The 144,179-nt window shown below is 44.8% G+C and overlaps 1 protein-coding gene across 1 annotated transcript; it reads left to right on the top strand.

Moving 5' to 3' along the window:
* Positions 1-53,921: 53,921 nt before the first annotated feature.
* Positions 53,922-133,305, top strand: LOC133264135 (sphingomyelin phosphodiesterase 3-like). The gene is made up of 8 exons (XM_061444062.1): positions 53,922-54,097; positions 61,834-63,460; positions 93,548-93,623; positions 106,881-107,036; positions 110,832-110,921; positions 119,624-119,687; positions 124,954-125,116; positions 131,075-133,305. The coding sequence occupies exons 2-8, from the start codon at positions 62,123-62,125 to the stop codon at positions 131,174-131,176; spliced, it is 1,989 nt and encodes a 662-aa protein (XP_061300046.1). The 5' UTR covers positions 53,922-54,097; positions 61,834-62,122; the 3' UTR covers positions 131,177-133,305.
* The last annotated feature ends 10,874 nt before the right edge of the window (positions 133,306-144,179 follow it).

Genomic DNA, 144,179 nt, shown 5'->3' with positions numbered 1-144,179 from the left:
CATCAGGAACTAGAAAAGTACTGAGCTTATTTAGAAAGGGCCTAGGAGATCAGAAATTCTGAATTATGGTAAGAACACTGATATGTGAGCTGTAATGCAAACCTGTACAGTGAAAACAGTCTGAGTATCAATATTTAGCAGGAGTACTCTACAAGGCTCTCTACTGCATATTTTCCAAGTTTGGCATAGCTATACAGTATTAGAAGTATTCATTTGTATTTCTGAACAACACCCACATGCACTGTTTTTTAACTAGAAGAATTAATTTTATTTCGAAAGTATTAAATGTATATTAAATAAAAAAAAAACTAAATTGGCTTTGGGATACACTATTTGTACTATTTTGTAATTTTAAGGTATTTTTGTAAATGCAAAATACTTCTCTTAAAACTCAACACGCTTAAAATGTGCAAATGCAAAATTTTACCAGATTTATCTGTCTCACCTCACAAACTAAGAGTTTTTAAAATGCAAATATGTAAATACAAAGTAGCTATTGACAGTTCTGGAAGATGAAGATGAGACAAAGGAGTAAGTAGAGAGAAACACATAAAAAGAAGTGAGGAAGAAAACATCTGTCTAAAGGTGATATACAGACACCTGATGATTTTGACAGCATAAGATTTTTTTTTTTTCGAGACCATCTTAAAAATCTGAACATGCACAAGTCCATGGGTCCTGATGAGATCCATCCGCAGGTCCTGAAGGAGCTGGCAAATGAAGTTGCGAAGCCGCTGGCCATCATATTTGAGAAATCATGGCAGTCAGGTGAAGTTCCCGATGACTGGAAAAAGGGAAATATAACCCCCATTTTCAAGAAGGGGAAAATGGATGACCCGGGGAATTACAGACCAGTCAGTCTCACCACTGTGAGTGGCAAAATCTTGGAGCAGATTCTCCTGGAAGGCATGCTAAGGCACATGAAAATCACCAAGGTGCTTGGTGACAGCCAGCATGGCTTCACTAAGGGGAAATCCTGCCTGCCCAATTTGGTGGCCTTCTATAATGGGGCTACAGAACTGATGGACAGGGGTAGAGCAGTTGATGTCATCTATCTGGACTTGTGTAAAGGATTTGACACTGTCCCACACAACATCTTTGTCTCTAAATTGGAGAGACATCAATTTGATGGATGGACCACTCTGTGGATAAAGAACTGGCTAGATGGCCGCACGCAAAGAGTTGTGGTCAATGGCTCAATGTCTGGCTGGAGACCAGTAACGAGTGGGGGGTTGGAACTAGATGATCTTAAGGTCCTTTCCAACCCTAACGATTCTATGATTCTAAGTAGATGCAGAAGAAACCATATAATTTTTAACAAATTTTGACCACATACAAAAGTAGGGAGGAAAATGTCATAGTTAAATATATAGTTAAATATATGAAGTATTATTTTATCTACAATGTGATGTGGGGTGTGTAAGGGTGTTATTCAATGCAGGAAAGTGATTTAAGTTTCTGGAAAGAACTTGTAACATGTATTCATATATGTCTGATATGAACTATTACCTGTCCACAAAGAAGCAAAATGTGAACTAAAAATGCTTATGGAATTTATAGCCCAGTAAAACTTCTGAGCTTTTGGGGAACTTCAACAGCCCTGGAGGATTCCTGCTGCTGAGCTCCTAGGTGCCATTTCCATTTTCATGGATAAATGAAAATATTCCTGGAGAAAACACATACCTCGAGGGAATTAGAAAACACAATCTTTTAAGCCAGGTACAAGTCATGTACCAGACAGGCTTTGTTACTCAGCTGACACATGCTAATCATCATAGTTTCAAAAAAATGTATTTCCTCTCTTCATGATTGTTGCTGCCTTCAAATGCCATCAACTGAATGTGAAATTAAGCCAGACACTGAGAAAAAAAGGCCTATTCTTTAACCAGTTTTAGCTAAGTAACTCTTTTCATGACAAATACATGACAGAATTACTTTCTGATCAGAGTGCAAAAGAAGTATTTGGTTTAAATCAGGATCTTCCATTTGCACAGCATTAAATATTTACTGTGAGAAAATTTTAAGAACATCTATATTTACATCTTCTGCAATGAAATATTTGCCTGTGCAGTTCAGTAGCATGCTTTTGGTTCAGTATGAGAATAATTTAACTATACAGTCTCAAACCTGAAGACAAGAGCACACAGTCTCTATGGAAGTAATACAGGTAGCGACCTGCATGAATAATATTATATTTACACAGTTCATCTTCTCTGAACAGTTTTACTAAACAACCTTTGATCCTCCCTTCTAAGCCATCTGATGAAAATTGGTTTAATCCAATGTAGTTAATTCCTGTGCTCTTACGTAACTGACGGGCAAGGAGTAACATCAACGTTAATGCCTATATGTAGTTAAATTTTACAATATATTTCTTAGTGTAAATTATTGAGGCTAACCCACTAGAGTAACCTGATTCTCTAAAAGGAAAAAGGAGTGGAAATAGTATGGCAGCACCAACACTATGAATGATCACTGCAGTGTGAGCTTGCTCAAAAAGTCTGCAATTATGTAACTGAGTATTTTTAATAGAATGCATAAAATAGCATTCTTTCCTTCAAAGCTAATACTTCTGCCATAGTATCTATTCTATTAAGAGCAGAATCGCTTAAGTTCCAAAATGAACAGCCAGTATAGGAGAACGACAGTTACTTGAAGTGCCGCAGAAAATATATGGACTCAGTCAGAGATCAGTATGATCAGACAAAAAGCCATTTATTACAAAGCCTTAACCCCTTAAATACTATTTCTTACATGCACTTACAGTGACTTGGCATATTATGATTGGATACATGTCTTAAAGACCCTTTGCAACTAGCATATAATTGGTTAAGCACAGGTGTGGGAACTTGACCTCGAAAGCTTGCCAACAGTCCACAGTTCTCATTACCTCAGTGAATTCTAGCATCTTATCTTGCTTGCTTAAGCTTCCTCAGGCCTCTCATGGCCTTGCTGTATCTTTCAGGATTATTCAGAGTTTATGTACCAATTATCCATTCTCCCGTGAGAACACTGTCTCCACATTGAAGTTCTAGTCTTCTCTTATCAAATGTGGTACTTTGAGTTTTGGTGCTGGTGGGTTTTTGTTTTTTGTTTTTTGTTTTTTTTTGGTAAGGGTGGGTGATTTTTTTTACTTGGAGGTTTTGTGTGTTTTGTTATAAATTCAAGAGACAAAGATTTAGAAGTTGTGGAGACCTTGGCCATCACTGCTGAAACTATGAGCTGGCTCTTAAGAGTTCCGTTGCTGTACTTCAATATCACCATGCCTTCCAACAGCACAAACCAGAGCAGGGACTATACACATGGAAGTTAAAGTCCCCTGCATTAATTTATTCTGGTCTCTGAAAAACCCAGCTAAACAATGGCCTCACTGTACAACGTATCATAAGCATGGTACATGTGAAAACTTACATGGGAAGTAAAAAAAGGGTTTGCAATGCACATGTAAATGGTCAGAGTTGTGATTTATCTTTTCCTCATTCACAGGCAGTTCAGTTTCCTGAAAGATGACTTCTGCTTCTCATAGTCAGCTTTGCCCTTCATTTTAAGCATGATAAATCCCTCGTGGGTTTTGTCAAGTAATTTTTACAACTGATACCACTACTCACTACCACAGTCTTCAGTGATTTTGTTCATAAAGACAGAAATATTTCCTGAGAAGTATATATTATTAAACTAATATTTATCATTATGTGCAGCTCTACACAGGGCAATGTGACCAGTCTTGAAGTAAGGTGGTATTTCTCGTAACAAAAGAAAATAAAAACCTAAATATAGTGTACAAAATTTACTGTATTGAACCTGCATATGGTTTGGAATCAAAATTGAGGATTTGGCAGCAACTTAATTTACAAAGGTTATTAACTAACGCAAACATAGACATGCTTTTGCTGCTGCATTCCAAAACTTAACCGGAACATTCAACTAAATTATAACACAAAACTAATCATAAAATTATAGAATCATAGAATAGTTAGGGTTGGAAAGGACCTTAAAATCATCTAGTTCCAACCCCCCTGCCATGGGCAGGGAACACCTTCCCTTCACCAGGCTTTCTCCACCTGTCTTCATACGGGAGGTGATCATCCCCTGATCATCCTCGTGGCCCTTCTCTGGACTTGTTCCAACAGTTCCATGTCCGTTTTAGGCTGAGGACACCAGAACTGTACACAATACTCCAGGTGAGGTCTCACAAGAGCAGAGTAGAGGGGCAGGATCACCTCCTTCAACCTGCTGGTCACTCTCCTTTTGATGCAGCCCAGGATACGGTTGCCTTTCTGTGCTGCAAACACACACTGCTGGCTCATGTTCAGTTTCTCATCGACCAGCACCCCCTAGTCCTTCGCCGCAGGGCTGCTCTGAATCTCTTCTCCACCCAACCCGTAGCTGTGCCTGGGATTGCTCCGACCCAGGTGTAGGACCTTGCACTTGGCATGGTTAAACTTCATGAGGTTGGCATCAGCCCACCTCACAAGCCTGTTGAGGTCCCACTGGATGACATTCCTTCCCTCCAGCTTATCAACCGAACCACACAGCTTGGTGACGTCGGCAAACTTGCTGAGGGCATACTCAATCCCACTGTCCATATCAGTGACAAAGATGTTAAACAAGACCTGTCCCAACATTGATCCTTGAGGGACACCACTCGTTACTGGTCTCCAGCCAGACATTGAGCCATTGACCACAACTCTTTGTGTGCGGCCATCTAGCCAGTTCTTTATCCACAGAGTGGTCCATCCATCAAATTGATGTCTCTCCAATTTAGAGACAAGGACGTCGCCTGGGACAGTGTCAAACGCTTTACACAAGCCCAGGTTGATGACATCACCTGCTCTACCCTTGTCCATCAGCTCTGTACCCCATCATAGAAGGCTACCAAATTGGTCAGGCAGGATTTCCCCTTAGTGAAGCCATGCTGGCTGTCACCAAGCACCTTGGTGATTTTCATGTGCCTTAGCATGCCTTCCAGGAGAATCTGCTCCAAGATTTTTCCAGGCACAGACGTGAGACTGACTGGTCTGTAATTCCCTGGGTCATCCATTTTCCCCTTCTTGAAAATGGGGGTTATATTTCCCTTTTTCCAGTCATCGGGAACTTTACCTGACTGCCATGATTTCTCAAGTATGATGGCTAGGCTCTTAGCAACTGCATTTGCCAGCTCCTTCAGGACCCATGTATGGATTTCATCAGGTCCCATGGACTTCTGCATGTTCAGATGTTTAAGATGGTCTCGAACCAGTTCCTCTCCTACAGTGGGCGCAAGGTCTTCATTCTCACAGTCCCTGCATCGACCCTCCAAGATTTGGGTAGTGCAGTCAGAGCCTTTGCCAGTGAAGAACAAGGCAAAGAAGTCATTCAGAACCTCAGCTGTAAGCGGCGAGGAGAAGCAAGACACGCCAACCCAATATGGGTGATAAGCAAACTTCTACTTTATTTGTGACGCAGTTCACTTATATAGGAGTGGTATTCAGCCACTCCTCCTAGGCACAACAGTATTGGTTAGACCCACACAGCTTCCTCCACATTCTCCTCCCACCTCCGGTTTCCGGTTACCTGTGGGGGCCACCCCTTGCCTTGCTCTCACAGGCCTCCAAGGCTCCATGGCCTTGCTCTTAGGGCCATTCTGCAACAATTCCCCCCTTTTTCTTTGTGCGAGCAAGACATTGTGGGTTATTCTGTTCACCTGTTTTATCACACAACTATAAGCTAGTTTAATAGTTACAATGATTAACCTAACAATGATTACATAAGCGCAGTACTTCAAATAGCAGTGTTTTAAGTCAACCTGTAATGCCCCATGAGGACAACCATTTAGTTATCCCTAGGTCACTGCTCACTTGCAGTTGCTGGGTAAGCTGAGCCAGGGTTTTCAGCTGTGCATGTATCGAATTAAAATGACCAGAAAGATTCATACAACACATTCCATCAAATTCTTCACATCCATGTCCCTGTTCCAACAACAAAAGGTTCTGCAGTGTTGCATGTCTTAGAGAGTCAACATTTAAACAACAAATCAGAAATTGCCTTCGATGTAGTATTTGTCTGCTTAGCAACTCAGCAACTCAGTCTGCTTAGTTGAGCCAAGGCCCCAGCTGAAGCACTTACAGTGATTTGGCATATTATGATTGGATACATGTTTTGAAGACCCCTAATGACTAACATATAATTGGTTAAACACAGGTGTGAGAACTCAACCTTGAAAGCTTGCCAACAGTCCACAGTTCTCATTAACTTGGTGAATTCCAGCCTCTTATCTTGCTTGCTTAAGCTTCTTTGGGCCTCTCATGGCCTTGCTGTATCTTTCAGGACTATTCAAAGTTTATGTACCAATTATGCATTCTCCTGTGAGAACACTGTCTCCACATCTCCCCCCTTTTGTTTTATCCAGTAACAAGTCGCTACTACAGCAAGGCACACACACATTTACATTAGCAGAGTAACTATTACAGGGTGCAGCAGCATGTTGAAGATGCTGATGGCAGTGAGGGACTAGCCAAAGAAATTTCTTACCAGTGGAATTCTCCCACACTCTTAATTTGTTCTATCACCTGCTTTATAAGACTACCATTGTATTAAAATCTTTCTAGCTTTTGCCTTATCATTTTCTAGCAGCTACTGCAAATTTCCATACTCTAACTTAATCTCTTTTACAAGTGACAAATCTATACAATACAAGGTGTAGTTTCTTATTAGCAACTAGCTAGTAAATACAGGTGGTTTTATACACAAAATCACAACCTCTAATAACAGCTATTTTACAAGCACACATATTCAGGATGTTACTTTTCAGTTGCCCCCAAGTGATGTTTTGCGATCATTCGTTCTTTCTCTTCCTCCATCTCATTCTGCTTGGGGTATTCACGGTCAGCTCCTGTAGCTGAGGCATCAGGTTTTCCATTCATCTGTCCAGCTCATGGCAAGGCTTGACAAACTTTGCAGGCAGTCGCCATGGACCTGTAGGCAGGAGGACACAAATATACCCCCTCCCCCAGGTTATCAGTTCTTCAGTTCTTGAGAAGTAGACAGGTTAAATGCAGCATCATTACTCTCTCCCCCCCCCCCCCATTTTTTTTTTTTTTTTTTCCCCCTGCAAAAGCCATAGCGGCCTGCCTGCTTCAACAGCAACCATAAATACCCGCCGGCAACCGCACCTTTACGTTAACCCTTTCATGCTCGAAATGTTAAACAGCTACCCATTGAAAGCTTTTACATGAACCCAACAACAAGAAAAATACACAGAACACCGTCTGCCACATACAAACAGACGCCTATGGGATCCCAGAAGCACACGCTACGCAACTACAATATTTGAAGCACAAAATCCAGACAACCATTACTCCCACTACAGTTCCAGAACGTGGCACAAGCACCCTGTGGAGACTAACAGCAAACCAGCTCCAAGAAGCATCATTGCAATGAGAGGTGGCAGGCTCAACCTTAGCGGGCATCCCCGCAGAGGCTCTGACTCCCCCACATCGCATGAGGCTTGGGCTTTTATACTGACCAAAATGCACACTCATTCCGACACAGGTGGCCAGCCTGTGCTGGAAGAAGTGGCCAGCAGTATCTACAAAGGTCTCCAAGGGTTGACAGAAACCTGGAAATACTTATTTTTACCAACTTCTAGTACATGAGTATCACAGAGAAACTGTATGGGCTCCCCCTGTCAATTGCAAGAAAAATCAACATATACAGCTTGAGTATAAGAGGATTTTAACCCATTTGTGGTCACTGCTTTCAGGCCTCCTTAACTATTTTGAGATCAAGAGCTTCCCACTCTTTAGCCCCCGCTGTGTAGTAAACACAGGATATGCAAAGATGCCCATTGCAGAAAATTCCCCAGTAATGATCGCATCCTTGGTTACCCATTGTTGCAGCTGAGCGTCTCCAGGGCCAGTGAGTCTGAGCAGACCGACCCAGGAGACGAAGAGTCAGGGTCTGGAAGCAGAGGATATAAATCGGGCTCGGATTCAGGGGATTCGGGGACTGATCCTGGGCCAAACTCGGGGTCTCCGTTGCTCGCATCTGTGTCTTTCTTATCAGATGTCTCTCGTTTGGTATGTGGCTATCTGCAGACCTGGCTCCTCCGTAACCGAGTTAAAAATTTCCACTCTAGGGCATAATGGGTTGGAAAGGCTCGCAATTCCTTTAAATCTCCCTCTAGCGCATAATCTCTATTTTCTACTGCATGCGTCAAAATGGCGCCGCAATCGATAGGGCGCAGAGGCACCGCCCTCTTTCTTTCGGATCACTCTTTCTTTTTCGGATTCTGCAACACTCAGCCTTCTCCAAATCCAGGGTAGCTAGTTCTCCAGAGAGCTTCCTGAGGGGGCCTATGTTGTCCCTAGTCTGGTTTACATTTGCTACATACCTGTAGAATCCCTTGGCTTTCCTAACCTGGTCCCTAGCTTTCCAGACAACATCCCTGTACTCTTCCCAGGCCGCTTGTTCCGGGCTGTACCACCGTTCCAACAGATGTCAGGGTGGTTGAAGTTCCCCCATGAGAACAAGGGCCTGTGAGCGTGAGGCTTTTCCTATGTGCCTATAGAGTGCTTCATCCGCAGGTTCTCCTTGATCAGGCGGTCTGTAACAGATCCCCAAAGTAATGCCCCCCATAGCTGTTTTCCCTTTAACCCTAACCCACAAATTCTCTGTTAACTGAGCACCTGTCCCCAGACAGTTCCATACTCTCCAGCCTATCCCTAACATAAATAGCAACTCCCCCTCCCCGCCTGCCAGGCCTGTCTTTTCTAAAAATCCTGTAACCTTCCATTCCGACACTCCTGTCATAGGAGCCATCCCACCGTGTTTCCGCGATGCCTATTATATCATAACCCCGTAGATGTGCACACAGAGTTTCAAGTTGACAAGAAGGTATTCTTTATTGCGGTGCCAGGAGACACGGGGGATAGCTCCTCCTAACACGTGTCCTCGTATTGCCATGCAGGCTATCCTTATATAGTCACTAGGCATATTACATCATTTTAAAAAAAGTTTCCGGCACACATACAAAAATGTGATGGTGGTCTTTCAGGGTCGCTTACTTTTCCCAACAAGCTTAATTAACATTACAGACATAGCAATCAACCTGTCCTTATCAGTTAGTTTAACTGCTCACATCCTGAACATCACCTAGTTATGCCCCCGTAGATGTTCACACCACTTCAATGACTTTATTAACACCACAAACATAGCTATCATCCTGTCCTTCTACTTATCAGTTAGTATATCTGTGCCACCCCCCCACCCCCATCTGCTAGTCCTAGATACTCCCCAACCCCAGGTCCTGTTTTTCTATTCTGCTTTTCTTACACCTTCTGTACTAAGGTCCTGAGGGCCTGAAACTATGTCAATTACCTTCAAGCACAGCAGTTATTTTCCATTACAAAGCAATCAAACTCATAATTACTTAGAACTTCTGTACTTTTGTGCCTCCTTGTCTCAGTCCTCCCCTGTATCCCGGAGAATTGACGAAAAGACTGCGCTCCAGAGCCCCTAACCACCTCTCCCAGGGCCCTGTAGTCTTTCTTTATGTTCCCCAGTCTACTACTATCTATATTCCTAGCACCGACATGTATCACTGGAAGTGGGTAATAGTCCATGGGACTTACTAGAGTAGGCAGCCTCTCTGCAACATCCCTGATCCGTGCCCCTGGTAGGCAACGCACCTCCCTTGAGACCAGGTCAGGCCGACAGACAAGTGCTTCTGCAACTTTCAAAGTAGAGTCCCCCCCTACTGTTATGAATGTGGCTCAAATAAATTGACGAGAGCCAGACCAATGAATCAAATTGGTTTATTGAGCAAGCAACAGCAAGCAAAGCTGTGCTGGGCGGCCGGGGAGTCTCTGCTCCACCAATGGCCCGCGCCCCACTTCCCCAAAGTCACTGGTTTTATACTCTTCTTCATCCAATATACGTGTCACTTCTTGGCGTACTCTGCGTCTGTGTGGCCTGTTGATAAGGGGTCTCATTCTGCCTCCTGGTGGGTGTGGGGAGGAAGGCTCCTTATCTCCTTCCCCATAAGGGGTCTCATTCTGCCTCCTGGTGGGTGTGGGGAGGAAGGCTCCTTATCTCCTTCCCCATACATCGTTTACTTTAACGGATGCCTGTGGTCTATGAGCAAAATGTCAAAGCGTCGTAATTTTCCAGTAACTCTTAAGCAAGCAAGATTTGATTAACAAACAGGAATTTACTCATCACACTACTACTATGACACGCTGATTTTTCCTGGCAACACCAGTAGAGATCTTCTTTACCAGTCCATCAGCCGGCTGTTTCTGGTTTCATTAGCCTCCTGCAGGACAGCAAAGCAGTTCTGCGTGGGGACAACAGATTTAGGAGGAAGCCCCTTGCTTTTAATTGTCCTTTTCCTCCTTTTTTTGTTGGTTTTATTTGTCACTAATTCCCAGTTTCCTGGGTTAATAGCCTCCTTCTTTCCTTCATGAGGTAGAGGGGAAGCTTGAGGCCCCTGCACAGATTGGACCAGGAGCAGGCATTCCTGCTTCCTCTCAGCTTCCCTGACATCTTGCAGCCTATTAATAGCATCCCGCAGCTCAGCCACCTGCTGCAGGAGGACCTCCACCAGGGAGCACTGAGTGCAGCCCTGCCGATTATGCACCTTTCCCTCACAAGACCAGTGCAGGCACTCTCTACACTATGAGCTCTGCACTGCAGCCTCCCCTCTCATCAGCTTTGTCTGGGTGCCTATGCTGGCCACCGCTGGGGCAGCCAGAGCAGAGCTCCCAGAGCGGGCCCCAGTCATACGATGAGTGCTCACCATCCCGCTCGCCTGCCCGAGCGACCTGCCGCACAAGCTGCCTCACCGCGCTCCTGGACGCTCGCCTCGCTCTTTGGGGCAGGTTTTTAACCAGTCAGGGATGGCGCCTCTGCTCCTGGCTCCGCCCCCTGTGAGTCAGCTGCTGGCGTCAGCTGAGCTGCCGGCTTCTGGGCAGGTCCTGTCAAGGACTTGAGGCTCCCTCGGTGGCTCTTGCCGCTCTGAGTTGAGGCTCCTGGACGCTGATCTCCCGCCCCTCTGCTGTTGAAGGCGTCCTCTCTCGAGCTACTCACTTCAGCAATTGACCAATAATAATAATAATCATGATAAAGGAAGTAACAAGGGGAGAATATATAAAACTGAAAAAGGAAGGTAAAATAAACTCCTATAAACAGAAGTGACATTTACCTGTGGGCCAGTGTGGTTTCTTATGATCTCACTATTGTCCAGGCCAAGAGCGTTGGCCAGGCGCCCCGGTGCAGCCAAGTATGCAGGTCATAGAACAGCTGCACACTTATATTTTCCTGCCTTTTTCTGACAAACAGTCATGATGAACATAGCATTAATATATATACTTCACCGAATACACTTTGACAAAAACATACTTTGTTATGTCTCTCAGCTAGTTTCCCATCCATTACATACGCATAAGTCTAAAACAATCTCAAAAATCTACTGAAAGTAGGAACACTCAGTATCAGTCAGTGGAAGAAGAGGAGTTACTGTTAAAAATAAAGCTGACAGAGAAATGTTTTTACTATTCTTAAGTGTTCTGATATAAAGCCCAAATCCATTGCAGATCATAATGAAATCAAGCACTTTACAGCTACTCATGGAAGAGTAAGGAGAGGAAACTCTTGTCCCAGAAACACATGGTCTACAGCCACAGTATTCAGTGACCAACTGTTGTGGTTTAAGACCAGTCGGTAACTCAGAACCATACAGTCACTCGCTCGCTCCCCTCATTCTTCCCCCCTGCTCCCAGCGAGATGGAGGAGAATCAAAAGAATGTAAAACCAATGGGTTGAGATAAGAATAGTCCAATAATTAAAGTATAATACAAAACTACTACTACTACCACCAATAATAATAATGATAAGGGAAATAACAACAGGAGAAAATACAAAACTAAAAAAGGAAGGGAAAAAAACCCCAACAACATACACAAGTAATGCACAATGCAATTGTTCACCACTTGCCGACCAATACCCAGCCCAACCTGAGCAGTGATCGGGGCCTTCCAGGTAACTACCCCCAGTTTATATACTGGGCATGACGTGCTGTGGTATGGAATACCCCTTTGGCTAGTTTGGGTCACATGTCCCTGTCGTGGTTTAAACCCAGTCAGGTAACCTGTTCACTCACTCCCAGTGAGTGGTGCCGAGCTGACAACAATCGATGCTTCCTCAAAGGCTTGTTGCTGCTCAGGGCCCCATTTAAAATCATTCTTCTTCCGGGTCACATGATAGAGAGGGCTTACAATCAAACTGTAATTCGGGATGTGCATTCTCCAGAACCCCACTGCACCCAAGAAAGCTTGCGTTTCTTTCTTATTAGTTGGTGGAGACATTGCTGTTATCTTGTTGATCACATCTGTGGGGATCTGTCTACGTCCATCTTGCCATTTTATTCCCAAAAATTGAATCTCCTGTGCAGGTCCCTTGACCTTACTCCGTTTTATGGCAAAACCGGCTTTCAGCAGGAGTTGGATTATTTTCCTCCCTTTCTCAAAGACTTCTTCCGCTGTATCGCCCCACACAATAATGTCATCAATGTATTGCAGGTGTTCTGGAGCTTGCCCCTGTTCCAGTGCAGTCTGGATCAGTCCATGGCAAATGGTGGGGCTGTGTTTCCACCCCTGGGGCAGTCGGTTCCAAGTGAACTGGACACCCCTCCAAGTAAAAGCAAACTGTGGCCTGCACTCTGCTGCCAAAGGAATTGAGAAAAATGCATTGGCAATATCAATCGTGGCATACCACTTGGCTGCCTTTGACTCTAGTTCATACTGAAGTTCTAGCATGTCCGGTACGGCAGCACTCAATGGTGGTGTGACTTCATTCAGGCCACGATAGTCTACTGTTAGTCTCCATTCTCCATTAGACTTTCGCACTGGCCATATGGGGCTATTGAAGGGTGAGCGGGTCCTGCTGATCACCCCCTGACTCTCCAGTCTACGGATCAACTGATGGATGGGAATCAGGGAGTCTCGGTTGGTGCGATATTGCCGCCAGTGCACTGTTGTGGTCGCAATTGGCACTTGTTGTTCTTCAACTTTCAGCAACCCCACAGCAGAGGGATCTTCTGAGAGACCAGGCAAGGTGGACAGCCAGGCCATCTGATCCACACAGTCCAGTAAATCCGATTGTCCCCTACCTCCACCTGGCTGGAGGCAGGGCCCCTCTAATGGTCGTCACAGCATTGGACACTTAAGTCGTGTTGAAAGGGATTATTCTTCATTATCACAGGAGCTGGAGTAAAATCAGCTCTTCCACTCCATCTGGGAAACTGCTCACCAGAGACTGAAGCCGTAGCTCTCATGGGACGATCAGTCTTGGCCCTTGCTCCCCTCTTCAGTTCACTCACCCGTTCCTCCAAAGCTGAAGTAGGTTTTCCATCCCACTTTGTCATGTCTTCTCCGTGATCCAGCAGGTAAAACCATAGGGCACCCCGTGGCGTATACCTTCTGTATCTCCTCTCTTGAACAGTAGGACGCCTTTTGTTAATAGCTGAGACGTGTGTTGGTACACGTGAGGAGGCTGGATAAATCAGATAGATCGTCCCTCAATTGTTCGAGGTCCTGGGACAGTTTTTTCACAGCTGAGATGATGGAAGGGATGAGATTGTCTTCGAACTCTCGGAGTTTATGAACCATTTCATCCACTGTTAGTGGTACTATGTCATTCCAGGTCACTGTTGCCAATGAATGGGCATATGATGACGGTGCATTCCGTGTAAGTTTTCGCCACATGGGTCGTGTACATTCAACTTCATCTGGATCTATAGGTGTATCCCCGTTATTCGGCTTGATGTGATAGATCATCTCTACGATGGCTGATTCCCTCAGAGACTGGATGCCTTTGTCTATAGTAGTCCACTTGGCCGAACGACTCGTAACATCGTCCTTGTACAGAAACCTTTCTTTCACAGCTGCCAAGAGCCTCCTCCAAAGGCTGAGGGACTTTTTCTCTCTTGCAATTGCTTTGTCAATTCCCCCTTCTCTAGCAAGTGATCCCAGCTGCTTGGCTTCTGTACCTTCTAGTTCGTGACCATCGGCCCCATTGTCCCAGCATCGGAGTAACCAGGTGATGATATGCTCCCCTGGTTGACGGGTAAAATCTTTTCGCATATTCCGCAGCTCGGTTGAGGTCCGAGGTCGAGAAGTTAGCTCTTCTTCTTCTTCTTCGTCATGTGATGATGACTCCTGATCAGATTCTGGACCGGGTGGTGAATTCATTGGTTCTTCATCTCGCTTCACCCTTTCTGCTTCCTTTTTGCTTGTTCGTCTTGCGTACAGGGGCAACTGATATTGGTGCGAATTGGTCCTCTGGTTTGGCTGCAGTGATTATCACTGTGGTTTGAGTAGCGACTGTACTTGTTGCTGGGGGTGGTGTAGCTACTGTGCTTGGAGCTGGGGTAACCGCGCTGTCTGTTGCAGTTGAAGTTTGAGCAGCTGCTGTACTTGCCACTGGGGTAGCTGTGCTGCTCATTGCAGCCAAAGTTTGAGTAGCGACCGTCGCCCTGCCCTCGAATCCTTGGAATGATATTGAAGCTGTCCTAACAATTGCCTTTGATGCTACTGAGTGGGGAATGATTAAGAAAACAGCGAAAACTCAAACTGAGGCACAAATAGCTGCTGGAGCATTACAGGGACAGCCAGACACCTACCTGCCAGAAGCAGATCCCAGTTGGGATCTTAAAAATCTGGCAGATAGGTATCTATTGGGGCCAACCTCATGAAATTCAGCCAAGCAGAGTGCAAGGTCTTACACCTGGGTTGGAGCAATCCCAGGCACAGCTACAGGTTGGTCAGAGAAGAGATTCAGAGCAGCCTGTGGGAGGTGAAGGCAATATGATTTGCATGAGAAACTCTGGGAACAAGCTATGAGGCTTTGTAAAAAAGCAAGCCTTGGGGAGATAAGCCAGGATGTTGTTGCAACAAAGAGTTTCAGTTGAAGGCCAGAGGACATGGGGGATGTGAGAAGAAGTGAAGCAAGACTGTCAGAAAGAATTACAACCTTTACGAAATCCTAGTATAGATGATATGTTAAATGCTTGTATGAATGTCTGGTCTAGACAACACGATCTGTCTCTGATTGTGGAAGCATTCGAGGCATTGTCGGTTAAGACACAGAAGTGCTTCTTGTGTGGTAAGTATGGCCATTTGAGAAAAGACTGTCCAAAAGTAAAAGCAAGTAATAAAAGAGGAGCATCTGGAGGGGCCTACAAAGATTCTGGAGAGGGACTCTTCATCAGGGACTGTAGTGATAGGACAAGGGGTAATGGGTACAAACTTAAGCAGAAGAAGTTTAGGTTAGATATAAGGAAGAAGTTCTTTACTGTGAGGGTGGTGAGGCACTGGAACAGGTTGCCCAAGGAAGTTGTGAATGCTCCATCCCTGGCAGCGTTCACGACCAGGTTGAACAGACCCTTGGGTGACATGGTTTAGTGTGTGGTGTCCCTGCCCATGGCAGGGGGATTGGAACTAGATGATCTTAAGGTCCTTTCCAACCCTAACCTATGATTCTATGAAAGCAAGGACATGTGCACTGACATTACAATCCATCTATTAAACTTCTTAGGAATAAGTGGTTATAAAGTGTTGCAAGATAAAGCACAAATAGCTCAAGAAGCAGTGACTTACTCGGGTTTTGAGATTTTAAGAGGACGAAGAAAACTGAGTCGAGCAGAAAGAAGCCATCTGTCAGCTGCCTGAACCACGGAGACCGTCAGGGTTGCGGACCTTCTTGGGCATGACAGGATAGTGTTGTCTTTGGATCACTAAATTTGGACTCATGCTAAGACTATTATATTCCCTTCTTAAGCAATCACAGGAAGCCCACTTAGAATGGACAGATGAGACCAGAAATGCTTTCAAGCAATTGAAGAAGGCATTAATGTCTGTCCCAGCCTTCCAGATTTGAATAAGCCATTTGAACTGTTTACTTGTGAAAGGCAAGGGACAGCATTGGGAACATTGATGTGGAGACTAGGGGAACACAACCAACCAGTGGCATATTTTTATAAACAACTGGACTTGGTGAGTCAAGGTTGGCCTGGGTGCCTTTGGGCTGTGGCGGATACCATCCTCCTAATTCAGGAGGTGTGGAAATTTACCCTGGGCCAGCAGATGACCATCTATGTCCCCCATATGATAACCATGGTATTATAACAGAAAGGATTACAACAGAAATTGGCTGTCTCCAATTCGGATGCTAAAGTATCAAGCTGTGTTAATAGAGCAAGATGATGTTGTCCTAAAAACAACTGATATTGTTAATCCAGCTACATATCTTTCTGCCCCCTCTTCTGAGGGATGGCTGACAGTGGGGGCAAGTGCTTTGAAGGTCCTTCCTCATCAATGGTCAGGTGCATGTACCCTAGGGGGAGTCGTTCTGAATGTTACAGTTATTTACCACTTAGACTCACAAAAAGGGTGGCTTCAGTCCTATCTGAGATGTGTTAAGAGAGAAACTACTAATCTATTAGTTGAAAGATCCACCAGATTTCAAATCTTTATGTGATGGCTAGCTCCCTCGCTAGGAGTTAGCCAGCTAGAAAAGTCAATATTTAATGTATCGGCAACAGCAGAAACAATTACAAATCAAACTCTGGATGCTATTATTGCTTTGCAACAGGAAGTTAATTGGCTATCTAGCTTTACAAAATAGAATGGCTTTAGATATGCTTTTAGCTTCACAAGGAGGAATAAGCATGGTAACAAATACAAGTTGCCGTGTATATATATATATACCAGAACCAGAGGGATACAACAGATCTGGAGGATCTTCCTGTTACAGGATTTGGTGTGGCTAAAAAAATAATTGCTTGAGTTCTTTTGTAGAAATAGATAACCTTATCCACCTGCCTATGATCAGAACTGTGCACGCCCACAGAAGCGTGAAGAAGACTCCGGATGAAGAGGAAGAATAAAACAACCACCAGGGACCCCAGACTCCTTTTGGTCAGTCCAAGCACCCGGGTCAGTCACGCCACCGCAATAGCACTGCCCATGCTCCCCGGCCACTGCCGCTGGTGCCACTCACTCACCGTTCCGGGTCCCTGTTACCCAGGGCCCTGTTATCCAGGTCCCCGTCAGCCGGGGCCCTGTTATCCGGGTCCCCATTATCCGGGGCCCTGTATTCCGCGTCCCTGATCGGGTGCCATTTGTTAGCGGCGAGGAGAATATGGGTGATAAGCAAACTTCTACTTTATTTGTGGCGCACATCGCTTTTATCCTCATGGTGTTAGCCACTCCTCCTAGTCACAACAGTATTGGTTAGTTCTACACAGCTTCCTTTACATTCTCCTCCCACATCCGGTTTCCGGTTACCTGTGAGGCTTTTGGTAAATGTGTATCCTAATGTTTGAAAGTCCCACCACCCATTGCTCTCAGTGTAGTTTTTAACAGCCCATTGTACTGTTTGATTTTCCCAGAGGCTGGTGCATGGTAGGGAATGTGAAATACCCACTCAATGCCCTGTTCCTTGGCCCAAGTGTCTATAAGGCTGTTCCAGAAATGAGTCCCATTGTCTGACTCAATTCACTCTGGGGTGCTGTGTCACCACAAAATCTATTTCTCAAGGCCCATAACAGTGTTCCAGGAAGTGGCATAGGGCACAGCATATGTTTCCAGCCATCCAGTGGTTGCTGCCATCATAGTAAGCACATGGCGCTTGCCTTGGCGGGTCGGTGGTTGTATGATACAGTCAACCTGTCAGGCCTCCCCATATTTGTACTTCAGCCATCATCCTGCATACCAGAGAGGCTTTAAACATTTGGCTTGCATAATTGCAGCATGTGTCACATTCATGAACAACCTGGGCAATAGTGTCCATGGTTAAGTCAAGCCCTTGATCACGAACCCATCTGTATGTTGCGTATCTGCCTTGGTGGCCTGAGGTGTCATGAATCCACCGGGCTAAAAATAATTCACCCTTATGTTGCAAATCTAAATCCATCTGAGCCACTTCAATCTTAGCAGCTTGATCTGCATCTTGGTTGTTCTAATGATCTGCAGTGGCCTGACTCTTGGGTACATGAGCGTCTACCTGGTGTACCTTCACCATCAGGTTCTACACCTGGGCAGCGATATCTTGCCCCAGTGCAGCAGCCCAGATGTGTTTACCTCTGCGTTGTCAGTTGCTCTGCTTCCATTGCTGTAACCACCCCCACAGGGCATTTGCCATCATCCATGAGTCAATATAAAGTACTGCCCCCCTTTTCTCGTTCAGGAATGTCCAAGGCCAGCTGGATGGCTTTCACCTAGGCAAACTGACTAGATTCACTCTCTCCTTCAGCAGTTTTTGCAACTTGTCATAGGGGACTCCATACAGCTGCCTTCCATCTCTGATTCTTTCTTATAATATGGAAGGACCCATCAGTAAACAAGGCATACTGCTTCTCACTTTCTGACAGTTTATTATACAGTGGGGCTTCTTCAGCATGCATCACCTCCTCCTCTGGTGACATTCCAAAATCTTTGCCCTCTGGCCAGTCCATGGTGACTTCTAGAATTCCTAGATGACTTGGATTTCCCATTCAAGCTCGTGAAATTACTGCAGCCCTGATGATCACTCCTTGGCACTACAGTCTACAGATCAGCTTATGGATGGAAATCAGGGAGAATCATGGATTCTACCCCTTGATAGCTTGATGGCATCAGTGTACAGTGTGCATCGGTGTCTACTAGAGCCTCATACTCCTGTGGGACTGATGTGCCAGGCCACCTCATCTATAGTCCAGTAAACTTGATTGTCCCTTTCCTCCACCTGGATCATAAGATTCTCCACATATGTCTTGTAGAAAGGGATTAGTATTCCTTATCACAGGAGTTGGAGTAAAATCAGCTCTTCCACTCCATCTGGGAAGCTGCTCACCCATGACTGGAGCAGCAACTTTTTTGGGAGGATCATCCTTGACCATCCTTTTCAATTCACACACCCATTTCTCCAGAACTGAGGCTGTTTTTCCATTACACTTTCTCATGTCTTCTCCATGATCCTGCAGATGAAACCATAGGTTGGCCTGTGGCGTGTATCTCCTATATCTTCTCTCTTGGGCAGTAGGGAGCCTTTTGTTAAAAGCTGAGATGCAGGTCTATACACGTGGGGGGATGGATAGATCGTCTCTCAATTGCTTGAACTCCTGGGACAGGAGTTTTCTCACAGTTGAAATAATGGAAGGAAGGAGGTTGTCTTTGAACTGCTGGAGCTGACCATTTATTTCATTGATGGTACACTCCATGTAAATTTCCACCGCATGGGTCATGTACATTCGACTTCATCTGGATCTATGAGTTCATTCCCAGCATCCAACTTACAAACATTTCTAGAATTGCTGATTCCCTCAGGTACTGGAGGCCTTTCTCTGTCGTGGTCCACTTGCCTAGTTCACATAGAACATCATCCTTGTAGGGATACAATTACGTCATAGCTGCCAAGAGCCACCTCCGAAGGCTGAGGGCTCATTTCTATTTTGCAATTGCTTTGTCAATTCCCCCTTCCCTAGCAAGTGATTCCAGATGCTTGGCTTCCCTACCTTCTAGTTCGTGACTGTTGGCCCCATTGTCCCAGCATTGGAGCATCCAGGTGACAATGTGCTCATTTGGAAGAAGGCTGAAACCTTTTTGCATATTCAGCAGCTCAGTCAAGGAGAGGGATTGAGAAGTTGCCTCTTGTTATCCCTCTTCCTCTGTTCCTTGCACTAATTCCCCTCATTCCTCTTGTTCAGATGTCACCCCTTCTAGTTCATGTATTGAGCCTTCATCTTCCTTCACTACATGAGTTGTTTTTGTGCTTTTCGTTTACATTTCTTCTTGCTTATAGGGACAATTGATATCAGAATAGATTGCTCCTTCGGTTCAGCTGCAGTGTCTTTCACTGTGCCTGGAGTGGCTGCAGTGTTTTTCATGGTGGTTGGATTGACTGCAATGTCTAAAACTGGGATTGGAGTGGCTGCGGTGTTTTTCACTGGGGTTGGAGTGGCCTCAGCGTCTGTTGTCGGGGTTTGACTATCTGCTGTGCTTGTTGCTGGGGTTGGGGTAGCCTCTCGTTTGCTTTTCCCCTTGCTTACAGGAGCAACCAATATTGGCACTGATTGGTCATCTGGTTTAGCTGCAGTGTCTATCACTGTGGTTGGACTGGCTGCAGTATTTGCTGTCAGGGTTGGTGCAGCTGCTGTGCTTGGGGGTTGAATAGCACCAGTAGCTGCGTTGCCTGTTGCTGTCAAGGTTTGAGTAGCTGCTGTACTTGTCACTGGGGTTGGTGCAGCTGTGGTACTTGAAGTTGGAGTCGCTGCATTGTCTGTTGTGGTCAGGGTTTGAGTAGCTGCTGTAATTGTCGCTGGGGTTGGTGTAGCTGCTGTGCTTGGAGTAGCTGTGTTGTCTGTTGCTTTGCCATCAGATCCAGAGACATCTTTTTACTGCTCCCGACAGAGCACGGCTCTATAGGCCAGGCCAAACCCCAGCACATTGCGGTGAGTTGTCCCTCTCTGATATTGCCAGGGCAACATCACACCTTGTCTATGTGTTCTGCTAATTTTTCTGGATTTTGCACTTGTTCAGGGTTGAGGTTCCAAAGCACTGGAGGGGCCCATTGGCCTAGGTGCTAGCCCATACTGTCCTACACACCCTGCCACTCATGACTGTCCAGCCTCAGGGAAGATCTCTTGGTGGTATTCTTAGATCATCGTTTAACCTTAGACAAGACCTGAGCCCAACCCTGCTTATCTTCTGAAATCAGATGAGATCGGCCCTACTCAGGGTGGCATGGCCATGGGTAAAGCACATACAGTATATGCAGCAGCATGCTGGTTCCCGGGAAATGAAGCAGGCTGTTTTCCAGGTTATCCAAGGGACATTCAAAACTTCTAGAATTCTCAAATGCTGTTCTAAATAGCCTGATGGGGGAGTGGAGGGTGTGATGGGATGTCTGCTTTATAGGTTGACCCTCAGATGGAAGGAAAAAAAAGGATGTGCAATTGTTAAAAATTCCCATTACATGCCTCCCAAAGTATAGAAATGATGGCCATGCTGAGAACACATACCAAAGCAGTTTCATGGTCAATGATGCTATTGTATTACAAGTCATTACCATAAAGTACAGTGAAACAAGAACCTTAGCCCAGCCCCCCAGACAATAAACACTAAAACAGCAAATACTGGCTGCAAGTAAGGTGTGACACGCTGACACTCTGAGACCAAGTGCAACAACTCCAAGAGGAAATAAATCAACATTGTGATAAGTGACTTTTAATCCAAAGCAATGAATGCTTATCACAAATACGATTAGACATACTCTGGTCAGATCTGTTGCTACCTCAACCCTTTGTGCCCCACGTTGGACACCACAAAGGACTGTCATGGTTTAAACCCAGTTGGTATCTCAGAACCACACAGACACTTGCTCACTGCTCCCCTTCTGCTCCCCTGCTCCCAGAGGGATGGGAAGGAGAATCTAAAGAATGTAAATCCCACAGGTTGAGATAATAACAGTCCAGTAACAAAAATATAATACAAAATGACTACTACTGCCAGTAATAATAATGATAAGGGAAATAACAAGGGGAGAGAATATAAAGCTAGAAGGGGAAAGGGAAAAAAACACTAAACACAAGCGATGCACAATAAAATTGCTCACCACCCACCAACTGATACCCAGCCTGACCTGAGCAGCAATCTGGGCTTTCTGGGTAACTCCTCCCAGTTTATATACTGGGCATGATGTGCTGTGGTATGGAATACCCCTTTGGCTAGTTTGAGTCATGTGTCCTTTCTCTGCTTCCTCCTGTCTTCTTGTGCCCCTCCTCGTTGGCAGAGCATGAGAGGCTGAAAAGTCCTTGATCAGGGTCAGCATTACTTATCAACAACTAAAACATTGGTGTGTTATCATCATTGTTCTCAGACTGAAGTCAAAAGCACAGCACTGCACCAGCTGCTAGGAAGGTGAAAAATAACTTACGGCTGATACCAGGACACCAATTCAGATGGAAATCCTTGATTTAGCTAATTCAAACCTAGCTCCTAACATCCAAACTACTGGAAACCCATACAGCACGTTTGCCTCATTACTTCCCTGCTGATGGGATTTCACACATTAACAAACAAATACTTGTGAAGCAACGAAAACTAGGAGCTGCACCCTGAAAGTAGATCACTTAATGATCAGAGCTCAAATGCAAAATGGCAAAGTTCAGGAAAGAGATTATATTTCTCAATGTGTTGTTGATAGCGGCTCTTTATTTTTTGGCTCACAGACAGTAGTTTTCGAGAAATAAGAATTGTGCCATGGCCCGCCATGGCCCACCATGGCTTTTGCACTCAGAAGCCATGCAAAATACACTGTTGTCAAGATACACACAGTAAGAAGGAGTGAAAGAAATACATTTGGCAGTCTCTTATTTGCAGAAGTTGTGTCCACTTACATTCTCTTTTTTAATAAACACAAAGGTACTTGAAGCTGTTCAGGGTTCCCTTCCAGTGAGTGGAGGGCATATGAGAACATACCTGATTTTCAAATTTTCTATCCAAGAAAATGTACAGAATATCAAGTCTTTGTACTTGCTAGCTTATTCTTAAATATTTTAAGGTAAGTAGGTATGGAATGTAGAGACAAAGTAAAGAAAAAAACACCAAACTTTAATGCTGTTTACCATGTCCAAGAATCATTTAAAGAAAAGTGCAAGTATTTTTTTATCATTTTTATTTCAGTCTCCTGCCTGAAAATTTCATTTCTCTTGGCGCTGTGATATCTATCTTGGCAGATGATGCCTAATGACAACATTATGATGCTAAGAAAACTGAAAAACCCTGTGATTTAATAACAACAGGAAGAACAGCTATCTTATTTCAGCTCATGACTTATGGTTAGTTCTGCACCACTTCTGTATTTTAGAGTTAGATTAAATAGTAAGTAAACATTTTTCCTGGTAAGTTTTAATAACAAGAGACAACTGAATGATGCATAAAGAATTCCACCAAATCTTAACCAACTAAGGAAAGAGTTTACCAATGCCACAGCATACAAGTGTTGGCAATGGCAATTATTATTGCATAATACACAAGCACAGTAAAAAAAAGGAAACAAAAAGTATCCATATCCACCTCACTAGATTCAGAAAATAAAGAAATGGTTTAGATGCTATATTCAGTTTCCCAGCCAGCTTAGAAGAACCACTGTCACTCTGTGTCCATGGCAGCGGGGTTGGAACTAGATGATCTTAAGGTCCTTTCCAACCCTAACGATTCTATGATTCTATGATTCTGTTGTATGGTAGTTGACGTCAGAAGAGCACCTTTCATATCAGAAGGAAGACAGAATCATGTATAAAGAAAATTTTTTGTTAGATGAGGAAATAAATATACAAAACAATTAATATAATGTTAAGATAGTTTAGGTGTGAAATGAAAGGCTGTTCCAAGTTATGATTCCTGTAATTACAAATTGCATTTCCCCATCTTGGCCACAAGACTGGAGAGCGCCTGCTTGCAAGAGTTTCATAGTGAACAGATGAGCAAATTCTGCTCTAAAACCCATCTGTGAACTCCTAAAACGTAAGACAATATTATGTCTTTTATTTGCTGAACTTTGCTGGGATGCAGAAGAGGCTGAAACCACCTCTTAAGCTGGTATGACTTAATCCATATTCACCCCACTGTGACCTTTTGTTTAGATAAGCTCTTGAGGGCCCGGACTCTTCTATTCCTGGGTAAGTACTGTGCATTACTGTGAAGTGACCTTCTAGAGCAAAGAAGTCTGTGCGTCTGGTGTTTGTACAAAGAGATGCTTGTAGAATGGGAAATTTTTGTGCTGCCTTGCTTTGCTCTGAACCTATGATGTGTTCAGCCCTGAGAAGTGACATGGAAAAAAAGTGAACCTGCAAGATCACAGTATGCTAGAGATTGGAAGGGACCTCAAAAGATCATCTAGTCCAATCCCCCTGCCGGAGCAGGAACACTTAGATAAGGTTACACAGGAATGTGTCCAGCAAGTTTTGAATGTCTCCAGGGAAGGAGACTCCACAACCTCCCTGGGCAGCCTGTTCCAGTGTTCTGTCACCCTCACTGAGAAGAAGTTTCTTCTCAAGTTTAAGTGGAACCTCTTGTGTTCCAGTTTGTACCCATTACCCCTTGTCCTATCATTGTTTGCCACTGAGTAGAGCCTGGCTCCATCCTCGTGACACTCCCCCTTTATATATTTATAGACACTAATAAGGTCACCCCTCAGTCTCCTCTAAACTATAGAGACCCAGCTCCCTCAGTCTTTCCTCATAAGGGAGATGCTCCACTCCCTTAATCATCTTAGTTTCCCTGTGCTGGACTCTCTCCAGCAGGTCCCTGTCCTTCTTGAACTGAGGGGCCCAGAACTGGACACAATATTCCAGATGCGGCCTCACCAGGGCAGAGTAGAGGGGAAGGAGGACCTCTCTCGACCTGCTAACCACCCCCCTTCTAATACACCCCAGGATGCCATTGGCCTTCTTGGCCACAAGGGCACAGTGTTGGCTCATGGTCATCCTGTCTTCCACTAGGACCCCCAGATTCCTCTCCCCTACACTGCTAACAGGTCGTTCCCCAACCTATACTGGAACCTGGACTCTACACTTTCCCTTGTTATATTTCATCAAGTTATTCCCTGCCCAACTCTCCAGCCTGTCCAGGTCTCGCTGGATGGCAGCACAGCCTTCTGGCGTGTCAGCCACTCCTCCCAGCTTAGTGTCATCAGCAAACTTGCTGATAGCACACTCAATTCCCTCATCTAAATCGTTGATGAATATATTAAATAATAATGGACCCAGTACTGACCCTTGAGGCACTCCACTAGTTACAGGCCTCCAACTAGACTCCGCCCCATAGACTGGCTTCTCTCCTTCAGCCAGTTCACAGTCCACCTCACTACCTGATCATCCAGACCACACTTCCTCAATTTAGCTGTGAGGATGCTGCGGGAGACTGTGTCAAATGCTTTGCTGAAGTCAAGGTAGACCACATCCACCGCTCTGCCATCATCCATCCACCGTGTTATTTCCTCATAAAAGGCTAAGAGATTGGTCAAGCATGATTTCCCCTTAGTGAAGCCATGTTGACTGCCCCTCATAACCCTCTTATCCTTGATATGCCTTAAGATGGTACCAAGGATAAGGTGTTCCATCACTTTCCCAGGGATGGAGGTGAGTCTGACCAGTCTATAGTTACCCGGGTCCTCCTTCTTGCCCTTTTTGAAGACTGGAGTGACATTTCCTTTCCTCCAGTCCTCAGGCACCTCTCCCGTTTCCCAAGACTTGGTAAAGATGATGGAGAGTGGTCTAGCAATGACTTCCGCCAGTTCCCTCAGCACCTGCGGGTGCATCCCATCTGGACCCATGGATTTATGGATGTCCAGATTGCTCAACTGGTCTCTAACCCATTCCTCGTCAACTAAGGCAAACCGCTCCGTTGACCTGACTTCATCTAAGGTCTCAGGGGTACAGGGCTCTTTAGGACTGCCTGCAGCAGAGTAGACAGAGACAAAGAAGGCATTCAGTGACTGTGTCGTGGTTTAAACCCAGTCAGGTAACTTGTTCACTCACTCCCAGTGAGTGGTGCCAAGCTGACAACAATCAAGGTCCGTGTTCGTCTCCCCCCCCCTCCCTGCACCGGGGCTCTCCCCTTCCCCGCTCCCGGAGGAACGGGGAGGAGGATCGAGAGAGTGCAACTCCTACGGGTTGAGACAAGAACAGTCCAGCAACAAATCACCACCGCTACTATCAGCTAAAACAATGATAAGGGAAAATAACAAGGGAAGAGAATACGATACCACCGGCCAAGAAAACGAGTTCCACCCGGAAGCCCCTGTCCTTCCGGGCAACTCCCAGTTACCCCCCACCCCGGGCATGACGTGCTGTGGTATGGAATACCTCCCCGGCTAGCCCGGGTCAGGCGCCCCGTCTCTGCTTCCTCACAGCTTCCCCTCCTCCCTGGCAGAGCATGAGCCTCACAAAGTCCTTGGTCAGGGTAAACATCACTTAGCAACAACCGAAAACATCGGCTTCACCAACGCTGTTCTCAAAACAAGAAGTCAAAACACAGCACTGCACCAGTTAACACAAAGGAAAAAACATGACTGCTACTGCTGAACCCAGGACATTATCCACCCCTTATTCCATACCATTCACGTCGTGCTCAGATCCCACATTTTCAATACACCATCGCTCTCCCACATATATACATCCATATACATACAGACCAAGAGGAAAAAAATCATTTTCTTAGTGCATGGACCAATCCCTATAATGCTGCCGAGTCCATTCGGTCCATGATGTTCCAAGTTCATTCTCTGTTGGGATGATGGCTGGAGGGAAGTCAGGGCCAGTCGCTGGTGACCTGGAGACATCTAGTTGATGGGCTATAAAAGCATTACACAGCAGGCAACAGCATACAATTGAGTTCACTGGCTGTTTTCCCCTAATATCAAATCCCCTTGAGGTATACATCGGACTTCCCCATCTTCCCGCATTACCCACCAAGTATATCCAGGTCCCTGAGCAAAAGCAATCCCACGAGTGGGTTTGCCTTTACCTGAAGCAGGAATAACCCAGACTGTCTTCCCCAGCAAATTCTTCATATGCACCACGGGAACTCTGTCCCCCTCTACAATATGTAAAAGTTCTGACTGGGCTGGGCCAGCCCTGTTGGCAGATCCTCTGGTGTTGACCAACCAGGTGGCCTTTGGTAAATGTGTATCCCAATGCTTGAAAGTTCCCCCACCCATCGCTCTCAGTGTAGTTTTTAACAGCCCATTGTACCGTTCGATTTTCCCAGAGGCTGGTGCATGGTAGGGGATGTGATATACCCACTCAATGCCATGCTCTTTGGCCCAAATATCTATAAGGTTATTCCGGAAATGAGTCCCATTGTCTGACTCAATTCTCTCTGGGGTGCCGTGTCGCCACAAAATCTGTTTCTCAAGGCCCAGGATGGTGTTCCGGGCAGTGGCATGGGGCACAGCGTATGTTTCCAGCCACCCGGTGGTTGCTTCCACCATGGTAAGCACATGGCGCTTGCCTTGGCGGGTTGGTGGCAGTGTGATATAGTCAATCTGCCAGGCCTCCCCATATTTATACTTCAACCATCGTCCTCCATACCAAAGAGGCTTTAACCGCTTGGCTTGTTTAATTGCAGCACATGTTTCACACTCATGAATAACCTGGGCAATAGTGTCCATTGTTAAGTCCACCCCTCGGTCACGGGCCCATCTATATGTTGCATCTCTGCCCTGATGGCCTGAAGTGTCATGGGCCCACCGGGCCAAAAATAATTCACCTTTATGTTGCCAATCTAAGTCCATCTGAGCCACTTCAATCTTAGCCGCTTTATCCACTTGTTGGTTGTTCTGGTGTTCCTCAGTGGCCCGACTCTTGGGTACATGGGCATCTACATGACGTACCTTCACCACCAGATTCTGCACCCGGGCAGCAATATCTTTCCACAGTGCAGCAGCCCAGATGGGTTTACCTCTGCGTTGCCAGTTGCTCTGCTTCCATTGCTTCAACCACCCCCACAGGGCATTTGCCACCATCCATGAGTCAGTATAGAGATAAAGTACTGGCCACTTTTCTCGTTCAGCAATGTCCAGGGCCAGCTGGATGGCTTTCACCTCGGCAAATTGACTCGATTCACCCTCTCCTTCAGCAGTTTCTGCAACTTGTCGTCCAGGACTCCATACAGCTGCCTTCCATCTCCGATGCTTTCCCACAATACGGCAAGAGCCATCAGTAAACAAGGCATACTGCTTTTCACTTTCTGACAGTTTATTATATGGTGGGGCCTCTTCAGCACGCACCACCTCCTCCTCTGGTGACATTCCGAAATCTTTGCCCTCTGGCCAGTCCATGATGACTTCTAGAATGCCTGGACGACTGGGATTTCCTATTCGAGTTCGTTGTGTAATTAGTGCAGCCCATTTACTCCATGTAGCATCAGTTGCATGATGTGTAGAGGAGACCCTGCCTTTGAACATCCAGCCCAGCACGGGCAGCCGGGGTGCCAGGAGGAGCTGTGCTTCAGTGCCAATCACTTCCGAAGCAGCTCGAACCCCTTCATAGGCTGCCAGTATCTCTTTCTCAGTTGGGGTATAGCTGGCCTCAGATCCTTTGTATCCCCTACTCCAAAAGCCGAGGGGTCGACCTCGAGTCTCCCCTGGAGCTTTCTGCCAGAGGCTCCAGGTAGGACCGTTCTCCCCAGCTGCAGTGTACAGCACATTTTTTACATCTGGTCCGGTTCGGACTGGTCCAAGGGCTACTGCATGAACTATCTCGCGTTTAATTTGCTCAAAGGCTTGTTGCTGCTCAGGGCCCCATTTAAAATCATTCTTCTTCCGGGTCACATGATAGAGAGGGCTTACAATCGAACTGTAATTTGGGATGTGCATTCTCCAGAACCCCACTGCACCCAAGAAAGCTTGCGTTTCTTTCTTATTAGTTGGTGGAGACATTGCTGTTATCTTGTTGATCACATCTGTGGGGATCTGTCTACGTCCATCTTGCCATTTTATTCCCAAAAATTGAATCTCCTGTGCAGGTCCCTTGACCTTACTCCGTTTTATGGCAAAACCGGCTTTCAGCAGGATTTGGATTATTTTCCTCCCTTTCTCAAAGACTTCTTCCGCTGTATCGCCCCACACAATAATGTCATCAATGTATTGCAGGTGTTCTGGAGCTTGCCCCTGTTCCAGTGCAGTCTGGATCAGTCCATGGCAAATGGTAGGGCTGTGTTTCCACCCCTGGGGCAGTCGGTTCCAAGTGAACTGGACACCCCTCCAAGTAAAAGCAAACTGGGGCCTGCACTCTGCTGCCAAAGGAATGGAGAAAAATGCATTGGCAATATCAATCGTGGCATACCACTTGGCTGCTTTTGACTCTAGTTCATACTGAAGTTCTAGCATGTCCGGTACGGCAGCACTCAATGGTGGTGTGACTTCATTCAGGCCACGATAGTCTACTGTTAGTCTCCATTCTCCATTAGACTTTCGCACTGGCCATATGGGGCTATTGAAGGGTGAGCGGGTCCTGCTGATCACCCCCTGACTCTCCAGTCTACGGATCAGCTGATGGATGGGAATCAGGGAGTCTCGGTTGGTGCGATATTGCCGCCGGTGCACTGTTGTGGTCGCAATTGGCACTTGTTGTTCTTCAACTTTCAGCAACCCCACAGCAGAGGGATCTTCTGAGAGACCAAGCAAGGTGGACAGCTGCTCAATTTCCTCAGTCTCCAAAGCAGCAATACCAAAAGCCCACCGGTACCCTTTTGGGTCTTTGAAGTACCCTCTCTTGAGGTAGTCTATGCCGAGGATGCATGGAGCCTCTGGACCAGTCACAATAGGGTGCTTTTGCCACTCCCTCCCAGTCAGGCTGATTTCAGCCTCCAGCACAGTCAACTCTTGGGATCCTCCTGTTACTCCAGAAATATAGATGGGTTCCACCCCTTGACAGCTTGATGGCATCAGGGTACACTGTGCACCGGTATCTACTAGAGCCTTATACTTCTGTGGGACTGATGTGCCAGGCCATCTGATCCACACAGTCCAGTAAATCCGATTGTCCCCTACCTCCACCTGGCTGGAGGCAGGGCCCCTCTAATGGTCGTCACAGCATTGGACACTTAAGTCGTGTTGAAAGGGATTATTCTTCGTTATCACAGGAGCTGGAGTAAAATCAGCTCTTCCACTCCATCTGGGAAACTGCTCACCAGAGACTGAAGCCGTAGCTCTCATGGGACGATCAGTCTTGGCCCTTGCTCCCCTCTTCAGTTCACTCACCCGTTCCTCCAAAGCTGAAGTAGGTTTTCCATCCCACTTTGTCATGTCTTCTCCGTGATCCAGCAGGTAAAACCATAGGGTACCCCGTGGCGTATACCTTCTGTATCTCCTCTCTTGAACAATAGGACGTCTTTTGTTAATAGCTGAGACGCGTGTTGGTACACGTGAGGAGCTGGATAAATCAGATACATCGTCCCTCAATTTGTCGAGGTCCTGGGACAGTTTTTTCACAGCTGAGATGATGGAAGGAGTGAGATTGTCTTCGAACTCTCGGAGTTTATGAACCATTTCATCCACTGTTAGTGGTACTATGTCATTCCAGGTCACTGTTGCCAATGAATGGGCATATGATGACGGTGCATTCCGTGTAAGTTTTCGCCACATGGGTCGTGTACATTCAACTTCATCTGGATCTATAGGTGTATCCCCGTTATTCGGCTTGATGTGATAGATCATCTCTACGATGGCCGATTCCCTCAGAGACTGGATGCCTTTGTCTATAGTAGTCCACTTGGCCGAACGACTCGTAACATCGTCCTTGTACGGAAACCTTTCTTTCACAGCTGCCAAGAGCCTCCTCCAAAGGCTGAGGGACTTTTTCTCTCTTGCAATTGCTTTGTCAATTCCCCCTTCTCTAGCAAGTGATCCCAGCTGCTTGGCTTCTGTACCTTCTAGTTCGTGACCATCGGCCCCATTGTCCCAGCATCGGAGTAACCAGGTGATGATGTGCTCCCCTGGTTGACGGGTAAAATCTTTTCGCATATTCCGCAGCTCGGTTGAGGTCCGAGGTCGAGAAGTTACTTCTTCTTCTTCTTCGTCATGTGAGGATGACTCCTGATCAGATTCTGGACCGGGTGGTGAATTCATTGGTTCTTCATCTCGCTTCACCCTTTTTGCCTCCTTTTTGCTTGTTCTCTTGCGTACAGGGGCAACTGATATTGGTACGACTTGGTCCTCTGGTTTGGCTGCAGTGATTATCACTGTGGTTTGAGTAGCGACTGTACTTGTTGCTGGGGGTGGTGTAGCTACCGTGCTTGGAGCTGGGGTAACCGCGCTGTCTGTTGCAGTTGAAGTTTGAGCAGCTGCTGTACTTGCCACTGGGGTAGCTGCGCAGTTCATTGCAGCCAAAGTTTGAGTAGCGACTGTCACTTTGCCCTCAAATCCGCCGACATTCTTTTCCTTTTGAAGGTGCTGAATAGTGTTGAACAAGGCCCTGTAAGCATAGGCCAAGCCCCAGCACGTTGCCGTGATTTGTCCATCTCTGGTATGGCCAGAATGACCACACACCTCATTTAAGTGTTTTACTAATTCTTCTGGATTTTGCAGTTGTTCGGTAGTGAAATTCCAAAATACTGGAGGGGCCCACTGACCTAGATACTTGCCCATACTATCCCACACACCCTGCCACTCATGGCTGTCCAGCCTCTGGGAAAATCTCTCGGTCCTCCTACATCGTCGTTTGACCCCAGACAAGACCCAAACCTGAATCTGCTTAACTCTTGAAATCAGTAGTGGGCAAAACACACTCTGTATGCGTGTTAGCATGGTGATTCCCATCACCATCAGCAAACAAGTCTCAAGAGCATTAAAAGGCCATTTAAAAAATTCAAAACTCTCAAATGTAAATGGTCTGGGGGGACGACTAGGAGGGTAAAAGGATGTCTCCTTCACAGGTTGAGCACCTGAGAAGGAGAAAAAAGATGTGTAATTGCTAAGCACCTCCATCATATACCTCCCAAAGTATAAAGGTGGTGACCACACTGGGAACATAAACCAGATCAGTTTCATGATCAATGATTCTATTGTATTACAAGTCATTACCATAAAGTACAATGGGATAAAAACCTTAGCCCAAGCCCCACACTTGAAAAACACTAATACAGCCAATACCGGATGGACGTAAGATATGGTATACTGAAACTGTGAGATCAAGAGGAAAAACCTTGAGAGCCAATAAATCAGCATTGTGACGAGTGACTATCAATCCAGTCAGATCTGTTCTTATCTCAACCCCTCGAGCCCCACGTTGGGCGCCAAAAAGAACTGTCGTGGTTTAAACCCAGTCAGGTAACTTGTTCACTCACTCCCAGTGAGTGGTGCCAAGCTGACAACAATCAAGGTCCGTGTTCGTCTCCCCCCCCCCTCCCTGCACCGGGGCTCTCCCCTTCCCCGCTCCCGGAGGAACGGGGAGGAGGATCGAGAGAGTGCAACTCCTACGGGTTGAGACAAGAACAGTCCAGCAACAAATCACCACCGCTACTATCAGCTAAAACAATGATAAGGGAAAATAACAAGGGAAGAGAATACGATACCACCGGCCAAGAAAACGAGTTCCACCCGGAAGCCCCTGTCCTTCCGGGCAACTCCCAGTTACCCCCCACCCCGGGCATGACGTGCTGTGGTATGGAATACCTCCCCGGCTAGCCCGGGTCAGGCGCCCCGTCTCTGCTTCCTCACAGCTTCCCCTCCTCCCTGGCAGAGCATGAGCCTCACAAAGTCCTTGGTCAGGGTAAACATCACTTAGCAACAACCGAAAACATCGGCTTCACCAACGCTGTTCTCAAAACTAGAAGTCAAAACACAGCACTGCACCAGTTAACACAAAGGAAAAAACATGACTGCTACTGCTGAACCCAGGACAGACTGCCATCTCTGTATCTTCTGTCCCCAGGGCACCCATCCCATTCATCAGTGGGCCTACATTGCCTCTGGTGTTAGTTTTATCTGCCATGTATTTGAAAAAGCTCTTTTTGCTGTCCTTGACCCTTCTCGCAAGGTTTAATTCTAAGGAGGCCTTAGTCATCCTAGCTGCCTTCCTACATCCTCTAGCATCAGCCTTATATTCCTCCCAAGTGGCCAGCCCCTCCTTCCATGACCTGTAAACTCTCCTCTTCCACTTGATCATACCCAGCAATTCCCTATTTAGCCACGCAGGTCTCCTGGCCCTCTTCCTTGACTTCCTACGTGTCGGGATGCTCTGATCTTGAGCTCGGAAAAAGCAATCCTTGAATGCCGATATGGGAGGCAAGTTTTATATGATGCAAAGCACATAGCATTCATAGAAGTAGAACTGCCAGGCAGTAAATAAACTTAATGAGGAAATCATACATGTATCCTGACAAAAATATTCTGGACACAATGTACAAAATTAGATAATGAAAAACTCAGTCAGTCCAACTCTTCTGGCTAATATTGAGCCTGCTGTCATTAAAGACAAACCTTTAAAGCAAATTCTACACTAAAAGTTTAAAAATTCTCTTAGATGAACTAAAGCTTTTTCAATCCTCAATCCCTATCCTTTATAAAACTCTGCATAAATTAACTTCATATTGTGTTCAACAAATACACATAGGGTTGATCAAAAGACTATATTTTAGTTCTGCACAAGGTGCATAATTCCCTCAATTGCTTGGGTATTCCAAGCGTTTGAAAATGAAAGATATTTCACTCATTTGCCAAACAGGTGACAGAACCTTTGACACCAATGATCTAGAGAGGTACCCAACATAAATTAGACAGGCTGGTTCCAATGAATTGAGTAATTCCTTCTAACAACTGCTCAGTCCAAAATACTTCTTTCTTAAATATGCTTCTTGCTATTTGAGTGACTGCTGTACTCAATGAGACAATTGCTATTCACTCTTTCCAAACAAATATAACATTTTAGACCTTCATTCTACTACCTCTAGTTGTCTCTTTTCCATACTACAGGGTGTTAACCGCCTAGGCCTTAACAATTTAAGCTGGAAAAAAGTTGGATGCACAAAGCAAGTCATAAATAAGCTACTTAATACAGTAGTTACTTGGGGATTAAAAACAGGGGTCTTCATGCTAGATACTCCAGGGCAGCCTTCGTTGTAGCCATCATGACATGGCTGAATTCAAGATCCTCAGGACAGTGATAAGAAAGTGCAGCAAGCTCACTGCCCTGGTCTTCAAGAGAGCAGACTTTGGACTCTTCAGGAACCTGCTTAGTAAGGTTCCATGGGATATAGACCTAGAGGGCAGGGGGGGCCAAAGTTGATATTCAAGGATCACTTGCTACAAGGTCAGGAGTGTTGCATCCCAACCAGAAGGAAGTGCAGCAGGAGGGCCAGGAGACCTCCTTGGATGGATAAGGAGCTGCTGAGGAAAATTCAAATGAAAAAAGAGGCTTATAAAATGTGGAAGCAAGGACAGGCAGACTGGGAAGAATATAGGGAGGTTGTCTGGAAAGCTAGGGACCAGGTTAGGAAAGCTAAGGTCAGATTAGAATTAAACTTGGCTAGGGATGTGAAAGATAACAGGAAGGGATTCTACAGGTGCGTAGCAAATGAAAACCAGACTAGGGACAATGTAGGCCCCCTCAGGAAGCTCTCGGGAGACCTGGCTACCCTGGATTTCGAGAAGGCTGAGGTTCTGAATGACTTCTTTGCCTCATTCTTCACGATCCTTAACATCCCTAGCCAAGTTTAATTCTAACTGGGCCTTGGCTTTCCTAACCTGGTCCCTAGCTTCCCAGACAACAACCCTGTACTCTTCCCAGGCAGCTTGTCCTTGCTTCCACATTTTATAAGCCTCTTTTTTCATTTGAATTTTCCTCAGGAGCTCTTTGTCTGTACAAGGATGTCCCCTGGCCCTCCTTGCTGCACTTCCTTTCAGTTGGGATGCAGCACTCCTGAGCTTGTAGCAGGTGATCCTTGAATATCAACCATGAGTCTTGGGCCCCCCTGCCCTCTAGGGCTATATCCCATGGAACCTTAATAAGCAGGTTCCTGAAGAGGCCAAAGTCTGCTCCCTTGAAATCCAGGAGAGTGAGCTTGCTGCACACTCTTCTCACTGTCCTGAGGATCTCAAATTCAACCATATCATGGTCGCTGCATCCAAGGCTGCCCTGGAGCATCACATTTACAACGAGCCCTTCCCTGTCAGTGAGCACAAGGTCAAGCATGGCACCTCTCCTTGTCAGCTCCTCTATTACTAGCAAAAGGAAGTTGTCTTCCACACATTCAAGGAACCTCCTGGATTGCTTGTGCTGGGCCATACTGTCCCTCCAGCTGATATCAGGGTGATATAAGTCCCCCATGAGAACAAGGGCATGCAAGCATGAGGCTGCTCCTATCTGTCTGTAGAGTGCTTCATCCATAGTTTCCTCTGGATCAGGCAGCCTGTAACAGATACCCAAGGTAATGTCTCCCATCACTGTTCTCCCTTTACCCCTGATCCACAAACTCTTTTTTGACTGATCACCTGTCCCCAGACAGAGTTAAGTACCCTCCAGCCTATCCCTAACATAAATAGCATCTTCCTCTCCCCGCTTGCTGGTCCTTTCTTTTCTAAAGTGCCTGTAACCTTCCATTCCAACACTCCAGTCATAGAAGCCATCCCACCATGTTTCTGTGATGCCTATTATATCATACCCCTGTAGATGCGCACACATCTCTAATTCCTCTTGTTTGTTCTCCATGCTGCTGGCGTTTGTATAGAGGCATCTGAGCCGAGATCCAAATGAAGCCAGCTCATTGGCTGGAAGGGCTGGAATATCTCTACGTTGCTCCAAGCATTTATTGTAGGTGTTGGCAACTGACTGGTAGTGTTGGGATGGAAGGATGACCCCCTCCCCCCAATACATTTAATTAAAAGCTTCTTTGACCAGTCTGGAGAGCATCCTACCAAAACTGCTCTTTCCCTTCTTTAGCATCAGACCAGCTCCACCAGCCCCTACTAGACCTGGCCTACAAACTTGATTCCAGTGTTCAAGACACCCAAGCTCCTGACTATGACACCACCCTTCTAACCATTTATTAACTTGGTTAAGCCTAGCTTTTTTAAGGTCCTCCCCTATATCCTGGAGAATTGATGAAAAGACTGTGCTCCAGAGCCCCTAACCACCTCTCCCAGGGCTCTATAGTCCTTATGTTCTCCTGGCTACTACTATCTATATCACTGGCACCCACATGGATCACTAGAAGTGGGTAATAGTCCATGGGACTTACTAGAGCAGGCAGCCTCTCTGCAGCATCACTGATCTGTGCCCCAGGTAGGCAACACACCTCCCTTTGAGACTGATTCAGGCCAACAGGCAAGTGCTTCTGTCACTTTCAAAGTAGAGTCTCCTACTACTACGACCTGCCGCTTTTTCCTGGCAGCACCAGTAAAGATCTTTACCAGTGCATCAGCCGGCTGTTTCTGGTGCAAGTGTGTTTCCTCATCAGCCCCCTGCAGGACAGCAAAGCAGTTCTGGGTGGGGACAACAGATTTAGGAGGAAGCCCCTTGCTTTTAAGCGTCCTCTTCCTCCCTTTTTGTTGTTTGTTTGTTTTTTTTTTTTGTTACTATTTCCTGTCTTCCTGGGTTAACAGCCTCCTTCTTTCCTCCATGAACTACAGTGGACTCTGGAGACCCCTGCACAGTTTGGGTCGGGAGCAAGGATTCTTGCTTCTTCTCAGCTTCCCTGACATCTTGTAGTCTATTAATAGCATCCCGCAGCTCTGCCACCTGCTGCAGGAGGACCTCCGCCAGGGAGCACTGAGTACAGCCCTGCCGATTGTGCACCTATCCCTCACAAGACCAGTGCAGGTATTCTCTACACCCCGAACTCTGCACTGCAGCCTCCCCTGTCATCGGCTCTGTATGGGTGCCTATTCTGGCCACCGCTGGGCTAGCCAGAGAAGAATTCCCAGATTGGGCTCAGGTCATGCGACGAGTGCTCACCATCCCCCTCGCTTGCCCGCGTGAACTGCCTCAACCTGCCCTGGTCACTTGCGCTCCCCGGGGCAGGTTTTTAACCAGTCAGGGATGGTGCCTCTCCTCCTGCCTCCACCCCCTGTGAGTCAGCAGCTCGCGTCGGCTGAGCTGCCAGCTCCTGGGCAAGTCCTTCGAGGACTTAAGGATCTTTCGGTGGCTCTTGCTAAGTGCAAGGTCCTACACATGGGTCGGAGCAATCCCAGGCACAGCTACAGGTTGGGCAGAGAAGAGATTCAGAGCAGCCCTGTGGAGAAGGACTTGGGGATGTTGGTCAATAAGAAGCTTAACATGAGCTGGCAGTGTGCACTTGCAGCCCAGAAAGCCAAACATATCCTGGGCTGCATTTTGGGTCTCTATAGTTTGGAGAAGAGGAGACTGAGGGGTGACCTTATTAGTGTCTATAAATATATAAAGGGGGAGTGTCACGAGGATGGAGCCAGGCTCTACTCAGTGGCAAACAATGATAGGACAAGGGGTAATGGGTACAAACTGGAACACAAGAGGTTCCACTTAAACTTGAGAAGAAACTTCTTCTCAGTGAGGGTGACGGAACACTGGAACAGGCTGCCCAGGGAGGTTGTGGAGTCTCCTTCCCTGGAGACATTCAAAACCCGCCTGGACACATTCCTGTGTAACATTATCTAGGTGTTCCTGCTCCGGCAGGGGGATTGGACTAGATGATCTTTCGAGGTCCCTTCCAATCTCTAGCATACTGTGATACTGTGAAAAGCAGTGTGACTAGCAGGTCGAAGGAGGTGATCCTGACCCTCTACTCTGCTCTTGTGAGACCCCACTTGGAGTATTGCATACAGTTCTGGTGTCCTCAAAATAAAAAGGACATGAAAATGTTGGAACAAGTCCAGAGGAGGGCCACGATTGTGGAGGCAGTGTTCTCACAGGAGAATGGATAATTGGTACATAAACTCTGAATAATCCTGAAAGATACAGCAAGGCCATGAAAGGCCTGAGGAAGCTTAAGCAAGCAAGATAAGAGGAAGCTATAATTCAATGAGCTAATGAGAACTGTGGACTATTGGCAAGCTTTCGAGGTCAAGTTCTCACACCTGTGCTTAACCAATTATATGTTAGTCACTAAGGGTCTTCAAGACATGTATCCAATCATAATATGCCAAATCACTGTAAGTGCATGTAAGAAATAGTATATCAGGAGTTAAAGCTTTGTAGTTAATGTCAATCTCTTGATCACATTGACCGTCTCTGCGTTGTCCGTGACTCCCGTGTCAACAAGTGGCGCCCGAACAGGGACCCTCAAATAAGTAATTTGCAGACTGCAAGTTTGAAATTCCGACAGGAAAAGAGGGGGCGGAGATCCAGCTGAAATCAGCGCTGCCCCGGCACTGGAAGTCAGATGTCTGCAAAACTTCGGGAATCTCACCCTGATCAGGTGAGCAGCTGGGGAGGAGATGGGGTCCACTCTATCCAAAGAGGAAAAGGCGGTGGTGAAGCTCCTCCAGCACATTCTCCCTTAGAGGGGACTGCAATATGATAGTGCCGCCTTACAGAGATTGTTAAAATGGTCCCATGATTGCGGCTTTATCCCCACCGTGCAAGCAGCTTTTGAGGTTCCAGAGTGGGACCGAATAGGCTGGGCTCTGTGGAATGAGATCAGTAAAGGGACAAAGAATGCTCAAAAACATTCTACACTTTGGAGATTAGTGCTAGAAACCCCAAAAGAGATGAAGTCAGAAAGGGCTGCTGTAGCGTCTATTTTTGCTGCCACCGCTTCAGAAGGAGCTATCTCGTCTAACCCCAGTCATAGCGCTACGGCTATGACTTTTGCAGCCCCAGTGGTGCCTGGTACAGCACTGAAAAAATCAACGCACTGTATCGATAACGACAAGAGTCAGGAGCGCCGATGACCGCGAACCAAACCGGATGTGACCGAGAAGAAAGATACAGCTGTAAACAAAGAGGATTCTGAGTCCAAATTGGAGCCGGATCCCGAGTCCCCTGAGTCCGAACCCGACCTGTATCCTCGGCTTCCAGTCTCCCAGTCAGCCTCTCTCAGCTTTGCCTGTTCGGCACACGGACAAATACTCACCGGTCATGGGGACGCACAGCTGCAGCATCTAATGAAGAAACTTGAAGCCCTCGAGACCCGAGGCAAGACCATCCCATCAGCCCCGCCACCCTATCCTCCTCAGAATCCTTTTTTGAAAGAAGGGACGCAGGGGGAGGGAGCGGAAGGAGAGTCTGGGGGCACAAATCCTGTGCACCGTTGGCACGGGTTAATCCAAGATGCTATTATTACTGGTCAATTTTCTGCAATGGGCCTCTCTGCATATCCTGTGTTTACTACACAGCAGGGGGCTAAAGAGTAGGAAGCTTTTGATCTCAAAATAGTTAAGAAGGCCCGACAAGCGGTGACCACATATGGGTTAAAATCCTCTTATATTCAAGCTGCAGATGTTATGATTTTTTTTGCGATTGACAGGAGACTTTAATGACCCCCCTGCTATAATACATGGTCAGGCATTAGGTTCAGGTTATATGCCTAAAACTCCAGGTATTCTGGTCAAGTACAAGGATTTGGAAACCTGCATTTGGAAAGGTCCTGCAGAAGTAAAACTAACTGGTTGAGGTTATATGTGTGCAATTACAGATTGCGGTCTGCGGTGGGTGCCAGCTCGGTGGGTGAAACCCTGGAAAGAGTCAGCACCGCCCAAGGAGAGCCAGGACATCCCCCTTGTCAGTGATTGAATGAATTGAAATTTGAGCGTAGGACATCTGTTTTATGGATGTTTTCAGTCCTTAAAGTGAAGGGAGCAACTTATTTTACCTTAAAGTAAAAAAAAAAAACCCACAAAAAAACACAAAAACACACCCCCCCCCCCTCCCCCCACACCCCCCCCGAACCTCCAGGGAAGTGAGACCAGCATGGGATACAGACGTATTGTGTGATTTTCTGGTGGTGGGAAGGTCTCTCATATGCTCTTATCAGGGGTATTGGTCATACTGTGACGGACCATGGACTTGGAGCCCATACACAACTCATTTGATACAGTCTCTCTGTGATACTCATGTACTAGAAGTTGGTAAATATAAGTATGTCCATGTTTCTATCGACCCTTGGAGGCCTTTATAGATATTGCTGGCCACTTCTTCCAACATAGGCTGACCACCTGTGTCAGAATGACTGTGCATTTTGGTCACTACAAAAGCCCAAGCCTCATACGATGTGGGGGAGGCAGAGCCCCTTTGGGGATGCCCGCTAAGGTTGAGCCTGCCACCTCACACAGCAATGATGCTTCTCAGAGCTGGTTTGCTATTACTCTCCGCAAGGTCCTTGTGCCACGTTCTGTACGTGGGACTGTAGTGGGAGTAATGATTGTCTGGATTTTGTGCTTCAAATATTGTAGTTGTGTGGAGTGGGCTTGTGGGATCCCATACGTGTGTGTGTGTGTGTGTTGAGGACAGATGGGGTTCTGTGCATTTTTTTTGTTGTTGGGTTCATGTAAAAGCTTTTAATGGGTAGCAGTTTAACATTTCGGGTAAGAAAGTGTTAATGCAAAATTGCAGTAGCTGCTAGAAAATGGTAAGGCAAAAACTAGAAAGATTCTAATACAATGGTAGTGTTATAAAGCAGGTAATGGAACAAATTAAGAGGGTGGGAGAAGTCCACTGGTAAGAAATTTCTTTGGCTAGTCCCTCGCTGCCATCAGCATCTTCAACATGCTGCTGCACCCTGTAATAGTTACTCTGCTAATGTAAATCTGTGTGTGCCTTGCCATCATAACAACTTGTTATTGGATGAAGCAGGTGAAACTCTGCATTGACAACAAGGTGCAAGGACTGAGGCTGACAAAATGCCTGCTGCCACAGTCAAGGGCAAGACTGGGTTGGCCTCTGTGTTTGCCACCAAGAAGAACCTTTAGCTCTGCTGCTGGCTGCAACCCAGCAGGCGTGGAGCAGTGGGGACACATGCCATGCCAGACCTTGATGTGAAGGATGGCCTCCCCTGTTACCAGAGAGCCATACAGCAGAAAAAAGGGGCAGGCCCAGCAGCCTGTAGTTGGCATATATTGGAGATATAATCTAGCCCAAATCCCCTGCTCACGTAGGGTCATCCAAAACATGTATAAAACAAGAAGGGGGAGATGTGGAGGCAGTGTTCTCACAGGAGAATGCATAATTGGTACATAAACTCTGAATAATCCTGAAAGATACAGCAAGGCCATGAGAGGCCTGAGGAAGCTTAAGCAAGCAAGATAAGAAGAAGCTGGTATTCACTGAGTTAATGAGAACTGTGGACTATTGGCAAGCTTTCGAGGGCAAGTTCCCACACCAGTGCTTAACCAATTATATGTTAGTCACTAAGCGTCTTCAAGACATGTATCCAATCATAAGATGCCAAATCACTGGAAGTGCGTGTAAGAAATAGTATATCAGGAGTTAAGGCTTTGTAATAAATTTGGCAATCGCTTGATCACGTTGATCGTCTCTGCGTTGTACGTGACTCCTGCCTCAACACACGAGGATGATCAGGGGACTGGAGCACCTCCCGTATGAAGACAGGCTGAGATAGTTGGGGCTGTTCAGCCTGGAGAAGAGAAGGCTGCGTTGAGACCTCATAGCAGCCTTCTAGTGTCTGAAGGGTGCCTATAAGGATGCTGGGGAGGGACTCTTCATTAGGGACTGTAGTGGTAGGACAAGGGGTAGTGAGCACAAACTTAAACAGGGGAAGTTTAGATTGGATATTAGGAAGAAGTTCTTTACTGTGAGGATGGTGAGGCACTGGAATGGGTTGCCCACCAAAGTTGTGAATGCTCCATCCCTGGCAGTGTTCAAGGCCAGGTTGGACAGAGCCTTGTGTGGCATGGTTTATTGTGAGGTGGCCTTGTTCATGACAGGGGGGGTGGAACTTGATGATCTTAAGCTTTTTTCCTTCCCTAACTATTCTGTGATTCTATGAAAACTGCAGCTTGAAGACTCGTGGTATATCTAGGAAACAGTCATCCAGTTAAACAGCAACCTACCTAAAATGTAGCCGGTTGATTATTGCAGAGCATAAACTTTTAAAACATCCATTAAAAAACTTAGCGTGTGTTCATATAAACATCACATCTTTGTATTTGGTTGACATAGGCGAATTTGTTAAAGTAATTAGGAAAGTGCTCATTTCTTACTAAAGGTATTATTAAAGGTTGACAAGCTTATCTACCTGTTAAAGCAGAGGCCAAGTAACCATTTATTCTAAAATTGCAGAATTGTATCATAAGAAATTCTGGACTTTAAATATACAACTTGAGTATTGGAAAGCTTGGTTTTAGCAGGAAGTATTATGATAGCAATGGTGATTAAATAGAATGCAATTTCTGGCACTTCTGCCGTCATATTGCTTTCAACTGCTGACTTGTTACTTTTTCAGAGTGTATGCCTTTATGAAAGTCATTAGTAATAGACTGGAGAAAATTTTCCTTGTGGTAATAACCTGCCCCCCTCCCAATGCAATTCTTGATTCAGAATTCAGTGAAGATACGATTTTAAAATAGGAAGTTGTGTTTAGAAGAAATGAGGTGTTATCTAAATGGCTTTAAATGAAACCACATTTCTGTTCATTCTCAATTTCACAACTAAATGGCTTGTCTCAAATGCTCAGTATAGATAGAAGTTCATAATCCTTTAATAACAATTTACCCGCTGTTCAAATCAATTTTATTTTTTGATTAACTGAAGATACTTTTTGGAAAGCATTATAAAATCATAAGAAAATAAGTAACTGTTTTGTTGACACAATCAATTTCTGATGTCACAGGGTGTGAAACTGTTAAAATGCCCAAACTGCAAATTCAAGGACAATGCCACATAGAAAACGAACTCTGAAAAATAAATTAGGGTATTCAATATAATTTTAATATTCTTTTAGGTAGCATTGGGGAAAGGAAGTATTTAGCACAGAAATCCAGTCTGGAACAAGTTTTTAGTCTTCAGTTAGCATTTAACCTGAATAATATTCTGCGGTTGAGATGAACTTGCACTTACTGTACAGCTGGAGGTAGTTTTGCACCTACCACAGCTAACAGTTTCAAAAAAGGCCCTCAAGTGTCTTCAGGAGGTAAAAGCAAGGAACTTGGCAGTTTATAATTTGAAAATGAAATCTCTCTGATAGTACAAATGAAAAATGTCACTGGAAGATAACACTATGTCATATCAGAAAAAAAATAGCTTATCTGAAATTCTGAGTCAGCAAGTTGATTTCAATCAAATGCATAAGTTCACATTCATTATATCTCCTGATTATCTTGTTGAATTACCTCCTGAGAAATTGGGATTTAAATAATCACATCATGGGAACATCTTAAATGAAAAACTCGTAGAACATACAGGTTTAAATGCTGAAAACTTTCTTCCAAAAAAGGGAAAGAATCCTATAATAGAGTATTTGGGTGGTAGAGGACAGCTTGCAGTTTTAACTTCACATTTTTTAATCTTCAATAAACAAATCTGCCAAGAAAGGAAACCGGCAATATCAGCCAAAACAAAGTAACCTCAAATATATTCAAATGTATTTTTTCTTCCATTAAGAAAATTAAAAGGAAATAGAGAAGCTGCTCAAATCTAGACACTGGTCTGATCTTTTGCTTCACTATGCAATGTGTTAATTGCATCTCATCTCTCTAATAGTATTTTTTTCAGAGGTTTCTGTTTTTGCAGAAAATGAAGCCTGTTTTGTTAATCACATTATTTTTTTTCCTTTTTATTACATCATATTTTTTCACCAGATAGGCAGCATATGACTTCAGTATAGACTAATACTTATGAATCCTGTCGTAAGTGGCCCAAGCCTTTTCCCCCTCCCTGCAATAGTTAGTGATCTACACTAAGATCATATTTTCTTGACATAATATGTTACACAAAATTAATCTGAGAATCATAGTTAATTTGCTAATAGAACCAAATAACGCAAACTGTTTATGGCAACGGTTCAATATTAAACTAATTTGAATGACAAAGGATTCTGAAATTTTTTTCCTTGGCTGTCCAAATTATAGGCAGCTTGATCTATGCTTAGGTGCCTAAATTAATGGCCTGGCTTTTCAAATATGCTAAGTATTTCCTAACACTTTGCACAAGTCCAGGGAGATGACGTCAACTGCTCTACCCCATCCATCAGTTCTGTAGTCCCATCATAGAAGGCCACCAAATTGGTCAGGCATGATTTCCCCTTAGTGAAGCCATGCTGGCTATCACCAACCACCTTGTTGTTTTTCATGTGCCTTAGCATGCCTTCCAGGAGAATCTGCTCCGAGATTTTGGCAGGCACAGAGGTGAGACTGACTGGTCTGTAGTTCCCTGGGTCTTCCATTTTCCCCTTCTTGAAAATGGGGGTTATATTCCCCTTTTTCCAGTTGTCAGGATCTTCACCTGACTGCCATGATTTCTCAAATATGATGGCCAGCGGCTTCGCAACTTCATTTGCCAGCTCCTTCAGGACCCACGGACTTGTGCACATTCATGTTCTTAAGATGGTCTTAGACAAGATCCTCTCCTACAGTGGGCCTAAGGTCTTCATTCTCGCAGTCCCTGCATCTGCCTTCCAAGACTTGGGTGGTGTGGTTGGATCGTTTGCCAGTGAAGACTGAGGCAAAGAAATCATTAAGAACCTCAGCCTTCTCCAAATCCAAATTAATTTATTAAATCTTAATTAATTAAATCTTACACAAACTTAATATTTTTGAAGGGTTATGAAAGTGGAAAATGCTTGTTTTAATTTCCTAAATTGCTTACAAAAGGAATTATATTTTAATGTTCTTGTACTAAAAAGTAACTTAAGTGGTTTGATAATCTAACATAAAGGAAACATTAAACAAAACAGTAAAACCACCCATAACATCAATTAAATTGTCTTCTAAACACCAAAACATCTAATTTTAATTGATAATGAAAGGCTTCAGCAGAGATTTATGCTTATAATATTTACTTAGAGATCATCTGATTTCCTCCTAGGGCTAATGTGGAAATTAATCCTCCTAGAAGCTTAGTGCGAGACATAGGAGACATAACCAAAAGTACTCATCCAGAAATTAAATTCATTTGGAGTTTTGGTGGTTGGTTTGTTTGGTTGTTTGCTTTAAAGGGAAGTAATGCAAACATTTCCCAGCATCCCTTATTTAGCTTAATGATTTTTCCTTGTGAAGGATGATGTTCAAATTCTCTAAAGCTTTGTTTGACTCTCTTGACCTCATTACCATTCTTCAAAATTAGATAAAAAGCAAGAAAACATTTTGGAGTTCATGATTTCTTTGAAGTGTTTGTCACAACACATAGGGGAAGTTCAACTTATCAGTCTTTACTGCTATTAAACATGTTTTGGGCCCAGAAGAAGGTTGAGTCATTCTGTCTGCAGGGTAAGAAAATACCTGGTTGTGTTAGAAAGCAGAATTCACATAAAAGGTCACATCTGATAAAAGGTACACGCATTTTTCCCAGAAACAGCAAGAACCAGAAACAAGAAGATTCAAATATACAAGGTGCTGCATATTTAACAAGTAATGTTCTTTGATAACATGACAAACACCCAATTGTGTAAAACAATTTAACTGGTCCACTGAAATATTTATTATAGAGTCCAGCCAATATTTTCCAGTTTGTGTTCTTGACATCAAGCCTAAAAAGCTACTCTTCTAAAAGTGATTGAGTTGGACTCATTAAAAAGATAACATTTAAAGAGAGCCATAAAGAAGTTGCATCAGGCACCCCCAAGAATGAAAGCCTCCAAAATTCTGAAACTACAACTGAAAATTTAGTTCTAGTTCCATTTTTAGGTACACTAACAAAACTGATCCAGGCATTTATAATGGATGGGAACCTAGCTGAGAGTTGATTCTCTCTCATGACTGAGAGATGTAACAAAGTATCTTGTCGGCCAGTGTATTCGGTACAGTATATGTTTATGTTCATCGTGACTGTTTGTCAGAAAGAGAAAGGCAGGAAAACATAGGTGTGCAGCTGTTCTATGACTTTCATACTTGGCCGCATTGGGGCACCTGGGCAATGCTCTGAGTGGACAACAGTGAGATCCTTGATGCTAATTTATTAGCAGTGGTGGTGGAAGGTTGTAACAGAAAATACCCTACTGAAGGGGAATGGCCTGGTGCAGATCAACCTTGGTATACATTACAGGATTGTGTTCAGCATGTTAAGGAAGAGATGAAGACTGCTATTTTTGTTGAAGATTCAGGCTCCACTATCAGTTCCAGTTTGGAACAGGATTATTAGGACTGCAACAGAGGCACATAAAGGCATTGTGATGACTTTATTGAAAAATTAAACTGGAAACCCCATAGGACAAATCATAGAGAAAATCCAGCAGTTAGGAGATTTGGGGGAATGGGGCCCCATACAAAACATGAGAGGTGATAACCGGAGGAGTGAGGTGAAAGGGAATCAACTCTCTTGGAGAGATATGTTTGCTGCCTTCCTGGAAGATGGGATGGCTTGAGATAAGATTGATGGGATTCTCGCCAATGAAACGTGGAAGCTGCACAAGCAACCTGGGTTGCATAAATCTGTGAAAAGGGTAAACAATCCAAGCTCAAAGTTGATGACATGACGGATGAAGTAATTCAACCTTCTGTTCCCCCCTTCGAGCCTCAGCGTGACAGTATACTTATCAATGGAGGGCCTCCCACTGGCAAGTCAACAGTTCCAGGGGATGAAAAGTGATGGGATCTGCATGCCAATCTTTATCTGTGGCCGCATGTTAAACTGTTAAAAAAAATTGAGAGAATTAAAAATGGACTGAGGTGAGGGCCAAGCTCCAGCACAAGAATGGGAGAGGACTGACCATCGTCCTCATGTAGAGCTTCAAATTTATTGGAAAAAATCAATCTATCTTGTCAAACGATTAAGGCCCTCACTGATACTGGAGTGGAGGCATCTTTAATTTATGGTAATCCTAAAAAACTTAAAGGGCAAAAGGTTTTGATTACAGGATTAGGTGGCAAACAAGCCGAAGTAGCATAGATAAAAATTGAGATGAAAATTGACACGCTGCCTAAACAAACTTATTCAGTGATGATTTTTCCTATCCCTGAATATATAATTGGAATTGACATTTTAAAAGGATTGACTTTATGCTTACCTGATGGCAAGTATCAATTCAGAACTAGGACAAATGTCTCAGCTCAGCCAGTTCTGGTTGGGAAAGTTAAAATGCCTCCACTACAAATCCCATCTGCCACCAAGGTAATCACAATGAAACAGTATTGTATACCAGGAGGACATGAAGAGATTTCATAGACTATTAAAAATTTATTAGATATGTGAGTGTTAAAATGAACATCTACTGCCTTTAATAATCTTATGCTGAATTATATGCCATATATGTGGCAATTAAACATTAAGAACTAGGACAATGTCATATATTTACAGATTCATGGTCAATTGCTAATGGTTTAGCTATCTGGCTCCCAACTTGGGCCAAACATGGCTGGAAAATTCATTCCAAAGAAGTATGGGGGAAGGAATTGTGGCAAAATATTTGGGCATTTGTCCAGCAAAATCAAGTCACAGTGTTCCGTGTAGATGCCCACTGTGGAACAGACACCCTAGAACAATGGTATAATACTGTTGCAGATGGACAAGGAAAAATCTCCCAAGTCATCATGGAAGGCCCTCATCATGAACAACAGATGGGTTTGGCCAAATAGTGTGTCAGTGACAAATAGATAACGGTCCGTGGTGAAACACACAAAAATGGAAAAGTACTGTTTGGCACAGGTTATGGGAACATAACCTTGAAAATAAGGGAGTTAACACCGCTGTTAGTGAAAGAGAGTGTTATGCCAATAAACATCTGTTCACATGCTGGCAATGTGTGCGTTTATGTTGCAACTGGCAACTTTCCACTCCAACCCGAGGGGGGATATTTGGACCTGTGCAGGGACGGACAAGGTGAGAAGGCTAGATGTGCATCTTGATTCGGGGGATGCCCTGACGACTCACTGCCTACCACCCCTCCGACCAGGCAACATGTTCCATCTCCTTCTCCTGCTTGGCAGTATCCCATTCAACCAGGGGTCGGAATGCATGTAACTTGCTTCGCATTAATATACATATATATTCCCTTCACATTAATAACTCAATAAATAGACTACAGAATTTAATTATTTATATTATGTTTGGTGTCATTGTACATGGGAATCCTACGAACCTTGAACAAATGGGCACACCAGAAATGTGGTCATCTTGGAGAGAAAGCCACTTACAGGCGGGCTCAAGACCACGGAATTGTTAGAAATTTGGATATCATTAAAATGGTGATAGCCCAGTGCTCTATCTGCCAACATACAAAGCAAAAGACTGTATTTCATATAGTGCCACTGGAAAAGACAATGCGGTATTAGTGATTAAATCTAGACAAGAAAAAACGGAATATGTCCCTGCAAATAAATGCTATTTGAGAGAATGATATTAGGTTTATTTTTGTATTTTACAGAAACTACAGATCCTAGACATCCTCAAATGTCTTATGGCCCTTTGGGCAATGCCATCACCCTAGGAAGATATCTGAAAAGGACTGAGATCCTGTTTGTGAGCTGGAGATGAAAGAGTGGCACCAAATCTTGGAGACAAGAGAATTGCATCTGTAATGTGAATGAACCTTCCTGTCTTAGCAAGTTCAACGTTTTCCTCAGGAGTACATAGGTAGACAACCAGTTTGTCAGAAAAATGCTACTAATAATTGTTTGTACAACATCAAAGGGATTAAGATGTAGTAACTATAGCTAATGCTAATGTTGCTGCCACATGATCTTATATTCACTGTGTGGATAGTACTGAAAATGTATACAACCTGAGTATCAGTATTTAGGGATATAACTCTAGCATCCCTAAATGTGCATAATAGTTATTACAATCATTTTGTTAACAATATGGAATTGCTGTCTATGGTACCAATCATGAGGCACTGTGTTTTGTGTGTCTCTGTCATGACTGGGAATCAAAGGACCAAATGTAATGGATAGGAACTTAGCTGAGAGTTGATTCTCTCTCATGACTGAGAGATGTAATGAAGTATCTTGTCAGCCACAGTGTATTCGGTAGAGTATATATGTTTATATTCATCGTGACTGTTTGTCAGAAAGAGAAAGGAAGGAAAACATAGGTGTGCAGCTGTTCTACAACCATCATACTTGGCCACACTGGGGCACCTGGCCAATGCTGTCAGAGTGGACAACAGTGAGATCATGAGAAACAGCATGGGCCCACGAGTAAACAATTAGAGATCTGGCATAAAGCCGGTTGTTTTTCTAAGGGTATAAAAGTGGGACCCTCTTTGGCCATAGAATAACAGAATCATAGAAAAGTTAGGGTTGGAAAGGACTTTTTCCAGTCATTAGGACCTTCACCTGACTGACATGATTTTTCAAATAAGATGGACAGTGGCTTAGCAACTTCATTTGCCAGATCCTTCAGGACCCACGGATGGATTTCATCAGGTCCCATGAACTTGTGCACGTTGAGAAGCCTCACCTATGGCTGGATGCGCCATGTAGGAATTTTCCCAGATATCTGAGATTCCTGGCATTGGCTGCAATGGGGCTTCCCAGCTGGAAGCATGGGCCTGGATGATTATTCACTGGTATTTGGAGATATATTTCTTCTTAATCTCTGTTCCCTCTGTGCAGTAATGAGTTGATGAATTGCTAGTTTTCCTCTGTACTTTACTTATATCTCTGATTTGTTTTATTGTACTTATTTACGATATATATACACACCTGATTTGCATTAGTGCACTTGTTTAATAAGCTCTGCGCATCATACAGCTAGTGTGTGGTCACTTAGTGGCATACCCTGCCTGTTAGCAGAACAGCATTCAAATAAAAGCAGTTTTCAGAGGCGAAAATACACAAAATATGAAAATAAATATTCAGACTGAATTTTCAGTCTCTGTTAGTATTAGAGCACTACTGACATCTGATAGAAAAGCTGCATTTCAGTGGTAATTACTTCCCTGTTATTCTGTGGATTATTTCACTTCAATGGTATAGTGTGACCAGCAGGTTGAAGGAGATAAACCTGCCCTTCTGCTCTGCTCTTGTGAGACCGCACTTGGAGTATTGTGTGCAGTTTTTGTGTTCTCAACATAAAAAGGACATGGAACTGTTGGAACTATAAGTCCAGAGGAGGGCCACAAGGATGGTCAGGGGGCTGGAGCATATCCTGTATGAAGACAAACTGAGAAAGTTGGGGCTGTTCAGCCTGGAGAAGAGAAGGCTGCGTAGAGACCTTCAGATTCCAGGATCTGAAAGGGGCCTATAAGGATGCTGGGGAGGGACTCTTCATTAGGGACTTCAGTGACAGGACAAGGGGAAATGGGTGAAAAATTAACCAGGGGAAGTTTAGACTGAATATAAGGAAGGTCTTTACTGTAAGGGTGGTGAGGCCCTGGAATGGGTTGCCCAGGGAAGTTGTGAATGCTTCATCCCTGGCAGTGTTCAAGGCCGGGCTGGACAGAGCCTTGTGTGACACGGTTTAGTGTGAGGTGTCCCTGCCCATGGCAGAAGGGTTGGAACTAGATGATCTTAAGGTCCTTTCCAATCCTAACTATTCTATGATTCCATAATAGTGTTAGATATTTGCCCTTCTAAAGGCTAGTGACAGATTAAACCTTCTCCTTGATATTTTTAAGAACTCCAGTGAAATCTTTGGATCTCATGTTTGTTTTGGCCAATGACTTTGTGAGTCTCATGCTCTGCCAGGGAGGAGGGGAAGCCAGGAGGAAGCAGAGACAGGACACCTGACCTAAACTGACCAAAGAGGTATTCCATACTGTCGTGGTTTAAACCCAGTCAGGTAACTTGTTCACTCACTCCCAGTGAGTGGTGCCAAGCTGACAACAATCGAGGTCCATGTCCCCCCCCCCACCGGGGTTCTCCCCCATTCCCGGAGGAACGGGGAGGAGGATCGAAAAAAAAAGTGCAACTCCCACGGGTTGAGACAAGAACAGTCCAGCAACCAATGTACACAAATCACCACCGCTACTATCAACTACAACAATGATAAGGGAAAATAACAAGGGAAGAGAATACGATACCACCGGCCAAGAAAACGAGTTCCACCCGGAAGCCCCTGTCCTTCCGGGTAACTCCCAGTCACCCCCCACCCCGGCCATGATTTGCTGTGGTATGGAATACCTCCCTGGCTAGCCCGGGTCAGGCGCCCCATCTCTGCTTCCTCCCGGCTTCCCCTCCTCCCTGGCAGAGCATGAGCCTCACAAAGTCCTTGGTCAGGGTAAACATCACTTAACAACAACTGAAAACATTGACTTCACCAACACTGTTCTCAGGCTGGAAGTCAAAACACAGGACTGCACCAGCTAGCACAAAGGAAAAAAAAAAAAACCATGACTGCTACTGCTGAACCCAGGACACATACCACAGCACATCATGCCCAGGACGTAACTGACAGTTACCCAGAAGGGCTAGGACTGCAGGGTCGGAGGAGGTATTGGTCGGCGCTTGGTCGGGCTGGGGGGGAGGGGGGCGCGAGTTATAGGTTGGCTGGTGGTGAGGTGTTGTATTTTCTTTCCTTGTTATTTCCTTTATCATTATTATTATTGGTGGTAGCAGTAGTGATATGTGTTATACCTAAGTTACTGGACTGGGAGGTTGTCCAGGAAGCTAGGGACCAGGTTAGGAAAGCTAAGGCCCAGTTACAATTAAACTTGGCTAGGGATGTGAAAGATATCAGGAAGGGATTCTATAGGTACATTGCAAATCAAAGACAGACTAGGGACAATGGGGGCCCTCTCCAGAAGCTATTGGGAGAACTGGCTACCCTGGATTTGGAGAAGGCTGAAGTTCTCAATGACTTCCTTGCCTCAGTCTTCACTGGCAAACAATCCAACCACATCACCCAAGTCTTGGAAGGCAGATGCAGGGACAATCAGAATGAAGACCTTAGGCCCACTGTAGGAGGGGATCTGGTTCAAGACCATCTTAAGAACCTGAACGTCCAAGTAACCTGATTAAATCCATCCACGGGTGCTGAAGGAGTTGCTAAGCCACTGTCCGTCATATTTGAAAAATCATGGCAGTCAGGTGAAGTTCCCGATGACTGGAACTATAACCCCCATTTTCAAGAAGGGGAAAATGGAAGACCCAGGGAACTACAGACCAGTCAGTCTCACCTCTGTGCCTGCCAAAATCTCGGAGCAGATTCTCCTGGAAGGCATGCTAAGGCACATGAAAAACAACAAGGTGGTTGGTGACAGCCAGCATGGCTTCACTAAGGGGAAATCCTGCCTGACCAATTTGGTGGCCTTCTATGATGGGACTACAGAACTGATGGATGGGGTAGAGCAGTAGACGTCATCTACCTGGACTTGTGCAAAGTGTTCGACACTGTCCCACATGACATCCTTTTCTCTAAATTGGAGAGACATCCTTTTGATGGACAGACCACTCAGTGGATAAAGAACTTTCTGGATGGCCACACGCAAAGAGTTGTGGTTAACCGCTCACTGTCCAGCTGGAGACCAGTAACGAGTGGTGTCCCTCGGGGATCAGTGTTGGGGCCGGTCTTGTTCAACATCTTTGTCGGTGACACGGACAGTGGGATTGAGTGCTCTCTCAGCAAGTTTGCTGATGACATCAAGCTGTGTGGTTCGGTTGATACACTGGAGTAAAGGAAAGCCATTCAGAGGGACCTTGACACACTTGTGAGGTGGGCTGATGACGACCTTATGAAGTTTAAGCATGACAAGTGCAAGGTCTTACACCTGGGTTGGAGCAATCCCAGGCACAGCTACAGGTTGGACAGAGAAGAGATTCAGACCAGCTCTGCGGAGAAGAACTTGGGTGTGGTGGTTGACAAGAAAATGAACATGAGCCAGCAGTGTGCACTCGCAGCCCAGAATGCCAACCGTGTCCTGGGCTGCATCAAAAGGAGAGTGACCAGCAGGTCGAAGGAGGTGATCCTGCCCCTCTACTCTGCTCTTGTGAGACCTCACCTGGAGTATTGTGTGCAGTTCAGGTGTCCTGCACATAAAAAGGATGTGGAACTATAAGTCCAGAGGAGGGCCACAAGGATGATCAGGGGACTGGAGCTCCTCCGGTATGATGACAGGCTGAGAAAGTTGGGGCTGTTCAGGCTGGAGAAGAGAAGGCTGCATGGAGACATCATAGCAGCCTTCCACTGTCTGAAGGGTGCCTATAAGGATGCTGGGGAGGGCCTCTTCATTAGGGACTGTAGTGATAGGACAAGGGGTAACAGGTTAAAACTTCAACAGGGGAAGTTTAGGTTGGATATTAAGGAAGAAGTTCTTTACTGTAAGGGTGGTAAGGCACTGGAATGGGTTGCCCAGGGAGGTTGTGAATGCTCCATCCCTAGCAGTGTTCAAGGCCAGGTTGGACAGAGCCTTGGGTGACATGGTTTAGTGTGGGGTTGGAACTAGATGATCTTAAGGTCCTTTCCAACCCTAAATATTCTATGATTCTATGATTTTATGATTCTATGATTCTATCTTCCCATAGCACCTAATTCAGGGTGAGAGATGGGCTAGTTCTCAAACTTCTAAATTGACTAATTAGCTCTTTACTTCAAAGAACTCCTGCAAGATTCTTCTATTGTGGTAATTTCCAAAAATGCAAATTAATTTCTAATTAAAACTACCCTGAATAGCTATTTTTTCTTTTGATGAGCAAGTTAATAGAAAAACTGTTTGGAAATACTGCATCAGTTCACATGTAAGTTAACTAATAATTAACACACCCTGCTTCATAAAATGCTTAATAACTATCTGAAGAGCCCTGTATAAACACTGGTATTAGAGATGCCAGCTGCAAGTGGGCTACAGCATTTTTTTGCTACATTTTTTGTAGTGCTTTGCTTTTTTTTTAACAAGGCAGAGCCCTCACTCTGTTTAACTGTTTATATGTATCTTCTAGTTTCCAAATCTTGGTGGAAGGGTTTACATCTTTCAGGACTTTCTTAAAGACCTTAAGAGCTATAACATGGCTTTCTTTTTCTCCCCTAACACTGCGGAATAATTGTAGAACATTTTGAACAGTCTCCACAGAGGGCGCAGCGATCCCCTGACAACGTACCTGGCAGGAAAAGCCCAGCCTCCCTCAGGGAGCGGAACACCATTGGCTCGTCCGCGCGCGGGCCCACAGCTGGGCAGAAAGTCCAGGCCGCGGGCTCCCGGGCAGGCCGGCAGTCAGCCCCGCCCAATCGAGCCCCCGACGCCACTTGCATGAGCAAGAGGAATACAGCTCCCGGCTGCCCCTAGGAACACATCTGTTACCGCCGCGGGGGGCGGCTGGGAGCTGCGGTCACTCCAGCCCTTTCTGCCCGGCGCCCCCGCCCGCGGGCCGAGTCCCCGCCTGCCGCGGGAGCGCAGCGCAGGGAGGCGGGCCGGGGAGCGCCGGGAAGCGCCGCTGAGTGGAGCTGTTCAGAGTCTAGGTGCTGAGTCTTCCCCGGCTGGCAGAGGCTGTGGCGGTACTCCACGGAGCGGCAATTGCCCCGGCTCCCAGCCGCTTCCGCCAGACACTCTGAGCGCCGCCCCGCCGTGGATGCAGCAACTCCAGGCGACCCTGGCTCCACAGGGGAACGCGGCAGGTAAAGCCTCCCCCATTCCCTCCCTGCTCATCCACATTGCACCCCCGCCTGCCCCCTCGCCTCCGAGCTGCCGGTGGGGCCCGGAACAAGGGGCTTTAGGCAGCCGAGCGCCGGAGGCTGATGGAGACACAAGTTGTCTGGAGGGAGAGAGCACCGCGAGGTGGACCACAAGGAATAATGCGGTGCAGTGCATATGCTTTTTAATTAGTTTTGTTATTTTAATTTCATGGGTTTGGGAAAGAGAAGAGTAGGATGACTGGTTAACTGCAAATATCTCTGCTTAGTTACATGTAGGAAAAAAACACCAAACATCTAAATATATTAATTGACTCTTGGAATCATATTCCTATTCTTGTAGTTCAGCAGTGGAGGAAATAAAGGCAGTGTTTGTCAGGCAGATAAGATAGTGCTATAGTCAAGACTGCAAAATGGTTTCCTCGAGAAACCTCCTCAGCTGCAGTGCTTGGATAGATTTTGCACAGCAATTTCTTTCTTATTTCTGTGTGGATTAATGCCCCTCCCCCTCCCTCCCCCCCCCCCCCAGGAGCCAAGGCAAACAGCAGAAGCAGATAGACTAGCAGACACTGTTTCTGTGAATAGGTGTCAAAAGGGAGTACAAAATTCCACTGTGTTTAAGGCCAAATGACAAGTTTCATCCCACGTGAAGTCATTTACAGCCCAGCATTGTGCTGCTGTGCCTGATATTTCAGGCTTCCCCTCAGTGCTGTCACTACGGTCACTAATGATGAGTCCCTCCCCAGCATCCTTATAGGCCCCCTTCAGATACTGGAAGGCTGCAATGAGGTCTCCACACAGACTTCTCTTCTCCAGGCTGAACAGCCCCAACTTTCACAGCCTATCTATCTTCATATGGGAGGTGCTTCAGTCCCCTGATCATCCTTGTGGCCCTCCTCTGGACTTGTTCCAACAGTTCCATGTCCTTTTTATGTTGAGGACACCAGAACTGCACACAGTACTCCAGGTGAGGTCTCACGAGAGCAGAGTAGAGGGGCAGGATCACCTCCTTTGACCTGCTGGTCACGCTCCTTTTGATGCAGCCCAGGACACGGTCGGCTTTCTGGGCTGTGAGCACACACTGCCGGCTCATGTTCATTTTCTCATCAACCAACACCCCCAAGTCCTTCTCCGCAGGGCTGCTCTGAATCTCTTCTCTGTCCAACCTGTAGCTGTGCCTGGGATTGCTTCGACCCAGGTGTAGGACCTTGCATTTGTCATGGTTAAACTTCATGAGGTTGCCCTTGGCCCACCTCACAAGTGTGTCAAGGTCTCTCTGGATGGCATTCCTTCTCTCCAGTGTAGCAACCGAACCACACAGGTTGGTGTCAGTGGCAAAATTGCTGAGGGCACGCTCAATCCAACTGTCCATGTCACCAACAAAGATGTTAAACAAGACTGGTCCCAATGCTGATCCTTGAGGGACACCACTTGTTACTGTTCTCTAGCCGGACATTGATCCATTGACCACAACTCTTTGCTTGTGGCCATCCAGACTGTTCTTTATCCACCGAGTCATCCACCTATCAAATTGATGTCTCTCCAATTTAGAGACAACGATGTCGTGTGGGACAGTGTCGAATGCTTTGCACAAGTCCAGGTAGATGATGTCTACTGCTCTACCCCTGTCCATCAGTTCTGTAGTCCCATCATAGAAGGCCACCAAATGGGTCAGGCATGATTTCCCCTTAGTGAAGCCATGCTGGCTTTCACCAAGCACCTTGTTGTTTTTCATGTGCCTTAGCATGCCTTCCAGGAGAATCTGCTCCAAGATTTTGCCAGGCACAGAGGTGAGACTGACTGGTCTGTAGTTCCCTGGGTCTTCCATTTTCCCCTTCTTGAAAATGGGGGTTATAGTTCCAGTCATCGGGAACTTCACCTGACTGCCATGATTTTTCAAATTTGACGGCCAGCGGCTTCGCAACTTCATTTGCCAGCTCCTTCAGGACCTGCGGATGGATTTCATCAGGTCCCATGGGCTTGTGTACATTCAGGTTTTTCAGATGGTCTTGAACCAGATCCTCTCCTACAGTGGGCCTAGTGTCATCATTCTTACAGTCCTTGTGTCTGCCTTCCAAGACTTGGGTGGTGTGGTCAGAGCATTTGCCAGTGAATACCGAGGCAAAGAAGTCATTCAGAACCTCAGCCTTCTCCAAATCCTGGGTAGCCAGTTCTCCTGATAGCTTCCTGTGGGGGCCTACCTTGTCCCTTGTTTTTTATTTGCTACATTCCTATAGAATCCCTTCCTGTTATCCTTAACGTCCCTAGCCAAGTTTAATTCTTACTGGGCCTTAGCTTTCTTAACCTGGTCCCTAGCTTCCTGGACAACCTGCCTGTATTCTTCCCAGGCCACCTGTCCTTTCTTCCACCTTTTATAAGCCTCTTTTTTCCTTTACTTTTGTTTCTCTATCATTTTTTGACTTGTAATGTTCTTTATTTAGTTTGCAAGCTATGTTGGAGGTAGGAACATCTCTTTTGATCTCTGATGTCTCTATCATGCTTCTGAGTATAATTATGATCATAAAAATCTTTATTTAAACTGGCTGAATGGCCAAGCCCAAAGAGTAGTATTACATGGTATCACATCTAGTTGGTGACCGGTTGCTAGTGATGTCCCTCAGGGCTTGGTTTTAGGACTAATGTTAATATCTTCATTGATCTGGATGAAGGAATTGAGTACACACTCAGTAAATTTGCGAACAACACCAAGTTGGCTGGGAGTGCTCATCAGCTGAAGGATAAGAAGGCTCTGTAGAGGGATCTGTACAGGCTGGATTGATTGGCTCTGTCCGATGGCATGAGGTTCAACAAGGAAAAGTGCTGGGTCCTCCATTTGGGCTACAACAACCCCGTGGAACACTCCATGCGTGGGGAAGATTAACTGCAAAGCTGCTCAGTGGAAAAGGACCATTGGGTACTGATTGATGGATCTAAACATGAGCCTGCAGTGTGCCCAGGCAGCCAAGGCCAACAGCATCCTGGCCTGTATCAGAAATACCGTAGCCAGCAGGGCCAGGGAAGCAATCATCCCCCTGTACTCAGTGCTGGTGAGGCCACACCTTGAGTATTGTGTTCAGTCCTGGGCCCCTCAATACAAGAAAGATCTTGAGGTGCTGTAGTCGGGCCAGAGAAAGGCAACAAAGTTGTTGAAGGGTCAGAATAATAAGTCTTATAAAGAATGGCTGAGGGAACGAGGGGGGTTTAGTCTGGAGAAGAAAAGGTTCAGGGGCATCTTATCATTCTCTACAACTACCTGAAAGGAGATTGTAGTGAGGTGGGGATCAGTCTTTTCTCCCAAATAACAAGTGATAGGACAAGATAACAGCCTCAAGATGCACCAGGGGAGGTTTAGACTGGATATTAGGTGAAATTTCTTCACGGAGAGGGTGATTAAGTATTGACAGGCTGCCCAGGGAAGTGGTGGAATCACCTTCCCTGGAAGTGTTCAAAACCCATGTAGAGGAGGCCCTCAGTGATATGGTTTAGTGGTGGTCTTGGCAGCCCTGAGGTAATGGTTGGACTTGATTTTACCAAAGGTCTTTTCCAAACTAGTTGATTCTATGATTCTAAGGATCTGCATTTTTTCCAGTGTATTATCTTAAAATAGTAAAAATCAAATTGATTTTATAGTCTGCAACATAAGTGCAGCTTTCACCAGAAAGGTAGTTAGCCTGGAAGTTGCAGTCTATCTTCACATACCCAAACCACAGTGTTCTGTTCACCCTTGGCACTGTTGGCACCCGGGAAATGTTCTGATCTGCTGATCAATTACATAAATAGACAAGGCTTTTAGAAAGCATTTTAAGAATCCAAAAGAATAGAATAACTTCTTTATAGTTATTTCTTTTCTAATGTTAATTACGCAATTGGACAGGTTTTAAGTTGTTTGCTTTTTTTTTTCTGATATGTAGATGCCAAAGTCTCTTTCGAGCATTCTTACTAAAGAGTCATAAAAGTCATTCAGGAAAACAAATCTGCTAGGCTTCCCTCTATTATCAGCATCCCAGAATACCTTTTGCAATGAGTAAATGCCAAGCATTTGTTATTTGGCACTTGACGAGTCACTCATTTCTTTAAACTCAAATATGTTGCATAAGGTTGTGAAAGTTATGCTAACCGAATAATTAAAAACAACAAAAAAGCCACACTCCCTTGATCTAACCCTTCTGATTTCCATCTAAATATTACCATCAGGGCAAAAATACACAGGACCTTATATCCCATTAAACTGAATGGCCTGCCTGGTGTTGGCAGAGGGTGAAGTGGGCCCTGAGCAGTTGCAGGGGTGTTATCCTTACATTTGAAGGCTCGGTGTGTGTGGCTGCAGTAGCACAGCTTGGTGGCCAGGTTTTGGTGATCTTTTCCTTGATATCAGGACATGCATATTTAATATGCATCGTTTGCTGTCTTGGAAGAGGCTACATCAGATCTCTGAGATACAGCTTTCCTTTCATGCTCAGGACACAGCAGTTAAAAGCAGCTTTCTGTTGTGGAACTGACATCCTTTCTGATGCATCTGCTTACTGACTTTCCTTCTGTCCTGGGTTCAGCAGTAGCAGTCATTTTTCTCCTTCTTAGTAGCTGGTGCAGTGCTGTGGTTTTGACTTTTGGCCAGGGAACAGCGCTGATAACACCAATGCTTTTAGTTGTTGCTAAGTCATATTTAGTCTGACCAAGGACTTTGTGAGTCTCATGCTCTGCCAGGGAGGAGGGGAAGCCGGGAGGAAGCAGAGACAAGGCACCTGACCCAAACTAGGCAAAGGGGTATTCCATACCACAGCACGTCATGCCCACTATATAAAATGGGGGTTTTGACGCGGGAGTCACGCAGAGACGATCAATGTGATCAAGTGATTGCCAAATTTATTACAAAGCCTTAACTCCTTATATACTATTTCTTGCATGCACTTACAGTGATTTGGCATATTATGATTGGATACATGTCTTGAAGACCCTTAGTGACTAACATATAATTGGTTAAACACAGGTGTGAGAACTTGACCTTGAAAGCTTGCCAACAGTCCACAGTTCTCATTAACTCAATGAATCCAGCTTCTTCTTATCTTGCTTGCTTAAGCTTCTTCAGGCCTCTCATGGCCTTGCTGTATCTTTCAGGATTATTCAGAGTTTATGTACTAATTATGCATTCTCCCGTGAGAACACTGTCTCCACATGGGGGGAGTTACTTGGGAGTGCTAGATCACTGCTGGGGTTGGGCTGGATGTCGGTCAGCGGGTGTTGAGCGGTTGTATTCTCTTCCCTTGTTATTTCCCTTATCATTACTATTATTGGTGGTAGCAGCAGTGGTTTGTGCTATACCTTAGTTACTAAACTGTTATCTCAACCTGTAGGAATTACATTCTTTCGACTCTCCTCCCCATCCCTCCGGGAACAGGGAGGGAAGGGGGGAGTGAGCGAGCGGCTGTGTGGTTCTGGGTTGCCGGCTGGGCTTAAACCACATCACCTTCTCTGTAGCATTTGGTTCCAACTACTTAGTTTTGCTTTTGAAGGTCTTCATAATCTTGCCCCCACCCAACCTGATTTTTCTCACTGAGACAAAGGGGGGGAACAAAATAACAAAATGGAATATTCTTTAGAATTAGTTTTAAGTAATGTTAAGTTTGAAGGCTTTGTAACAGTAGCAATGGAAAATTACTGAGGTGCATGATACATAGAAAAAATAGAGTGCAGCTACAGAACATACTGAGAATTCTCACAAGATAAATCGTTATAGTTGACATAGTTTTAAGAAAAAACAGTCTAGAAGAACAGGGCACAGGGATAAGGAGTATCTGGGAACCGCAGGTGTCCAGGATGGGCTACAGTTACACTAACTGATAAGTAGGAGGATAGGAGGATTATTATGTCTCTGGTGCTAACGAGCCAATTAAACTGGTATGAGCATCTACTGCGCATGCTTCAAAGGCTGCCAGAAGTGATGAAGATTGTTGGAGGAAGTAAACGACCCTCAGAGACCACCACCACAATTCTGTATACATGCGAGGAACTCTCTGGAAAACGATGTAATCCATAAGTAGCGTCATGAATATGCCCAATGGCTATAAAAGGACGGTTTGTGTGGCAATTGGGGGGATACACGCTAGGTGGAGCTATCCCCTGTGTCTCCCGGAGCTGCAATAAAGAATACCTGCTTGTCAGCTTGAAAACTTTGTTGGCAAGTTTGTTCCTGGAGTTTTCTCCGTATCATCACTCTGGTTTAGAATTTGATTCCTATCTTCAGTCAGGTTTTGTTGTGAGCCCCTTTCACCATCTTACTAGATTTTTCAGACTAATGCTTGCTTGCCCTGAGGTTGCTTTTCACTTATGGGAAGAAACATCTGCCAAACTCTCTCATTCTCATCTTTTCCCGTATTAAAATTCTTCTTTGCCATGGTGCCTACCAAAAATGTATGGCTGCAAATCTGATGTACTGTGGCTAGTCCTACTGACTGAGAATCTAGACTGAGGGAAGAATTTTCTTAGGATTGATTAAAAAAAAAAAGAAGACAAAGAAGTGGTAAGGAGAGAGCTAGTTAAGACATGTATTCTAATGCCTTACTGCTTCTGACCTGTACAATATTCTCTGTGTCACAGTCTGGTATTGCATGTGTACCATAATTAAATATGACAGTAGGGATATAAATTATTTTGTAACAGCTAGGTTTGAAGAAGCAAAAATCTCAAAGGTGAGAGAAAACTGAAGGATTGCATTTTTATCCTCAGGCGGCATTGCTTTGTAAAGCTATTTCTCTTCTGTGTCCTGTATCATATTATTTTCTGTTAGGTAGAAACAGAAATGTCCTTCTGTATCTGGGTGCCCTGCAAAATGTTTTAAAGTAAATATCAAACTACTATTTCCTTAAGTTTGTCTCTTTGAGAGCCCCAAACTTTAATTGAACTTGTGCCAATAAATATTCATATGTAATTTTCATCTCTCCAAGATGTCAAAACTAAAGATAGGTTTTGAAGCATGGTCCAGTGTACATCCCCTCTTTTGCTTATTTGGTGAATGGTTAATCATGACAATTGCTAAATACCTCAGGTCATAATTTCTCAGCTGGTAAGACAATTTCTGAAAGACATCATCTGTCTTCAGAAGTAAGATGTGAAACTTTTTCCAATTTGATATATTCAATTAGTATTGTTTCCTCCAAAGCTGAAAAATGGAATTTAAAACCAACAATGTTAATTATGATTGATTTATATTTTACTTAAGTATTCACTATATGTAAGAAGCCTGTAATAGGAGATCATATTAGGAGGTTTTGTGGACTGTAGCTGAATGAAATTTAACTGCAGTTTGAAATAAATGAGTATTAAATACCTAAATATTAACACAAAGCAGTTTGACTTACTGTTTTTAACTGGAAAATAAAAATTTGAAACCATATTAAATCATGCAAAGAGTATTTTAAGTGATTTAGATCAGCCCATTTTGTTATAAAGCACAGCAATGCAAATAATATTTTATAGTAAGCAAATGTTTTTTGTTCTTAAATACAAGGTGCCTTTGCATCTCCATCACGTCACTTTTTGCAGAAATACCAGTTCCCTGTCATTGGACTTGCCCTAGATCCATAGTCTTTAACAGGCTATCAAAAATGCTAAAATAAAAAAAAAAAAAGGTAATAATTTGGACTGTAAAGCAAAATCAGTGTGAGAAAAACTGCTTTAAACTTCCAGTAACTGTTGCATATATTTTGTCTCTTTTGTTCTTACAGATTTCCTTTTTGCCTCTGGAGTGTTCCGTTATGGCAGTCTCCAGTGAACAATGACATCCTCTGACAAATCTAGATGATTAAAAGCCAGACAGAAACAGTGGCTTTGTTTCATTTTTACTTCAACACAGTGAAATGGTGCTCTTAAAGTTTTGTTACTGACTCTCACTGGGAAAAAAAGCAAACTCCTGACTGGACCTTTTTCCCCCAGTTCTCTCCCAGTCTTCTTATGGATGATTGACCCAGTGACATCATGTAGTAGGCCTTCAAGTGTTGTCATAATTAAGTTGCAATGGTTTTATACACTTCCCCGTTTCCCAACAGCTTTCTGTCACTTCTGCATTCCTTTTCTTGGGGCCTGATTTTCCCATTTTACTGGTTAGCAGATAGGCTTGTGGCCTCTTTTGTTCCAACCACCTATGAAAAACGTCAAAGAGTAGATGATCCATGCTATTTTCATGCCCTCTGCATCATTATTACCACTCCCATCTACTTGGCACTGTTGATAGCCTCTCTTCCTTTTGCTCTCATTGGCTTTTTTTTATGGTCCCCACTCCAGTCAGCCAGAAGGCCATACATCTACTCCAGATTAGAAGACAAGAACCATGCCAATGGAGCCACACTGCTCACTGAATGGAAGGCTGCAGGGAATGGAAAGAGCTTCTGCTTCAGCAGCGCCAATGTTTGCCTGCTGCCAGATTCTCTGGCAAGATTTAATAATGTTTTCAATACACAGACTAGGGCTAAAGAGATTGGCCAGAGGATCCGAAATGGGGCGAGCAGACCACAGATCAAAATATGCATTGATTCTCCTACCAACACCTCCATCAGTGCAGCAAGTTTTAGCAGCTTAGTCTCGCCCCAGGATGGAGATAGCACTAATCATACTGTTAATTCTTTCATCAAAAGGACAACATCAATGGAGTATAAAGGAGACAATTCTGGCTCAAACAATGGGGAAGATAGTAGAGAAGATAAGGGTAGAACCAGAGAGACAAATGAGGGAGAAGAAAACTCTTATATTGTCTGCATAAACAGAGAGGATAATGGCCAAATGTCAGATACAGAAACAGATGCCGTCAATGGCCAGGCTCATGCCAGCGGCCCAGCAGAACCCTCCCTGGAAAATGATGCAGAGATCACAAAAACACCTAACCACAAACATAAGGAAGGAGATTATGGGAATTTATACAGCTGCTCTGCCTCACGAGAATCCTTAGTTAAAGCTCATGTTGGAGATGTTACAGTGGACCAAAGCACTGTCAAAACCAAGCTCCTCTACAAAGCTTCAATCATGAAGAAAACTTCAGTGTGGAAAAAAAACCATACAGATGAGACTTTTGATCATGAGATCTCTGCTTTCTTCCCTGCCAACTTGGACTTTCTGTGTTTGCAGGAAGTGTTTGACAAAAGAGCTGCAGAGAAATTGAAAGAGCAGCTTCATCACTATTTTGAATACATTGTCTATGATGTTGGCATCTACAGTTGCCACAGCTGCTGTAGCTTTAAGTTTGTGAACAGTGGTCTACTTTTTGCCAGCCGCTATCCTGTTATGGATGCTGCCTATCACTGTTACCCCAATGGAAGAGGGACAGACTCCTTGGCTTCCAAAGGAGCCTTGTTTCTCAAGGTAAGAGCCTTTTTGAAGCCATATATATTGACTATATATATGGGGCAAATTATAAAGTTACATTGTTTTCTCTCAGTCATTTCTCTTAGAGTTCAAAGAAGCGCTATCAGATTTAGATTTCCTGATATAACCTATATATAGGTTTTGTGGCCTAGTGCTAAAGTGATGTATGTGCATGAAATAATGAGGGACTTCTGGAGATAGAACTTGAGTATCATTTCAGTTGTCAAAATACTGAAGCAGTTTTCATGTAATTTTAGTTTCTTTTTCTACAGAAACCTCTTTCATAATTGCACAAATTCTAAGCCTTGTAACACCAGCATAGTACAATGGGTATTACTGTTGGAAACCAGCTTATGCATGGGTGACATTGTTTCATGTGAGGTGTCCCTGCCTATGGCAGGGGGGTTGGAACTGGATGATCTTAAGGTCCTTTCCAACCCTAACTATTCTATGATTCTACGTTGTGTGTTTATGTGGGACCTGAAAGAAAATGTGGGATCTGAGCATGACATGAATGGTATGAAATAAGGGGTGGATAATGTCCTGGGTTCAGCAGTAGCAGTCATGTTTCTCCTTCGTGGTAGCTGGTGCAGTGCTGTGTTTTGACTTCCAGCCTGGGAACAGTGTTGGTGATACTGATGTTTTCGGTTGTTGCTAAGTGATGTTTACCCTGACCAAGGACTTTGTGAAGCTCATTCTCTGCCAGGGAGGAGGGGAAGCCATGAGGAAGCAGAGACGGGGCGCCTGACCCAGGCTAGCCAAAGAGGTATTCCATACCACAGCACGTCATGCCCGGAGTGGGGGGTAACTGGGAGTTACCCTGAAGGACACAGGCTTCTGGGTGGAGCTCGTTTCTTGGCCGGTGGTATTGTGTTGTACATTGGTTGCTGGACTGTTCTTGTCTCAACCCGTGGGAGTTGCACTCTTCTGATCCTCCTCCCTGTTCCTCCTGGAGCAGGGAAGGGGAGAGCCCCAGGAGGAGGGGGGGGGGCCTCGATTGTTGTCAGCCCGGCACCCCTCACTGTGAGTGAGTGAACAAGCTGTCTGGCTAGGGTTTAAACCACGACATCGGGGTAAGCATTACTTAGCAACAACTAAAAACATCAGTGTGTTATCAGCATTGTTCCCAGACTGAAGCTGAAACACAGCACTGCACCATTTACTAGGAAGGAAAAAATGACTGTTACAGCTGAACCCAAGGTAGACGATCAAAAGTCTAAATGCAAATAGGATAAAACTGAAAGAATTGCATTGAAATGTATGGCTATCCCTCTCTTCTGGTTGCAAAAGAATTGTTAAGGAGAGATACAAAGAAGAGTAAATAAGAAAAAAGATGTGACAATGTCCTAGAATACTGGATTTTGTATTTTGTGATTTTGTCACAGTTTGGAATGGGTTTCACTAAGTAAAACCTGAACTTCTTTTCCTACTGCTAGCAAAATACAGCAGGTGCTCACATTATGCATACTTTCTAGTGTATATACCAATGAATCCTCAATGAAAGCCATCAACAGCTACTGAGAATATGGATTATTAATAAGGATCAGGATAGGGGTTGTACCTACAGTTTTTAATGTGTAAAGAAAACAAAACCTGTTGGTATTGTGGCTTGCATAAAGAAAAGAAAATATTAGAATCAGCAGTCTGATGATAGTTTAGTATTTCATATACATTTCACATAAACAAAAGCCTATCCATATCTGAATGCAGGTTTCCAAAAACTGGGTCTAAGCTTTCTACACTGTACTCCTACATGTTGTTTATAAACAGATAAAGTTTACTGTTTTCATCATAAAGTACTGCATGCAAAATCTGAACATACACATTGTGCACTCTAAATATTACCAGGGTCACACAGACTGCCCTTCAACATACATTAGGGATTAAGAGACTAAAACCAATTTGCTTTCAGATCCCTGTTGCTGAGTTACTGTTCTGTTACCCTTCCAGTCAGACCACAGTGTCTCCATTTCTAATGTAGAAAATTAAGCCTCTTTTCAAAATTCTACTAGGATGATGAACTTAATTAGGGATTCAAGTTGATAAATAATTTTACCGCTGAGCAGGGAATAGGGACCAATTATTATGAAGATTTGAAGATGATTACATTCTCTTAAATATGACAGAATTTTGGCCCTGCTGAAAGTCCATTTTTCTACATGTCTGTATCATTCTGGCATTCTGTACTTTATACCTAAATTATTTTTCTTTCTGAGTTAAGTCTGCCCTGATATGAAATTAATTTCTTTCTTTCTTGATTGTACAGTAAGTGATCATTGGTCATTTCTTTCACACACACACAAACACACACACGCACACACACACACAGAAAGTTTTAATTACCTATTGTCGTGGTTTAAGCCCAGCCAGCAACCCAGAACCACACAGCTGCTTGCTCACTCCCCCCTTCCTCCCCCCGCTCCCGGAGGGATGGGGAGGAGAATCAAAAGAATGTAACTCCCACAGGTTGAGATAAGAACAGTCCAGTAACTAAGGTATAACACAAAACCACTACTGCTACCACCAATAATAATAACGATAAGGGAAATAACAAGGGAAGAGAATACAACTGCTCAACACCTGCCGACTGATACCTAACCTGACCTGAGCAGTGATATAGCACTTCCAAGTAACTCCTTATATACTGGACAGAACGTGCTGTGGTATGGAATACCCCTTTGCCTAGTTTGGGTCAGGTGTCCTGTCTCTGCTTCCCCTCGGCTTCCCCTCCTCCCTGGCAGAGCATGGGACTCAGAAAGTCCTTGGTCAGACTAAACATGACGTAGTAAAAACTAAAAACATTGGTGTTATCAGCGTTGTTCCCAGGCTGAAAGTCAAAACCACAGCACTGCACCAGCTACTAAGAAGGAGAAAAATGACTGCTACTGCTGAACCCAGGACACCTATTAAATTTTAGCTTTGAATCAAAGTAGGTTTGAAGGTTTTCTTGATGTAGTGCTTAATGAGCAACTGAGGATGTGTGGACTCTGGAGACAAATGCTACAGTAAGTAAAAGACAGGTTTGTTTTTCAAGTCGCTAAGAATCAGTCCATTAATTTCAGAAGTCTCTAGGTCTTACACTGGGATAACAGCAAGCCAGCAAAGTGTATTCTAACTGTCACTGATAGTGTTATTCTAGCCATTCTTCTGCCCTTCCAAATGGACAGCTTCTATCATTGCTTTTAGACACTTCTTTTATTGGCTCTTACAAGATTTTGTATGTATCTCATGCAATCTATTCCTACATCTGAGTTCATCTCAGTGTGGTTCCAAATATAGTAAGAGGGACTTATAGAGCTGGAGTCTCCTAATTTTTTTTCATGCAGCTGTGATGTAGAGTTAGGACTCTGTCCTATGCAAACTCTGTGTAAGTTCCTGACTCCTGTGAAAAGCACAGTGTTCCTTTTCCTGAAGTAGCAAAGACATCAGTTGAGCTTTGTTTTGGAAGTGTGCTTATGAAGCTGCTCTCCTTGCACAGGTTGCATCTCTGCAAAGGAGCAATTGCTCTTTATGTTGTTAAAAAAAAATAAGAGTGAGGGGAGAAGACTTGCATATTTTGAATGTTTCCACTCATTGGGAGGATGAAACCTGTATTCAAATCTTTCTGAACCTCAGGTGTCATGGCTTAAGCCCAGCCAGTAATTAAGAACCATGCAGCCGCTCGCTCACTCCCCACTTCTTCCCTCTCCACTCTTGGAGGGATGGGGAGAAGAATCAAAACAATGTAAATCCCATGGATTGAGGTAAGAACAGTCCAAAAATTAAAGTATAATACAAAACTACTACAACTACCAAAGATGATAATAATAATGATAGAGGAAATAACAAGGGAAAGAATATAAAATTAAAAGGGGAAAGGAAAAAAAAAACCACAAATGACCCACAATACAACTCCTTACCACTCGCCGACCGATACCCAACCTGACCCGAGCAGCAATCAGGCCCTTCTGGGTAATTTATATAACGGGCATGATGTGCTGTGGTATGGAATACCCCTTTGGCTAGTTTGGGTCTGGCATCCTGTCTCTGCTTCCTCACGCCTTCTTGTACACCTCCTCACTGGCAGAGCATGAGAGATTGAAAAGTCCTTGATCACAGTAAGCATTACTTAGCAACAACTAAATCATTGGTAAGTCATCACCATTGTTCTCAGAGTAAAGCTGAAACACAGCACTGCACCAGCTACTAGGAAGGAGAAAAATAACTGTTATAGCTGAACCCAGGACATAAGGAAAGACCCAACATCCAGATTGAGAAGAATTGTTCAGAGAAAAAAATTGGCATTCATTAAAGAGTACAACTTGTCTCCTTACTACAAATGTAACTGAAAAAGAGATAAATTAAAGGTCTCAAAACTAAACATCTAATGAAAGTTGAATTATTTTGAAGAAAAAGGCAAAACTATTTTCAGGGAGTTGTCACAGAGCAGATCCCTGCTGCCAAGGTAAAAGGGTTTCACACATTTTCCTTTCAGAATAGGTTCTGTTTCCAGTGAAGAGGAAATGATTTTCCATTACCCACCCTCTTCCCTGTTGTCCTGGGTTCAGCAGTAGCAGTCATGTTTTTCCTTTGTGTTGGCTGGTGCTGTGCTGTGTTTTGGCTTCCGGCCTGGGAACAGTGTTGGTGAAGCCGATGTTTTCGGTTGTTGCTAAGTGATGTTTGCCCTGACCAAGGGCTTTGTGGGGCTCATGCTCTGCCAGGGAGGGGGAGGCTGTGGGGAAGCAGAGATGGGGCGCCTGACCCGGGCTAGCCAAAGAGGTATTCCATACCACAGCACGTCATGCTGGGAGTTACTCGGAAGGACACGGGCTTCCGGGTGGGACTCGTTTCTTGGCCGGTGGTATCGTATTCTCTTCCCTTGTTATTTTCCCTTATCATTGTTGTCGTTGGTGGTAGCGGTGGTGATTTGTGTTGTACATTGGTTGCTGGACTGTTCTTGTCTCAACCCATAGGAGTTGCACTCTTTCGATCCTCCTCCCTGTTCCTCCGGGAGCGGGGAAGGGGAGAGCCCCGGTGCGGGGGAGGGGGGGGGACGGACGTCGATTGTTGTCAGCTCGGCACCACTCACTGTGAGTGAGTGAGCAATTTACCTGACTGGGTTTAAACCACGACAGTTCGTTTTTGGCACCCAATGTGGGGCATGAGGGTTTGAGATAAGAACCGATCTGAAAGGATTGATAGTCACTTGTCACAATGCTGATTTATTGGCTCTCAAGGTTGTTCCTCTTGATCTCACAGTTTCAGTATATCGTATCTTACTTCCATCCGGTATTTGCTGTATTAGTGTTTTTCAAGTGTGGGGCTTGGGCTAAGGTTTTTGTCCCATTGTACTTTATGGTAATGACTTGTAATACAATAGAATCATTGATCATGAAACTGATCTGGCTTATGTTCCCAGTGTGGTCACCACCTTTATACTTTGGGAGGTATATGATGGAGATGCTTAGCAATTACACATCTTTTTTCTCCTTCTCAGGTGCTCAACCTGTGAAGGAGACATCCTTTTACCCTCCCAGTCGTCCCCCCAGACCATTTACATTTGAAAGTTTTGAATTTTTTGAATGGCCTTTTAATGCTGTTGAGACTTGTTTGCTGATGGTGATGGGAATCACCATGCTAACACGCATACAGTGTGTGTTTTGCCCACTACTGATTTCAAGAGTTAAGCAGAGTCAGGTTTGGGTCTTGTCTGGGGTCAAACGACGATGTAGGAGGACCGAGAGATTTTCCCTGAGGCTGGACAGCCATGAGTGACAGGGTGTGTGGGATAGTATGGGCAAGTATCTAGGTCAGTGGGCCCCTCCAGTACTTTGGAATTTCACTACTGAACAACTGCAAAATCCAGAAGAATTAGTAAAACACTTAAATGAGGTGTGTGGTCATTCTGGCCATAGCAGAGATGGACAAATCACGGCAACGTGCTGGGGCTTGGCCTATGCTTACAGGGCCTTGTTCAACACTATCCAGCACCTTCAAAAGGAAAAGAATGTCGGCGGATCTGAGGGCAAAGCAACAGTCGCTACTCAAACTTTGGCTGCAATGAACAGCACAGCTACCCCAGTGGCAAGTACAGCAGCTGCTCAAACTTCAACTACATCCATCAGCTGATCCGTAGACTGGAGAGTCAGGGGGTGATCAGCAGGACCCGCTCACCCTTCAATAGCCCCATATGGCCAGTGCGAAAGTCTAATGGAGAATGGAGACTAACAATAGACTATCGTGGCCTGAATGAAGTCACACCACCATTGAGTGCTGCCGTACCGGGCACGCTAGAAATTCAGTATGAACTAGAGTCAAAGGCCGCCAAGTGGTATGCCACGATTGATATTGCCAATGCATTTTTCTCAATTCCTTTGGCAGCAGAGTGCAGGCCACAGTTTGCTTTTACTTGGAGGGGTGTCCAGTTCACTTGGAACCGACTGCCCCAGGGGTGGAAACACAGCCCTACCATTTGCCATGGACTGATCCAGACTGCACTGGAACAGGGGCAAGCTCCAGAACACCTGCAATACATTGATGACATTATTGTGTGGGGCGAAACAGCGGAAGAAGTCTTTTGAAAGGGAGGAAAATAATCCAACTCCTGCTGAAAGCCGGTTTTGCCATAAAACGGAGTAAGGTCAAGGGACCTGCACAGGAGATTCAATTTTTGGGAATAAAATGGCAAGATGGACGTAGACAGATCCCCACAGATGTGATCAACAAGATAATAGCAATGTCTCCACCAACTAATAAGAAAGAAACGCAAGCTTTCTTGGGTGCAGTGGGGTTCTGGAGAATGCACATCCCAAATTACAGTTCGATTGTAAGCCCTCTCTATCATGTGACCTGGAAGAGGCGCTGAAGAGGCCCCACCATATAATAAACTGTCCGAAAGTGAAAAGCATTATGCCTTGTTTACTGATGGCTCTTGCAGTATTGTGGGAAAGCATCGGAGATGGAAGGCAGCTGTATGGATTCCTGGACGACAAGCTGCAGAAATTGCTGAAGAAGAGGGTGAATCGAGTCAATTTGCCGAGGTGAAAGCCATCCAGCTGGCCCTGGACATTGCTGAACGAGAAAAGTGGCCAGTACTTTATCTCTATACTGACTCATGGATGGTGGCAAATGCCCTGTGGGGGTGGTTGAAGCAATGGAAGCAGAGCAACTGGCAACGCAGAGGTAAACCCATCTGGGCTGCTGCACTGTGGAAAGATATTGCTGCCAGGGTGCAGAACCTGGTGGTGAAGGTACGTCATGTAGATGCCCATGTACCCAAGAGTCGGGCCACTGAGGAACACCAGAACAACCAACAAGTGGATAAAGCGGCTAAGATTGAAGTGGCTCAGATGGACTTAGATTGGCAACATAAAGGTGAATTATTTTTGGCCCGGTGGGCCCATGACACTTCAGGCCATCAGGGCAGAGATGCAACATATAGATGGGCCCGTGATCGAGGGGTGGACTTAACAATGGACACTATTGCCCAGGTTATTCATGAGTGTGAAACGTGTGCTGCAATTAAACAAGCCAAGCGGTTAAAGCCTCTTTGGTATGGAGGACGATGGTTGAAGTATAAATATGGGGAAGCCTGGCAGATTGACTATATCACACTGCCACCAACCCGCCAAGGCAAGCGCCATGTGCTTACCATGGTGGAAGCAACCACCGGGTGGCTGGAAACATACGCTGTGCCCCATGCCACTGCCCGGAACACTATCCTGGGCCTTGAGAAACAGATTTTGTGGCTACACGGCACCCCAGAGAGAATTGAGTCAGACAATGGGACTCATTTCCGGATTAACCTTATAGATATTTGGGCCAAAGAGCATGGCATTGAGTGGGTATATCACATCCCCTACCGTGCACCAGCCTATGGGAAAATCGAACGGTACAATGGGCTGTTAAAAAGTACACTGAGAGCAATGGGTGGGGGAACTTTCAAGCATTGGGATACACACTTACCAAAGGCCACCTGGTTGGTCAACACCAGAGGATCTGCCAACAGGGCCGGCCCAGCCCAGTCAGAACTTTTACATATTGTAGAGGGGGACAAAGTTCCCGTGGTGCATATGAAGAATTTGCTGGGGAAGACAGTCTGGGTAATTCCTGCTTCAGGTAAAGGCAAACCCACTCGTGGGATTGCTTTTGCTCAGGGACCTGGATATACTTGGTGGGTAATGCGGGAAGATGGGGAAGTCCGATGTATACCTCAAGGGGATTTGATTTTAGGGGAAAACAGCCAGTGAACTCAATTGTATGCTGTTGCCTGCTGTGTAATGCTTTTATAGCCCATCAACTAGATGTCTCCAGGTCACCAGCGACTGGCCCTGACTTCCCTCCAACCATCATCCCAACAGAGAATGAACTTTGAACATCATGGACCGAACGGACTCGGCAGCATTATAGGGATTGGTCCATGCACTAAGAAAATGATCTTTTCCTCTTGGTCTGTATGTATATGGATGTATATATGTGGGAGAGCGATGGTGTATTGAAAATGTGGGATCTGAGCACGACGTGAATGGTATGGAATAAGGGGTGGATAATGTCCTGGGTTCAGCAGTAGCAGTCATGTTTTTTCCTTTGTGGTAGCTGGTGCAGTGCTGTGTTTTGACTTCCAGCCTGAGAATAGTGTTGGTGAAGCCGATGTTTCCAGTTGTTGCTAAGTGATGTTTACCCTGACCAAGGACTTTGTGAGGCTCATGCTCTGCCAGGGAGGAGGGGAAGCTGTGAGGAAGCAGAGATGGGGCGCCTGACCCGGGCTAGCCAGGGAGGTATTCCATACCACATCACATCATGCCCGGGGTGAGGGGTAACTGGGAGTTACCAGGAAGGACACGGGCTTCCGGGTGGAACTCGTTTTCTTGGCCGGTGGTATCGTATTCTCTGCCCTTGTTATTTTCCCTTATCATTGTTGTAGTTGATAGTAGCGGTGGTGATTTGTGTTGTACATTGGTTGCTGGACTGTTCTTGTCTCAACCCGTAGGAGTTGCACTCTTTCGATCCTCCTCCCTGTTCCTCCGGGAGCGGGGAAGGGGAGAGCCCCGGTGGGGGGGGGACACGGACCTCGATTGTTGTCAGCTCGGCACCACTCACTGGGAGTGAGTGAACAAGTTACCTGACTGGGTTTAAACCACGACAACAACTCTAATTGTAGATGTCACCAGTCATGAGGACAAACACTCTTTTCTACACTTCAATCCATTTCACTGTGTAGATCTCAAAAGAATTAGCCTGCCCTGGTGTGCAACAGAATTTCCTCTGCTGTCACTCCACTGCCTCAGTGAACAACAGAGAGCACTGTATCCAAATTGAATTTACCAGCTGTTACTTTTCCTTCCCAACCGCTTTTGGACCCTCACAATATCTTATTTTAAATAGATATCACAAGTAAATTTGGAACTGCTCAAGTTGCAGGAAGGCAGCTGTTGGCTTATCTAGAATCGCAAAATATCTTAGGTTGAAAGAGGACTCTGAAGGTCACCTGATACAACTCCTTACACAAATTCAAGGCTAACTTCAAAAATAAATCAATCTGCTTAAGGCTTTTACTGGACAATTTTTAAAATCTCCAAGGAGAGAGATTCTGCAGCCTCTCTGATCATCTGTTTGATGTTCAAGCAAGAATCAACAAATGACACTTCCGAAATCCCTAAACACTTCCAGACTTCCAGTGGAGTGCTGTCATTATGGCACTATGGTGCTAGTGATACCATAAAGTCATTGTAGAAGAACCACAATACACAGCTCCACGAAACAGATTCCACTGCTAGCAATGTCAGTAGGGCAACTACTACTGCAGTGCAGTATCCATTTCTCCTGCCCACAGGATGAGATATATAAAAGCATTTTGCCTCAGTGACTTCGATTTGTTTCTGTGTATCTGGTATGTAGGCGAGGAGTTCAACACCTGCAAGAAAGCCATGGAATCCAGGACCTTGGCTTGCCTCGGTGGCAACTTTGCTTCTTGGTGGTGGTAATCATTCTTTTCTTTAGTCTGTGGATAGGCGTGAAGACTTCAGGAAAGGCAGAGCTGATCTCAGCTTCTTGTTCTAGCTCAGTTACCTTCTTTGTCTCCTTTAAGAAGTCTCCCAATTTTAGAGAGCAAGGGGGTAAATCACTGCTTCTGATGGATCTTCTGAGACCAAACCATGTGAGAGGACTTCACATATGTACAGTGGAAATGCACAATACCGATTCAGCCTTTATTCAGCCTTATTGACAAGTTTTGCTTGTGTGAGATTCCAACTGGAAATTTTACTAGTATATTAATTTTCCTTTCAGCATTAGTGGTCTCATCCAGAAAAAATTTTTAAAGACTTCAGATTGTCTTAAACAGGCCTCGAATTTTTAGCCAAATTAACTAGCCTTTCAATGGTTTAACATGCTTTGGTTTTATTATATAAAATGCCATGACAAGAGAAAAATCTGATTAAAGTAATTTGAAATTATTCTTTGACATTCCTCAGAAAACACCTCAACAGTAATTCTAGGGTTGGATGCACTGAGAGATTTTTGTGCATTGTCATGAAAGTATCACCAAACAACAGGCAAAGACTGCACTTGTTTAGTAAATGCATATACAGCTGAACAGGTAATCAGCAGTCTAATACACTGGTAATGTGTAAGCACTCCAAGTCTGTCAGAACTGCCTCCTACTGGTATCAGTAAACATATATGTATAAAGATTCATGATACGTAACAGCATTTTCCCCCCAAAATGTCCTACAAAAAGCTTCTTCATCTAACTGAATGGGCAAAACTAAGAAAATGCACACTTTCTTAAATCTTTTGTAACAGCTGATTAACCATTGGGATCTTGGTTGTCAGCAGGTTGTTTGGATAACAGCCACTCTGCCTTATATTGTATTATTTGTCTTGTTAATATATGGAATAACCCTGCCTGGTGCCTACAATGGATACCTGCACAATGTGCATACCTGCACATAGATTTCAGAAGATCAAAGGAAGGCACAGTAAGTGTACTCTTTTGCGATCATTCCCTTGCTACTATTAAACCTGTTGCCCTATTATTAGAAGTGAAAATATTAGAGCTAATTTCTCAAAATATATAGCCACCCTTCTGCTTTTTCATAAGCACTAGTCCACTGTCCCTAACAGACTAACTTTCCAACACTCTCCATAACAGGACAATACCAGCCTGAACCAAAACTGCTCTGATCACAACAAAACTGCACATGGGCAGTTTCAGGTTTGAGAGTCCTTTAAAAAAGTACGTAATTTGACTGCGACCATTTTGATTGCAGTACACATTATACATGCAAATTGAGTCATGTAAAAATTTAGTTCTTAAAAGGCTAAGAATAACCTCAAGAAGAAAATTTTGCTTCTTAAATCACTACGTTAAATACTAACCTGGTAAACATAAATCCTGTCCTATGAAAATGTTGATAAACATACTAAGTCAGGAATAATTCACCTAATACAATCGTGGTCCTCCATACAAATGAGATTTTCAATAGTATGATGCTCTTATCTTATAGAAACATAGAATGATAGAATAGTTAGGGTTGGAAAGGACCTTAAGATCATCTAGTTCCAAAGACCATGCCATGGGCAGGGACACGTCACACTAAACCATTTCACCCAAGGCTTTGTCCAACCAGGCCTTGAACACCGCCAGGGATGGAGCATTCACGACCTCCCTGGGCAACCCGTTCAAGTACCTCACCACTCTCACAGTAAAGAACATCCTCCTTCTATCCAATCTAAACTTCCCCTATTTAAGTTTTAACCCGTTACCCTTGTCCTGTCACCACAGAACTTAAAGAAGAGTCCCTCTCTGGCATACTTGTAGACCCCTTTCTGATACTGGAAGGCTGCTATGAGGTCTCCACATTGCCTTCTCTTCTCCAGGCTGAACAGCCCCAACTTTCTCAGCCACCGTTACATTTCCCTTTTTCCAGTGGTTGGGAACCTGACTGCCATGATTTCTCAAATATGATGGACAGTGACTTCATTCGCCAGATCCTTCAGGACCCGTGGATGGATTTCATCAGGTCCCATGGACTTGTGCACTTTCAGGCTCTTAAGACAGTCTCGAATCAGACCCTCTCTTACAGTGGGCCTAGGGCACTCATTCTCACTGTCCCTGTGTCTGCCTTAAAAGTCTTGGGTGGGTTGGTCAGAGCATTTGCCAGTGAAGACTGAGGCAAAGAAGTCATGAAGAAGCTCAGCCTCTTCCAAATCCAGGGTAGCGAGGTCTCCCGTTAGCTTCCAGAGGTGGCCTACACTGTCCCTAGACAGTCTTTTATTCGCTAAGTACCTATAGAATCCCTTCCTGTTATCTTTCACGTCCCTAGCCAAGTGTCATGGTTTAAACCCAGTCAGGCAACTCATTCATTCACTCCCCCCCTCCTTCTTTCCCTCCCCCTACTCCTGGAGGGACGGAGAGGAGAATCGAAAGAATGTAACTCCCACAGGCTGAGATAAGAACAGTTTAGTAACTAAGGTATAACACAAATCACTACTGCTACCACAAGTGGTAATAATGATTGATAAAGGAAATAACAAGGGAAGAGAATACAACACCTCACCACCAGCCGACTGATACCTTGCCCCGCCCCCGGCCTGACCAAGCACCGACCGATACCTCCTCCAACCCCACAGTCTCCCAGCCCTTCCGGCTAACTCCCAGTTACATCCTGGGAATGACGTGCTGTGGTATGGAATACCTCTTTGGCTAGCTTGGGTCAGGTGTCCTGTCTGCTTCCTCCCGGCTTCCCCTCCTCCCTGGCAGAGTATGAGGCTCACAAAGTCCTTGGCCAAACCAAAACATCATTGTTATCAGCTCTGTTCCCGAGCTGAAAGTCAAAACACAGCACTGCACCGGCTACCAAGAAGGAGAAAAATGACTGCTACTGCTGAACCCAGGACACCAAGTTTCATTCTAACTGGGCCTTAGCTTTCCTAACCTGGTCTCTAGCTTCCCGGACAACATCCCTTCCTTACTTCCACCTTTTATAAGCCTCTTTTTTTTCTCGAATTTTCTTCAGTTCCTCTGGCCTCTTCAGAAGTTGGGGCTGAATACCATGTTAGCGTATCCTCTCCCTTCTCCATGTCCAAGTTCTGTTGAGAACACCAGAACTGCACACAGTACTCCAAGTGAGGTCACAAAAGAGCAGAGTATAGGGGCAGGAACACTTCATTTGACCTGCTGGTAACACTTCTTTTTATGCAGCTCAGGGTACGGTTGTCTTTCTCGGCTGTGAGCACACATTGAAGCCAGCTCATGCTAAGTTTCTCATCAACCAATGCCCCTTCTTAGATTTGCAGTGATCATGACTTTCTTCATCCAGGGAATTCACTGTGAATATCTGCAGTTCTCAGAACATCAGAGATAAAATAACTGGTTCATGTACTGAGTTTAGGTCAGCATATCGGCTTACCCAAAAGTTAGAAATCTGTAAATTATGATAGGACCGAACTAAGTCTAATTATTCTGTCAATGTGGGGAAATAGGATGCATTCTTTTTGAACTTGAATTCTATAGTTGATATAACTAGGGGTTTTTTTGCCTAGCTACTAAGAGATGAGGTATAGTTCAAGAACTCCTCTCAAGCCTTCTAATTTCTAACCTAGGTCTATTCCCAGTTTCCAGCCACTTGCTCTCATAATAAAACTGCTCTTTAGCTTAAATAATTCAGAAATAATAATCGTTCCTGGTAATATTTATAGATGACAAGAGCATCTCATTGTTTAGCTATTTTTCCTAGGCTGGCAAAGTCTGTAGAGAAGAGTTTTGTCTCTATTGGCTTAAAAAGAGAAAAAACACAAACCAAAACCAAAAAACCAACCAAACAAACAAAAAACCCAAACCAGCCAAACAAACAAAAAAATACTCCCTCCCAAAAATAAACCACCAATAAAAAATGACTTTACTGAACTAACAATTCACCAGATTCACCTGGTGTTTGGTAGTGATGTCTGAAATAACCCTGAAGTATGGAAAAGCAGGGAAGAATATTTGACTGCGTTGTTTGTGAGCCTTCTCAGCATCATGCACTTTCCATTTTTCCTGTTATTCTGTCTTGGACTTGGTCCTTATTGCTACTATTCTGTTTAGACTCCTGAAAGAGGTCTGATGACCCATGAGGGGATTTACAAGAATTTTAAGACAAAGCTTTTGGAATTTCATGTTCCTCCTGCCGCTCACTGTTTATAGGAACAATGAAGATGTGTATTGCTTCGAATGGTCCACATGCAGAGTACCAGAACTAGGTGAATGAAGACAGCAACCTTTTACCTCCTCATTGAATAAGTGAGATCAGTCTTAGCTTTGAGTCAGCAGGCCATCCTGCTGAAAGGGCAGAGGAAAAAAATGTTTCCTCATTGTAATGAGATAAAACACTTCACCTCTGTCATTCACACAAGGGATAATGCAGTATGAATGGAAATGGAGAAACCACTACATCATATGCCATGAATTAAATCCAGTTTTCTGTGAATGCAAACTAACAATGTATGCTCTGTGCACTTTGTCACACTGGAATTGGGATACTGGTAGATCTTTCTGGTAGATTTACTGGTATATTGGGTAACAGATCTTTCACAAAGAAACCTAGAGACTCCCTGTGATGACAAGATTTCCTGGACTATTCAGAAGTTGGGGCTGAACACCATGCTAGCATATCCTCTCCCTTCTGAAGATGCATCTTTCTGCACAGGCTTCCTGCTCCTCCTAGTATGGAAGAGTCTTGGCACTAGACAGGTCTTCTAAAAGTAAAAAGCCTGCTGTTTACCTTTCTGCCTAACTGATGGAATTGGAGAGCAGTCTGATATACCTGCCATGAGTGTCTTCAGCTGACAGCTGTTGCTTAGAGATGTGCTACCTCTTTTATCTAGCTGACTTTAGTGGATTCTTGTGTGCCAGGATTACAAAACTATCTACTGAGTTAAAGATTCAATTTACATAGCAATTTTGGAGAGAAACAAATAAAAGCTAGTAAATTGCTTCTTTCATTTCCCACAACAGACCCTATCGTGATAATGTAGTAACCAGCAGTCCTTTGCTTGACTAACTTCCAAACATTTATTCATAATCTATTCCCATGTTAGTGTGCAACACTGAGGAAGTAGAAGGTGGCAAGTTCTGGCTTGTCTTAAAAAGCACTATAACAACAAACAAGCTTCAACTGTTTTTCCAAGAGTGAGCAAGCTGTATAAACAGTCTTGGTTTTCCCTTGTATGTGTGATTAGAAGAAAACACTAACTGATGTAACTTAATTCCTTCAGCTGAATCAGACCAGTTGAAAAGCACAGGGAGGGATCTACTTCAGAAGTGGAAGACTCAAGCTTTTCAATGTGTTGCACAGCATACAAGAACAGGAGAAACTGCAGAATGTATCTGCTTGTATTATTTTCTCTTACAATACCTTATTCTCTAGTCATGCTGTGGTGAGGTAAGGGGACTTAAATTTTTATTCTAATGCCTGATATCCGGTAGATCTCAACAACTGAGTACAAATTCTAAAGGGCCCCAGTGTAACAACTACCCTCACTGTATGAAAATTTTCAGCTGCTGGAAGACTTGACAGTATCAAAACTAATAGAAATGGTAAGCCATGCACGCTTGAATGGGGGTGCTTTACTACAGACCATGCACAGAATACTCACCTTGTTTCTGCTCCTTCCTGTATAGATCAAATCCTGGTGCAGAGCCGTGTTTTGACTTTCAGCCTGAGAATAGTGCTGATAACACCAATGTTTTTAGTTGTTGCTAAGTAATGTTTACCCAGACCAAGGACTTTGTGAGTCTCATGCTCTGCCAGGGAGGAGGGGAAGCTGGGATGAAGCAGGGACAGGGCACCTGACCCAAACAGACCAAAGAGGTATTCCATACCACAGCATGTCATGCCCACGATATAAACTGGGGCAGTTACCTGGAAGATATATATCACTGAAGGGGTCGGGCTGTGTATCGGTCAGCAGGTAGTTAGCGGTTGTATTCTCTTCCCTTGTTATTTCCCTTATCATTATTACTAGTGCTTCTGCTGTAGGTGGGAATTGACTAAGAGGCTGCGAGGATATTTTTTTTTCTCCTAGTTGTTGTCACAAATATTTGCCTCCATTGTCATTATACTCAAAAGCACTCTGCTTGGTGGTTTGCATCAAGAGTGACACTATAAAACAATAAAAACCAACCCCAAACCAAAAGTCAAAAACATTGGAGGAAACGTGAAATGTGTGAGTCAAGCTGCTTTGGATGTACTTCCATACTGTCATTTCCAAGGAAATTCTAATTATGCTAATGTCTTCAGTTCTTGCCTTTGAGTTGTCTGGGTTTTTTTTATTAGCAGAGTCCTGAGAAAAGGCCCTCTCCTTTTCCCCCACAGGGGGTGTGTAAAGCAGCCCTTTTTCCCAGCAATTGCAGAGACCTGGGACACTGTTCCTCAGTGGTGGTAACCCCAAGGGACATTTGTTGCAGTCACCCAGATGCCTGTAGCTGAAATCAGTCTTTTCTTCTAGGCCATTTCTTGTAATTCTTGGAGAGTGAAATTTCCCAAGACCATTTCAGTAGAGATCTGTGCACACAGGGACACTGAACGCTATGTATTTATTTATGCTTAATGTAAATGCGGATGATCCTATGCATTAATAAGCTGATGAGTATCATTCAAAAATTTGGAGAGAACACCTATTTCAATTCACCTGTTACAGTGAATTGTTACAGGCCTTGTCAGGCACTCCATTAAGGCTGCACTAAATTCTAAATTCTAAAGCCAATTTGAGTTGAGTTTTCTCAACTGACTATAACCTATGTTCAGATGTTCAGCTTTTAGACTTAAATATTTTATGTTTTCTGGATAGAGACACTGAAAGTTATTCCATCTGCTGTTTTTAAGAAGAGGATTACAAGCAGCACATTCTTGCTATAAGACAGGAAACTACGTGCATAAGTTTCTTTTCAGTGTGGTTGCAGTAGGTGGCATGGAAAGACATGCAACGAACACTTTTCTCTGTGGCAGGAGACACTGCACATTTGTAAACTAGCAGAGACATTACAATATGTAGATTTCAGTGTTGAAGAGAAATCTGATTCTGAGTTACTAAGTTTGGAAAATATAATTGATACACCTGCTCCCCTAAATAGTAGATGATATAAACTAGTGGCTTCTAACTTTTATATTGGAAAGGCATATATTGCAGAAAAAGTTGGAGAGAACACCTCTTTCAATTCTCCTGTTACAGTGATATATTCCACCAGGACAACCTGATTGAAAAAAAAATAAAAAACCATGCAAAGTGCAAGGTCTCTCATTAGAGACTGCAGTGACAGGAAAAGGGGGAGTTGCTATTTATGTTAGGGATAGGCTGGAGAGTATGAAACACTGTCTGGGGACAGGTGAGCAGTCAACAGACAGTTTGTGTGGCAGGGTTAAAGGGAGAACAGCGATGGGAGACATTACTGTGGGGATCTGTTAAAGACTCCCTGATCAAGAGGAATCTGTGGATGAAGCACTCTACAGACAGATAGGAACAGCCTAACACTCGCAGGCCCTTCTTCTCATGGGGGACTTCAACCACCCTGATATCTCTTGGAGGGACGGTACGGCCCGGCACAAGCAATCCAGGAGGTTCCTTGACTGTGTGGAAGACAACTTCCTTCTGCAAGTAATAAAGGAGCCGACAAGGAGAGGTGCCATGCTTGACCTTGTGAACACCAACAGGGAAGGGCTGGTTGGAAACGTGACGCTCCAGGGCAGCCTTGGATGGTCGAGTTTTAGATCCTCGGGACAGTGAGAACAGTGTGCAAGCTCACAGCCCTGGACTTCAAGTGAGCAGACTTTGGACTCTTCAGGAACCTGCTTAGCAAGGTTCCATGGGATATAGCCCTAGAGGGCAGGGGCCCAAGACTGTTGGTAGATATTGAATGATCACATGCCACAAGCTCAGGAGTGTTGCATCCCAACTAGAAGGAAGTGCAGCAGGAGGGCCAGGAGACCTCCATGGATGGATAAATAGCTGCTGAGGAAAATTCAAATGAAAAAAGAGGCTTATAAAATGTGGAAGCAAGGAAAGGCAGCCTGGGAAGAATACAGGGATGTTGACCAGAAAGCTAGGGACCAGGTTAGGAAAGCAAGGCCCAGATAGAATTGGCTAGGGATGTTAACGATAACAGGAAGGGATTGTACAGGAAGGTAGCGAATAAAAAACAAGGGGCAAGCTAGGCTGCCTCCAGAAGCTATCAGGAGAACAGGCTACCCAGAATTTGGAGAAGGCTGAGGTTCTGAATGACTTCTTTGCCTCAGTCTTCACTGGCAAATGCTCAGACCACACCATCCAAGTCTTGGAAGGCAGACACAGGGACTGTGAGAATAATAGAATCATGGAATAGTTAGGGTTGGAAAGGACCTTAAGATCATGTAGTTCCAGCCCCCCTGCCATGGGCAGGGACACCTCATGTAAGTGGCGAGGAGAAGCAGACAGGCCAACCCAATATGGGTGATAAGCAACTTCTCGTTTATTTGTGACGCAGTTCACATATATATAGGAGTGGTATTCAGCCACTCCTTCTTGGCACAACAGTATTGGTTAGCCCCACACAGCTTCCTCCACGTTCTCCTCCCATGTCCGGTCTCCGGTTACCTGTGGGGGCCACCCCCTGCCTTCTTCGCACAGTCCTCCAGGGCTCTATGGTCCTGCTCTTAGAGTCATTCTGCAACAACCTCGCACTAAACCAACTCACCCAAGGCTTCGTCCAACCTGGCCTTCAACACTGCCAGGGATGGAGCATTCACAACCTCCCTAGGCAACCTATTCCAGTGCCTCACCACCCAAACAGGAAAGAATTTCCTCCTTATCCAATATAAACTTCCCCTGTTGAAGTTTTAACCCATTGCCCCTTGTCCGGTCACTACAGTTCGCAACGAAGGTCTCACAAGAGTAGAGTAGAGGATAAGGATCACCTCCTTTGACCTGCTGGTCACGCTCCTTTTGATGAAGCCCAGGATATGGTTGGCTTGCTGGATTGCGAGCTCACACTGCTGGCTCATATTCATTTTCTCATCGACCAGCACCCCCAAGTCCTTCGCCGCAGGGCTGCTCTGAATCTCTTCTCTGCCCAAAATGTAGCTGTGCCTGGGATGACCCTAGGCCCATTGTAGGAGAGGATATGGTTCCATTGTAGGAGAGGATATGGTGCCTGGGATGACCTTTGGCCCGTTGTAGGAGGGGATATGGAGACCATCTGAAAAATGCAAATGTGCAGAAGTCCATGGGACCTGATGAAATCCATCCACAGGTCCTGAAGGAGCTGGCAAATGAAGCTGCTAAGCCACTGTCTAACATATTTGAAAAATCATGGCAATCAGGCGAAGTTCCCGATGACTGGAAAAAGGGAAATATAACCCCCATTTTCAAGAAGAAAAAAATGGATGACCCAGAGAATTACAGACCAGTCAGTCTCACCTCTGTGCCTGGCAAAATCTTGGAGCAGATTCTCCTGGAAGACATGCTAAGGCGCATGAAAATCGACAAGGTCCTTGGTGACAGCCAGCATGGCTTCACTAAGGGGAAATCCTGCCTGACCAATTTGGTGGCCTTCTATGATGGGGCTACAGAACTGACGGACAGGGGTCAGAGCAGCTGATGTCATCTACCTGGACTTGTGCAAAGCATTCGACACTGTCCCACACGACATCCTTGTCTCTAAATTGGAGCGACATCAATTTGATAGTGGACTACTCGGTGGATAAAGAACTGGCTGTATGGCCGCACACAAAGAGTTGTGGTCAATGGCTCAATATTCAGCTGGAGACCAGTAACGAGTGGTGTATCTCAGGGATCGGTGTTCAGACCTGTCTTGTTCAACATCTTTGTTGGTGACATGGACAGTGGGACTGAGTGTGCCCTCAGCAAGTTTGCCACTGACACCAAGCTGTGTGGTTCAGCTGATACCCTGGAGGGAAGGAATGCCATCCAGAGGGACCTTGACATTCTTGTAAGACGGGCTGATGTCAACCTTATGAAGTCTAACCATGACAAGTGCAAGGTCCTACACCTGGGTCAGAGCGATCCCAGGCACAGCTACAGGTAGGGCAGAGAAGAGATTCTGAGCAGCTCTGCGGAGAAAGACTTGGGGGTGTTGGTTGATGAGAAAATGAACATGACCTGGGAGTGTGCACTCGCAGCCTAGAAAGCCAACCATATCCTGGGCTGCATCAAAAGGAGAGTGACCAGCAGGTCGGAGGAGGTGATCCTGCCCCTTTACTCTGCCCTCATGAGACCTCACCTGGAGTATTGTGTGCAGTTCTGGTGTCCTCTACATAAAAAAGGACATGGAACTGTTGGAACAAGTCTAAAGGAGGGACATGAGGATGATAAGAGGACTCAATCACCTCCTGTATGAAGTCAGGCTGGGAAAGTTTGGGCTGTTCAGCCTGGAGAAGGGAAGGCTGCATGGAGACCTCCTAGCAGCCTTCCAGTATCTGAAGGGGGCCTATAGGGATGCTGGGGACGGACTCTTCATTAGGGACTGTAGTGACAGGACAAGGGTTAACGGGTTAAAACTTCAACAGGGGAAGTTTAGACTAGATATAAGGAAGAAATTCTTTCCTGTTGGGGTGGTGAGGCACTGGAATGGGATGCTCAGGGAGGTTGTGAATGCTCCATCCCTGGCGGTGTTTAAGACTGTGTTGGAGAAAGCCTTGGGTGGCATGGTTTAGTGTGAGGTGTCCCTGCCCATGGCAGGGGGGTTGGAAGTAGATGATCTTAAGGTCCTTTCCAACCCTAACTATTCTATGTTTCTATGAGGGTTGAAGAAAGAGGTCTGCGTAGTGAAGCGTCTGCAGTACTCGCTAGCAGCCATCCAGCAGATCAGGGTGTCCTCCTCAAGTCTGCTACAGTCTTGGAAGTTCAGAGAATCCTCTAGCTTAGGTGTAAATCCACTAGTGAGTGCGTTTATTTTCCTTGTCTTCCCCTGCCTTCATCCTCCCTGAAGCAGGTGAACTGGATGGGCACAGAATATAAGAACACCATCAGTATCCATTTGGAAAGCTGTCTAAACAAGGACTGAACAGGCTAAATACAGAATAATGCAAATTCTTTATTACATACTCTGCTAGCTGGAACAAAATCTTAAAATTAACATGGTATTGTACAGTACAAATGACTTCCACATTCTCTCACTGCAGAGCTGGCTTTCCAGTTATAAAATGAATCGTATGGTTCTTGCATAGCTGAAAAACAAGAAACCAATGAAGCTAACAAAACTGTGTCTGTATAAAATTGAGCTCTGCTTGTTATTTAGAGGAGTCAGACGAAATCTGCGCCAAGCCTTACAAAGGAGAGTTATCTGTGTTTTTTTTTTTTTTCTGAGCCCTGGGTGCAACCTTTTCCCATGGGCCTTTCCTTTAGTAGTCCATGCAGTGTTGCCATGTTAACTGTCAACAGGGAAACCATATGCTCAAGCTTGTTTCTTCCCTCAAACCAAATCTTGATCCTCAAATCACTGGGACTTCTGATTTGCAAGTCAAGGCCTGAACTGCCAAACCCTTCAATAGAGTTAAAAACCTAGAACAAAAATTGATTCTGATTTGGTTGTGTGTCCACCAGCATGTTGCAGAATGACTCTAAGAGCAGGACCATAGAGTTCTGGAGGACTGTGCAAGAAAGGCAGGGGGTGGCCCCCACAGGTAGCCAGAGACCGGCCCTGGGAGGAGAATGTGGAGGAAGCTGTGGGGGGCTAACCAATACTGTTGTGCCAAGAAGGAGTGGCTGAATACCACTCCTATATAGGTGTGAACTGCGTCACAAATAAACGAGAAGTTGCTTATCACCCATATTGGTTTGGCCTGTCTGCTTCTCCTCGCCACATACACCAGCAAATACTTTTTTTAAAAGACTGTAGCACGTGATATAGATGAGGAATGTTCCAGCTTCCCTGGAAGCCCTGCCTCTTCTGTGAGTAAGAGCAGCAGCACACTTTGCTTTCATCTGGTTGACAGACATGGGTGCTGCTGCTGGGTGCTGAAGAATGTAAACACTTTGCTGAGATATAGCAAAAATCCCTAACACCTTTGTAGAAGACTGGAAAAAAAAATCCATTAAAATCCAAATCTTGCTGTAGAATGTAGAAAACATTGTCAAAACCAGTATTTATTTCATGTTTCATCCTTTTCCCCAGCCTCCCCTGGCATTTTTTCCTTCTGCATTCTGGTCTTACATAGTGAGCAAAAATTAGACTGCTGATAATATCAGTATTACATGGCACTTCAGTGGTGGGCCTGAATCCTGCATGTGAACAAGAGCTGGGATGCAAAAGGGTGGCAGTGCAACTGGAACAGAGAACCAGTGGGATTGCAAGGAGTTGTCACATTTTGCATGTGTCACAGATCAAAACGGAAAGGTTGATGTAGCGGTGTCCTGAGTTCAGCAGCAGCAGTCATTTTTCTCCTTCTTGGTAGCTGATGCAGTGCTGTGTTTTGATTTTCAGCTCGGGAACAGAGCTGATAGTAATGTTTCGGTTTGGCCAAGGACTTTGTGAGCCTCATGCTCTGCCAGGGGGGAGGGGAAGCCAGGAGGAAGCAGAGACAGGACACCTGACCCAAACTGACCAAAGAGGTATTCCATACCACAGCATGTCATGCCCAGGATGTAACTGGGAGTTAGCCGGAAGGACTGGGAGACTGCAGGGTTGGAGGAGGTATGGGTCGGTGCTTGGTCGGGGGCTGGGGGGCCGAGTTATCGGTCGGCTGGTGGTGAGATGATGTATTCTCTTCCCTTGTTATTTCCTTTATCATTATTATCATTGGTGGTAGCAGTAGTGATCTGTGTTATACCTTAGTTACTAAACTGTTCTTATCTCAACCCGTGGGAGTTGCATTCTTTTCGCTTCTCCTCTCCGTCCCTCCGGGAGTAGGGGGAGGGAAAGAAGGGGGGGAAATGAGTGAACGAGTTACCTGACTGGGTTTAAACCACGACAGTTCTTTTTGGCGCACAACGTGGGGCTCGAAGGGTTGAGATAACGACAGATCTGACCAGATTAATAGTCACTCATCACAATGACGATTTATTGGCTCTCAGAGTTGTTTCTCTTTGTCATAAACTGAGACCACAACGGATCATAATCCAATTAAAATTTTATTAATTATAGCAAGTAGAATATGAGCAAAAACAGCGCTGGACGACAGGGGAGTCTGCGCTCCGCCAACTGCCGTGCTGAGCAGTTCAAACAGCCCCTTTTTATACATCTCACTTCCGTGTTCATGAAGTAGTGGAGGTACTCTGCGCATGCTTCCGCTGTTGTTAGGGGGTCAACCTCTGCCTCCTGGTGATCCTTGAGACTGAAGTAAGAAGTTTTCCTCTTTTGTTCCATAGTTGACCTTTTACTCATATGTCCTTATATGGAGTTGTTTGTCTTATCTCCGCTAGTTCCTGGAACATCTTACAGTTATCTTTAGTCAACATCTGCTAAGCGGTACTTGGTTTAGTTTGTGTAAGCGATTACGGTTATCTTATCTTGCACAAGCTGTGTCTGGTGATTGTTTGAGTAAGTTTTCACATCTTTTGTTGCCTAACCTTTACATTGGGCTTAACATAAATCTTAATAAACAATACCCTTATCCTTAGTTTCTTACAATCCCCCCTTTTTCTTTTTATCCTATTATTGTTTATTAGACGCTACTTTCATTCTCGGCACTGCAAGTAAACCTTTTTCCACAATCCCAACATTTATCATAACATTCACAAGGTAATGCCTCACAATTACAATAGGCATAGTTTTTCCCAGGTTGCCTTCAGATGTCTATCTGGAGATGATACCGACCAATCAGAAGCAATTGTTTCACATCCCCAGTATCTGCAATAATAATGTCCAGGGAGGTTACAATAAGCGGGTCCAGAAGAGGGACACATATAAAATGGTGATACATTTTCACAATTAGCTGAAAGAAATCTACATACAGGTTGTACAGGGAAATTAGGTTGTCCCGCCCCAATGAAGGTGGCTATCACTTTGGATGTTTCCCAGGATATTAATTCCCATCTTAATGGTTCATGCGGGTTTCCATTTACTTGGGTTATTATCAGTAACAAAACTAACGGTATACCAGGAAAAAGGGTGTCAATTTTGCTATTTTAAGTATATTTTTACCAGTCCTGGGGAAGTTCGGCCATTGATGCTTTTGCGTCCCATTGTTCTGGCCCTTTTCTCCACAGTTTGTTCCTCCTCTGCCTCGCCCGTCGACTCGGTTGCTTCGAGCCACGGGGTGTACCATCCTCTTGGCAGCAAGGGAATTCTTCAGGAGAGTAGCTGTTTCGGGCTTTCTGCCTATTTACATAGGCTTCCCACTTTGCAGCTTTAACTAATGGGGCAAAGCAAGGCACAGTTAGTACTTCCCTTCTACACTTTATAACCAAAATTTCAGTTACAAAGGGGACTGGTTCGTTGGAGTGGTAACAATAATATTGAGGGTTTACTCCTTTGGCAGAAATCTTCCATCACTCATGGGATTCCCGAATAATTTCTTGTTTAGACTCTAATTGTTTTAATTTCCACTCAGTGAGAGTTCTTTGGATTTTCCAACACTGTGTGCAAACTCCTATCGGAGGGTATCCATATTCACAGTGTGTCCACCATTTATCCTGGCATACCTTACACCTAAAACAAGCAAATGGATAACAATTGCAGTTCAAATTATTACACGCAATTCGTATATCTAGAGTACATATATTATTTACATCAGCATATCTTCTATATTCACTATTGTGTGGTTGCATAAGTTTAGCAATTTCCTTCAACACACTTTGTACGCTTCCATATATAATAGAAAAAAAGAGAAATAATTATAGCAAATATAAACAGCAATACACACTTTATACCAAAAGATAATGCAGTGAAATAATCAAATAAAGTCTCTATCATTACGTTATCTTTTCAGGGTTATCTTGGTGTCACCTGGAGTACTGATTACTTTCCAGTGGGGTCTCATCACTGGGCCTTTAATGCGACTGGCATGAGTCCATCCACGCTCAGCAGTCCGGACAGCTGTTTCTGTTGTAAGCAAAACAAGATAAGGTCCCTCCCAATTGGGTTTTAGGGTTTCTTCCTTCCACACTTTAATCAATATCCAATCCCCAGGTTTAACATTGTGAATTTTTAAGTCCAGCGGGGGTCGTTGCACAATCAGTCCATGTTCCCAAAGCTTGTTACGATGTTCTGCTAATTGTGAAACATATTCATTAATCACACGGTCTCGAATTAAAACATTTGTTTGTGGACTTTCAATTCTATAAGACATTCCATACACCATTTCAAACGCTGATATTCCTACATCTGCTCGGGGTCTGGTTCTGAGAATTAATAGTGCCATGGGTAGGTGTTGGAGAATGGCTTAGAAAGAAAGGGCACAGTGGGTCTAGTGACCCTCTGTATCGAGAAAGTCAGTTTTGATGATTGCGGCCTAGTCTGGTTCAGCGGCCTTGACATCTCTACTGCTACGAGACTGACGTGGCAGTGGAAAAGTACCGACCGCTAATAACCCTAGGTCAAGTTCGGTTGAGGACAAGTATGATAAACAACTTTGAGGAAGTGCCCTCTCAGGAATGAGGATGTTAGCCTGCCGTTAAACCGCAAGTAAACCGCAAGTAGGAGGAGTATATTAATGTAACCTTTAGGCTTGCAGCCTATCAGCAACTGACTAGTAGGCATAAATCATTGTAAGAGTATAAAAGATGGCAAGTTGAATCAATAAATGAAGTCTGCTTATCACTCATATTGAGTCTGATTGCATTCTTCCTCCGCCGATGAAAGATGACACTGCTTGCGGGTCTGGGACTCTGACTCAATAACCACCCGACTGGTAGGCACTTAATACATGAAAATTTGGTTTCTATCATTAATTTAGTCAAAATAGTTTTAATTTCTCCATTCATCCTTTCAACTTTTCCCGAACTTTGTGGATGCCATGGTGTATGGTATTCCCACTTAATACCCAAGCTTTCTGTTAGATCTCTAACAATTTTTGACACAAAGTGTGTTCCTCTGTCCGAGTCGATTATTTCAGGTACTCCATATTGAGGTATAATGTGTTCAAGTAACACTTTAGTAACTTGGTTAGCAGTTGCCCTGGAGGTAGGAAAAGCCTCAACATAATGTGTTAAATGATCCACCATAACTAATAAATATTTATAACGCCCTGCCCTAGGTAGTTCAGTAAAATCTACTTGTATGTGTGAGAAAGGTCTGTATGCTGGGGAACGTCCTCCAAGAGGTCTTTGTCTCATGTTGTTTCGATTAACCTTTTGACAGGTCTCGCAGGCTGCCGTGACTGTCTTTGCTATATTATATACGCCTATACAGGCAAACTGTTGATTGAAATGATCAACTAACGCCTGGGTTCCCCAGTGTGTTTTACTGTGTATTTTTGAAAATATTTCGAGTGCTATGCCTTTCGGCAAGACTTCTCTCCCATCTGGCAACATGTACTTCCCATTTTGTTCCTTAGCTCCCATTTGTTCTAGTTTTTCCTTTTCTGCAGACTCAAAACTCAAATTTTTACTAACAGGTACTTGTTGCATAGTCAAAATCATACTATAATTGCCTGCCACTCGTTTTGCTTCTGTATCAGCTGCATTATTTCCCCTAACTTGATAACTTGTACCTCGCTGGTGTCCCTTTATATGTACAACTGCTATTTTATTCGGCATTTTCAATGCCCCCAGAACTCGCCGAATTAATTCCGGGTGTATTAGTTCCTTTCCCTGTGAGTTAACAAATCCTCTCTCCTCCCATATTTTTCCAAAAGTGTGTACTACTCCGAACGCATAGTGTGAGTCTGCACATATAGTTCCATCCTTTCCCTTCAGTGACACTAATGCCTTCCACAATGCATACAGCTCACAGGCTTGAGCCGACCAGCTGGCACTCAGGGGGCCTGATTCTATTGTCTTAAATTCTCCTTTTTCCAACTTAACGATGGCATATCCGGACAATCGTTTACCTTCCACTATTCGTGATGACCCATCTATAAATAATACTTCTCCACATTGTAGTTCTTCTTCTTCTAAATCTGGCCTAATGCGTGTCTGTTGTTCAATTGTTTGAAAACAATTGTGCAATAGTTCATTACCTTCTCCTGGGTATAAAAATTCAGCGGCGTTAACTGCTCCAATAGTTTTCAAAGATAGTTTAGGGGATTCTATAAGTATCCCTCATACTTTAATAATCGGCTATCTGTAAGCCATTTTTCTGCTTTTTGTTGTAACACTCCCCTGATGTTATGAGGCGCATATAAGACAACTTCTCCATTAAAGGTAATGCGATTCGTTTCCTCAAGTAATAAGGCAGCAGCAACAATGATTTGTAAACAACTCGGCCAAGCCCTGCTCACAGGGTCCAACAGCTTTGATAGGTATGCCACCGGTTTCTTCTGTCCGGCCCATTCCTGAGTTAATACTCCGAATGCCGTTCCTTCATGTATGTTAACAAATAAATGGAATGGCCGCTTTAAATCTGGTAGGCTTAAAACCGGTGCTTGACTTAGCTCTCTTTTGAGACTGACAAACTGCTCTTGATCCTGAGGGGTCCACTTGGGTATTTTGTCTTTAGACAGTTGTTCATATAAGAATTTAACTTTAAAGCTATAGTTTTCTATCCATTGCCTACAATACCCAAATAGTCCTAATGCCTGCCGAATTTGCCTCTTAGTGACAGGCATAGGTAATTCCAAAATTCCTTTAATGCGCTCTGGATCCAATATCTTCTGGCCGTTAAACAAATAATGTCCCAAATATTTCACTTTTTCCTCCACAAATTGTAACTTTTCTTGTGATACCTGTAGGCCCTTTTGTGCAAGAAAGTTTAGAAGTCGAATGCTTTCTTTTCTTACATCCTCCTTATTATTCCCTGCTATGAGCAGATCATCTACATACTGTAACAGCACGTTCCCCGTTTGTACCTGGTATTCTTTTAAGAGCTCTTCCAGGGCCTGTCCAAACAGATTAGGGGACTCAGTGAACCCTTGGGGAAGCACGGTCCATCTCAGTTGCTGTCTACGGCCTGTCTCTATGTCTTCCCATTCAAAGGCAAAATAATCACGGCATTCTTCTGCCAGTGGACAGGCCCAAAAGGCATCCTTTAAATCAGCCACACTATACCAGGAGTTATGGGGTCCTAGTTTGCTTAGCAGTGTGTATGGATTTGCTACTACTGGGAACCGGGTGATAGTTCTTTTGTTTATTTCCCTTAAATCATGTACGAGCCGATATTTCCCATTTGGTTTCTTTACAGGCAAAATGGGGGTGTTAAAGGGTGACATACAAGGCTCTAAGATTCCTTGTGCTAACAATCGATCAATTTCTGGCTTTAATCCTCTCCGTCCTTCTAGGGATATGGGATATTGCCTTACCCTCACAGGTATGTGGGGTTCGGAAATTTGGATTTTAATCGGTGGAATTTCCAGTCTACTAATTGTGTCCGGAGAGTACCAGACATCGGGGTTAATTTGTTTTTGATCATCCACGGTCAAAGGATAAGCAGACACTGTTAGCTCTTGATTTTTCACTTTAATTTCTAATTGCAATTCAACAACTCGGGAAAAGAGAAGCTGGCGGTGGGAGAGCCGGCAAGCACAGCAGCTACACCAGCCCCAGTGACAAGTACAGCAGCATCAACTGAGAGTTCTGAAGGTTTTGAATGGGCTTTGGGTATCCTTGGGACCTGCCTGCTGATTGTGATGGGGATCAGCATGTTGGCACACACACAGGCTGTGTTCTACCCACAACCATTTTGTCTGATCTCAAAAGTTAAGCAGAGTCAGGTTTGGGTCTTGTCTGGGGTTAGACAACAATATAGGGAGACCAAGAGATTTTCTCCAAGGCTGGACAGTCATGAGTGGCAGGGCATGTGGGACAGTATGGGCAAGTATCTAGTCCACTGGGCCCCTCCAGTGCTTTGGAAGCATTGGAGATGGAAGGCAGCTGTATGGAGTCCCCAGCAACAAGCTGCAGAAACTGCTGAAGGGAACAGTGAATTATTTTGAGCCTGGTGGGCCCATGGCACTTCAGGCCATCAGAGCAGAGATGCAACATAGAGATGGACTCATGATCGAGGGGTGGACTTAGCAATGGACACTATTGCCCAGGTTATTCACAAGTGTGAACACTGCACACAATCTCTCCTGCTCTGGAAGACTGTTACAAGAGATGAAGCCTGACATCATGGACCAGATGGACACAGCAGCTTCATAGGGACTGGTCCATGCACTAAGAGTGCACCGAGATAAGAGTGATGGTATATTGAAAATGTGGGATCTGAGCATGACGTGAATGGTATGGAATAAGGGGTGGATAATGTCCTGGGTTCAGCAGCAGCAGTCATTTTTCTCCTTCTTGGTAGCTGATGCAGTGCTGTGTTTTGATTTTCAGCTCAGGAACAGAGCTGATAGTAATGTTTTGGTTTGGCCAAGGACTTTGTGAGCCTCATGCTCTGCCAGGGGGGAGGGGAAGCCAGGAGGAAGCAGAGACAGGACACCTGACCCAAACTGACCAAAGAGGTATTCCATACCACAGCACGTCATGCCCAGGATGTAACTGGGAGTTAGCCGGAAGGGCTGGGAGACTGCAGGGTTGGAGGAGGTATGGGTCGGTGCTTGGTCGGGGGCTGGGGGGCCAAGTTATCGGTCGGCTGGTGGTGAGATGATGTATTCTCTTCCCTTGTTATTTCCTTTATCATTATTATCATTGGTGGTAGCAGTAGTGATCTGTGTTATACCTTTGTTACTAAACTGTTCTTATCTCAACCCGTGGGAGTTGCATTCTTTTCGATTCTCCTCTCCGTCCCTCCGGGAGTAGGGGGAGGGAAAGAAGGGGGGGAAGTGAGTGAACGAGTTACCTGACTGGGTTTAAACCACGACAAGCGGTGATCAGGAGGGAGGCAGTGTGCTAGTGGCAGTGGGACCTCAGGAAGCCCCAGTGTGTGTCTCCAGTGATTTTCATGTGTGTGTGTTTTCAAAATGGAGCCAAGATGGAAAGACGGGGAAAAAAGACAATACCATGTACAGAGGCTGCATGGCTGGAGTGGAAGTAGAGTTGTATGAAATCTTCCATTAATCACCTTTTTATTTCTTCCTTCCCTCCCAGGTGCAAGTGGGAAGTACACCTCAGGACCAAAGAATTGTGGGATACATCTCCTGCACTCACTTGCAAGCTATTGAAGGTACTGTCCTAAATTGCATATCCTGCTTGTTCACTATTCCTAGGCCTGTGGTGGTGTTCTTGCTCCTCCAGTATTTCTGACACAGTATCCCATTTGTTTCATGAAATAGTATTTTCTAAGGTCATTAAATAAGGTTGTGTTGGAGTCCGTTCCTCATCAACCGTCTTTTAAGACGTTTCACAACCTTTTTTTATGATAGAACCTCAACACTCAGCTCTCCTTTTAATCTAAATATTCAGAGCAGGGCTGATGTAGATGGTTGGCCTCATCTCCATTTTATAACCCCAGCCCAGAAAGCAAGGAGAAGAAAAGTTAATAATGTTTAAAGATACTAGGGTTGGTGTCATCGTTTAAGCCCAGCTGGCAACCCAGGACCACGCATCTGCTTGCTCACTTCCCCCCTTTCCTCCCCCCACTCCCAAAGGGATGGGGAGGAGAATCAAAAGAATGTAACTCCCACGGGCTGAGATAAGAACAGACCAGTAACTAAGGTATAACACAAAACCACTACTGCTACCACCAATAATAATAATGATAAGGGAAATAACAAGGGAAGAGAACACAACTGCTCAACACCTGCCGACAAATACCCAGCCCGACCTGAGCAGTGATCTAGCTCTTCTGGGTATCTGCCCCCAGTTTATATACTGGGCATGATGTGCTGTGGTATGGAATACGCCTTTGGCTAGTTTGGGTCAGGTGTCCTGTCTCTGCTTCCTCTCGACTTCCCTTCCTCCCTGGCAGAGCATGAGGCTCACAAAGTCCTGGGTCAGAGTAAACATTGCTTAGTAACAACTAAAACCATTGGTGTTATCAGCGTTGTTCCCAGGCCGAAAGTCAAAAGCACAGCATGGCACCAGCTTCTAAGACTGAGAAAAATGCTACTGCTGAACCCAGGACAGTTGGTTTATTCCATTTTTAGTGTTCTGATGCATACATTTTGAAATATTCTTAACCATTTTAGCTGTTCACCTGGACACTCACCAATTAAAACTGACGAATACCTGAATATCTTGGAGATACCTATGGAAAATTTTCCATATATCTCTCCTATCTTTTGCATAAAACCTATCAGTTCTATACTGAGTAGGTATATGAGTAAAATAAAAGCCAGATCTTCAAACCTTTACTTCATGTAAGATTAGATTTTTTTTTTAGCCAGACGGGTGGTGAATATCCTGAAGATTTCCTTGATGCAACAGCGATTCTTGTGTTTCTGAATGCTGGAGAGCATAACACAGCCCTCCTGGACTGCCTAGACAGTAGTTATGCTGCAGGTTGAGGCCAGCCGCCAGCAATCTGTTACACGTGGCAGAACGTTGAACCAATGTGCATGTTGAGGTTAACCAGTCAGGCAGCCAGCATCCTTTCCACTTCATCAGCGCTTCATCTGCAGACAGACTTGGGAACAAACCCGCCAGTTCCTGAAGTACATTAGAGACACTGGGTAGTGTTAACGAAGATACATTAATTTCTTCAGATAGTGGAAGGTTGCTATGAGGTCTTCAAGCAGTCTTCTCCAGGCTGAAGAGCCCCAACTTTCTCAGCCTGTCTTCATGTGAGAAGTGCTCCAGCCCCTTGATTATCCTCGTGGCCCTCCTCTGGACTTGCCCCAACAGTTCTATATCCTTTTTATGTTGAGGACACCAGAACTGTACACAATACTCCAAGTGAGGTCTCACAAGAGCAGAGTAGAGGGACAGGATAACCTCCTTTGACCTACTGGTCATACTTCTTTTGATGCAGCCCAGGATACAGTTGGCTTTCTTGTCTGTGAGTGCACACTGAAGGCAACTCATGATAAGTTTCTCATCCACCATGTCCTGGGTTCAGCAGTAGCAGTCATGTTTTTCCTTTGTGTTAACTGGTGCAGTGCTGTGTTTTGACTTCTAGTTTGAGAACAGTGTTGGTGAAGCCGATGTTTTCGGTTGTTGCTAAGTGATGTTTACCCTGACCAAGGACTCTGTGAGGCTCATGCTCTGCCAGGGAGGAGGGGAAGCTGTGAGGAAGCAGAGACGGGGCGCCTGACCCGGGCTAGCTGGGGAGGTATTCCATACCACAGCACGTCATGCCCGGGGTGGGGGGTAACTGGGAGATACCCGGAAGGACAGGGGCTTTCGGGTGGAACTCGCTTTCTTGGCCGGTGGTATCGTATTCTCTTCCCTTGTTATTTTCCCTTATCATTGTTGTAGTTGATAGTAGCGGTGGTGATTTGTTGCTGGACTGTTCTTGTCTCAACCCGTAGGAGTTGCACTCTCTCGATCCTCCTCCCCGTTCCTCCGGGAGCGGGGAAGGGGAGAGACCCGGTGCGGGGGGGGGGGGGAGACGGGCACGGACCTCTATTGTTGTCAGCTCGGCACCACTCACTGGGAGTGAGTGAACAAGTTACCTGACTGGGTTTAAACCGCGACACCCCTAAGTCCTTCTCCGCAGGGCTGCTCTGAACCTTTTCTCCACCCAACCTGTAACTGTGCCTGGGATTGCCCTGACCCAGGTATAGGAAGTTGCGCTTGGCTTGGTTGAACTTCATAAGGTTGGCATTGTCCCACATCACCAGTGTGTCAAGTTCCCTCTGGATGTCATCCCTTCCATCCAGCGTATCAACCATACCACACAGCTTGGTGTCATCGGCAAACTTGCTTAGGGCGCACTGAATCCCACTGTCCATGTCGCCAACAAAGATGTTGAACATCTTTCTCTGGTTTTCTATTTTTAACTCTGGAATTATGGTTATGTACTGTGGGATTCCTGTTGTGGAGCTGAAAATTGTTGCTCTTCCAGTTTAGGTTGTAAACTTCAATTTTCAGTCCTGTTCCTTTTTCATACCTAGTCAAGTATTCTCAGATAGCCTTTGATAACCACATTTTGAAGTCCCTATGATATTGAAGAGGAAGAGGGAGGAGGGAAGAAGAATGAGGAAGTAATGCTCTATTTTCAAAGACAGCCGAAAGCTTCTTCAAGGGTAAAATGCAAACTTCCATTTTCCTACTTACTTTCTTGCTTCATAGTTTTAGACTCAACTGGCTCAAACTACATTCAAATAGAGCAGACGATGAGTTAAGAGTCTTAATGTCTTTTGATGTATCATATTAGTTTATGTAATGAAATGGAAAACTAAAGTTTATATGTTTGGCTGTGCTTTCCGATTTGCATCATCTGATTCATGACATTTCAAACATTTAAAAAATTACCTAAAACCAGTTCAGCAATGTAGAGATGTGGCATCTGTAAATACATGCACAGTTTAAAAGGTTAGCTGTTTAAATCATCCTGTCACACATGGTGAGTGCAGTTTGCCTTCCCTTCTCGGATATGTAAACTTACACTTGACAGTTCTGATACTTAGAATCATAGAATAGTTAGGGTTGGAAAGGACCTTAAGATCATCTAGTTCCAACCCCCCTGCCACGGGCAGGGACACCTCACACTAAACCATGCCACCCAAGACTCCATCCAACCTGGCCTTGAACACCGCCAGGGATAGAGCATTCACAGCCTCCCTGGGCATCCCATTCCAGTGCCTCACCACCCTAACAGGAAAGAATTTCTTCCTTATATCTAGTCTAAACTTCCCCTGTTGAAGTTTTAACCCATTACCCCCTGTCCTGTCACTACAGTCCTTAATGAATAGTCCATTCCCAGCATCCCTATAGCCCCCCTTCAGATACTGGAAGGCTGCTATGAGGTCTCCACGCATGAGGTCTCTGAACAGCCCCAACTTTCTCAGCCTGTCTTCATACAGGAGGTGATTGAGTCCTCTTACCATCCTCATGGCCCTCCTCTGGACTTGTTCCAACAGTTCCATGTCCTTTTTATGTTGAGGACACCCGAACTGCACACAGTACTCCAAGCGCGGTCTCACGAGAGCAGAGTAGAGGGACAGGATCACCTCCTTCGACCTGCTGGTCATGCTCCTTTTGATGCAGTCCAGGATACGGTTGGCTTTCTGGGCTGCAAGCGCACACCGCCGGCTCATGTTCATTTTCTCATCGACCAACATCCCCAAGTCCTTCTCTGCGGGGCTGCTCTGAATCTCTTCTTTGCCCAACATATAGCTGTGCCTGGGATTGCCCTGACCCAGGTGTAGGACCTTGCACTTGTCATGGTTAGACTTCATAAGGTTGGCATCAGCCTGTCTTACAAGCATGTCGAGGTCCCTCTGGATGGCATTCCTTCCCTCCAGTGTATCAACCGAATCTCACAGCTTGGTGCCATCAGCAAACTTGCTGAGGGCACACTCAATCCCACTGTCTATGTCAGCGACAAAGTTGTTGAACAAGACCGGTCCCAACACCGATCCCTGAGGGATACCACTTGTTACTGGTCTCCATCCGGACATTGAGCCATTGACCACAACTCTTTGTGTGTGACCAGCCAGCCAGTTCTTTATCCACCGAGTCGTCCACCTATCAAATTGATGTCGCTCAATTTTAGAGACAAGGATATCATGTGGGACAGTGTCGAACGCTTTGCACAAGTCCAGGTAGATGACATCAACTGCTCTACCCCTGCCTATCAATTATACTTGCATGAATATAAGATGAAGGGGTCCAACTGCTTATGGTTAGAGGTGAACTACTAATGCTTTTCTCAAAAGATGTGCTGGCTCATCTGCGTTCTGAGCAATTACTGTGTTTTCAGACCTGACATTATTTACCTTTTTCAATAACATTTCAGAATGAAATGTAGCTTATCGTCTCAATTCTCTACCCATTACTGAATGCTGTGATGAAGCGGCTCTTCATTTCCACTGTGGAAATAGCTGCATTTCAGTGACAAATGAAGGGATCCTTTAATGAGGCTTGAATGTAATTATTTTCCAAGGGGCTGTTAAGTTTACATGGCTCTTTTATGTCCTTCAGTTAGTCAGTGATTAATGTTTTGGACAGGTTTTGCTGCCCAAAATTCACCCACCTCCCTTGGAGTCATGCCTTTCAGATACCCTGCCAAACCATCAAAACAGAGCAAACCTCCAGCTATTCCAGCCCATGTCTAGATGATGTAGCATGCTGGATGCTATCTTGTAACCTTGTTCATATCCCTGTTTTGTTGTTAGTGTGAACCTAGTCATTAGTAGCACAGGTACTGGCAACCTGTGCTTCTCTAGCACAAGTTCCACAAGCCTACACGCAGCTTAAGCAGAACTCAGTTCAGGACTGAGAGAGATCCTTCAGGGTCTGAAATTCTGACTGTGCCATCAGGAGCAACTTTGGTGCTAAGCATCCTTAGGAAGTGATTCCAGATATGTATCTGAATTAGCAAAGCTGGTGTGTAAGCGGCGAGTAGAAGCAAGACACGCCAACCCAATATGGGTGATAAGCAAACTTCTACTTTATTTGTGGCACACTTCGCTTATATCCACGTGGTGTTTAGCCACGCCTACTCGTCAGAGCAGTATTGGTTAGTTCTACACAGCTTCCTTCACATTCTCCTCCCACATCCGGTTTCCAGGTACCTGTGAGGCCTACACCTTGCTTTGCTCGCACAAGGCCTCTAAGGATCCATGGCCTTGCTCTTGGAGCCATACTGCAACAATTCCCCCCTTTTTCTTTTGTGCGAGCAAAACATTGTGGGTCTTTCTGTTCACTTGTTTTCATCGCGCAAATATAAGCAAGTCTAACAACTACAATGATTGAAATAACAATGATACATAAACGCAGTCCTTCAAATAGAAGTGTTTTAAGTCAACATGTAATACCCCATGAGGACAACCATTTAGTTATCCCTAGGTCATTGCTCACTTGCAATTGTTGGGTAAGCTGAGCCAGGGTTTTCAGCTGTGCATGTATCGAATTAGAATGATCAGAAATATTCATACAACACATTCCATCAAACTCTTCACATCCATGTCCCTGTTCCAACAACAAAAGGTTCTGCAGTGTTGCATGTCTTACAGAGTCAACATCAAACAGCAAATCAGAAATTGCCTTCGATGTAGCATTTGTCTGCTTAGCAAGTCAGCAACCCAGCTTGTTTAACTGAGCCAAGGCCCCGGCCAAAGCACTTACAGTGATTTGGCATATTATGATTGGATACATGCCTTGAAGACCTTTAGTGACTAGCATATAATTGGTTAAACACAGGTGTGAGAACTCAACCTTGAAAGCTTGCCAACAGTCCACAGTTCTCATTAACTTGGTGAATTCCAGCCTCTTATCTTGCTTGCTTAAGCTTCTTTGGGCCTCTCATGGCCTTGTTGTACCTTTCAGGACTATTCAAAGTTTATGTACCAATTATGCATTCTCCCCCGTGAGAACACAGTCTCCACATCTCCCCCCTTTTGTTTTATCCAGTAACAAGTCGCTACTACAGCAAGGCACACACAAATTTACATTAGCAGAGTAACTACTACAGGGTGCAGCAGCATGTTGAAGATGCTGATGCTAGCGAGAGACTAGCCAAAGAAATTTCTTACCAGTGGAATTCTCCCCCCCTCTTAATTTGTTCCATTACCTGCTTTATAACACTACCATTGTATTAAAATCTTTCTAGCTTTTGCCTTAGCGTTTTTCTAGCAGCTACTGCAAATTTCCATACTCTAAAATCTCTTCTGCAAGTGACAAATCTATACAATACAAGGTGTAGTTTCTTATTAGCAACTAGCTAGTAAATACAGGTGGTTTTATACACAAAATCACAACCTCTAATAACAGCTACTTTACAAGCACACATCTTCAGGATGTTACTTTTCATTTGCCCCCAAGTGATGTTTTGCAGTTATTTGTTCTTTCTCTTCCTCTATCTCATTCTGCTTGGGGTATTCACGGTCAGCTCCTGTAGATGAGGCATCAGGTTTTTCCATTCGTCTGTCCAGCTCATGGCAAGGCTTCACAAACTTTGCAGGCAGTCGCCATGGACCTGTAGGCAGGAGGACACAAATATACCCCCTCCCCCAGGTTATCTGTTCTTGAGAAGTAGACAGGTTAGACAGGTTAAATGCAGCATCATTACTGTCTCTCCCCCCCTTTTTTTCTTTTTGGGGCAGCAGCTATAGCGGCCTGCATGCTTCAGCAGCAACCATAAATACCTGCTGGCAGCTGCACTTTTACATTAAGCCTTTCATACCCGAAATGTTAAACAGCTACTTGTTAAAACCTTTTACATGAACCCAACAGCAACAAAAAAATACACAGAACACCGTCTGCTCTCAGCACACACTCACGCGTATGGGATCCCACAAGCACACGCCACACAACTACAATATTTGAAGCACAATATCCAGACAATCATTACTCCCACTACAGTCCCACCTACAGAATGTGGCACAAGGACCCTGTGGAGACTGATAGCAAACCAGCTCCGAGAAGCATCATTGCAGTGCGAGGTGGCGGGCTCAAACTTAGCGGGCGTCCCCGCAGAGGCTCTGCCTCCCCCACATCGTATGAGGCTTGGGCTTTTATACTGACCAAAATGCACACTCATTCCGACACAGGTGGCCAGCCTGTGCTGGAAGAAGTGGCCAGCAGTATCTACAAAGTTCTCCAAAGGTTGATAGAAACCTGGTCATACTTATTTTTACCAACTTCTAGTACATGAGTATCACAGAGGAACTGTATGGGCTCCCCCTGTCAATTGCAAGCAAAATCATAACATATACAGCTTGATTATAAGAAGATTTTAACCCATACATGGTCGCTGCTTGTCAGGCCTCCTTAACTATTTTGAGATCAAGAGCTTCCCACTCTTTAGCCCCCTGCTGTGTAGTAAACACAGGATATGCAGAGATGCCCATTGCAGAAAATTCACCAGTAATGATCACATCTTTGATTAACCATTGTTGCAGCTGAGCATCTCCAGGGCCAGTGAGTCTGAGCAGACCGACCCGGGAGACGAAGAGTCAGAGTCTGGAAGCAGAGGATATAAATCTGGCTCGGATTCAGGGGATCTGGGGTCTGATCCTGTGCCGAACTCAGGGTCTCCGTTGCTCGCAGCTATGTCTTTCTTGTCAGATGTCTCTCGTTCGGTATGTGGCCATCTGCAGACCTGGCTCCTCCGTAACCGAGTTAAAAATTTCCACTCTAGGGCATAGTGGGTTGGAAAGGCTCGCAGTTCTTTTAAATCTCCCGCTAGCGCATAATCTCTGTTTTCTACTGCATGCGTCAAAATGGCGCCCCAATCGATCCGGCGCCGAGGCACCACCCTCTTCCTTTCAGCTTCCATGACAATCATCATGGGTATCCCTTCTGATATACTTTCTCTGTCCTTTTCAAAGTCTCTACTTTCAGAACTGGGGTGGTGGGGGAGCAGGGGGTTACACCTCCTCTGCGGCGCCTTGTGATGAAGAAGAAGGGGGAGAAAGGAAGGGGGGGGGAAAACCCTGTGTTCCAAGCACAGGGAGCACCCTGCGAGTTTGGGTAAATGAGTTGTAATCTTCCCCCAGCTTCAACCAACCGGGGACGTCTGTTCCTAATTTCTCCGTTGCTACAGCGACAGTTTTCTTTTCTGCCTTGTACCTTTTGGACAGTTTATTACTTCTCTCTGTGGTTTACCGAGTTTCTTTGCCGTTTCATCATCATTAAGCATTGAGTCAAATAGTTCATCACCAAACTTTCGAAACTCATTCTCCTCAAAAACTGTTTTAGGATCTACAAAAAAATCCCTTAGCCTTCCCTACAGCCACTAGACCTGCTAGCTGCTTTAGAGTCTCAGGCTCAATTTCCTGCTTTTATAAAAAGCACTGTAATAAATCAGGGGCTACCTCTCGGTCCATTTTCATGGCCGGCCTTTTCCGGATCCTCCTCTTCTGGATCATCCTGTAACCTCGGTCTTCATATCGGCCTCCCGATGCAGCAGTGTCTGGTTCGCCCCAGCGGCGGACTCCTTTCTGTTAGTCCAAGCACCCGGGTCCGTCACACCACCGCCATAGCATTGCCTGCAGTCCCCGGGCACTGCCGCTGGCGCCGCTCACTCGCCGTTCCGGGTCCCTGATACTCAGGGCCCTGTAATCCGGGTCCCCGTCAACCGGGGCCCTGTATTCCGGGTCCCCGTCAACCGGGGCCCTGTATTTGGGGTCCCCGCTTACTGCGGCCCTGTATTCTGGGTCCCCGTCAACCGGGGCCCTGTATTCCGGGTCCCCGCTAACTGGGGCCCTGTATTCGGGGTCCCCGCTAACTGGGGCCCTGTATTCTGGGTCCCCGTTAACCGGGGCCCTGTATTCCGGGTCCCGGTAGCCGGGGCCCTGTAGTCCAAGTCCCTGTTCGAGCGCCATTTGTTAGCAGCGAGGAGAAGCAAGACACGCCAACCCAATATGGGTGATAAGCAAACTTCTCCTTTATTTGTGGCGCACTTCACTTATATCTGCATGGTGTTTAGCCACGCCTACTCGTCAGAACAGTATTATTTAGTTCTACACAGCTTCCTTCACATTCTCCTCCCACATCCGGTTCCTGGTTACCTGTGAGGCCTACACCTTGCTTTGCTTGCACAAGGCCTCTAAGGATCCATGGCCTTGCTCTTGGGGCCATTCTGTAACACTGGTGTACCCACCCTATGCCAGCCTGCCCTCACACCCTCCTCTCAGTTGTGCCAACAAGGCTGTTGTAGGCTGTATTGCAGTTGCTGAGGAACTGACCTAGCTGAAAAGTAACACAACAGAATAAAGGGTCTTTAATGATTTGTTTTCTTGGGTGGTTTCTTTTAACTTTGTTTTCCCAGTCTGTCCTGGATTAAATCTGTCTGCTTATCTTGTCACACAGCCAGATGGGACACAGCCCAACTTATGGCTAAACTGAAGCCTTTGTTTGCGGGCTGGATTGTTTTTTTCCTTTTGAATAGGCTTTATAGCTGTTGCAGTTTAAGCCCAGCTGGTAACTCAGAATCACGCTCCTGCTCACTCACTCCCCCTCTTCTTCCCTCCCTCTCCCAGATTGATGGGGAAGAGAATTGAAAGATTGTAAATCCCACTGGTTGAGATAAGAACTGTCCAATAACTAAGGTATAATGCAAAACTACTACTACTACCAACAATAATAATAATCATAATGGAAATAACAAGGGGAGAGAATATAAAACTAAAAAGGGAAAAGGAAAAGAAAAAAATAAACACAAGTGATGCGCAATACAATTGCTCACCACCCACCGACCGATACCCAAGCAGCTATCCGGGCCTTCCAGGTGACTCACACCAGTTTATATGCTGGGAATAACGTGCTGAGGTATGGAATACCCCTTTGGCTAGTTTAGGTCAGGTGTCCTGTCTCTGCTTTCTCACAGCTTCGAGTGCCCCTCCTCACTGGCAGAGAATGAGAGACTGAAAAGTCCTTGATCAGGGTAAGCATTACTTAGCAACAACTCAACTTTGTTACTCATGTCGTCATCAAAGAGGTTGAACAGGATCTGTCCCAACACCGACCGCTGAGGTAAACCACTTGCTACCTGTCTCCAGATGGACACTGAGCTGTTGACCACAACACTGCCTTCGCCCATCCAGCCAATTCTTTTTCCACAGAGTGGTCTGTCCATCAAATCTATGCGTCTTCAATTTAGAGACAAGGATGTCATGTGGGACAGTGTTAAATGCTTTGCACAAGTCCAGGTAGATGACGTCAACTGCTCTGCCCCATCCATCAATTCTGTGGCCCCATCATAGAAGGCCACCAAATTGGTCAGGCAGGATTTCCCCTTAGTGAAGCCATGTTGGCTGTCACCAATCACCTCGTTGTTTTCAATGTGCCTTAGCAGGCTTTCCTGCTTTCCAGGAGAAACTGTTGGAACAAGTCCAGAGGACGGCCACGAGGATGATCAAGGGTCTGGAGCACCTCATGTATGAAGACAGGCTGATAAAGATGGTCCTGTTCATTCTGGAGAAGAGAAGGCTGTGTGGATACCTCATAGCAGCCTTCCAGTATCTGAAGGGGGCCTATAGGGATGCTGGGGATGGACTATTCATTAGGGACTGTAGTGACAGGACAAGGGGTAATGGGTTAAAACTTCAACAGGGGAAGTTTAGATTGGATATAAGGAGAAAATTCTTTACGGTTAGGGTGGTGAGGCACTGGAATGGGATGCCCAGGGAGGTTGCGAATGCTCCATCTCTGGCGGTGTTCAAGGCCAGGTTGGATGGAGTCTTGTGTGACATGACTTAGTGTAAGGTGTCCCTGCCCATGGCAGGGGGGTTGGAACTAGATGATCCTAAGGGCCTTTCGAACCCTAACTATTCTATGATTCTAGTTTCATCTGTGCCTTTGCCTTTCCAAGTTTCTCTCTACATAAGTTAACAACATCCTTGTACTTTTCATGGGTAACTGTCCCTTCTTCCACAGGTGCTAAATTCTCCTTTTTATTTTCTTTTTTTTGTGAGTTCTAGCACAGTCTCCCTGTTCAGCCAGGCTCATCTGCTCCCCACCAGTTTGATTTTCAGCACATGGGGACCACCTCCTCCTGCGCCTTAAGGATATTAATCTTGAAGGGTGTCCAGCCTTCCTGGACTCCTTTGTCCTTCAGCAATGTTTCCCAAAGAATTCTGCCAATCAGTGTCCTAAACAGAACAAAGTCAGCCCTCTGGAAGTCTAAGGTAGAGGTCTTGCTCATCTTCTTCCTGGCTTCTCCAAGGACTGAAAATTCTGTCATCTAGCCAGGCATCTCCCCTAACCCTAACCAGCTGGGTTAGGAAGTTATCTTCCACACCCTTCAAGAACCTCCTGGACTGTTTCTTTTCTGCTGTGTTGTAATTCCAGCAGACATCTAGTAGGTTGAAGTCTTCCACATGAACAAGGGCAAGCAATCGTGAAACTTCTCCCAGTTTTTTGAAGAACACTTTGTCTGTATCTTCATCCTGGCTGGGTGGTCTAGAACAGACTCCTACCATGATATCAGTTTCGTTGGCCCAAACATTTACCCACAAACATTCAGCCTTCTCATTCACAACACTGAGTTCAAGGCAGTTGATGCACTCCCTGACCTACAATGCAACCCCACCACCTCTTTTTCCTTGCCTATCCCTTCTGAAGAGCCTGTAGCCAGCCACTCCAGCACTCCAATCATGCAAATCATCCCACCACATTTCTGTGATGGCGATTATGTCATGATTTCCCTGCTGCACAATGGCTTCCAGTTCCTCCTGTTTGTTGCCCATGCTGCAGGCATTGGCATAGATGCATTTAAGTTGCCCTGTGGATCTGGACTCCAACAGCAGCATGCTACCCCACGGCTCATGTCTAGCAAGCCTGGTGGTATCTCCTTACCCCTTGAAACCTGGTTTAAAGCCCTCTCTACAAGCCCTGCTAGTTCCTAGGTTAGAATCCTTTTCCCCCTTTGGGACAGCTGTACCCCATCTGCCGCCAGCAGGCCTGGTGCTATATAAACTGACCCATGGTCAAAACCCACAAAATTCTGATGCTGACACCACTCACAGAGCCAAGAATTCATTAATGAGACTTTTCTGATGTTACCATTTACATTGTTTGTGACCGGCAGGAGGGAAGAGAACACTTTTTGCACTCCCAAACCCTGAACCAGTTGCCCCAAGGCCCTGAAGCCCTTTTTGAGTCCCCTCAGGCTTCTTGAAAAGATTTCTTCATTGCCCACCCGCAAGATTAATAAAGGACAATAGTCTCAGGGCCATACCAGATGAGTGAATTTTCTGGTCAAGTCCCTTACCCTGGCCTCAGGGAGGCAGCAGACTTCTCTGAGAGTCTGGCCTGGCTGACATATGGGTCCCTCTGTTCCCCTTAGGGTGGAGTCACCAATCACCACCACTCTTTTTTTCTAGTACAGCTGGTCATAAAAAAGAGGCGTTCTCCAACTTTTCTGTGGGAACTCTTCTAACCTGCATGATCCCTTATCATCATCATCTTCCCCACTTTCCTGATCTTGAAGTATCAGGACCTCAAATCTACTGTAAAGGGGTACTTAAGAAGGTGACATGATCGGGAGGGCAATACACTGTCTAGTCTGAGGAGTAACCCATTTCCAACCTCCCTTGTTTCCTAGGTTCCTTCCATCTGTCAAATGGCAAGAAGGTAGGGGATCCTGAAGTTTTTTTGGTTTGGGTAGTTGGCTTGCTACTCTCAGGGATGGTAGAGTGCAGGTCCACCAGTCAATCTCCTCCTCACATTCCCAATAGTTCCTAATGAACTCCATAAGGGGCGACATACCACATGCTAAGTATCCTATTAACCACACCATTTTTTTATCTTGCACCCTTTCTCTCAAGATGTCTAGCAATAGCTTAGTAACTAACATGTGGCTGAGTAACCTGCTAAGAGGAGGTCTTGCTTTTTGGTTTGGTTATTTGGTTTGTGTATTTGTTTGCTACAGGAGATACTACTGTTCAATGTGAGCAACTGGATATGCTTCAAGATTGGCTGTCTGAATTCAGAAAATCTACCTCCTCCTCCAGTACAGCCAATCCAGAGGAGCTGGTGGCTTTTGATGTCATCTGTGGAAATCTCAACTTCGATAACTGCTCCTCTGGTAAGACAAGGTTTTGTTTTCTTGGTGTCTGCCTATTCAAAAAATAAACAGGAAAGTTCCTGTGGGCTATAGCAGTATCTGAGCTTGTGACTGGCTTTTGCAAGGAAGGACTTAATTGCTACATATACTTCTAAAATAGGTACTAGCCTTGAGTCTGAGATATGGATGTTATGGGATTTTTTTGTGGAGATAAAAGTAAATTCATGCAGTTAAAAATAATTTCATAGTGCAAATACACACACAGGAGATTAATGCTGCAGAGAGAACTAAACATTGCTGAATCAGTCTTGAAAAAAATTAACTTATGCTGTGTACTTCTGGGAGTTTTTAATTATTTTTTTCTTCTATATTTGGATGCTAAGGGTACTAGAAAAAAGAACTCCACAAAGCCATAATTAATGGGTGGTGAGTTCACAGAGATGGTGGCCTTTTCCAAACATAAACATTACATTTTGCTAACAGTTAAATTGCCAATATAGAGTGCAGATCATTCTGTTTGTGTATCCCTTCTGCCTTCCTGCTCAGTACAGCTCAGGCAGCCAGCAGAGCTCCTTGCTGGCTTTACACAGTGTTTTGGAGATGTTGGACACTTGTAACAGAAGACTTTAGCACAGTTGGAGAAACATTTAACAGGGTGGAAAATATCATCAACCCAAAACACAGCCCTTCTGGTGTTCATTTCTAGATTGTATGTACCAAAAATTAAATGGGTCACAACTGTATGATCCAAAGTAAACTCAGAATGGTCAAACAAGGTGCTGGCAAGTGCTCTGACTGGTAGAAGAACCCATTATGCACTGTGGAGGTGAACAGGAAGTGGTAATGGCTACAGAATACTGTAGTTAAACTAACATGTATTAGGACAAAATAGAATGGCAGCTGTGATAGTGAGGTTTCTTAGGGAAGGCAGGAAGAAATGGGCTCAGTAAGAGGCATTAAGCTAGCCAAACTGCTATACAGACAGGCTGAGGAGGCAACTGGAGCAGTGCTGGTGAAGGGAGACAGAAGCTGGGGGGTACAAATGGCCAGATGTGCTGTCAAATCTGTGATGTGGCTGCTTCGCTTGCAGTAATGTGGATGGAGTGGCCTGGAGGCAAAGGTGTCCATCAAGGAAATAAAGAACCTGCTGCATAGCAAGGGAGAGACTGCCTAGCCAGATGGCAAATGGAAAGTGAATAGGACTGTATAGCATGAGGAGAGAGATGGCAGTGAAACCGAGAGGCAGAACATATGGCCAGTTTTATCCATGCAGGAATTTCTGGCACTCTAACTGTCCTGGGTTCAGCAGTAGCAGTCATTTTTCTCCTTCTTAGTAGCTGGTGCAGTGCTGTGGTTTTGACTTTCAACCTGGGAACAAAGCTGATAACACCGAAGTTTTTAGTTGTTGCTCAGTAATGTTTACTCTGACCAAGGACTTTCTGAGCCTCATGCTCTGCCAGGGAGGAGGGGAAGTTGGGAGGATGCAGAGACAGGACACCTGACCCAAACTAACCAAAGAGGTATTCCATACCACAGTATATCATGCCCAGTATATAAACTGGGGGCAGTTACCCGGAAGGGCTAGATCACTGCTCAGGTCGGGCTGGGTATCGGTGGGCGGGTGGTGAGCAGTTGTATTCTCTTCCCTTGTTATTTTCCTTATCATTATTATTATTGGTGGTAGCAGTACTGGTTTTGTGTTATTGTTGTGCTTTAAACCCAGCCAGACAGCTCGTTCACTCATTCCCCCCATTCATGCCCTCCCCCTACTCCCGGAGGGACAGAGAGGAGAATCAAAAACAATGCAACACCCACAGGTTGAGATAAGAACAGTTTAGTAACTAAGGTATAACACAAATCACAACTGCTACCACCAATAATAACAATGATAAAGGAAATAACAAGGGAAAAGAATACAACATCTCACCACCTGCCGACCAATAACTCCCCCCCCCAGCCCGACCGAGCACCGACCGATACCTCATCCCACCCTGTAGTCCTAGCCCTTCCGGGTAACTGCGCCCAGTATATATACTGGGCATAACATGCTGTGGTATGGAATACCTCTTTGGCTAGTTTGGGTCAGGTGTCCTGTCTCTGCTTCCTCCCGGCTTCCTCTCCTCCCTGGCAGAGCATGAGACTCACAAAGTCCTTGGTCAGGGTAAACATGACTTAGCAACAACTAAAAACATCGGTGTTATCAGCACTATTCCCAGGCTGAAAGTCAAAACACAGCGCTTCATGAGCTACCAAGAAGGAGAAAAATTGACTGCTACTGCTAAACCCAGGACAGTATTCACCCCTAGTTACTGGACTGTTCTTATCTCAACCCGTGGGAATTACATTCTTTTGTTTCTCCTCCCCATTCCTCCCAGAGCAGGGAGAGGAAGAGGGAGGAGTGAGTGAATGGCTGTATGGTTCTGGGTTGCTGACTGGGCTTAAACCATGACACCTGCCAACTTAATTTTTCAATCTCCCTGTGATTATGAGGATGTTCTCAAGGTCATGAGATAATTAGAGGAGGTGGGTGGAAGCTGGAAGCATGTAGTGAGATAGATCAGCTGATGTGGATGCAGTGACTGAATGACAGTCAGCTCTATTAATAACTACTAGTAAGAATATGGCAAACATGCCTACAGCTATGGATGCAGTACTACTGCACTCCACATTTGTGCTCTGCTTCCTTCTTAACAGGGAGAGGTCAAGAGCTGTTTTGGCAAGAATAGCATTTCACACAAGGAGATGTAACGTTATTCCTGCAGTGTGTGAGCTGCATTCTGGCTAAGATACACAGCTCACAGTTTAGTTTCCCACTTCAGAGTATTCTATTTTCATGTGTACTTGCATATGCAGTTGTCTTGGCAATAGACAGCAACATGTTACAGCAGCAGCTCCAAACACAGGAGCATATTCTGTTGGTCTCAAGAGAGTGTTGCGAAGAAGTTTTAACCTTGTAAAAGGTGTTAGTGCTGCAAGAAAGTTAACAGGAGTTGTTGCCAGTTTCTTTGCCATTTAACACAAATGGAATTGTAGCAGCTGGTGTGTCCAAGTTCTGCTTGTGCTTGTTTCCCTGGTATGTCAAACAGTATGCATGGAACTAGAACTTGCTTATTTGGTCAGTGTCTGAAATTCTGCTATATACATTTTTGTAGGATCTGCTACTAAGTAATCCTAGGAACTTGATGTGCTTAATGCAAGGAGCAGAACATCAATTAGAAAGAAATTAGTTTAAAGTTGATCGGTCATGCTGATTATGTTTAGAATTACTTTAATGCTGTAGATATCCCAAGCAAATTATCAATTGTCTGCCCTTTCTCTTATCTGTTATAGATTGGAAAACATTCAGTGAATTTTTCTGAAGCAAGTAAAGCACAAGCTTTTACCTTCTAACTTACCTAGATGTGTATATACACCCACAACAGCCATTCACATTGCCACTGTGGAGTCAGTCCAATCCTCCATGGGATGATATATCTCAGCTAAAGTTTTGTCCCAGTTTAAGTCATGCAGTGTCAATGGCAGGGAGATAAAATGCACTGGAAAACTCACTTCAGTTTACCGCTAGACACTACTGAAAATGTCTTTCTATGAAAGTCTTTGTAGGAAAGCACTGTTACTAGCAAGCATTTGCTGGGATTTCTGATCAAGACAAGACAGTGTTGTGCAGTACAGCTGCTACTGAACTGGTTCAAATCGACCATGTGTATGTGTACTGAGCAGGAAGGAGGACTTGCCTTTGTTGTGGCAGGGCACGTGGTTGTCCAAGGTTCACCACACGTAGCTGATGTGCCTTTTGGGCTTGTGCTTTCCCTGCAGAGGACAAGATGGAGCAACAGCATTCTCTGTTTATACAATACAAAGACCCATGCCGAATTGGTCCTGGGGAGGATAAACCATGGGCAATAGGTAAGACCTTCTCTAACCATAAGTGTATGAACATTTCTTTATCTCACTCACACAACATCTATAAGCAGCACATAGCAGAGCTAACTGCAAGTAAGAATTTGATGGAGAACAAATACTTACAAAGGTTTCTTTCTGTAACATGTATTTTATAAGCCTTAACAGTGTCTTGTTGAATTATAATTAAGAACCAAACTGAGATCTCAAACTTCAGTCCACATTCTAGAACTTAAGCATCAAATTTCTTCAATGCCTTCCCACACCTATTCTACTTATAAAATAATCTCCAGGTTACATGGGGAGGAGCCAAATTATCATTTCTGTACTTTCTGCATGACTTTCTGCATGCAGTGAAAGCCGGCAGCTTTTGATCAGAATGTTCCATTTGTTGTTCCATAAATACTGTAAGCAAGGATGGAACAAAGCAGTTCAACAACACTATGAACTTGTAGGATTCATCCATTAAAAGGTTTCATGGAACTGTGGCGGGCTGATGCCAACCTCATGAAGTTTAACCATGACAAGTGCAAGGTCCTACACCTGGGTCAGAGCAATCCCAGGCACAGTTACAGGTTGGGCAAAGAAGAGATTCAGAGCAGCCCTGAGGAGAAGGACTTGGGGGTGCTGGTTGATGACAAAATGAACAGGAGCTGGCAGTGTGCACTTGCAGCCCAGAAAGCCAACCATATCCTGGGCTTCATCAAAAGGAGCGTGACCAGCAGGTCAAAGGAGGTGATCCTGCCCCTCTACTCTGCTCTTGTGAGACCTCACTTGGAGTATTGCGTACAGTTCTGGTGTCCTCAACATAAAAAGGACATGGAACCGTTGGAACAAGTCCAGAGGAGGGCCACGAGGATGATCAGGGGACTGGAGAACCTCCCGTATGAAGATAGGCTGAGAAAGTTGGGGCTGTTCAGCCTGGAGAAGAGACGGCTGCATGGAGACCTCATAGCAGCCTCCAGGTATCTGAAGGGGGCCTATAGGGATGCTGGGGAGGGACTCTTCATTAGTGACTGTAGTGATAGGATGTTAGCGGCGAGGAGAAGCAAGACACGCCAACCCAATATGGGTGATAAGCAAGCTTCTCCTTTATTTGTGGCGCAGTTCTCTTATATAGGAGTGGTGTTTAGCCACGCCTCCTAGTCACAACAGTATTGGTTAGTTCTACACAACTTCCTTCACATTCTCCTCCCACATCCGGTTTCCGGTTACCTGTGAGGCCTACACCTTGCTTTGCTCGCACAAGGCCTCCAAGGATCCATGGCCTTGCTCTTAGAGCCATTCTGCAACAATTCCCCCCTTTTCTTTTGTGCGAGCAAGACACTGTGGGTTATTCTGTTCACTTGTTTCATCACACAACTATAAGCAAGTCTAACCGCTACAATGATTAACATAACAGCGATACATAAGCGCAGTGCTTCAAACAGCAGTGTTTAAGTCAACCTGTAATGCCCCCGTGAGGACAACCGTTTAGTTATCCCTAGGTTATTGCTCACTTGCGATTGCTGGGTAAACTGAGCCAGGGTTCTCAGCTGTGCGTGCATTGAATTAGAATGATCAGAGAGATTCATACAACACATTCCATCAAACTCTTCACATTTGTGTCCCTGTTCCAACAACAAAAGGTCTATAGCAGCTCTGTCCTGTAGTGTTGCATGTTTCACAGAATCAACGTCAAACAACAAATCAGAAATTGCCTTCGATGCAGTATTTGTCTGCTTAGCAACTCAGCAACCCAGTCTGTTTAGCTGAGCCAAGGCCCCGGCCGACGCCGTACCTGGCGTGAGGAAAGAAACTGTTATAATAGTGTCAGGTGACCAAAAACTTACATCAGATCTACAGTTAGCAGTAAAACTATGTACAAAGCGTTTTAAGCACCTTAAACGGTGCTGTCATTGAAGTGTTAGGGGTCAACAGGGTCAATCTTCCAACAGAACAAGGTCCCCTTTTCATTTTTGAGGGAATGCCAGTCCAGGCTTGATCACCACAAATCGGAGCATTCTGCTGAGCAACTTCAGGGGATGATTGGTAGAGCGGGAAGTGTTGCGGGAAGCATACCTGTACCACACGCTGGCGTTCCTGTAATCTAAAGGACTAGAATTTACATTTGTTGCGGTACCATTCACCTTGGCTTAGGCGCTTGTTCAACTAAATGTTACACAGGCACCCATTAGCACGGCCCCTAATAATTCTACTCCTGAGGCTCATTTGGGGCAATAGGCGAATATGGTACCCAAGCGTCCCAATTGTCTGTTGTGCTGTTGAGGTTGGCAGTGCTACACACGACATGGAGTACGGGCAGGGTCAGTTGCCTATAGGAATACCAACCAAACAGATTGTAAACGTGTTGCCAGGGGAAGGTAAGGTGAGGCGAACGGTGTTCTGCCCCGCAAGCTTAACCATCGTCGCCCACCTGTTGTCCCTGGGCTGCGGAGGCAGATGGCTGGCCGTTTCCGGAGTCTTCATTACTGTCAGGAAGAGCAGGGGAAGATAAGGACACTGGTTTGGTCCACTTCGCAGGGACCCATTGTGTACCTGTGGACGTAAGCACACACATAACCTCGCCCCATGTACTTCACTTCCACCGGGCCCCGCCATAGGCCCGTGCTGGTATCCCGGTACATGACCATCATGGGTGCCTTAGATTCAGACGCCGCGGCTCGGCCGTGCACTTGAGCAGGGGGAGAGTCCTGATCTGCAAAAATGCACAAGTAGTTCAAAACAAACAATACCTTAGACAGTCTTTCTTGCACGTCGTGAACGTCACTGAACTTTTCAAGGTACCGTTTCAGGGTCTGATGCCCCCGCTCAACTATGGCCTGTCCCGTTGGTGAATGGGGAATGCCAGTTACATGTTTGACTCCCCATTGTTGACAAAATTGGCGCATTCTCTCACCTACATAGGCAGGCCCATTGTCTGTTTTTATTTGCTGAGGCACTCCCATAACGGTAAAGCAGCTAGTTAGATGCCATACTACATGGGAGCCCTTTTCTCCCCTCTGGGCTGTAGCCCACAGGAATCTGCTATATGTGTCAATTGTGACGTGCACATACTTTAGGCGTCCAAACTGCGGCACGTGTGTGACATCCATCTGCCATAATTCACAAGGGCCCAAGCCCCAAGGGTTCATCCCAATTCCCAGCCCTGGTCCATGATGGCTACAGCTGGGGCAGGCCCTGACAATGCCTCTCACTTCCTCCATTGTAATCTTAAATTGACGGAATAGTCCCTTGGCATTCTGGTGAAAAGTGTTGTGGGCCTCCCTGGCCTTTACAAAGTCGCTCAGGGGTGCAGCAATGGAAACTAATTGATCTGCTCTATCATTGCCTTCCCCCAACCCCTGTGACCATTTATGACTCCGTATGTGGATGATGGTGTAAGCACACTCCTGCTGATGAATGGCCGCCTGCAGCTGACGCAGCAGGTCAAACAACCGCCGGTTTCGACACTCTCTGAGTCGAGCATCCTCAATGTGCTGAACCACACCTGTGACGTACATAGAATCAGAGATTACATTTATTTCTGTGCGATGCCAGTTCAGAAAAGTCCAAACGACCGCCGCTAGCTCTAAAGTTTGCAGTGAGTCCTCTGCTTCCGCGGCCAGTATCTGCTGGTGCCATTTCTCATCCTGCATCCAGGTCGCCGCGGCACGCCGAGACTTCTTTCCAGCATCTGTAAAAACCGTTACTGCATTGGCCAGTGGGCGCTCACTCCTTTTTGGTATCTTGATCCATTCTTGCTGGCTGATCCAGCGCAAGGTGGTGGATTGCAGTTGTTCTACCTTAAGCTCCGCAGCCTGAGACAGCAGGCTGACTTGTAACGCCTGTGAATGCTGGAGATACCACTCAAGATCCCGCCGTTTTGTCGGCAGGTAAATGGTTCTGGGTTCCTGGGCCGTTAATTGCAACGCCCTCATACGGCCCTTTTGGACCAACTCTGCTAAATTTTCAATTTTCTGTTGAATAGTAGTTTTGGGCCGGACAGCAGTAAAAAGACACTCCAATATCTTCACCTCCTCCCCTTTTTTCTTTTTGCACTGTGTCAGTGCACCCAAAAGTTGCTTAGGGCCTTGTAATATTGTAAGGTCTATGGGAAGGTCTGGGTCCCGACGGGCAACCCATCTCTGTACGATTTGTGTGCTGATGCGCTGGATGGTTAGCCGCTGTTCCGACGTGGGTCGCACCGGCCGTGCTGGGTCAGTGCCTTGCAACAGGGGTCTCAAGGTGTCAATATCATCGTTTGAAAAGCCCACAACGGGACGCAGCCATTGTATATCTCCAAGTAAGCGCTGTGCGTCATGTAGGGTTGAAATTTGAATGTGAAGTTGCAGTTTTTGCGGTCACACTTGGCCCTCCGTAATATGCCAGCCTAAATATTTCCAGGCAGGGCCACGCTGAATTTTTTCAGCCGCGATAATGAGTCCTTGCTTGCTCAGTTGCTGCTCCAGTAGAGTCTCTTGGTCCGTGGTGAAGGGTTGATTTTGGGCGAATAGAATATCGTCCATATAATGTTCCTGGCCATATTCGGCGAAGGGGCTGGAGCGCATTGGCCACAAACAGTTGATGCAGGGCAGGGCTATTTTTCATGCCCTGTGGCAATACAGTCCATTCAAAACGGCAAAAAGGTACTGCTTTATTTGGCATTGGCAAGGTGAAGGCGAATCGTGCGGTATCTAGTGGATGCAGCTTAATTGTGAAAAAGCAGTCTTTAAGATCAATAACCAGCAGGTGCCAACCCTCTGGGAGCATAGCAGGGTTGGGCAATCCTGGCTGCAAGGCACCCATCGCTTGTATCTGTGCATTCACAGCTCTCAAGTCCTGTAGCAGTCTATATTTTCCTGATTTCTTTTTTATAACAAAAATTGGTGTATTCCAGGGGCTCATGGAAGGTCGTAGATGTCCCTGTTGTAATTGTTCCTGCACTAAAAGCTGCGCTTGCTCTAGACTTTCCTTTTTCAGCAGCCACTGCTCGACCCACACCGGAGCGTTAGTAGTCCATGTGAGCTGGATCAGGAAGGTCCATTGTGCAGCGACGGCTCCTAAAAATGCTGGTTAGTCAGCACCAGTCCCAGCTGGTCTAGCACATCTCGGCCGATTAGGGCATTCACCCCAGTGGGTGTCGTGGTTTAAAACCAGGCAGAGGGCTCGTTCACTCACTCCCACCCCTTCTTTCCCTCCCCCTACTCCCGGAGGGATGGAGAGGAGAATTGAAAAGAATGCAACTCCCACGGGTTGACAGTTAACATAACAAGGCCTCCCGTGGAGCCAAATCCTTGGGGCCCACGCTTGGCCAATGAGCCAGTATCTTGCATTGCAGCAGTTAATTGTGGCAAGGGGACTAGCTGGACAATCTTGCTCTCTTCAGGGATATGAATCGGAGGAAATGACGTTTGAGCTACAATGCAAATTTCTCCAGTAAAGTCTGCATCAATCAGTCCAGGTAATATAAACAGACCCTTCAGTCCACTGGAGGATCGCCCAAGCAGCAATGCTCCATGGGCCTGTCCATTGATCATTAGTGGTCCCCGTACTGCTGTGGGGATCTTACACGGCCGTTGATCAATGAGGGTCGCATCTACTGCGGTTGCCAGGTCCAAGCCGAGGCTCCCTCTAGTGGCGGGCTGTAGGCCGGCTGCGGGCCGCAGCTCCCGGCTGATGGTGTCGCACTTGGCGCTGGCCACTGGGTGGCAGCTGATGGTGTCGCAGCTGGCGCTGGCCACTGGGCGGCGGCCTGAGCAGGGGCCTCAATTGTTATCTGCGCGCGGCGGCCATTCGCGCTCGTCTGTCCGTTTCCCGAACAGCTGCAGGCTTCTGTGCTGTGGCTGTTTCGGTGACAATTAGAACACCAAACAGTCCTTCTGCAGTTTCTTTTCAAATGTCTTCCGCCACATCTGAAGCAACGAAGCTGCGGCTTGCATTCACGTCTTGGTTGGGCCGGCACTACGTTGTTGGACCGGAGAGGACCCAGCGCTGCAAAAGCCTGTACCTGTGCCTGCGCTGCCTCCCTCTGTGCCTGAGCTTTCTCTTTTCCCATCTCTCTAACAGTTTCTACAAGTGGTGCCTGAGCTCCTACTGGCACCCTGCTCATGTGTTCTAGCATAAGTTCTATGGTGGCATCTGCGGGTAGGGTGACTAAAATACCTTTTGTATAGGTGTTGCTATTTTCCATGACACACTGGCGCAACAGCGGACCCCTCATATAATCTGGAGTATCCACTAAGCTGATGGCTGTGGTTAGTCTATCCACAAAATCAGCAAATAGTTCATCTTTTCCCTGTTTAATGGACATGTACGAGGGGGTGGGGGGCGCCGTGCGCACTCTCTGCATGGCTTCCCGGGCAGTATGCATGGATTCCAGACAGACGTGTGGCCCCATTTGCACTTGAATGTCTACACTAGCAAATAGCCCAGTTCCCATCAATTGTTCTGTTGTAACACCAAACAACGGGTCATTTTGACCTCTGGGCAGGTTTGATGATCTATCACAGAGCTGTTGCCAATGGGCCTGCCACAATAGCTGCTGCGCTTGTGTCATGATCATTCTAATTGTTCCCTTAATATCTTCAGGGCATAAAACTGTACCGCTCCATATATAGCCTAACATCTGTTTAGTGGGCTCACTGTGCAATCCTGAATCGTTTACTGTACTTCGTAACTGAGTTAAAAGTTTCCAGTCTAGGGCATAATGGGTTCCCTGTGTTCCTCCCAGTCCATCTGGTTCGTACCGGACTGGGAAGGCTCACAGGTCTTCTAGATCTCTCGCTAGGGCGTAATCTCTATTTTCTACTGCGTGTTTCAAAATGGCGCCCCAATCGATCCGGCGCCGAGGCACTGCCCTCTTTCTTTCGGATTCCTCGACATTTATCATGCGTATGCCTTCTAACACACTCTCTCTGTCCTTTTAAAAGTCCCTACTGTCGGAATCCCTCTGCTTTTCGGAACTCGACTGGGGCGGTGGGGGAGCAGGGAGTTGCGCTTCCTCCGCTGCACCTTCTGATGAGGAAGGAGGGGGAGAAAGGGAAAGGGGGGGGGGAAACCCTGCGCTCCGAGCACAGGGAGAGCCCCACGGGTTGGGGGAAATGAGTTATAATCTTCCCCCGGCCTTAACCGACCGGGGACGTCTGTTCCTAGTTTCTCTGTTGCTACAGTGGCGATTTTCTTTTCCGCCTTGTATCTTTTTATGCAATTTATTACTTCTCTCCAAGGCTTACCAAATTTCCTTGCCGTTTTATCATCATCAAGCATCGAGTCGAATAACTCATCACCAAACTTTCGCCACTCACTCTCCTCAAAAACTGTATTAGGATCTACAAAAAATCCCTTAGCCTCCCCTACAGCCACTAGACCCGCTAGCTGCTTCAGAGTTTCAGGCTTAATTCCCCGCTTTTCTAAAAAGGGCTGTAATAAATCAAGGGCTACCTCTCGGTCCATTTTCATGGCTGGCCTTTTCCGGATCGTCTTCTTCTGGATCGTCCTGTAACCTCGGTCTCCGGATCGGCCTCCCGATGCAGCAGTGTCTGGTTCGCCCCAGCGGCGGACTCCTTTTGGTCAGTCCAAGCACCCGGGTCCGTCACGCCACTGCAGTAGCATTGCCCGTGCTCCCCGGGCGCTGCTGCCGGGGCCGCTCACTCGCCATTCCGGGTCCCTGATACTCGGGGCCCTGTATTCCGGGTCCCCGCCAACCGGGGCCCTGTATTCCGGGTCCCCGTATTCCGGGTCTCCGTAGTCCTAGTCCCTGTTCGGGCGCCATTTGTTAGCAGCGAGGAGAAGCAAGACACGCCAACCCAATATGGGTGATAAGCAAGCTTCTCCTTTATTTGTGGCGCACTTCGCTTATATAGGCGTGGTGTTTAGCCACGCCTCCTAGTCACAACAGTATTGGTTAGTTCTACACAACTTCTTTCACATTCTCCTCCCACATCCGGTTTCCGGTTACCTGTGAGGCCTACACCTTGCTTTGCTCGCACAAGGCCTCCAAGGATCCATGGCCTTGATCTTAGAGCCATTCTGCAACAATAGGACAAGGTGTAACGGGTTAAAACTTCAACAGGGAAAGTTTAGATTGGATATAAGGAAGAAATTCTTTCCTGTTAGGGTGGTGAGGCACTGGAATAGGTTGCCCAGGGAGGTTGTGAATGCTCCATCCCTGGCAATGTTCAAGGCCAGGTTGGACGAGCCCTTGGGTGATATGGTTTAGTGTGAGGTGTCCCTGCCCATGGCAGGGGGGTTGGAACTTGATGATCTTAAGGTCCTTTCCAACCCTAAGTATTCTATGATTCTATGATTCTATTCATACCTGGTGAAACTCAGTTGAACTTGGTAAAGCTTTAGTTCAGGAATTAGACTTTCTCTAGAGGAGGAAGTATAAAACTGTGAAGATCCTAAAGGTAAGAATGTGGAACTGCTTAATAACATGGCTTTACTCTGTTATAGCAGAAAAACAAGCAAAAAAAAAAAAGAAAGAAAGTAAAATCAGACACTGGGGCTGAGAAACTGCCCCAATGCTGGAAGGGTAGAGGCAATGTTTTGGAAGGTGGCAGGCAGCAGTGAGGTCTGGATAGAGGAAGAGTGAACACAATGTGCTCTCAGCGCAGTCCCCTCTTTCCCCACAGATTCTGTCTTCACACACCTCTGCCCCCCAGAGCTTCCCGAGGCAGGTCACAGGAGGTGTCTTGGGACAGTCACATCTCCCTTTCTCTTCACAGGTACCTTGTTGGATCCTGAAGGACTGTATGATGAAGAAGTGTGCACTCCAGATAACCTACAGATGTATGCAATTACTAATTCTCCCACGTGCTTTAGACAATTCCTTCAAAAGCCAGTTCATTGCTTGCTATTTAACATTTCAAAAATTGAGTGGTGTTTTATAGACTGCAAAATAAAAAATAAAATAAACACCCACTACCAAAATCCAACAAACCAATCACTTTTACACAGTGATACTTGGAGAAGAGGGAGAAAAGGGAAAAGGACTGCTTCTCTAAGTCTTAAGACAATTGGCTTCAGTGGGTGAGAAGATGAGAGCAACCGCAGTTAGTGTTTTTATGTCTCTAAAGCTGGTCCTACCTGGACAGCCCGATAGGACAAGAAACTCCAAGCACTACCAAAAAGGGTACATGAACAGCTTGCCTGGAAGTGCTTCTGCAGGAAGCCAGCTATGTTATCATGGCCCTGTAAAGGGCAGCAACAAAAGGAAATGTCATTTTCCTCAAATAAAAAACCCTGTAAAGTTTAAAACACCACCCCAACACAACAACTAATTACCCATTCTAGAAAGCTTACAGAATTTGATACACCTAACAAAGCAAGCTCAAAAATAGAGAGGAATTAGCACATCAGCCACAGCTTAATATCTATCAGTGATGCTAGTGCAGCATTACTACTTTTAAGGAGTGTTTGATATCAAGAAACAGGGATCTTTGGTTTGAGCTAGTAGACTTATGAGAAATACAAAAACCTCTTAATTTGCAGAAGTCTTCAGATAAATTTCTTCAATACCTGTGCTGCTTGTCAAATAATATGCTAGTGGAGAGATATTAATAAGCTTTGTACATGTGATGATCCTTTTTGTACCTTCTCTATCTTGAAGGCTAGATTAATGGACTAACTACGTTATTATTCTGACTAACTATAAAGATGCTGTAGCTGTTCATTACCAAAATATCCTGAAGAGGTAAAGTTATTCAAATTAATGCATCTGTGCAGATGCTTCAGTTAGCACACATAAAGGAAACACCACATTATATAGGCAGTTTCTTTTTACTCACCAAGTACAGAACATGTTATGGTATAGATGGACACTTAGTTGAATGTATTTAGGTGAGGCTACCCCTTGAAGTCATCTTTGTATCAGTTTTGAACAAAGAAATTGAATTCTAGACATGAGGTCTGGGTTTAGTTGATATTCAAAACAAGGATTTGTTACAGCAAGTCACGCTTTATGCATTCAAGAGCCTGCAAAGTTTCCAGCCATTTCTATTCACATGTTGAAGACATGAACTTGGTACATGTGAAAGAGATTTCTGGAAAGCAAAAGTAAGGTAATTTGGCCCCACAATCAAGTTTGCAAATGCAAATCTGTATGTGGGTGTAACAGTCTATTTTATGGTTCCAGGAGGAACCTGTCACCAAATTACCTTTAGGATATTTTGTTTTATTCCCTGAAGAGTTCCTTGTATTCAGTAGTAAAGTTCCACTGACAAATACATGACTGATAGATAAAAGCCATCAAATGATCAACAAGTATTTAAGAGTATTACTTCACTAGCTATGTGTACATATAGCACCTCAGTTTGAGATAACTGGAAGATATTCCTGAGTGCTGGCAACAGAATACACATGACACCTTTTGCCTACTCACTGTGGTTTTGTTTTCTGCAGTATGTTATAATTCTCTTAATCACATGAAAAACCCCTCTCTTCGACCTCAGTTTCCACTATTTTTTTTTAATGCAGATGTGCAGGGAAGCAGGGATCTGCATGTGTACCTTATGTAGATGTACTTTAATATTGGAGAAACCAGTTCCACAAGAGGCCAGGCAAGCCTGTCCTCCCATCTCTGCAAGGGACTGGTAAACATAAAATTTGCCAGTAAATTCAGTAAAATTTAAAGCCACTAATGGAATCTGAGCTTTAAAGATGTTTAAATGCTAAATAGCACAGAAGATGTGGAGCACCCTGTATCTAACAAGCATCATTCATCTACACAGCAAAACAGGGTACAGCCTAAAATTGATCTGTTCTCAAATTTTTCAATAATAAACCTTGCTCAAGCTTTGCAGACTGTTCAGACATTTAAATTGGCAGCATAAGCTAACTAGAGAATTAGTTCATCAGCACCCTTCTCTACTTTATAAATAAAGTACTTCACATTACTGAACTAAATAGGCCATAAAATCAGTAGAACAACTAGTTCTTAAGTATCTCTTTCATGTTAACTACAGCATGCATACAACATCGGACTAGAAGATCATACTTGGTACAAATAATAAGCCAGTCACAATTGTGGAACAGTAATTGTATGTGGCTGTAATTATTACAATTAATAAACTAGATGTCACAGTCTGGGCCCTGCCTCAGTGCTGGAAGCTGCACAAGCTTCTGCTCAGCAAGGCTTCACTAAAGGCACACAGTCTCATCTCACACAGATGATTGTGGCCTTAAAGAAAAGCACTGGAGTAAGGCCATTTTCATCTCCAAGCTCTGATGGGAGTCTGGCACAGGAGAGCACAGCTAAAAACCAAGATTTAAATGATATTTTTTCCAGTCTCCACTGCTGGACAGTGGCTCACAGTTCTGGGTGACAGGCTGCAGCACCAGTAAGAAAAGTCCTCCTTAACTCAGGTGCTTCTTGCCTGAATGAGGGATGGTCCTTCAAGCTTTATGATGAGAGAGCTCTTCTTTAAGTCTGCCTTGCATACACTGCTCTTCATGCTCCTCCTGTGTTCACTGCAGCTACAGTCAGCACTACCAACCAGCCAGAAGCCAGAAAGCTGCCTGACAGAATGATAAACTTTACTTTACTTAAACTTTAAGGTTATTTGGGACTGAAAGTCTACCAAGAAAAAAAAAAGTGAATTTCCAGTTACTTTCTATCCTCCCTTTCTTTGTGTCAACGAATTAAGCCAATTACACTGACAAAATTCAAGTTTAGTTGTGCAACTTGGTCATAATTAGTTACATTCATTTAAATTGTTAGCATGTAACTGTTTCACAGCACATGCCAGATGTCCAGTACTGGTGTCTGCTTCCTGCAGAGACAAACAGCAAACCACTGTGTATGAAGTGCTATGAATTTTAGGCGGAAGCAGATGAATGCACATTTACAGTTTGTTTTCATCATGTATTTAAAATTAACATTTCCCTTTCATGAGCAGTTGTGTAGGTTGAGTGAATACCCAGCATTTAGAGACCTTTGAAAGGACATAACTGAAGCTAAAACAAACTCATCTTTTAAATTAACGCAAATAAGATTTTTGGCAGTAGCACTGCAGCACTAATCAGCAGTTTCTTCTATTTTGTTACTTAATTAGCTTTGCCAAATATAATCACAATTTTTGAAAGAGGTCAGTCCCATCAAAGAGCTTGCTTTCTTGAACCTAGAAAAAGAATTACAGTAAGTGAAGCTCTCAGCTTGCAAATGGGGTTCAGAAAGCAATCTCATTTAATGTAAGTTATTAGATGACAGGCTAAAACAGAATAATACATAAAAGGAAGCTTACTTTCATAAACTGGTTACAATAAACTCCAAGAACCTTCAATACCTGAGGTCCAAAGGGGGTTAAACGTTGTGATTAAATAAGTATATGACCAGAATTTTGTCATTGTTATATTTGAGGACACATGTAGTACTTTTTGTATGTCTCAACTGACCCAAATGTACAGACTATAACACTACTGAGACCTAATCAACTCCAGCAAGTGCTGTGTCCCCTGTGCCACCATTCAGATTCCTCCAAAGAGACAAAATTTGACAAAGAAACCATTTAAATCTCAACCATTAAAACACATCATGAGAGTCTGGTGTTTGTCTCATGTTTTTACTTCATTCTGTACACTCACATGCATGCATTAAAAAAACCTCCTAAACCCAACCCCATAAAATCCATCCAAATTCAAGTCTTAAAAAATCAGGGGATCAAAAATATCTCTCCCTCCCCCCCCCCCCCCGAGGTATAATTAAAGGCTTTTTACCTGCTAGGACCCAAGTTCATGGCTCAGTGTTTCTCCTGCGACAGTTGATGTAGCTTAACGGCATAATCAACTCTTAAAAGGGAAACCACAAAACTTTGATCTCAGGTTTTGGCAGGTAAGTAAAGGAAAATGATTTTCAAGGAGGTGGTTTGGAAAGTAGTTTGTTTGTGTTTTGAGTAAGAGAGAAAAACCACAGCCTAACCTGTCCCTCTCTTCATGCACAGTCATCACTCAAACCAGCTGCAACTGTACTTGATATCAATTGTCTGCATAATACCCTACACAGGCAGTTATTGTGTGGAGCTCCTGTTTTTGCATGCACAGATGTGTCTGTTGTTGGCAGATCTTTTAAACAGAACACAAGGGAAACCAAGTTTCCTTTTAAATCCAAGACAACAGCAAAATAATACAGAACAGCACAGCAACATAAAATTACTGTAAAATAGAGTGACAGGGACCATTGTGGTAGCACATTCAAAGCAGGGCTAATTTCAAAAGTTAGATCAAGTTGCTCAGGGCCTCTAGTCTTCTGTATAAAACCCACTGTTAAGGTTTAAACACGCAAAATAAAAGTTTTAATGGGAGAGCTGCAGCTTTGCCTGAACACAGAAATGGTACCTATACAACTGATTCTTAATTTTGAGTGCTTCTGTATGTGGTTTTGGGCTGGGCAATCTCCTTGCAAGATGGGGGCAGGACTAACACACCCACTGAGTAAGTCAGTCTCTGTAGAGGAGTTTGGAGAGTGTCACATACAGGAATCAAGTAGATTAGGCTGCCATTACTAGTGAAGTAAGAGCTTGAGGTCCAAGACACAGTAATCTGATGCTGAGGCTTGCTCAAAACCAGCTACCACCTGCCCAGCTGTGTGCTCCAGAAAGCCATTCGTCATCCACATCCTGTCTGTAAATCTCAGAAGGAGTTGCTCTGATCAGAATGGAGAAGTTTGCATTGAAGTACTCAGGTTTATTCTGAAGTAACCCATGAAACAGTTTCCTCCTCTGCTAGACTCAGCAGTGCTGGAAATCAACAGAGGGGCTGTGGACTGCAATATACTACAGGTAGCAGGCAAGCAGGGTCCTCCTCACAGGTGTCCGTGTTTCTGGCTACAAGGGTAGGTCCACCAGTGATGCGAAACCCACCATGAAGCTTTAGGAGCACTGTTAGAAGTTAGCACAGCCTCATACTGGAAAACACATGTGGAAGATGTGCTCTACAAGTTTAACAGTCCTTTTGGACAGGCATTATCCTTTCTGGGGGTTTGGAGAGAAACTAGTGCAATGCATGAAGGGATAGAACAAGCAAACATTTAAAGCACTTGTTTTGTTTTTTAATGAAATAGGGTGCTGGAAAGTGAAGAAGGAAGGAAAGGGTACTTGGTCTACCCCACCAGCAGGAACCACAGTTCCAGGCAGAAGGGGAGGAAGGCATCCTTGAAAGGAAACGGGAGGAGGATTGACTACATGCTCTATACAGAAGAAGGTCTCTACCTGGAATGGAAAGTGGTGAGTTTCAGAGCTGACAAAAAGAGCTGTAACTCACACAACAAACTTGTCTGGATTGTATTGCAGCCTGTTCTGCTTGGGTTCAAATTCATTCTCCAAGGGGAACCTACTGCTTTGTTATTTTCTACTTCTGCAAGCAAGTATAGAGTTTGAGAGGAGTAGTAGCACTGGTAGATATGATGCTACTCAAAAACAAACAAAAAACCTTGTTTCAAAGTCTTGCCTGACTAGGTGTTTTGGTGACGCCAGCAATCTGAACGTTTTTTCATCTTTTCAAGCATTTAGATGCTCTTTTATTATGATTATGAAAACCTACCTAAGTTACAAGCTTGTGATACATGGGCAGACACTGACATGAGCTAACTAGAGCAAGACCTTGTAGTGCACTGTCTGCTTCCTGGTGTAGGACCTTAGTTCATACAGAATTCCATGATGAAAAAGAGACACTAGTTCACATTTATCTACCATACTCTGCTGTAGCTTCTGCAGAATAGCAGGCAAAAGAGCAGTTCAGCATAGTTTAGTGCACAGTACCTCAGTCTCTCTATGCTCTGTGTGCACTCTGTGGACATGGCAGCTTAGCAGTTAAATTCTTTTCAGACGCACAGAATGCCTATGGTACATCTGTATGATAAACCCATCTTACATTTTGCACAAACATCAATAAAGCCCGTATTTGAATAGTTTTGACCCAGATTAAGTCATTGATAAGGCTCATGCTGGCAGCATAACTAAAATGTACATGCTTCCTGCAAGCAATTCCCAAAGTACTGGTGAAGTAGCTGGCAGAAGGGATCAGGTGAGCATTAGGATGGCTCCATACAGCTTTCAAAAGCTGGGAACCACAAAGTATTTCCTACAGATCTTCAATTTGGTCCTATACAATGTTACCAGAACAAAGTCTAGAATTTGGAGACATAAGAAGCAGGGTTCCTCGTTGCCTCAAGTCCCCAGGAAATTCAACACCTCAGTCTGGAAGACAGGCTTCCTTTTCAGCTGCATGCCATGGCTAGTACGGTAAAGCCAGCCCCTCCTTATGCACATGGATCACCTACTGCAGAACTGTAGATCAGTGTCTGAAACAGCACAGCTGTAATGGAAAGAAAAGTTGCAACAGATTCCATCCAGCCTAGCTTAACTGGTAGGTCAGGTCATGAGGCTCACCTCATCAACTGCACCACACTGACATGCTCTCGTGGTTTAAACCCAGTCAGGTAACTTGTTCACTCACTCCCAGTGAGTGGTGCCGAGCTGACAACAATCGAGGTCCGTGTCCGTCTCCCCCCCCCCTCGCACCGGGGCTCTCCCCTTCCCCGCTCCCGGAGGAACGGGGAGGAGGATCGAGAGAGTGCAACTCCTACGGGTTGAGACAAGAACAGTCCAGCAACAAATCACCACCGCTACTATCAGCTAAAACAATGATAAGGGAAAATAACAAGGGAAGAGAATACGATACCACCGGCCAAGAAAGCGAGTTCCACCCAGAAGCCCCTGTCCTTCCAGGTAACTCCCAGTTACCCCCCCCACCCCGGGCATGACTTGCTGTGGTATGGAATACCTCCCCAGCTAGCCCGGGTCAGGCGCCCCGTCTCTGCTTCCTCACAGCTTCCCCTCCTCCCTGGCAGAGCATGAGCCTCACAGAGTCCTTGGTCAGGGTAAACATCACTTAGCAACAACCGAAAACATCGGCTTCACCAACACTGTTCTCAAGCTAGAAGTCAAAACACAGCACTGCACCAGTTAACACAAAGGAAAAACATGACTGCTACTGCTGAACCCAGGACATTATCCACCCCTTATTCCATACCATTCACGTCGTGCTCAGATCCCACATTTTCAATACACCATCGCTCTCCCACATATATACATCCATATACATGCAGACCAAGAGGAAAAAATCATTTTCTTAGTGCATGGACCAATCCCTATAATGCTGCCGAGTCCATTCGGTCCATGATGTTCAAAGTTCATTCTCTGTTGGGATGATGGCTGGAGGGAAGTCAGGGCCAGTCGCTGGTGACCTGGAGACATCTAGTTGATGGGCTATAAAAGCATTACATAGCAGGCAACAGCATACAATTGAGTTCACTGGCTGTTTTCCCCTAAAATCAAATCCCCTTGAGGTATACATCGGACTTCCCCATCTTCCCGCATTACCCACCACGTATATCCAGGTCCCTGAGCAAAAGCAATCCCACGAGTGGGTTTGCCTTTACCTGAAGCAGGAATAACCCAGACTGTCTTCCCCAGCAAATTCTTCATATGCACCACGGGAACTTTGTCCCCCTCTACAATATGTAAAAGTTCTGACTGGGCTGGGCCGGCCCTGTTGGCAGATCCTCTGGTGTTGACCAACCAGGTGGCCTTTGGTAAATGTGTATCCCAATGCTTGAAAGTTCCCCCACCCATTGCTCTCAGTGTAGTTTTTAACAGCCCATTGTACCGTTCGATTTTCCCAGAGGCTGGTGCATGGTAGGGGATGTGATATACCCACTCAATGCCATGCTCTTTGGCCCAAATATCTATAAGGTTATTCCGGAAATGAGTCCCATTGTCTGACTCAATTCTCTCTGGGGTGCCGTGTCGCCACAAAATCTGTTTCTCAAGGCCCAGGATGGTGTTCCGGGCAGTGGCATGGGGCACAGCGTATGTTTCCAGCCACCCGGTGGTTGCTTCCACCATGGTAAGCACATGGCGCTTGCCTTGGCGGGTTGGTGGCAGTGTGATATAGTCAATCTGCCAGGCCTCCCCATATTTATACTTCAACCATCGTCCTCCATACCAAAGAGGCTTTAACCGCTTGGCTTGTTTAATTGCAGCACATGTTTCACACTCATGAATAACCTGGGCAATAGTGTCCATTGTTAAGTCCACTCCTCGGTCACGGGCCCATCTATATGTTGCATCTCTGCCCTGATGGCCTGAAGTGTCATGGGCCCACCGGGCCAAAAATAATTCACCTTTATGTTGCCAATCTAAGTCCATCTGAGCCACTTCAATCTTAGCCGCTTTATCCACTTGTTGGTTGTTCTGGTGTTCCTCAGTGGCCCGACTCTTGGGTACATGGGCATCTACATGACGTACCTTCACCACCAGGTTCTGCACCCTGGCAGCAATATCTTTCCACAGTGCAGCAGCCCAGATGGGTTTACCTCTGCGTTGCCAGTTGCTCTGCTTCCATTGCTTCAACCACCCCCACAGGGCATTTGCCACCATCCATGAGTCAGTATAGAGATAAAGTACTGGCCACTTTTCTCGTTCAGCAATGTCCAGGGCCAGCTGGATGGCTTTCACCTCGGCAAATTGACTCGATTCACCCTCTCCTTCAGCAGTTTCTGCAACTTGCCGTCCAGGACTCCATACAGCTGCCTTCCATCTCCGATGCTTTCCCACAATACAGCAAGAGCCATCAGTAAACAAGGCATACTGCTTTTCACTTTCGGACAGTTTATTATATGGTGGGGCCTCTTCAGCGCGCATCGCCTCCTCCTCTGGTGACATTCCGTGTAAGTTTTCGCCACATGGGTCGTGTACATTCAACTTCATCTGGATCTATAGGTGTATCCCCGTTATTCGGCTTGATGTGATAGATCATCTCTACGATGGCTGATTCTCTCAGAGACTGGATGCCTTTGTCTATAGTAGTCCGCTTGGCCGAAAGACTCGTAACATCGTCCTTGTACGAAAACCTTTCTTTCACAGCTGCCAAGAGCCTCCTCCAAAGGCTGAGGGACTTTTTCTCTCTTGCAATTGCTTTGTCAATTCCCCCTTCTCTAGCAAGTGATCCCAGCTGCTTGGCTTCTGTACCTTCTAGTTCGTGACCATCGGCCCCATTGTCCCAGCATCGGAGTAACCAGGTGATGATGTGCTCCCCTGGTTGACGGGTAAAATCTTTTTGCATATTCCACAGCTCGGTTGAGGTCCGAGGTCGAGAAGTTACCTCTTCTTCTTCTTCTTCGTCATGTGAGGATGACTCCTGATCAGATTCTGGACCGGGTGGTGAATTCATTGGTTCTTCATCTCGCTTCACCCTTTTTGCCTCCTTTTTGCTTGTTCTCTTGCGTACAGGGGCAACTGATATTGGTACGAATTGGTCCTCTGGTTCGGCTGCAGTGATTATCACTGTGGTTTGAGTAGCGACTGTACTTGCTGCTGGGGGTGGTGTAGCTACTGTGCTTGGAGCTGGGGTAACCACGCTGTCTGTTGCAATTCAAGTTTGAACAGCTGCTGTGCTTGCCACTGGGGTAGCTGCGCAGTTCATTGCAGCCAAAGTTTGAGTAGCGACTGTCACTTTGCCCTCAGATCCGCCGACATTCTTTTCCTTTTGAAGGTGCTGGATAGTGTTGAACAAGGCCCTGTAAGCATAGGCCAAGCCCCAGCACGTTGCCGTGATTTGTCCATCTCTGGTATGGCCAGAATGACCACACACCTCATTTAAGTGTTTTACTAATTCTTCTGGATTTTGCAGTTGTTCGGTAGTGAAATTCCAAAGTACTGGAGGGGCCCACTGACCTAGATACTTGCCCATACTATCCCACACACCCTGCCACTCATGGCTGTCCAGCCTCTGGGAAAATCTCTCGGTCCTCCTACATCGTCGTTTGACCCCAGACAAGACCCAAACCTGAATCTGCTTAACTCTTGAAATCAGTAGTGGGCAAAACACATTCTGTATGCGTGTTAGCATGGTGATTCCCATCACCATCAGCAAACAAGTATCAACAGCATTAAAAGGCCATTCAAAAAATTCAAAACTCTCAAATGTAAATGGTCTGGGGGGATGACTAGGAGGGTAAAAGGATGTCTCCTTCACAGGTTGAGCACCTGAGAAGGAGAAAAAAGATGTGTAATTGCTAAGCACCTCCATCATATACCTCCCAAAGTATAAAGGTGGTGACCACACTGGGAACATAAGCCAGATCAGTTTCATGATCAATGATTCTATTGTATTACAAGTCATTACCATAAAGTACAATGGGATAAAAACCTTAGCCCAAGCCCCACACTTCAAAAACACTAATACAGCAAATACCGGATGGACGTAAGATCTGATATACTGAAACTGTGAGATCAAGAGGAAAAACCTTGAGAGCCAATAAATCAGCATTGTGACGAGTGACTATCAATCCAGTCAGGTCTGTTCTTATCTCAACCCCTCGTGCCCCACGTTGGGTGCCAAAAAGAACTGTCGTGGTTTAAACCCAGTCAGGTAACTTGTCCACTCACTCCCAGTGAGTGGTGCCGAGCTGACAACAATCGAGGTCCGTGTCCGTCTCCCCCCCCTCGCACCGGGGCTCTCCCCTTCTCCGCTCCCGGAGGAACGGGGAGGAGGATCGAGAGAGTGCAACTCCTACGGGTTGAGACAAGAACAGTCCAGCAACAAATCACCACCGCTACTATCAGCTAAAACAATGATAAGGGAAAATAACAAGGGAAGAGAATACGATACCACCGGCCAAGAAAGCGAGTTCCACCCGGAAGCCCCTGTCCTTCCGGGTAACTCCCAGTTACCCCACCCCACCCCGGGCATGACGTGCTGTGGTATGGAATACCTCCCCGGCTAGCCCAGGTCAGGCGCCCCGTCTCTGCTTCCTCACAGCTTCCCCTCCTCCCTGGCAGAGCATGAGCCTCACAGAGTCCTTGGTCAGGGTAAACATCACTTAGCAACAACCGAAAACATCGGCTTCACCAACACTGTTCTCAAGCTAGAAGTCAAAACACAGCACTGCACCAGTTAACACAAAGGAAAAACATGACTGCTACTGCTGAACCCAGGACACATGCCCTGCGTGGAAGATAGTTTACCATGAACCCAGTCAGTCTAGGCTGGTTCCATACATCTACTAATGCAGAAAGGCAGCTCAAGGTAAACTAGAGAGAGACGTAAACCCCAAGTATTGTGTGTGCTATACTAGATCAGTTTTCCAATTTCTTCTTTCTTTTGTTTTTCCTCTGCAGGAAGTGGAAGAGTTCAGCTTTATTACCCAGTTAGCAAGCTTGACAGACCACCTACCAGTAGCAATGCGTCTCATGGTTTCTACAGGAGAAGATGACCCTTAAAACTGACCAGCTTTGAGAGATCAGAAGAGGGAAATGTTAACGATATTAAGAAAATATCATAGGATAAGAACAAACTGTTCTGGTGCCACGTTAGGAAAGATCAGCAGACCTGACCTGGGCTACTTCCAGAATGTACAAACAAAGGCGGATATAAAAAGGGAAGAAATGGAAGGGGTTGTGGCCAAAAGCCACTGTCACAAGTTGCTCAGGCAACAGGACAGGCCTGTACTACAATGCTTTCACTGTGGACCAAATGGAACCAAGATGGAAGTCCCCGTTCCTTCTGAATCAGTGCCATTCTCAGTAAAACGTGTTTTTATATTAATATATAGCATAATTTAGTTTATAATTAGTCTGTGAGTTAGTGCTGCTGATTTTTTTTTGCATCATTTCCTTGTATAACTAATAAGCTAAAGCTTTTTTTTCTTTTTTAGCCTGTTAAAAGTTGTAGTAGCGTGCTTGTATCAGTAGCATGATCCCACACTGCATGCCGCTTTGAGATAAAATAGTCAGTAAGATACCATGAGGAATATCAGAATGGAAGTGAGTTAAAAAATCAGATACCAGCCAAAGCAAGGCATTCTGGGACTGGCAAATCCTTCTGTCCTTACAGATAGACCTTAAAGCAAACAAACAGAACCTGTATTCAGTTTGCAGACCAGTATCTTCCTGTCCTATTTAAGGATACTTAAAAGATTTGCAATTAAGATGTTAAGAACACAGTTCTACCCTTAGTCCAGCTGTGTTCCCACTGAAATTATGAAGTGTTTTGTATGGAAAACTAATACAGAACTGGGCCTTTAGCTTTCTAAGTGCAAGTTATTCCCTTAAAAAGGGATACAGTTCCCTTGTAATGTCTTTTCTTTCTTCCCCATACATGGAATGGTTCTGAATTATGGTATGGGATGATATGTATGTTACAGTAATGTGAATAGATTTGTGTAATACCATTGGTAACACCAGAGCCAACCTTCTGCCTTAGCTAGAAAGAGTTAAGTGGGAAATAGCTTGTGAAATGCATGCTAGATATAGAGTTAAAATAATTTTATTTTTTTTTTTTAAATGTAGAAGAGTGTATGACTGATAAGGCAGGATAACCTAACAGTTTTTTAAAGGAATCAATCAGGACACTTTAAAGGAAAATGTAGCATGGCTAACTAGAGAGTAGAGAATAGGACTGTGACTCTCACCCTTAAGTAAGTACTGCCTAGGAGCAGAGGGTTTGTTTCTGTCTGTGAGACAGAGTTCTCCATATGTTATGCACTCACAGGCTTTAATAGGGGTCTTTGCCAGCTGATTTGTATGTTCTTTCCCCTGCAGCTCTTTGAATGTGGGGCTCCCTTCTGCCATCTTATCCCTATGACCTGACCTACCCAGCCTCTGTAACCTTAACAAAAAAAAAAAAAAGAAAAGAAAAGAAAAGGCAAGGATCAGGTCCATGGTGAGACTTGGTGTTTCTTTAGGGATTTAAATTCAGAAAGGTTTGTGTTGCTGGGAGAACAAGGAGACCCCCTTGTGTTTCCACTGATACTTAGTTTCTTCTGCCTACTTCCTGTTCAGTTTTAGTGTTATTTCCTCTTACATTATAAATACTCTGAGTTAAAAAGAGAAGAGTTAATCTATTAGTTAGATTTCATTAAATAAACTGCTCTAGTTATGCTGGCCACAAACTCATGAGGATACTCTTGTTTTGGTTTAGACTATACCTGCTAGGAATCATCTTGAGCTAAATCAAAACAGTTTTAAATTAGAAATCCCAGTCTGTGCAGCCTCTGGTACTGGCTTAATTAGCTGCAGTAAACAGTGGAACTTTCATTTAGGTCAGTCTGAGTTTGCAAGTAGAGAAACTCTTTAACAGTCATGAGAGTACTGGACTGACAGTACTACCTAATCCCAAGTAGATAGTAGACCACTGCTCACGCACTCCCACAGCACCTGGTCTCAACATGTTTTATGCCTTGTTTTGCAGTCCCAGCATCCCTTCAGCAGAGACTGACTCTAAACAGTATACTGTGCCAAACCATGGGGTAGTCTGCAAGCGTAACCATGGGGACTCCAAAATGAAACCAGACCGAATTCCCCTTTTTGATAACATTAGGAATTCAAGTTTACAGCATCAGAGACTCAAATGTACTGTCCCAGTGCACCACTAGTTTCCCACTTTGTATGTTTCTCTTTATACAGAGGATGCACATATGTGCAATGTGTTTTTCTGGTTTCTTATCTCCCCACCCAATTCAGGAAAACTGGTACCTAAAATAATGCTTTTAACCCTATTTTCTACCTTGCTTGTGTTTTATTAACCTTTTTAAAAAAACAGTATCCGTAGCAGTTTGTGTGCTGTCCAGCAGCTATTTCTCAATAGTAAGATTAAATATAAGGTACAGTGTTTTTAATAGCTTTCCTATCAATGTAAATTACAATTTGATATCCACTTCTCTAAGTATCAGTTGCAGGAGTTGAATTTGACACTGCATGGTATATAATCCTAAAACTACTGCAAACAATGTTACGTTATTTATGGTAAAACTAACATGGTCTAAATTACTTCAAAATCAGTTCTGTCGCTTTGTACTGACTAAAAACCAGGCACTTTTGTCAGCTTTTTGAGATATGCTGGGAAATACTTTTTCAAATTTGAACTGTGTTTTAGATTTTGAAGTTCTTAGTTTCTCAGTGATCATGAAATGGATAGTTGTAAAATATTCTCTTGATACAATACACGTACATTTAATCAGTGTAGGTAGTTCTTACTAATTTACTGTCTTAAGGATCAGCCTTGCAAGAGCATGATGCTGGGAGGTACAGCATTGTGGCACCACTGTACAGATGCTCCTTGCTTTTGTGCATCAGTCCTGTGCCTTCTGATGCCTTGGTATGCTTCAAGGAGTCACAGAGCTTATGTACTGCTAAACTGTAACAAACAGGCTTTCCTTTCCAGGGGAGCAGCCTCCTGGAGAAAAGCAAGTTTGCCTACATCACTACTACCGGAGTTCCATAGACTGACTGGCAGAGAATAACTCAGACAATGCCTGTACCAGCAGGTATCAATCATTACAAGCCTTAGACAAATAGTGTGTAATAGAATATCTGCATTTAAAAAAAAAAAAAGAAAAAAATTGTGTGTGCGTGTGAAGTGTCAAGGAGAACATGCCCAGGAAATGAAACCCTTGATAGCTTTTTCAGATGTAAATCCCACCTTGCTTAAGGATAGCATGACCCAATTTATTAGTAGGATGCCTTGGGTGATATGGTTTAGTGTGAAGTGTCCCTGCCCATGGCAGGGGGGTTGGAACTAGATGATCTTAAGGTCCTTTCCAACCCTTACTATTCTATGATTCTATGATTCTATTAGAAGTTTGAGTTAGGCTTAGTCAACTATGCTGGTTCCACTTTGTACAGGAATTTCAGGTATCTTCAAGAAGTGGGTGATAACACTGTTCTTGATTTAATAGCTGCCACTCAACAGGGATACTGTAGATGAAGCATCATATGTTTTTATAAAAGCTAGGTAACATCTTCTGTTTCTCATATTCCATTTGCATTTTACAACAGCACTGCTAGAACAAGTGAACAGAATACACAAACAAGGATTGCCAAAAACTAAGAACTCCCAGAACTTTCAAGGATGTCAGGTTCTTACAAAGTCAGTACCTTTCAGTCACTTCAAAAACACAGCCTACAGAACATAGACTCTTGGGCACATCCAGATCTAGTTAATCTGTTCACCATTTGGCTGAGGAACATGTGATCCACCTGCTTTGCAGTCACTGAGGACCAGTAGTAATACCTAGTGTACTACATCAGTATAACCAATTCAAGTGGTGGCCAGCTAGTTTTATTCCATCACAAACTGGGTGCTTAATAGCAGCTGTATAAAGCAACCAAACTGTGCCACAGACTGGCTCCAACATGCAGCCCCCTGAGCTGTGGCCTGCTGTAGAGAAACCCTGGAGAAATCTGCCTGGTGTAATGAGTTTACCTGTCTTGTGCTAGTAGTATGACAAGGTTTTGTCCAGGAAGCATTCAGCCAGCCTGACTAGTTCCTCAGACCTACCTGGGTTTCTGTTGTGGGTTGTTTTTTTTTTTTTAATTGCTTTTGTTTGGTGTTCCCGATTAAGCCAATTGGCTGTCCCCAGTTTGGTCTCTGAGCTACCCTGGGATCACGCATCATCACATCAATGTCAGCATATATCATCAGCTCCGAAATGAAGCATTTTTACCTCCTTTTGACACTACAGGAGAACAGAAATAAAGTTCAAGCACTTTGAAAAACTCCCAATTTTATCATCCGTTGCAATGAGGGTCAAATTGTTACTGAAGGTCTCATTTTTCCATGCTGTCTTGTTTTAAATATACTCTTGATGCTTTTAAAGACTTGTATTATTGCTGAGGTTTAGAAATCCTATATTACTAATAGCATTTTATTTCAATGATTTTTTGGTATTGTATCCTTCTGAAACCTAATGGTTTTATATGGTAAGCACACACCTTTTGACATTCTGTTATATGTGTATAAAAAAAATAAAAAAAGAAATATATTTTCATTGGTTTCTTTACCTGCAAGAAAACCACAACCTCAGACCTGATAAACCCAAGGTATTTTGAACAATAGGGAGGGCTTTTTGTCTTTTATTGGTGCTGAAAGGAATAACTGGCTGATGAAAACAAGACAAGAAAATTTCAAGTCTCAAATGATTCCATGCAGTCCACTTTTTCTGGTTTTGTGATGTGGAGTCTGACATCACTAACAAATCTGACTCTAGGAGTACAGTCTCCCTGTGCTATACCTGTTGTAGTGAATCTGCAGAAAATAAAGGCTGAAAGAAATAAATGCTTTTAACTCTCCCTCCATGGCTCAAACATGTCCCCTCAGAGATACCCTGCTCAGTGCTTCACAGAGGCTTTCACAGTGCCTGCTGTTGGCTGCAAACCTGAACCTCCATCTCTCCACCGGGGACAAGGATATCCACTCTGCATTGCATTCTGTTGGTGTTTAATATAAGGCCACTTCACAAGAACAATTTCTTCTTATGCAGTTGTACATCTTGACATCTCAACAGTTACCTGGTCCCTGAACTAATGAGAGCATGTTTTTATCTTTATACTGTTGAAGAAAGGGGTTGATTGAAGAATAGGATGGATTGAAGAATGGGGTTGATTGAAGAATAGGGTGGATTGAAGAATGGGGTTGATTGAAGAATAGGGTTGTAAATAAGTAACTTCAAGGCCGTTAGGCTTTGGTAGCAACTATAGAGAAAAGGAAATGACTGAGATAAGCTTTGCCAGAACCGCCTGATGGTTGCTGATATGACGATCCTAAAACAATGTGATGAAGAAATAACCACCAGGGGTCCCAAAGCCCACTACCACATTTTAGTGTGCATGCGGGAGGGATTCTCTAGAAGTATGATGCATGCAATCTAATGAATGTGTATGTTTAAGGGCAATATAATCACAGCCTGGTTGATGCTTGGATGAGACACACTTGGAGGAGCTATCCCCCGTGTCTCCCGGCACCACAATAAAGAATACCTGCTTGTCAACTTAAACATTGTTGGCAAGCTCCTGGAGATTTCTCTGAATCAATTTGGTGACCCAGGTGGGACACTCTCTACTCAGCTGCAGGACCCGCTGAGGACAGGGCTCCCTAGGGCCCCCAGGAAAAATTTCCCCGGAGGGACCCCTTGACTCACTCAGATCACTGTGGGAGCAGACAAGGGCCATTGCCATCATTGTAAAGGTATTCTTTTGGTTGTTTTATTTTATGGCATTCCGTAAGGCATATGAGACGTCCTATGCAGGAACACCAATTAGTGTTCCATAAGGCGTAGGAGATGCCCAACGCAGGAATGCGGGAATGTGGTTAGTATTCCATAAGGTGTACACAGGAATAAGAAAGCCTTCTGTAAATTGGGATAGAAAAATCTCGTAGGTAAAGGTGTATACCCAGCTGCTAGCATCCGTTTGGTATACAGGTATACGTTCTGAATTGTTCTGTAAGGCATAAGAGATGTCATATGCGGGAACGTGGTTGTATTTTTCTGGTATCTGACCCAATTTCTGAAAACCAGTATTTGATGCTGTGCTTGAGTAGTTAATGAATGGCAAACCGTTTTTATTTTTATCGTTCTGATAATTAGTATTTATATACTTGACATACGTTTTTGCTTTTTCAGGAAAAATGGCTGAAAAATGGGACTTTGACTTATAATATGTTGTTGCAGTTAATGATATTTTTAAGGCGGCAAGGAAAATGGGATGAAATAATGTATGCAGATATGATTTTCACATTGTCATCCAGAGCGGCAGAAAGAATGTGGAATAAATAGAGCACCACCTGATCCTCTGATTCTAGCCTTAGAAAAGGATAGAAAAAGACTGAAACCCAAATTAGAAAGATGCTGTTCAGGATGTGACATAGGTGAAATGTATCTGAAAGTGAGAAAAAGGGAGGAAGATAGTATAGAAGATTATGTCTCCCTGAGATTTGCGACACAAAACCCGCAAGGTCCAATAAATCCGGTAACCCCTGCTGCAAGTCCTTCTGATTCTGATGAGGAGGAAGGAATGAATAGTAATGATAATAGCAGAAAAGAATTTAAAGGTACCCCGATCACTGATCGTGTCCGTAGTAAAATGGGACCCGTGACACAGGCACCTTTAAGGGAAGCAATGGGACCAGAGGGACAAACCAGAATAAGAGTAAATTTTTCAATGGGAGACTCAGGTTCTTGAAAACAGATTGTGGAAAATATCAAACCAATCCAATAGGAGTAGCAAAACAATTCAAATTGATTGTCAAAAGTCAGGATCCTGACTGGAGAGATATAGACTTAATATTAGATGCATTAACTGAAACCGAAAAGCAACTGGTGATAAAAACAGCTTGTGCTCAGGTTAATGCCCAAATAATCACTGGTGTATTAGCAGGAAGAATGGAAGAACATGTTCCTTTGACTATACCAGACTGGGACTATGGCTGTGATCTGGCAGATTATGCTGCTTTAAAGCGATATCAGAATCTCATTGAATTTGGAATAGAAAATGCGATACCAAAAGCCGTAAATTGGTCGGTTATATTTGAAATAAAACAAGGACTAAAAAAAACACCGACTGAGTTACCAGCTGGGCTTAAACCGTGACGATACCACACAGCACTCATCACGACAGGCAGCCAAGTACAACTTCTCACCCTGGAGATCTGCCTCCTCATTGGGAAGAAAATATACATACTACATCCAGTGAACTCACCACTGAAAAGTTTTGATAAAACCCTAGGAAGTAACTCATAAATAGCAAATGGAAAGCAAACAAATAACAGGAAATCAATTAGTAAGAATGCCCACAAATCTGAAGCTCTGATGTACAACTGGTTGAAAGAATCTTGTTCACGTTAGCAAGACTGGATAAAGATTAATACCATAAATTGAATAAACATACTATATTTAGATTTCTTTCAACACCCAGTATGGCTTTTTCTTCACATAATTACTGGCAGACATCTGATGATAGCATCTGAAGGCTTGGTATTTTACCTGGAAAGCAGAAGTGGGTTTTACCCAGTATGGAGCCATTGTGCAATTTATCATCCCAGAGGGGACTATGTCAATATCCCAAGAGGAAAGTACGTCTGTGCCTTGCCAGATTTTACAGGCTCCAGCTGCACTCTATAGTAGGTAGAAGTGCTCCTTACTTGCTTACTGAAATCCATGCTGCAGAGAAGCAGGAAAATTGTAAAAAAGAAATAGTTCAGCATTCTTCGGAAGTTCTCACTAGCTTCCTAAGCTGAATACAGAACTTTTATATAAGGCATTAAAAGGAAAATTCTATTTTGAACAAAATAATGCCTACCTTGCCTGAACGTTGTCACCACTTCACTAAGTATAGTGAAGTCACTTGAAGACATCTGGTTCAGTTGGATATCACAAACAGAAGGAACACCTGGACACTTCTCCATTTCTGAAGGGGAGATGATAATTTTTTCACCACCCTCTGCTTGAACATGAACAGGAAACAGTTTCTTCCAGGCCCACATTCTTTTGGATTCCACTAATTTGACATAAACTGTTGCTTTGTGAGGCACTGCTTCACATCCTTCCTGTGTGTTCAAAACAAAGGGTAAAAGCTTTCAATGAGTTTGACTTATTAACATGCGTGAAACTTAAATCAATGGAATATGAATCAATTTAAGTAAAAGTTGGCCTGGGAGCTTTGACATATTACACATAAATGATTTCAGAGACTTCAGTAACATCAGACCATTTTCTCTTTGTCTCCCTATCTGGGAAGTACAGTACACATATATATCCTGTTCAGTGTGGTTCAGCAAGGCCAGGTTACTTTATTAACCGTGCAACATTATCAGTTCACTAGCCTCAGGTAAATTGCATTTCCATTCTCATTCTGAAACAAGAGAGCTATCTACAGCTTCTCAAGGAAGACAACTACTAAGATATCAATATTAAAGCTGAGCTAGTGATTGCAATGAATAAAAAAGAAAAATGTTTCAAATATTTATGCAGTTACAACTTTGATCCACGTTTAAAGAACAGAAAATATATAAGTTGTTCTAAAAATAAAAGCTAACTAACTGTGAAGTCCAAGAACAATGCTTTTATAATTACGATTTAGAGTTAAATATGGAGACTATTAAAAAGTTAGAGTGCTAATGTCTTCATATGTAAATTGGTAAAATGAAACCTAGAAACCTAAATAAAGTTTTGCAACTCATGTTTTAATTAAAGGAAAAAATTAGAAAGAGTAAAGAGAAAACCTTAAAACTATACTAATAGATTACATGTAAAAAAAAAGATATTAATTTTATTACAGTGTAGAATAGAATAGAATGGAATCATAGAATAGATAGGGTTGGAAAGGACATTAAAATCATCTAGTTCTTAAGGTGGTCTTGAACCAGATCCTCCCCTATAGTGGACCTAAGGTCTTCATTCCTACAGACCGTGCATCTGCCTTCCAAGAAGGGTGGTGTGGTCAGAGCATTTCCCAGTGAAGACTGAGGCAAAGAAGTCATTCAGAACCTCAGCCTTCTCCAAATCCAGGGTAGCCAGTCCTCCTGATAGGTTCAGGTGAGGGCCCGCTTTGTCCCTAGTCTGTCTTTTATTTGCAATGTACCTATCGAATCCCTTCCTGTTATCTTTTACATCCCTAGCCAAGTTTAATTCTAACTGGGCCTTAGCTTTCCCAACCTGGTCCCTAGCTTCCCGGACAACATCCTTGTATTCTTCCCAGGCGGCCTGTCCTTTCTTCCACCTTTTATAAGCCTCTTTTTTCCCTCGAAGTTCCCTCAGCTGCTCCTTATCCATCCATGGAGGTCTCCTGACCCTCCTGCTGCATTTCCTTTCAGTTGGGACACAACACTCCTGCGCTTGTAGCAGGTGATCCATGAATATCAACCAACAGTCTTGGGACCCCCTGCCCTCTAGGGTTCCCATGGAACCTTACTAAGAAGATTCCTGAAGAGGCTAAAGTCTGCTCTCTTGAAGACCAGGGCAGTGAGCTTGCTGCACGCTCTTCTCACTGTCCTGAGGATTTCGAACTCGACCATCTCGTGATTGCTGCAACCAAGGCTGCCCTGGAGCATCACATCTCCAACCAGCCCTTCCCTGTTGGGAAGCATGAGGTCAGGCATGGCACCTTTCCTTGTCGTCTCCTCTATTATTTGCAGAAGGAAGTTGTCTTCCACCCAGTCGCGGAACCTCCTGGATTGCTTTTGCTGGGCCTTACCGTCCCTCCAACATATCTATAGAACACTTCATCCACAGAGTCTTCTTGATCAGGTGGTATGTAACAGATCCCCACAGTAATTTCTCCCATAGCTGTTCTTCCTTTTAACCCACAAACCCTCTGTTGACTGATCATGTGTCCACAGGCAGAGTTCCTTTTTCTCCAGCCTATCCCTAACATAAATAGCAACTCCCCCTCCCTGTTTGCCGGGCCTGTCTTTTCTAAAGAGCCTGTAACCTTCCATTCCAGCACTCCAGTCATAAGAAAGGGTTCCAAGTTTGTACAGTCCAAGTCAAAGTAGAAATGAAAAGACTCAATTTGGAGTTAAATTTATGGGTCACAGTTGTTCTTTACATCCACTTCTTTCAAATTAGTCATGAAGTCATCTGCTTTGATTAGTTGTCCTGCGGTTTTACACATCTATGCTTTCTGATGACTGCATCATATTTGCAATTGATTAGTATAATAATTTATATTGAGTTGCACAGTAATAACTGAACTTTCTCTTGCAAAGCAAACCAAATAATCTTACAAGCTCACAGGCCACATGCCGTTTTGAAGACTTAGCTCTACTATACCAATAAGAGGAAATCAACCAGTATGTTTTTGCAAATTAATTTGGCACAAGATAGATGGAAGAGTAAATAACAAGGAGAACCGGTAACAACTGGTGAGATGAATTTGCTTGTCTTCCTTTGCAGTTTTGAGCAGTTATCTGTATAATCTGTGTGGAACCCTCTCTTCTATTTAGTTTAATTTTGTTAGAGATGCTTCATGATAACACTCAAGCTTTTAAGTTCTGAAATAGCAGCTTTAAGTTTCTAGAAGTTTGAAAATTTTTAGTCTAATTAAAGGTGTGAAATATGTTTGATTGTATGCATGACACTAGATAAGATGTTGACTCATGTACAAGTGATTAAGACTTCCCTGCAGAAAGGTGCGCCTCTAACTGCATGAGCAAAACCTTGTATGTTCATATATTACTACATAAATAGATATATCTGTAGCTTGGGTGATTCCATACTGACCTTTCAAAGTCCTCATTCTCAGGGTTGTCGTTCCCTTAGTTGATAAGGTTATTGTTGGAATAACAAAACCTTTGTAAAATTAGCGCTACCCAAAAAAGCCGCAAAACTTTATTTTTTTCTCCTCCCTGGGAGATCACCTGCTTTATTCTAACTGACCCAGACTTTTTACCTTTTCTGTCTGCAATAAATGGCTAAAGTATACACCAAGGGTTTAGTGAGGGGCACGAAAAATGACAGGTAGTACATCCTGGTAATTATGTTGGGCCTATTCTTTATGCAGCTCATAACTTAGAAACCAAAGGCATATCTGCCTCTATACAAATGCTCGTAGTATGGAGAACAAACAAGAGGAATTAGAGATGTGTGCACATCTACGGGGATGTGATATAATAGGTATCACAGAAACACGGTGGGAAGGCTCCTATGACTGGAGTGTTGTAATGGAAGGCTACAGGCTCTTTAGAAAAGACAGGCCCAGCAGACAGGGAGGGGGAGTTGCTATTTATGTTAGGGATAGGCTGGAGAGTATAGAACTCTGTCTGGGGACAGGTGAGCAGTCAACAGAGAGTTTGTGGGTCAGGGTTAAAGGAAGAACAGCGATGGGAGACATTACTGTGGGGATCTGCTACAGACCGCCAGATCAAGAGGAACCTGCAGATGAAGTGCTCTATAGACAGATAGGAACAGCCCCACAGGCCCTTGTCCTCATGGGGGACTTCAAACACCCTGATATGCTGGAAGAAAGGTATGGCCCTGTACAAACAATCCAGGAGGTTCCTCAACTGTGTGGAAGACAGCTTCCTTTTGCAAGTAAGAGAGGAACAGACAAGGAGAGGTGCCATAACTGATCTCATGCTCACCAACGAGGAAGGGCTGGTTGGAAATGTGACAATGCAGGGCAGCCTTGGTTGTAGCAATCACAAGATGATCGAGTTCGAGATCCTCAAGCAGTGAGAAGAGAGTGCAGCAAGCTCACTGCCCTGGTCTTCAAGAGAGCAGACTTTGGCCTCTTCAGGAATCTGCTTAGTAAGGTTCAATGGGATATAGCCCTAGAGGGCAGGGGGGCCAGGACTGCTGGCTGACATTCAAGGATCACCTGCTACAAGCTCAGGAGTCTTATGTCCTAACTAGAAGGAAGTGCAGCAGGAGGGCCAGGAGACCTCCTTGTGTGGATAAGGAGCTGCTGAGGAAAATTCGAGGGAAAAAAGAGGCTTATAAAAGGTGGAAGCAAGGACAGGCGGCCTGGGAAGTATACAAGGATGTTGTCCGGGAAGCTAGGGACCAGGTTGGGAAAGCTAAGGCCCAGTTAGAATTAAACCTGGTGTCCTGGGTTCAGCAGTAGCAGTCATTTTTTCTCCTTCTTGGTAGCTGGTGCAGTGCAGTGTTTTGACTTTCAGCTCGGGAACAGAGCTGATAAAAGGATGTTTTGGTTTGGCCAAGGACTTTGTGAGCCTCATGCTCTGCCAGGGAGGAGGGGAAGCCAGGAGGAAGCAGAGACAGGACACCTGACCCAAACTGACCAAAGAGGTATTCCATACCACAGCACGTCATGCCCAGGATGTAACTGGGAGTTAGCCGGAAGGGCTGGGAGACTGCAGGGTTGGAGGAGGTATCGGTTGGAGCTTGGTCGGGCTTGGGGGGCGAGTTATCGGTCAGCGGGTGGTGAGGTGTTGTATTCTGTTCCCTTGTTATTTCCTTTATCATTATTATCATTGGTGATAGCAGTAGTGATTTGTGTTATACCTTAGTTACTAAACTGTTCTTATCTCAACCCGTGGGAGTTGCATTCTTTTGATTCTCCTCTCCGTCCCTCCGAGAGCAGGGGGAGGGCAAGAAAGGGGGGGGAAGTGAGTGAACGAATTACCTGACTGGGTTTAAACCACGACACTTGGCTAGGGATGTAAAAGATAACAGGAAGGGATTCGATAGGTACATTGCAAATAAAAGACAGACTAGGGACAAAGTGGGCTCTCTCTGGAAGCTATCAGGAGAACTGGCTACCCTGGATTTGGAGAAGGCTGAGGTTCTGAATGACTTCTTTGCCTCAGTCTTCACTGGGAAATGCTCTGACCGCACCACCCGAGTCCGGGAAGGCAGACTCAGGGAATGTGATAAAGAAGACCTTACGCCCATGAAGACCATCTTAAGAACCTGAATGTACACAAGTCCATGGGACCTGATGAAATCCATCTGTGGGTCCTGAAGGATCTGGCAAATGAAATTGCTAA

Source organism: Pezoporus flaviventris, unplaced genomic scaffold, assembly GCF_033815535.1.
Source record: "Pezoporus flaviventris isolate CSIRO_AGI_PZ_B2104156 unplaced genomic scaffold, CSIRO_AGI_Pfla_v1 ptg000650l, whole genome shotgun sequence".
Lineage (NCBI taxonomy): Eukaryota > Metazoa > Chordata > Aves > Psittaciformes > Psittacidae > Pezoporus > Pezoporus flaviventris.
The sequence above is the reverse complement of the archived record's forward strand: the minus strand, read 5'-3'. Positions and strand labels throughout refer to the sequence as shown.

Bases quoted from the DNA above. Each gene is read 5' to 3' on its own strand.
- LOC133264135 (XM_061444062.1), top strand. From the start codon at position 62,123: ATGGTTTTATACACTTCCCCGTTTCCCAACAGCTTTCTGTCACTTCTG. The intron at 107,037-110,831 runs GTAAGACAAGGT...CTTTCCCTGCAG, and splicing joins CTTCGATAACTGCTCCTCTG to AGGACAAGATGGAGCAACAG. The intron at 110,922-119,623 runs GTAAGACCTTCT...TTCTCTTCACAG, and splicing joins GGATAAACCATGGGCAATAG to GTACCTTGTTGGATCCTGAA.